The 111,151-nt window shown below is 37.6% G+C and overlaps 3 protein-coding genes across 5 annotated transcripts; 2 read left to right on the top strand and 1 right to left on the bottom strand.

Annotated features, from left to right (window-relative positions):
- Positions 1-6,832: 6,832 nt before the first annotated feature.
- Positions 6,833-99,204, bottom strand: HEATR5B (HEAT repeat containing 5B). 2 transcript variants are annotated; one of them, XM_081253750.1, is made up of 36 exons: positions 99,009-99,204; positions 97,969-98,116; positions 94,106-94,317; positions 90,506-90,614; positions 88,779-88,928; positions 83,067-83,238; positions 80,768-80,925; positions 79,528-79,777; positions 77,096-77,251; positions 76,367-76,617; positions 74,635-74,746; positions 73,317-73,469; positions 72,163-72,262; positions 71,512-71,621; positions 70,531-70,694; positions 69,637-69,812; positions 66,813-66,918; positions 65,114-65,304; positions 62,044-62,203; positions 58,335-58,524; positions 55,542-55,711; positions 48,955-49,099; positions 43,494-43,733; positions 42,365-42,616; positions 40,097-40,278; positions 37,900-37,968; positions 29,671-29,850; positions 24,307-24,544; positions 22,940-23,194; positions 21,789-21,916; positions 19,011-19,155; positions 18,261-18,527; positions 16,657-16,881; positions 12,180-12,331; positions 10,794-11,007; positions 6,833-7,740 (listed from the first exon to the last, which is right to left on the bottom strand). In XM_081253750.1, exons 2-36 carry the CDS (start codon positions 98,092-98,094, stop codon positions 7,436-7,438), a joined length of 6,213 nt encoding a protein of 2,070 aa, XP_081109876.1. In that variant the 5' UTR covers positions 98,095-98,116; positions 99,009-99,204; the 3' UTR covers positions 6,833-7,435. The 2 variants fall into 2 exon arrangements, with proteins under 2 accessions (XP_081109876.1, XP_081109877.1); XM_081253751.1 differs by lacking the exon at positions 10,794-11,007 and having other exon boundaries at positions 7,586-7,740; positions 99,009-99,080.
- On the top strand, positions 45,233-46,256 carry LOC308627503 (proline-rich protein 23C-like; the record flags this gene model as incomplete). Its single annotated transcript, XM_081253755.1, has 1 exon — positions 45,233-46,256. One exon carries the CDS (start codon positions 45,233-45,235, stop codon positions 46,106-46,108), a length of 876 nt encoding a protein of 291 aa, XP_081109881.1. The 3' UTR covers positions 46,109-46,256.
- GPATCH11 (G-patch domain containing 11) lies at positions 99,138-109,726 on the top strand. 2 transcript variants are annotated; one of them, XM_081253756.1, is made up of 9 exons: positions 99,138-99,312; positions 102,978-103,049; positions 103,974-104,200; positions 104,943-104,984; positions 105,758-105,878; positions 106,000-106,090; positions 107,735-107,851; positions 108,770-108,851; positions 109,561-109,726. In XM_081253756.1, exons 2-9 carry the CDS (start codon positions 102,991-102,993, stop codon positions 109,614-109,616), a joined length of 795 nt encoding a protein of 264 aa, XP_081109882.1. In that variant the 5' UTR covers positions 99,138-99,312; positions 102,978-102,990; the 3' UTR covers positions 109,617-109,726. The 2 variants fall into 2 exon arrangements, with proteins under 2 accessions (XP_081109882.1, XP_081109883.1); XM_081253757.1 differs by lacking the exon at positions 99,138-99,312 and having other exon boundaries at positions 102,996-103,049.
- Positions 109,727-111,151: the final 1,425 nt, after the last annotated feature.

Here is a 111,151-nt window from a genome sequence, read left to right as displayed (position 1 = left end):
TCTCTGTGCCTGTCTGTCACATTTTCTGTGTTCAGCGGGAACTACTTTTTTTAAGTAAATGTTTTATCGCATATAACACAGGTACAGAAAACCTCAGAAGTGCTAAGTAAACATCTCAGGGAACTTTCACAAACTGAACAATTGCATGCAACTACCACCCAGAACATGAAACTGAATATGGCAAACCTCTTGGAGTCCTCTCTGGATGTGCATTTTCAGATACAACAGCAAAAATGTTTTTGAATTTCAAAAAAATATACTGAAAACATTAATAACTAGAAAGGACATGGTATTTGTAATGAGTTAAATCTAAATCTTTTCCCTCACTTTACAACTTTCAAAACCTGGAAATCTTGCACAAATGGTTTAACTTTTTTTAGCGGTAGTTCTCTCATTTTTAATATGAGAATAGTATTTACCTCACAAAGTTATTGTGAAGATTAAATGAGAGAAGAAATGTAAATCCCTTAGCATAGTGCCTGACAATATAATAGATACTGAATATGATAGTTTTTACTGTAGTACGAGTTCACAGACTAACTGAAAATCATGACTACTGGGGGCTCAATAATTGTTTTTTCTTTTCTCATCCCCTATTCAGAACTTTAATCCAGCAGAGTTAAAATAATCTTTAAAAAAAAGTAACATCTGTGCTCAACCATGAAGTCTTCAGACCTCAGGGTGTTGCTGCTGGTTTTCTGATCACTTCATTCTGTGATTAATAAAGCCTGTGACACAAAAAGTAGGATTTCCTTTCCGAGCACAGAGAGCAGCTGCTGAAATGTTGATTTATATATTAGTATAACCAGTGTAAAGAGAGAAATTGTGAAACGCTCAAAGGTTATTTAGGTAATTGGAGTGTTTGCTAGTTTTTGGTTTATATGTGTGTGTTTTATGGGGTGGGGATTATGGTTCCCCAAAATGACAAATAATTCATCTGCTTAAAAAAATTTTTTTACTGAAATGAGTGGCTATTAAAAAAAAAAAACTATCCAAAATGACCAGTTATTTGGATCTCTATTTAACGGCTCAAAGAAAAGCCTTCAAACTGAACTTGATAGCTCTTTGCAAATTCTGGCCAGAAAAAAAGAAGGGTAGACCACTTGACTGTAGAGAGGGCTCTGCTAGGCTGAAGAGAACTTTGGGGCAGAGGGGCATGCAATAGCCCACTGTATATGTCTCTTCTACCATCTGCCTGCTCCCTAATTTCTCTCACCTCTTCTTTCTGCCTGATTCATGGGGCCAGTCCCTGCTTCCACCTTTCCTGAGTCTCCAAACTTTACTCCCTAGATTTGAAGTCTGGTAAAGACAGGGCTGGGGAAACAGCCAATCACAAGTTGGGAAACAAGGAATTCTGAGTCTCCAAACTTTACTCCCTAGATTTGAAGTCTGGTAAAGACAGGGCTGGGGAAACAGCCAATCACAAGTTGGGAAACAAGGAATTCTATTATCTGAAATTTTTCTTGGAGTCCAGAAGTTAAATCTACATCACAGTCTTCTGATAGGGTGGGGAAATAGCTTCTATTGTTCACTATAATTATTATTACTATTATTTTTTTGGTTGAAAGTAGTTACCTAATTTCAATTTCAAAATTAAATTTCATTTTATTTTAATAAATAACTAAACAAAAATTAATCTTGAAATTAACATTGGTTTTAAATTTGTAGTGACTGATATTTAGAGAAATAAATACTTAAAATCTAAACTCAGGATTGCTTTAAGAAATCTAAATATCTAACACAGGGAGGCAATAAAATGATAATATAGCTCTGAAGCTGTAGTAAGACTTCTCTTGGAATATCGATGGTGATCAACTGAAGATTCTATTTCTATAAGCAAAGATAAACTATTCCTAAAAACACATTCCTTTCTCCCCATCAACTTCATCCCTTGCTTCTCTACCCTTCTCTTTTTAAATTTTCCAGCCAATGAAAGTTCTACTCAACAGATTTTTTTTCTTTTCTTTCTTTTAAGAAAAAAATAACTATGGTGCCCCTATTTCTAAGGCAGGAATTGAATTTCAGACAACTAATGTAATCTTCATTACATAAAAATAACCGTGGGGGGGTGGGGAGAGAAGGACATTTTTGTTTGTTTGTTTTTGTTTGTTTGTTTGCGGTACGCGGGCCTCTCACTGCTGTGGCCTCTCCCGTTGTGGAGCACAGGCTGCGGACGCGCAGGCTCAGCAGCCATGGCCCACGGGCCCAGCCGCTGAGAAGGACATTTTTATAAGCTGGCTATTCCTGCCAAATATGCAACAGGGACCACTCATTTCCCAGGTGGAGACTTTTCTCAGCAGAAACACCCAATCTTCATTTAGGCTTTAATTGCTCAGGACAGCACCTCCCACCCCAAACTACCATCTGATAGTCCAGTCCTTTAACATACGTTAAGTCAGTTCTCAAAAGAATTTAAATGTGATATGTTATTTTCTTATAAACATGATGTGGGGGACAAATCTGGGCATTGTGCTAGAAAAATAAGAAAAATGAATGAGGTTAAAGAGGTTCAGTACATTTGTGTTCTAATTTTTGAAGACCATGTGTCCTTAAGACTTTTCAAAAAAGATTTAACTTATTTTGCGTGTGATGCATCTCTCCCTCTACTCTGCAGGCCCTCAATATGCTACTGTTGTTCAATATGCGTTAATTTTAGCACTTGCAGTTGTCCTCTGTGATGGAAAATCCTACCATTATCTATGTTATCTCCTGGCCCAGATTTCCCCCCAGCTGCAGGACATGAAGTAACAAGAGGAGTGGTTTGAACCAGCTCGTATACACTTTCACACGCACTCAAAATGTGTAACATTACAACCCATGAGCTGATTGTATTCAAGCTTAAAGAACCAATACATACATTTTCATTACAGGAGAAAAAGATAATTTAAATAATACAGTGTTTAGTATACGGCAATAATCAAATTAATGCTGCACCATTTTTATGAGAATGTAACCAGATTAAAACATGAACAATGAGTATAAACTAGCTAGAAGAAGGTGAAATGGAGCTTTTTAGCAAAATTCAAACACCTAATGAAAAAATATTGTAGTGCATTTGACATGTTGAAAGAAGGCCAATATAGCTGACACAAAGGAAGTAATAATTGCTACTTTTTACAGCTGGTACTTATTAAGCATTTACTCAATAAAAATAATGCATTTTATATGCATTAACTTGAACCTTACAATGTCCCTATGTGGAAGTACCAAGGTTATCTTCATTTGACACGTAGGTATGCTGCATATGGTTATAGGATCAGATGAAATAAAATGCGGAGATGAAGTAGGCAGGGGCCAGATTATGCAGGGGCTTGAGGGTACTTTATGGAATTGGTCTTTATGGTAAGGCAACCAACTGAAGAGTTTTCAGCAAGGTATCAGATTTGAATATATAAAGATGATTTTAGTTCCTGCCTGAGCAATATAATATTAGCTGACATTTCTAAATTGTTTTTTAAGGGTCAGGCACTATTTTAAGGCCCTTTGCAAGTATTAACTCATTTAACCCACAGCTACTCTATAAAATAGGAATTCTTCTCTTTTTACAAACGTAGAAACTGAGGCACAGTAAGAACAAGTGACTTGCCCAAGTTTACACATCTTGTAGGTGACAGAGCCAGGTTCCAACCCAGGCAGACTGACCCTACCATCCTCAACAACCACTTTGCTATTCTGCAGTCAAATGTGGTGCTGGATTAGGATGGTAATAAAGACAATAAAGACACATGGAGATATTTAGGAAACTTGGTGATGAACTAAGCATAGTGAGGGAGAAAGTGGGAAGTGCCAGGGATGATACCAAAATTTATGAACAGCTTACTCATCAGGATAAAATAGCTGTGTGGTTTACTGGGAGACCATGAGTTGCAGGTTTTAGATAAGGAGGTGAAGAGTTAAATTTAAAATCAATTTTAAATTAGTTGAGTTTGAGGAGTTTCTGAGACAACCAATGGTAGGTAGTCACTTATGCAATCTGAAGAGCAGAAGGGAGGCTAGGGCTCCAGACAATCCCACGAAGGAATCCTTGCCTATTATCCTCTATCACACCTTGCTTCATACCATTCTTTCCTAGTTATCACAACCTGTGATTATTTTCTCTCCGTCCCCAGGCAGAATGTAAACATATCATTGTAGATTCTTTGCTTGACTGTTCACTATTGTATTCCCAATGCCTGGCACATCATAGTGTCCCATTAATAACTGTCCAATGAATGAATAAGAGAGCATTACAGAATCTTATCACAAAATCTTTTGACAGACAGGGATTCAAGTTCTCCTTGTACGTGTCCAATGTCAAGGAATACACTATCACAAAGCAATCATTTTTCAACGGGTCTCTTAGAAAATTCTTTTAAGTTCTATTTCAAACCACTTACTTGAAACATTGACTTACTGGTGTAGCCCACTATGTGACCCTCCTATCTGATGGTTAATGATCATGTTGCCCTTTCTTACCCTTAGTTCCTCTATATCACTTGGCTTGGATACACACCAGTTTGTCATTGCCCTTGACATGTGGCATCTGAAGGTGATCCTCCAACTCCCTCAGTCGGCCTCCTCCTTCACACACACTGAGGGCCCACAGTGTGTAGAGCAGGACTGTCAACTTCCTTGTTTAACAAGTATAGTTTTACTAAAAATAGCCCAACTTCATTAAGTCCTTCTTATTCACTTAATAATGACTTACAGCCAACTAAAATGCCATTTTAAAAAACATTTAGGTATATCAAAATATTTGGGGAGATTTAAGGGCACTCCAAGGAATTTGGTAAACAATGACCCAGTTTCATTTTCATGTCTGCTATTTCAAAAAGGGTCACTTTCTAAGATTCAGCAATGTGTATCAAAATTCAAACCTGTCATATTTTTATAATCCCCTTAAGAAATCTATCCCAAGGAAATAATCTACGGTTTCATTCTTAAAAAGTCAAATGCAGCATTACTTATTTTAATATAAAAACTAGAAACCAAGTACCATAGCATAGGATAATGGCTAAGTCAATAATCGTACATTTGTTACTAAGTAGCTATGAAAAAGATGGTTACTAAATCTATCCCATATTATTAGAATAATTCTATGGGAAAATGCTTATAAAATAAGTGGATAAAACATCCTACCTGCAGGATGGCTACAAATGTGGAAGGAAACAGATTAAAATATCAACAGTAATTTGGTCTGTGTGGTGAATTGTGGTAATTTTCCCCAAAATTTAATAAATGCAAATTTTATAATTAAAATTAATTTATAATAATGTATAAAATTGACTTTCCTTTGGCCTCTGACTCTGCTTTTATGTTCATCAGGTAAGATTAAGGCCCTTTTCTGTTTCACAAATGAAACGAGAGGTATTTTCTTATATTAAGTTGAGCAGTGAAACAAATTAATAAATATAATTCTTCAAACAGATATTCCTTTTATAGATATGATTATAGAAAACTAGAAGTTGTCAGTGGCTCAGAAGAGTTTAAAGTATAAAGATGTACTGGGGAGAGGAAAGGGAGAAAGAGAGAGACAGAGGGAGAGAAGGCAAAAGAGAGAGAGAGAGAGAAAACCATTGCTACTGCATGATGTAGACTATCCTGAAGTAGGAAATGATGGGAAAAGCCTGGGTTCGAAGAACAGCAGAAAATAGCCAAGGCAGAAATAAACATACTTTATAAATAGATGAGTGAAAAGTGGTTATGTGTGCAAGAAACAAGGAGATTGGAAAACAGTCTGGCAGTTCCTTAAAAAGTTGAACACAGAGTTCCCATTGAGCCAGCAATTCCACTCCTAGGTATACACTCAAGCTAAATGAAAATACAGGGTAACGCAAACACTTGTACACAACTGTTTACAGCAGCATTATTTGTAATAGGCAAAAAGTGAAAACAACCCAAACGTCCATCAACTAATGAATGGATAAACAAAATATAATATAAATAGAATGGAATAGTATTCAGCCATTAAAAGGGATGCAGTACTGATGTATGCTACCACATGGATAAACCTTAAAAATGTTAAGAAGCCAGTCACAAAGGACCACATAGTGTATGATTTCATTTATATGAAATGTTCATAATAGGAGAATTGATAGAGACAGAAAGCAGACCAGCAATAGTGTAAGGCTGGGGGGAAGCAGAGAGCTTGTGGGGCGACAGCTAAAGGGTACCAGATTTCTTTTTGGGGTAACGAAAATGGCCACAACTGACTGTGGTGATGGTTATAGTACATTGTGAACATACTAAAAACTACTGAATTATACATTTAAAATGGGCAAATTGTATGGTATGTGAATTGTATCTCGATAAGTGTTACCAAAAAAACTCTAAAAAACAAGGAGAATAACTTTGGAAAAGCAGGTGTAAAATACAAAGAAAACCCTACAGAAATAAAAGTGAATAAGAAAATAGGTGAGAACGCACCTATCCGAGATCTAAAGACTAAATGGCAAGGCTGTATTAGCTGCCAATCAGTGAGGGTATGAGAGAGAATAAGTAGGAGGTAGCAGATGATGAATAGGTATTCCTTTGGAATGTTCAGAAAGGTTCAGTCTATATTATACTGTGTGGTAAAACTTGGTGTTTAAAGTGTGCTAAACACTGTGGCAAACATTCATGTCATCAATTATCTATTTGACGTAAAATTCCCATTGCATGAGAGATTGGCATAACTATAATTATGACTAATTCATTTTTGTTTGCCCTGCAGCACTTAGCTTGATGCCTTATACACGGTAGGAAGTCAATAAATATTTGATGAATGAAACTAACCATCAGAGCCAGACTCAAGGCTCTGTAATTACAAAGCATAAGTGAGGCCAAATTTTAGCCATTAAAAAAACCCAGAACATTATTCCACATTTGAAACATTTTAATGAATGTTTAAATGAGTTTTAATTTAGCTAACTAAAATATACACAAGTATAATTCAGTAATCTAATATGAAAGTAAAAAGATCTATCTGAAAGGTAAGGACTTTCTGAGAAATGCTAAGAAAGTGTAACTTTATTCTTAATAGATACACCGCGAAACCAACACTTTACATTATTTTGATTACTTCAAAATTTAAATTCAGCTTGCTTTTCAATTAATTTTTTTATAACAGATGCTGAATATGACCTATTTTTCCCCTGACAATATCAATAGGCTGCCCAACTACATGATACAATGTTTTTGCATTTAATTTAAAAGGCTATGGCTCAGTGTTTAAAAAATAAATTAATAAAAGAGAAACATTATTAGGAAGAAAATGAAAGCACATTCACCACATAATAAAAAAAAAATCATTCCTTCAAAATCAGAAACCAGTGTGAGCATTATTTGACTTACCCTACTTGGAAGCATATAATTCCTATATACAAATAAAGTAGAACCTATAGACTGGAATGATACAGTGGCTATCAATAATTAGGTGCTAATTGACAAAATAAACAAAAACGAATGAAACAGCACATTAAAAGAAACTTGTTTTTAGCTTAATTGTTGGTGCAGAATGCACGGCTGGGGCCGGCTGCCTGGCGGCTGCTTTAGCTTTGCTGGCTTGGCTTGCTCGAACAGCAGTTTCCAAACGTACTTTCAGCTCAGGAGCTGCTCCCATTACTGTCTTGAAAGCATGTGGATACAGAGGTCCAATATGCATTAAATTCCGGAGAGCAAACTCATGAAGATCTTTGGAAGCTGTGCTTGCTGAGGCAAAAGAATTTTCATCCAGCAGGTAAGAGATCAAAGTGGGAACTAAAAGAGCAAGTAATTGGACTCCTGCAAGTAACAAAGATAAAGTCTGAAAATTACAATAAACCTTTATTTAAAAACTAGGCAATTACTACAGTAGTCTGAATTACAATAAAGTAGAAGTAAATGTTCACGATCTAATTTTAGACCTCAATAATAATAATAATAATTATTATTATTTTTTGAAGTACACGGGCCTCTCACTGTTGTGGCCTCCCCCGTTGCGGAGCACAGGCTCCGGACGCACAGGCTCAGCGGCCATGGCTCATGGGCCCAGCCGCTCCGCGGCATGTGGGATCTTCCCGGACAGGGGCAAGAACCCGCGTTCCCTGCATCAGCAGGCAGACTCTCAACCACTGCACCACCAGGGAAGCCCTAGACCTCAATAATTATTCATAATTAATACTGAATACTTACTAACTGTCCAAGCCATGTTAGGGGAGGAAATCAGGTTTGATTTCTTGTTAAGATTATATATTTTGCGTTTATATTAATTTGTTTTATTAAAAAAATACTGGCTAAAAGGTTAAAAAGGAATGAACACTTTATAATTGTCATCTGGTAAAATGTATTTTGAGAATAAAATTATGAAAATTTTAAGGGTATTCCAGAATAGGGAGGTTGGAGATTAGAGGGAATAGGGAACAGAAACCTGAAGCATTCATTAGGAGGATACCATCAAAGGAATGAGTGAATGTATGTATACATTAATGTGATGGCAACCATCTCCCTTCGGTTTTTGCATGGCACTTAGACTCAGATTTGGTTTTAATTTTTAAAAAATGACAATTGCTTATTCTACCTCTTAGAAGTCTTGCTATAGTACAAAACATCTGTTATCTGAGTGAAGCAGTCCCTTAAAAAATGAAGAAATCGTGATGGTGCTTATTGTTGATGTAATTCACTAATACTAACTACTAGAAATTGGTTGGAGAATTGAAGCTACACTGCTTTGGTTATTTCATACCTTAAATTAATTGACTCTTAAATGGAAAATTAAAGGGTTATTTATTTAATGAACCTTACTGAAGTCTAATTAACTATTAAACTATATTTAATTTCATGAATAATATATAAATATATTCTGCTGTTAAAAGAATTCAAACAATAGAGAATTATTTGAAAAAGTATAAGACTCTCTTCCCTACCTAAATTAGGGCACCTGTTCAGGAACTGATCCCAAGTGTCAACTCAACTCAAACATATTTAAATACTGACTATGCAAAAGTCAATAAGCTCAGTGTTAAGATTACAAAATGAATAAGATTTAGTCCCCATGCTTATGGAGTTTACAGTGAGTAAAATAAAAATAAAGATAAAATTATGCTGAGTTACCAAACACGGGCCATGATGTCAGTCATAACATTTCTACCCAAATAATCTGTTAATATCTAGTTTCAACTAAACTTATCAACTCCTCCCAAGCAGCTCTTCTTCCTGACCTTTCCAGTTTTAATGTTGCTTCCATGCTTCTTCCAGGTAACACAGTAATATTTGGCTCTTCTCTTTCTCTTGTCCCCCTAACCAGTTACTCGTCAAGTCAGAGCAACTTTTTTTTTTCATAATCGCTTCTGTATTCTTCTCTTCCACTGTAATAGTTCTGGATTACTATTTTATACGTAAGCTATCAGCAATAGCTTTTAAAAGATCTCCACTACCTTTCCAATTTTGTGTGAAATTCTTTCAAGAGAAGAGGAACAATTTTATGATAGAAAAAACTGATGTAATTTTTACCTGGAGAGTAATCTAGCAATATATATTAAAAGCTTTAGAATGTGCATTCCCTTTGGCCCAGTAATTTCACTTAAAAAAATTTGCCTGATAGAAATAATTTAAAAATGTGTGCAAAGATACCTGTACAAGAATACTCATCTCAGACTTCCCTGGTGGCGCAGTGGTTAAGAATCTGCCTGCCAATGCAGGGGACATGGGTTCGATCCCTGGTCCGGGAAGATCCCACATGCCACTGAGCAACTAAGCCCGTGAGCCACAACTACTGAGCCTGCGGTGCCACAACTACTGAAGCCCGTGCGCCTAGAGCTCGTGCTCTGCAACAACAGAAGCCACCACAATAAGAAGCCCGCGTACCACAATGAAGAGCAGCCCCTGCTAGCCGCAACTAGAGAAAGCCCGTGCTCAGCAATGAAGACCCAACACAGCCAAAAATAAATAAAATAAAATAAATTTATATAAAAAATACTTATCTCAGTTATTTATGATCTTGAAAAACTGGAAACAGCTTAACATTCAATCATAAGGTAGTAGTTTAAAAAATACAGTCTTTCTGTAATAATTAAGTCATATTTTTTAAGATAAATTTTAGATTGTGATGAAATTAAGATTTAGCAGGGAATAAAGAGGAGTAAGTGTTAAGCTGCATAAGTCTCTGGTTAAATGGATGTATGTGGTAGTTCTTCATTAAATTAAAAAACAATAATTTAAAAATTTCAAATTTTGAGTTTTTTTTTTGTGTGTGTGTGTGGTACGCGGGCTTCTCACTGCTGCGGCCTCTCCTGTTGCAGAGCACAGGCTCTGGACGCACAGGCTCAGCGGCCAGCCACGGCTCACGGGCCCAGCCGCTCCGCGGCATGTGGGATCTTCCCGGACCGGGGCACGAACCCGTGTCCCCTGCATCGGCAGGCGGACTCTCAACCACTGTGCCACCAGGGAAGCCCTTGAAGTATTTTAATAATGATGTTTGGCATCATTAATGCTAATCTGGTCCTATTTGTCCTATCTGCTAAAAAGCTTTTATACCTCTATTATGAACAACAAAATGTATTATTTTAAAAAATCTATTAGGCAGCCATATTTTCCCTGGTTCTTAAAGAGTACATTCCTAGAAAATAAAACAATCTGTGGGTTCAAATGCCATCGGTAGTTTAACCTCTTGCTCTTAAAAAATAAACATAAATCAACTCAATTTTGTTAGCATCACGCGCAAAAACATTAATCTTTCAGATAGTAACCACCCTTAGTAAACTTACTGCTGCAATGGCCTGTGTCAAATAGCAAAGAAGATTTATATATAATACAAATCTTCATTTTAGACTAGTGGCTTTTTAGAGAAAAATACTTACTGTTATGTTCTTCCCCAAGAGCAACCAATGTTTCAAGAACTTTGATTCCTTCTTGAACAGCTAAGAGTTCTGTATTACTGGCTGGTCTGTTTCTTTCAACAGCTTTTAGCTTTTCAACCACTATAGGAGCTAATGAATGGATGTAGGGGGTTGAAAGGGCACGATTGGAATGCTGAAAGACTGAGAGGAGAAGCTGGTAACATTTGGCTTGAACCTACACAAGAAAATCATTTTATTAATTTACATGTGTGACAGTTCTTATCTGCTCTACCATCACACTGCATCTTAATACATACTGAAAACAAGCATGCTGCAGGATGAAAATAGAAATGTGGGAAGAATTAATGCCATTTCTACTTACAGAAATGGAGTAATAAAACTTCCAACATGCTAACTAAATAAAACTGAAAAGAAATTAATCCAATAAACATTCCTTATATGTTAACTCCCAAATTACCACTGCCGATATAATTTGTGTATTTCTATAGTGTATAAGAAATCAGAGACCAGGAATACTAACTTGTGTTTTTAATTCTTTCTTTAATTTACAAATCTCCCTCCCACTTTAACCTAATATATTTAGTATGGAAGGCTAATATTTGAATGATGCCAAACAAAGCTATAAAAATATATTACTTAGACACCTCAACTCTATTTGGATTCCCTGGAAATGACTGCTTAAACCAATTTAAGTGTTCCAGGCCTAGAAAATAAGGTCTCAGTGGCTCTACTTTAGATTAGAAAGACTTCATGTTGTAAGAAACAAACATACAAAAAAGGAAGGTCCATCAACACATCAACGTACGTGAAAAATAGAGGGGAAACTGTTTCAGTGCTTTGGTGGAAGAAAAGCTACCAAACATTGCTGGACATAAAAAATGCCTGGGGAATATTTTTAAAATACAGATCTGTGGACCACACTTCTGGAGACTCTGGTTTAGGAAGATAGTGGTAGATGTAACTAAATTGCTTTTTTTCCTGATGTGCAGCAGGTTTGAGAATCAGTAGTTTAGACACTAACACTGTAAAACAATAAAACTTATTTTCTAGAAAACAGAGTTTCCAATAGGCCCATTAAAACATGTTATAATATATATTTATCCTTTAATGGTGTCATTAAGTAAACAGTGAAAAACAGAAGCACGTAAAGTCTCTACCAATATAGGCCAGGGTTGAGCAAATATTTTAGATACTGGGCAATTTCTGTAGATATAAATAAACATATACATGTCTCTCCTAATGCTTAAACCTTTTCCAGTTTTCTGTTGAAAAGTCATATAGCAAATACTTAAGTTTTCATTTGATGTATCACAAATTTTAATGAATCAATCTGAAATTTTCTTGATAAAGTGGAAGGTTTAACACTATGTTTTAAGTGTAACTTACCCATGGGTCACATGAATTTAATGCATTTTTAAATCTGTTCATGCAGCCATTCTGCAGTGACTGGACTCCTATTATTTCACTGCCAGCAGACCACAGGAAGAGTGCAATTGCTGTTAGCATGCTTACTTCATCAGGCACAGGCATAGAATCTTCTGAAATATATGAATAATGAAATATTGACACATATAAAAATGAAAGCAATACGCTGTTTCTAAAATGTCTTGAAATTTAATTCTTCTGAAAAAGAATATATGTATATGTAACACTAAATCACTTTGCTGTACACCTGAAACTAACACAACATTGTAAATCAACTAAACTCCAATATAAAACAAAAATTTAAAAAAATCTAGGGCTTCCCTGGTGGCGCAGTGGTTGAGAGTGCGCCTGCCGATGCAGGGGACACAGGTTCGTGCCCCGGTCTGGGAAGATCCCACATGCCGCGGAGCGGCCAGGCCTATGAGCCATGGCCGCTGAGCCTGTGCGTCCGGAGCCTGTGCTCTACAACAGGAGAGGCCACAACAGTGAGGGGCCCGCGTACCACAAAAAAAAAAAAAAAAAAAAATCTTTCATTCTTGAACAATAACCCTCTCTCTCTGACTTTTTTTTTTATATATACATGTTTGTTTATTTATTTATCTTTGGTTGTGTTGGGTCTTCGTTGCTGCACGCAGGCTTCTCATTGTGATAGCTTCTCTTGTTGCAGAGCACTGGCTCTAGGCGCAGGGGCTTCAGTAGTTGTGGCTTGCAGGCTCTAGAGCGCAGGCTCAGTATTGTGGCTCACGGGCTACAGAGCGCAGGCTCAGTAGTTGTGGTGCACGGGCTTAGTTGCTTCACAGCATGTGGGATCTTCCGGGACCAGGGATCGAACCCGTGCCCCCTGCATTGGCAGGCGGATTCTCAACCATTGTGCCACCAGGGAGGCCCTGTATCAATGTTAAATTGCCTCAATTTGATAATTCTTCAGTGGTTATGTAAGAGACTGTTCTTGTTCTTAGGATATCTGTGAAGTATTTAGGAGTAAAGAGTCATGATGCCTTCAATGTATTCTCAAATGGTTCAGCAAAATTAATAATAATATCAACAATAATAATATATGGATTATAGAAAAAGTAAAACATGCAGAAAATGCTAACAATTGGTGAAATCTAGAAGAGTATGCTGAAGTTCACTATATTATTCTTGTAACATTTTTAAAAGTTTGAATCTATTTCACAATTGAATATTTTAAAAATGAAAAAAAATATTATAGCAATCTTAAGAGTGATTCATTACATCCATGGAGGTGTGTGTGTGTATGTGTGTGTTACACACATACACTGGCACATTTTTTAAAGTGGAAGTCTCAGATTTTATAATAAGAAATATGATTTCCATAAAGGAAATTCTCTATTACAAAACTCTTCTAGTAAAGCAAGAAATTCTGCTTGCCTTGCTTACAAATACTATAAAAGTACACCCATGGCTTTGATCCCTACTTCATACTTACTGTGCCTACTGAGAATTCAGCTCTGGACAGGTTATCTTAGGCAAGTTAATTATCTTATCATATACCTTTAAATTAATCTAACATGAATGAACTAGGATAAAGTATCAAAACCTTCTCTTATAATTGACAATTTAAAAAACATGATTATTGATTATGGACACCCCCACGAAAACTGAAACAATATTTATATATATATATATATATATATATATATATATATTTTTTTTTTTTTTTTTTTTGCAGTACGCGGGCCTCTCACTGTTGTAGCCTCTCCCGTTGCAGAGCACAGGCTCTGGATGCGCAGGCCCAGCAGCCATGGCTCACGGGCCTAGCTGCTCCGCGGCATGTGGGATCTTCCCAGACCGGGGCACGAACCCATGTCCCCTGCATCGGCAGGCGGACTCTCAACCACTGTGCCACCAAGGAAGCCCAATATTTATACTTTTAAATGAATTCTTAACTACTTTTTCTTGTTCTATCAATATACACACATATACATTTACATTCGTATATAATTATGGCATTTAATGTTTCTTTAGTTTGTTAAAAATCTATGCTAAAAAGAAAAATATTAACTCATGATAAAGCTAAGATAGTTTTAGTAACATTAATAAAACTAGTTAAAGTTTTCCCTTCCAAATATTAATACTAAAAAATTTCAGGTGATATAAGTAGTACATGGTTTGTTTAAAATATAACAAGTGTATGGGAAAGAAAATAAAACTTGTAATACTACCATCTAGTGATAGTTTAATTTCTAGGTTTTTGATTAATTTCTTCTGGTCTGGGTTAGTTTTTTTATATATAATTATTTATAAACATGATTTTTAATAGATATAATGGATATATAATTCAAATGAGTATACCATGATATATTTAATATTTTTTCCCACTGCCAGATAGTTATATTTATCACTTTTGTATTTTCATTATTATAAAATAGACTGTGATAAATAACCTTGAACACAAATTTTTGATCAATAAGGTCAGAGTATGAATTCTTAAAGGCTCTGTGTGTATTTTGCAGAATTGATTCCCTGAAAGTTTAAACTGTATTAATTCCCTTCAGCAAAGTATGAAAATGTTCTCCTGGTATCAATTCCACCTGTACATACTCACAATTTTTTTAAATCAGTTTTACAGGTAAAAATTTATATTACTTTGTTTTTGTTTGTATTTCTTTGCTTATATAATAATGTGGCTAACTTTTTTACATACTTGGTGGGCATCTCTATTTCCTTTTTAACAATGCGTGCTCTTTCCTTCTTTCTTAAAAGACTTCTTTGTACATTAATGATATTAACACTGACATAAATATTATTTTCAGTTTTTGATATTTTTTTCAGTTATCTTTTATTTTTTAAATTTTTTTCTTCCAGTTTTATTGAGATACAATTGACACACAGTACTATATAAGTTTAAGGTGCACAGTATAATGATTTGACTTACATACATCATGAAATGATTATCACAAGTTTAGCAAACATACATCATCTCATATAGATACAAAATTAAAGAAATAGGAAAAAAATCTTTTTCCTTCTGACAAGAATTTTTAGGATTTATCAACCTTTTTTTTTTTGCGGTACGCGGGCCTCTCACTGTTGTGGCCTCTCCCGTTGCAGAGCACAGGCTCTGGATGCACAGGCTCAGCGGCCATGGCTCATGGGCCCAGCTGCTCTGCGGCATGTGGGATCTTCCTGGACCGGGGCACGAACCCGTGTCCCCTGCACTGGCAGGTGGACTCTCAACCACTGCGCCACCAGGGAAGCCCTCCACCATTTTTTAATGCCGTTGTTTTTGACAGGTAGATGTTAAATTCTATAGTCCAATACACTGATATTTTCCTCTGTGATATTTACCATTCACTTACACTTACATAGTCCTTTGTCATTCTGACATAAAGGAGTCACCTATATTTTCTTTATTTACCTATTTTAAAAATTTTACATTATCATTCTAACTTACCTCGTATTTACTTAGAGTCATGATATAAGGGGAGAGACTAACTGGAACTGATATCTGAAATGGCTAATTGACACAAACCATTTGAAGAATAATGAATGTGCCCTTATCATGTATTATATTCTCATGTGGATGAATGTCTGTTTTAAAACAATCTGTTCTGTTTCATTGCCCTATCTGTTCATTCTTGGGCCCACTCCACAGTTTTAGATAGTGTGGAAATGTTTTAATAGGCAATATGGCAAGTCTTTAATTATTATTCTTTGTTTTCAATCCTTTCACATTTACAACAGAAATAAAATGAAAGAAAAATCAAACAGAAGAAAAATGGACCAAAATGTGAATAAGCATTTCCCCCCAAATTAGACACAAACATGAAAAATGCTTATACTCACTAGGAAAATGAGAAATGCCAATTAAAACAGTAAGATAGTACGTTTTACTTATCAGATAATGAAATTTAGAAGTCTGAAATACCATGTATTGGTGGGGATCAGGCACTGCTGGTAGAAGTGCAAATTCATACAGCTACTTTGGAGAGCAATTTGGCAATGTCTGATAAAATTAAAATGTGTCATCAATTCCACTTAGAGGGGTATGCCCTAGAAAATCTCATAGCACAAAGCACATAAGGAACTTATAAGGGTGTTCACTGAGACAATTTTTTTATAATTGGGAAAAATCAGAAATAGCAAAAATATCCACTGTTAGGGGAATGAATAATAATTGATAAATATAAGTGATGGACAACTATATAGGAGTTCAAAACAATGTATAGGAGTTTTATATGCATACATCCTTTCTTTTTGGGGAAACCTCCCAAAATGTATATAAGTGCTAAGACAAGGGTGTTCAGAGTCAATATCCAGAATGGGGAACTAAAAGTTCACATCTGAAAGATGGGACTAAAATACCTCTCTGAGTTGATTGTTATATAGCAGTTTTCTGATGAGCTCATTCAATTAGTTATTAGGGAACAGATATCCTGATAAACTTGAAAAAATTTTAAACTGATTAGATTACCTGGTTGAGAATATTCTAGGATGCATGCAAGAGTGCTACGAATTAGAGCTGTCCACTGTTTTTGAGTATCCTCAGTTTTGGCCATTGAAAGTGTCACAATACTTTTGATCCCTTGAAGAGCTGCACTGACCGGTGGAGGAACCTGATTATCTGCAGACTTTATCGCTGTGTCTTTCAATATTCTTGCAATTAAAAACAGAATTGTGGGCAGGACTGTCATACATCCTGAAATAAAAACAAATCAGATTGCCTCATAATTAATAGTTCCCATATTATAGTTATTTCAATTGTTTATATTTTTATGGTTTAATATTATTTCTTTTCCTTGTATTTATACAAAATTTACTGCATTACTATTACTATAATTCAGTGTTTGAAAAAAAGTCACAAGTTATTTCAAAGGAAATATTTTCTTTCTTTTCCCAGCTTGCCTTATTTTTTATTACTTCTAGTATTTCACCTATTTAATAATCATGCCCTTCATAATGAAAATAAGGAAGGTAGAAAAACAGAAGGAAAACCTTACCAAATACTTTGAGAAGTACCTGAGAAACTTGGTGAATCATGTAGCAATTCCAAGACAAGTAATCAATCTCATTGTACTAAGTGAGCCTTAGTACTAAGTCAGTCAATATAGTAACCAAGTCAGGAAACAGATAAGAAGACTATACAGGTAAGCCAAAAAGAGATGAAAGAATCCTAGGATTTGTAGCTGAAAGAACTTTAAGATAATCAAATCAACCACCCACTTAATGAAAGACTCCCTTCACCACTCTGACATGCAGCCACTGTAGTCTGTCTACACAACTTCAATGATGGAGAATTCATTGTTTTCATATCTGTAGGCTTGTGTTGAACTGAAATTTACCTTTATATATCCTGATACCATCTCTACCTTCTAGATACAACAGAGGGAAAGTCTACTTTCCATCCACTAGTTCTTTAGGTGTCTGCAGACAGCTATTATGTTTTTCAGCTATAATTTTTTTAGTTGCTCCTTAAAGTAGGTTGTCACTCTCCTCTGACATTTGTTAGTTTGTCAGTGTTGCTCAAGAGTAGCAACCAGATCAGAAAATGAAGGGTTTAGTAATCCCACTTTATGTCTATCTGCTAACATTCGATGTCTTCCCTCAAACTGTGGTTCTACCTCTTTGCTGAAGTTTGTATGACATGTAGCTGAAAGGGGTATCCTGGGTCTTTGACTTCTTAAATCTTCAGTCTTTTTTTTTTTTTTTTTTTTTTTTTGTGGTACGCGGGCCTCTCCCTGCTGTGGCCTCTCCCGTTGCGGAGCACAGGCTCCGGATGCGCAGGCTCAGCGGCCATGGCTCACGTGCCCAGCTGCTCCACGGCATGTGGGATCCTCCCAGACCGGGGCACGAACCCGTGTCCCCTGCATCGGCAGGCGGACTCTCAACCACTGCACCACCAGGGAAGCCCTTCAGTCTTTTTTTATAGGCTCCTAAAGGTAAACAAACCCTTTAAAAAAAACCCTACTTCCCCTTTAAGATTTAAGAGGAAAATAAATCATAATAGCACTTAAAATCAAAGGCAACCTCATCTCTAATACAGTGTAACACATTTCCAAATAGTGATCAATACCGTACCAGCAGGTGAACAAAGGGATGGTAAGTCAGAGAGTATGGTAACTGTGGCTGCTACCAGACGAGCACTTTCTTCTGACAGTCGAGTTTTAGTGGCTACATGACTTGGAGAGTCCGACATCCTGGTACTGAGATGTGGCATGTGCCGCACTAAAATGAACATCAACAGCTCCATAGTTGCAAACACAAGAGATTTTCCAGGAATAAGACCACCACTGTCACCTCCTTCTCCTAATACAGGACAGGACTCTTTTTCCATATCATCTTCATCTTGGGTAAAAGAAAATTTGGTGAAATTCTCAGCAAACAAAATAAAAAACAGTAGATGAAACAACACAATAAGTATACTTAATAAATTCTTTCAAAAGAATTTACAACTAAATGTTTAACTGATGCCGTATGTCTTTCTCAGAATAATTCCTGCCTGACTAGAATTGTTTATTTACCTCTCCTTAAAAGTAACGGACAATTCATTTTTTACTTCGAAAATTTTTATTAGGTATTTTTTATTAGGAATGTACTTCATAATAGGAGTAACACATATGTTAGGCTGAAACATGTGAAGTTGACCCTTTTGAAGGTGAAAGATAGCTGAGCAATTCCATTTGCATCATGCTAATGAAAGCAAAATCAACTGCAAAGCTTCTAAATGTATGGTTAAATTTTTTAATTAACAACATCCTGGTATTAATATTTTAAAAATTAGAGTACAAATAAATCTACTTCAATGTTAGTGTAATTTCTAGTGCTTACTTAGTGTGTTTCTTTTTTCTTGCAAATAATCCTGAGCAGCTCTTACTATCTGTTGTACAACTCCAGTCACCAGAAGCTGGACGGATGGTGGATTCCAGGTCAGTAGGAGGCGGTGTAAAACACTCAGCAACTCAACACCAATCAGCTGTTATAAATTAATACAGAGAAATTAATTTTAATTTCAAAGGATACATTTATATTATTAAATCTAAGAAAATATACATGTAAAAATAAATAAATTTGGTAGCTGAAATTAATATATTGGACTATGTAGCAAATATTATAACAATCTTGAAAAAGGGTCATATTTTATCCGAACATATTTTCAGTCAAAAATTACTTTATTATGTACTTAAATAATTTTTCCATTTAAAAATGGTCATTCTCCTACTTCTTTTCTCTTTAGGACTAAACAATATTCCTAGCATCCAGTGCCAGTAAAATTTATGATTTCCAACCTAAGTACCCAAGAGTAGTCTACCAGAAATTCTAGGCATTCTGGTAAGTCCCTCTCAGATTCATCTCAGAACTATTACAAACTTCTACCGCTTACTACTCACTTTAAAAAGTCTCTTACAATCTTCCACATCAAACCCATCCAATGAACCCACCTCAAATTTCAGAGGGAGAAAAAAATTTAACTGCAACCGAAGCCACCTTTACCTTTTTCCTTCAGATCAAGTGTCCAGCCCCTGTCCAAGACTGATTAATCTTTCCTCATATGCCTGCTACCCCATCCTGTTTGACTTCCCAAGGATTCTTCAAGGACATCAATCATTCCCCGTATGTTGTCAACCTCGCTCTCTAGCTAAGCTCCTCTTCCCCAGGATAAGTACCTGCTCAAGTCCTTCCTATCTAATTTCCTCCCACACCTCAAAAAACCTCTCAGATCCTTCCATCTGCCCCCATGTTCTCTTCTGTCTCTGTCTTGTTTCTTCCTTTCCCAGACCGAATGCTGCCACTTCCTTCACTCTCATTTACTCCTCGATCTTCTATAATCTGGCTTGATCCACCTGAGAAAACGCTATGCCTGAGGTCACCAATAACCTCCATGGGACTCTTTTTCTGTCCTTATTTACTGGGTTCTGTCCCTTTTGAGACTGTTGTCTGTCCTTGAAACTCTCTCATCTTTGATAACTTTTTTTTTTTTAAACTGGCATCTGGTCTTTATTTAGTCAGTATCAGAGCACCAACAACATGCTAAGTCCTATGCCCCGTGCTGTGGACTTAGTGGTGATTAACTCAGACTTGGATTCTGGATTCTTTTGGTTCTCCTCCTTCCTCTCTAGTAGTCTCCACTGCTGATTTATTCCCCTCATCTCAATCCTTATTTGCTATTTATCCCTAAGGTTCCAGTCTTGGCCCTCTTTCCTTCTTCCTTTATTCAGTTTTCCGAGGCCAGTGGACTCATTATCTCTCTGAAATTATGAAAATGGCCTCATAATTGACCTCCCTCCTCCCTTTTCATGTCTTAAAAATCAACCACTACAAGATTGACGGGGTGATCAAATTTATGTCTGCTGTATTTCTGGAATACACAACCATGTCATTCTATCTACTACACTAACACTCAGTTATTTTGGTTTTAACATAATATGTCACACACCTTCATTCATAGATTAAATTTTATTGGTTTGACCATTTGAAAACAACACTCAAGTTTCTTGCAGTAATATGTAGTTTACCTGAGGCACAGCTTCAGGCTACAAGGCTGGGGTACAAGAAGAGTTCATCAGTAAGTGAAGCTTGTAATCACACAGCACATGCTTTGTTTCGTTTCATTTGGGTTCTTTTTTCGAGCAGCACCATGTGCAAAACTAATTTTGATATAATACAATAATGAGAACTTTGCTCTTTATCTGTTTGTGTTTTATGGAAAATTATCCCAAGTGATACCACTTGGTAGTATGGTGTTCAAAGAAATGGTTATTATTACGAAAATAAAATTCCTAATTAAAAAGAATAACAAATCCAGTGGTAACTTGGTTCTGTAACATGAATAAAATCCTCTAAATATTCCATACATAAATTAGAAAAAGCAATTCATTAAACTTTTTAAATAAGTACTTGAGTCAGCGCATAAAAATTTCATTGAGATAAAACCTAATCATTTAAAAGTGACATAGTTTATTTAATAGCCTTATGAATCACTTCAGCCCTTTATTAGTAGAATCATTAACTGGGACTGAAGCCATCATTTATTTATTTAATTTATTTTTTGTCTGCACTGGGTTTTCATTGCTGCGTGCGGGCTTTCTCTAGTTACTGTGAGCAGGGGCTACGTTTTGTTGCAGCGCGCAGGCTTCTCATTGCGGTGGCTTCTCTTGTGGAGCATGGGCTCTAGGTGTGCAGGCTTCAGTAGTTGCGGCGCATGGGCTCAGTAGTTGTGGCTCACGGGCTCTAGAGTGTAGGCTCAGTAGTTGTGGTGTACGGGCTTAGTTGCTCCGCAGCAAGTGGGATCTTCCTGGACCAGGGCTCGAACCCGTGTCCCCTGCATTGACAGGTGGATTCTTAACCACTGCGCCAGCAGGGAAGTCCCTGAAGACATCCTCTAAATTTTTAGTTTTACTTGACTGCTGATGAACTGATCAAAGAAGGTACAGTGACGATCTCTAGTCTAGCTGTGCCTGGTCATCCAACTTTCAATATAGGGTCTTAGATGAAGCCAAAATCCTGAATGCTTATTATATAATATTTATTTCATATGTGAGAAAATTATCTTAAGATAAATATGATGTATACAAAGCATAAATTATCTATTATAGAAATATACTGTACCTGATCTTCTGCAATATGGATTCGGGCATAAGGAGAATCTAGCAAGGTGTGTAAGGCCTGTAGACAAGCTGTAACATGTTCAACAGGCTCCTCAGGTCTTGGGGAACAAAGGAACTGTATACTCACGCCTGCAATGTACAAAATAAACACACAGGTTTGTTAATATAAAACACTTTGTTGCTTTGACACCATTTTTTTCCCACTTTCACCTACTTATTTTTTTTACAGATTACTTTTAACATATATTAATGCCTTAAAGTGAGTTCAAAATGATTGTCAAAATAAGCAGCCAAACTTAACACAGGTTGTACCTCTGCAAGGAGGCTAATAATCACATTGGAAGGGGATGGGGGAGTTCCAAGGTCATCTTGATTAAGAAGTTAAAGATATTTTAAAATAATACATTAAGAATAAATTTATGAAAATTATAAAATTAATTCTTATTAAATGAGTGACAAAGTCTTAAGTGTTAAAAGAGCATCTATAAAGCAATTATAAATAAGAATTATTCAAATTTGCTTTAACTTTACATTTTATTATTTCCTTATGAGGCAATTTGTTAAGTGCCAAGTAAAAAGAAAAGTTGTTGAAAAAAAATAGTTTGCTTTTTTCCCTTGAAAATTATTCAATATTGGTCTGTGAGTGAACATGAGAGAGAATTTTTAGAGTAGTTTTTTTTTTTTTTTTTTGCGGTACGTGGGCCTCTCACTGTGTGGCCTCTCCCGTTGCGGAGCACAGGCTCCAGACGCGCAGGCTCAGCGGCCATGGCTCACGGGCCCAGCCGCTCCGTGGCATGTGGGATCTTCCCGGACTGGGGCGCGAACCCGTGTCCCCTGCATCGGCAGGTGGACTCTCAACCACTGTGCCACCGGAGAAGCCCCTACAATTTATTCTTGTTTGTGTAAAACTGTATACAATCTTCTGGACCTAACGGCTTCTTCAGGTCTTCATTTTCCTTCTATAGACTCCTGTGTACATGTAAAAATATTAAATAAATTTGTATGCTTTCCTCCTGTTAATGTGTCTTAGGTCAGTTTTATTCTTAAGGCAGTCACAGATCTTAAGAGGGTAGAAAGAAGTTTTTTTCTCCCCTACAGATACACATTTTCAGAAGTGATACATCTTGAAATACATTAACATGGCTCACCTACCTAAAATCAGATGCATTCTGTCTTTGTTAATTTCTGGCAAAGATTTAGCACTAGGCGTTGCTCCTGATGCTTGGTTTAAATTGATGGGTGTAGAACGTTTTTGTAAACCTGCTACTGCTGCTGCTTCTGCTGACTCTGAACATGTAAATCCTGTGCTATTTAACCAAAGTGCCACTGCGTGGAGAATTGGGGCCCAGGAATTCCGATAGTGAAGTCTAGCTGTATCAATAGTCTCAGGAGTATAAAATGCTCCACCTATAAAGCAATCAAAAACGTTACTTCTATTACACTCATTTATGAACAACTACCTTAAAAAATAACCGTTACATACTGTCTTAGTCCATTTGGGCTGGTGTAAGAAAATACCACAGACTGGGTGGATTATAAACAACAGAAATTTATTTCTCATAGTTCTGGAGGCTGGAGGTCCGAGATCAGGGTGCCAGCATGGTCTGGTGAGGGCCCTCTTCCTGATTCATAGCCAGTGCCTTCTTGCTGTGCCCTCACAAGGTGGAAGGGGCCAGGGAGCTCTGTAGGCTCTGTAGGTTCTCTTTTACAAGGGGACAACTTCCACTCCTAGGGGCTCCACCCTCATGACCTAAGCACCTCCCAAAGGCCTCACCTCCTAATTCCATCACAATAGGGATTAGGTCTCAACAAGAATTTTGAGGTGACACAAATATTCAGATCATAGCACACATAAAAGAGCAATTTGGCAAAGAGTTTCTTGTACAGAGTTATCAAAACTAACGTCTTTCCTGCAGCTGCTGACCTGGAGTGCCTGTCACTTCCTCGCTGATGTTAGGGTTTCCAGCCTTTTCGCTGCAAATGCTGATGCCTCTGAATGCCCTCTACCTTTCCCTACCCGTGGTCCTCTTCCTCAGGCTTCCTCTTCACTGTTGCCAGCAACTCTTAAAACCCTCATCACCTTCCCTTTCTCTCATAGCCAGGGAACTCTGTCTCTTCTTTCTTTTTCACTCTTCTGAAAATTCTTCCCCTCCTCCTGCTTCCTCTATCAAACTGAGGACTGCCACATCTGTCCCTGCGTACACACACTGACCAACACAGCAATATGCCTCATCATGGTTATGAATAATGACTTGTTATGCCCAGTTAGAGTAACCTAGCTCGTACAGTTATTACTGTAACAGCGAGAACATTTTTGCTTGGGCTAACAAGTTTAATGCCTTTTATGAATTCACAAATTCAGTATGGAGAACATGCTCTAAATGAGAGAATGTCAAGTTTTAAGTTCACAGAAATTTTAAATGTTATTATTACGATTGTTGCTAGTCTCCACCAATTCCATTTTGTTTAATTACTACTTTGAACTCTATTAAAAGCAAAACTCTAAATGCAGTACTTACCATCTGGGGGTAGCTGACTAGCAAATTCAGCTGGTAAAGTTAAAAGCGCATAGTCTTTTAATGCTGCCAACCACAGGCGACTGAGTGTTGGCAGTTCAGGTTGTACGAGTGTTATTAAACTGTCTGGTGGTAGTTCATCTATGGCACTGTAATCATCATCATCATCATCAGTATTTTTAATTGCTCTTTTTGGTTTTGACTCTGCTTCTTTTTTAATATTCATAGCAACCACATATACCTAGAAAGATATTCAGGAAGAGAAAATAACAAGGCATAATATTAAGAAATGACATATTCTAAGTTGTTATTATACAGCTGAATCATCAAAAGTGAGCACAGATACTAGAAAGTATACAACAATATCTCAATAAGCACTGTAAGTATACTCAGCCATTCCCTCATCAAACCCTTCTTAGGTACTTACTCTTGTCTTGCATTTGCTATTGTGCTAGGGCCTGAGGCAACAAAGACAAATAATACATGGTTTTCACCTTCCATGGACTCACAGACTGATACAATGAAAGGAAAGTGAGAAAACTGCTGAGAGAAAGGGATGTTTTCTTAAATTTGTTTTAAATGACCTATCTTCCCACCTCACTACACGCAGTGACTACGTACACTGCCTGGCACCTAACGAACATTCAGTGGTTTGAGTAATGAATGAATGAATGAATCACAGGAAGCACCAAGGATGGAAGACTCTTAATGGACTATGAAAAGGTGAGACTGGATTCAAAGACAAAAGTTCACCTGTTCACAGGCAAAGATGGAAGGGGGAATTCCAGGCAGAGGGAATATAAAGAGCAAGAGCACAAGAGACAGAAACTAGCAAGGCATGCTGAGGAAACTGCAAGTGGTTGGTATTAGACTGAGCGTAGAATATAAGGCAGAAGTAGCTGAAGACTGTTGGTAATGGGGAAGCGAAGGAGTCACTGCAGTATTTAAAGGTCAGTTGTATGTATTTTTCCTCAAATTTTAATTTAAAAAATTATACCATAAATAGTTTGAAAAATGAGTTTTTAAAATTACTCATAATTCTAATTTCCAGGTTTTCATATTCCAACTTTCTAAGTTATAATTTTGTTGTACAGAGAATTTTGTATTTAATTTTATCTATTCATATATCATAAGGGTTTCCATATGAATACTAGTCTTCATAACTGTTATTCTTAATGGCTGCAATGGAAGACATTATACATCTAACAATTTTCCTGTGGTTGAACTTATATATTTTTTTCTGATTCTTTTTAGCCTTGGGAATCTTAGAAAGATGAGACATAGTTTTCAAAGACAAAGGTTTTCAGTTCTTCACATTATAAGTAAGGTTCCAACTAAACATTTTTGTAAATTTCTCTCTTTTTCATATTTTGGATATTTTTCCCTAGGATAAAGTTCAAGAAATGGAATTACTGGATCAGTGATTATAAATACTTCCATGGCTCTGAAGAGGTACTGCCAAATGCTTTCTAAAAGGGTTCTGTATTTTACATTGCTACTTGCAATATGAGAATATATTTAGACTCGTTTTTTAAAAAAATTGGGTTTATTTTTCTTATGAGATATTACACACAAAATATAGAAGAATCAGAAGCATAAGTAAAATGAAGAAGATAAAACCAGATACAATCCTACTACTCAGATGTAATACTGTTAACATTCTAGCCATGTTGTATATACATACTCAGTCTTTTAAAAACTATGTTTGCATATAATATTATACTCAATTTTCTATTCACTTAATACCATCATCTTTGGATCAAGAAATACAATTATTCATATATTGCCTTTTTTTTTTAGAATGATAAACAACGTTGCAGCAAACATCCTCATAGCAGAATCTTTGTGTATATCCTTGATATTCCTTAGGATAAATTGGTCAACTAATGTGTACGATTTTAGAAGGTGCTTTGATAATACAGTTGACCCTTGAAGCAACGTACGTTTGAACTGTGCAGGTCCACTTATACATGGATTTTTTTCAATAGTAAACACTGCAGTACTACATGTCTAATAAACAGCTAAAAATATGGGACTGGAATGTAGGAGAGAAGTATGGCTAGAAAAGTAGAATTAGAAACTCAGTTACAAGTAAAAGCTACTGGGTATGGGTGTAGATGACGCTACCCACAGAGTATGAAGAGTGAGAAAAGGGACAAGAAAAATGCCAATATTTAAAGAGCAGGCAGGCAAAGAGAAGCCAGCAAGTGATGCTGAGAATGAACAATAAAAGAAAAGAAGAAAACCAAGGGAGTAGTGTCACGGAAGTCAAGGAAAACAAAATTTCCAGAGGAGATAATATCAAATGCTATAGAGAGGCTAAGTAAGATAGAGATTGAAAAGTGTCCAGCAATTTGGAGAATTATATTATCTGTAACTTTAGCGAAATAATTTCAATGGAATGCTGAGAGTAAACCCAGACTGCAGGCGATTGAGAAGTGAGTGACTAGCTGAGGACATGAAGATACTGAAACTCGTTCAATGAACAGAGGTGTGAAGAGGAGAGTGAATAGAAGAGGACAAGCAAGTAGAGGGTGATGGTGAGATACAGAAATGGGGGTAAGTGAGATACAGAGTGGGGGTGACTGAGATACAGAGGCGGGGTAAGTGAGATACAGAGGTGGGGGTGACTGAGATACAGAGGCGGGGTAAGTGGGATACAGAGGCGGGGTAAGTGAGGTACAGAGGCGGGGTAAGTGAGGTACAGAGGTGGGGTAAGTGAGATACAGAGGCAGGGTAAGTGACAGCACTTAGCTTGGAACAGTCCCCTCCTGAGACTTATGTTTACTAACATCTACTCTCATCCTCCAGGTCTCAGCTTAAGTGTCGCTTTCTCCAAGCAGCCTCCTCTGAGCCCTCAGACTATTTTAGGTGCCTCTGCTGTGTGTTTTCCACAGTCTAGACTTCTCCTATAACAGTCATTATTTTTGTTGCATATACTCGTTCACTAGTTTGTTTTTCTCAGTAAACGTAGAACATCTGGTTTGTGCACCACTGTATTCTCAACTTCTAGCCTGGCACAGAGCCGATGTTTAGTAACACCGTTGAATGAATCAGAGAGTGGGAGGTAAGAGAATGAGAAAAGGTAATCCTAGGTTAGAGGAAAACTTTAAAGTAATAATAATTATTATATTAATAACAACAGGTAACATTCACTGTGCACATAAATAAGGTAGTGATTGAACAAAGTCATTATTACCTCATTTACTTCAAAATGTAATTCTGTGAAATGTGCATAATTATTATCCACACTTTAGGGCTGAGGAACGAGGTTTAGAGAAGCAGTTAAATAACTCACCCAAGGTCACATGGGTAAAAGGAGTTTTCAACTCACATTCATCTAAAGACTTGAAGGTAACAATCTGAGGAGCTGGAAAACTAACATCCTCAATTTTTTGAGTAAAAAGTAGAAGCAAAGATAGATCTTGAGTAGAGAAATCTAGAATATATTGGGCCTTTGAGGAAAAGGACGAAGGAAAGGAAGCTAAGCAAGGAAAAGATTTACTAGACAATATTACAGGCTGAGGCTTGAAGTGCAAATTATTTAATTATAGAACCAAGTTACCCCCAAATAAGAAAAGCGTCTCAAAAAATGTGCATTAATAATTTAGTTATGTGAGGTTTTGATCTAATTTGTTAAAAGCAATTACTTATCTTCCATTCAGTGCCAGATACAATGCTTGGTCCTTTTACATACCTCACCTTAGAGGAAGATATTACTGCAATTTCCATGTTTTAATGAAAAAACTGAGTATCTGAGAGATCAAATCACTTGTGACTTGAACAAAGTCACAAAGATGGTGAATTACAGAGACAGAACTTGTTCTAGGGCCTCTGATTCAACATTTAATGCTTTTTATACTGAACTATGTCAGACTTCTTAGTAGGTGAATCAAGCACGTTAATGCAAGTCAGCAGAGAACCAACTAACTGGCAAATGGTTTTATGATCATCCAACTACATACCTGTCTCTATGTTTGGGAAATTAATGAATGGGGCTGGAGAATTAAGAACAATTTTGGAAGCTATCTTTTTAAAAATAAAAATCATTCAATCATTTAGAATGTAATTTCTACAGACAAGAAAAGTAATAGCAAGTTTTAGTTAAAAATCAGATATGTGAAAATTAACATAGAATTTCTGTGAATTTCAAAGTGAGAAAACAATCACATTATAGTATCTTTCTAACACTACTTTCCACCTAAAACTATGGATTTGCATTAATTTGAAAAAAAACTAAAATTCTATCAATAAAAACAAATATTTTATCAATGCAAATATTATTTTACTCCTCTACGCCAAAAGATGGCAGCAGAGTGAAAATAAAGGAACACTCAGGGAGACTCTATGAAAACAACTTGATCTAAAAATCAGAGAGAAAAACTAATTTATACAATATCTTAGTGCTCTACATTTTCCTTTTTTTCCCCCCTTCTGTGACAGAAATAATCCACAAAAACCCAGAGGTCCTTTATCTAAACTATATCATCTGGATGTTGCATGCCTTGAGCCAGCAATTGTCTGCTAGGTGGTCACAGGCTGCTGATACCATGGAAATAGGTAAGTGAGATACTGGGTTGGCAGAGGAAGGAATGAAGAGCTACTTGAAGTACCTGAGTGCAGACAAATAAGTATTTGAAAACAACTGGCAGAAGAGATTTAGAAAAGTGAATTTAAAACAGTATTATTATTTTTAAAAAGTGGCTATGGGAATAAAAGAGGTAAAAACAGCTACAAAAAAACAAAACAACAACCAAAAAACCCTACAGCCTCAGTATCAATGGGTGGTGGCATGTCTCCTTAAATTTAATCAAATAAGATTCTTGGCATAAATTTTATTTTATTTTATTTATATTTGTAGGTTTTCCCTGCCTAGTTTTTCCATAGTAAGTAAGAAGAGCCCTTCTTCAACACAGATGTTTTTAAAACACTGATTAAAAATATAATTTTCAAAGGTTCAATAAGAGTTCTTTTGAGACATAAATGTATATGCATTTCAGTGAGAAAGAGCAAATAGCAGATTTTTTAAAAAGCACTCTAGGGCTTCCCTGGTGGCACAGTGGTTGAGAGTCTACCTGCCGATGCAGGGGACACGGATTCGTGCCGCGGTCCGGGAGGATCCCACATGCCGCGGAGCGGCTGGGCCTGTGAGCCATGGCCGCTGAGCCTGCGCGTCCGGAGCCTGTGCTCCGCAACAGGAGAGGCCACAGCAGTGAGAGGCCCGTGTACCGCAAAAAAAAAAAAAAAGCACTCTATATCACAGGTCAGTTTTAAACAAAAATCAAACAAAATTTTTTTTACCTACAGGAGTAGGGGAACATTTTCTCATGGATGGAGAAATGGTTAAAAACAATAGGTCATGGTTACCTCTGCCCATGCTTTGAGAACAGCCAGCTTTTCCATGGTTGTGGCACTCTCGCGGTAGAGTTGGCTGGAAGATCCTTTTCCGGCCTGAACTTTGTCCAGTGAAGAAACAAGCAGATTGTGTACTCGACGGAGATCATTGAGATCACTGACAACTCCACTTCCAATCCATGTACTACATACCTAGCCAAAGGAAAAAAAACTTTTATTTTTATAGTAAAAAGTTAACATCAGGGACTTTCCTGGTGGTGCAGTGGTTAAGAATCCGCCTGCCAATGCAGGAGACATGGGTTCGAGCCCTGGTCTGGGAAGAACCCACATGCCGCGGAGCAACTAAGCCCATGTACCACAACTACTGATCCTGCGCTCTAGAGCCTGAGAGCCACAACTACTGAGCCCTGTGCCACAACTACTGAAGCCCATGCACCTAGAGCCCATGCTCTGCAACAAAGAGAAGGCACCGCAACGAGAGGCCCGCGCACTGCACAACGAAGAGTAGCCCCCGCTCGCCGCAACTAGAGAAAGCCTGTGCACAGCAACGAAGACACAATGCAGCCAAAAAAAAAAATGTTAGTTAATTAAAAAAAAAAGTTAACATTAAACATATAAAAGAATGGAGTAAATATGATTTTTTTCCTAGGGGGAAGAAACACAAACAAAACCAATGAACAAAACAAAACAAAAAAACCCCAACGCTATGCTTTAATATTATTTTTTTAATAAAATATCAACAGCAAGTATGGAACTTATTGTATTCCTATGTAGAAAACAAAACAATATATACTTAACATGTTTCCACTATCTAATTTCCCAAAAATTTTCACAGAAAAGAATTTCCACCCAAATCGGCTTGGTTATGAATAATTCTTCAATTCAACAACATTTCTGTTTACTATAGGCAAAAGGTTATTCTGAGTGCTACAGAGGAGTTAAAAAAAAAAAGTAAAGGGAAAAAATCTAGTCCCTGTCCTCAAGTAATAAACTCAGATTAAATGAACACATGAGAATGTTTTATGACTGTCATACTGCACTTAAGAAGAGAGAAAGGAGATTAATTCTAGAAGGAGAAATGGGAATGTTTAGATATCAGGAAATTTTATGTGTATAGATACAGGGGAGTTTCATGGAGGAAGAGACAAGATTAGGAAAGTTAACTGGGATCAGATTACAGTACAATTTAAATTCCACGTGAACTGAATTCAGACTTGTTCTGTAGGCAATCATGAGTTTCTAAGGCTTCTGAGCAGGGGAATATTACTAGAATTGAGCTTTAGGAAAACTGCTCCAATACTAAGTATAGGAAAGCATGTGTTTAGACAGTAAGCACTGTGTTCAGTCACATGACTGTTATAATACCACGGAACAGAGATGATACGGATCAAACTGAGAATCAAATGAAGAGAAAGAGGCATCTGAGAAAGACTCGGAAGTAGAAATCACAGGATTTGGAAACCAATTACATATTTTTAGGGGGTGAAGGCACGGACATGCAAACAGTATGAGGCGATAATCAAAGACTACCAAATTTTGACTGTCAAAGTTTCTAACCTGGATGAATGTAAGGAAGGTGACACCACTGTTTAAGAGAGATAACATAAGAACAAAGGGAAGTTTGGTGGAGATGAGAAGTTGGAGAGCGTGATTTTGACTGTGAACTTTGTGACATGCTGAGTTCAAAGTACCAGCGAGAGACACGTGGAAAGATATTCAGTGGGCAGATGGAAACGTGGGTTTGGATTTCAGGAGCAAAGACAGAGGTAACTAAGTCGATCTAGGAACTCTCCACACAAAGATGATCATTAAACCGATGGTCCTAGGTAACTTTCTTCAAGGACTGAGGTATTAAAAAAAAAAAGCCTTAAGGACAGAAGACAGGGAAAATATATTTCAGGGACAAGTAGAATAAGCTATTGAAAAGAAAACACCAGAAAAGCAATAGGACAACCAGGCAAGTGTGGTGATACTGGAACCAAAGGAAGAATGTCAAGATGGAAGGGACTGGGCTTCCCTGGTGGTGCAGTGGTTAGGAATCCGCCTGCCAATGCAGGGGACACGGGTTCAAACCCTGGTCCAGGAAGATCCCACATGCTGCGGAGCAACTAAGCCCATATGCCACAACTACTGAGCCTGCGCTCTGGAGCCCATGAGCCACAACTACTGAAGTCTGCGTGCCTAGAGCCCATGCTCCGCAACAAGAGAAGCCACCACAATGAGAGGACCACACACCACAGCAAAGAGTGGCCCCCGCTTGCCACAGCTAGAGAAAGCCTGCGTGCAGCAACTAAGACCCAACGCAGTCAAAAATAAATAAATAAATAAATAAATTTATATTAAAAAAAAGAAGGGGCTGTCTGATAGTGCCAACTTTTTTTTAAGTTGAATGATTCTTTAAATTCTATTGTGCTTTATAATCTTCACACACATGATTTCATATAATCCCATAATAACCATTTTCCCCCCCATCTCTACATTGCCCCACTCCCCCTTTCCTCTCCCCACTGGTAACCACAAGTTTGTTCTCTGTACCTCTTTCTTTTTTGTTATATTCATTAATTTGTTGTATTCTTTTTTTAGATTCCACATATATGTGATAACATACAGTATTTGTCTTTCTCTGACTTATTTCACTTAGCATAATGCCTTCCAAGTCCATCTATGTTGCTGTAAAATTTTGTTCTTTTTTATGGTTGAATAGTATTCCATTGTGTATATATACCACATCTTCTTTATTCACTCATCTGTTGATGGGCACTTAGGTTGCTTCCATATCTTGGCAACTGTAAATAATGCTGCTAGGAACATTGAGGTGCATGTATCTTTTCAAATTAGTATTTTTGTTTTTCTCGGATACATACCCAGGAGTGGAATTACTGGGTCATATGGTAACTCTATTTTTAGTTTTTTGAGAAACCTCCATACTGTTTTCCACAGTGGCTGCACCAACTTACATTCTCACCAACAGTGTACGAGGATTCCCTTTTCTCTACATCTTCGCCATCTGTTATTTATGCTTTTTTTTTTTAACATAATCATTCTGACTGGTGTGAGGTGATAGCTAATGGTGGTTTTGATTTGCATTTCCCTGATGATTAGCGATGGTGAGCATCTTTTCATGTGCCTGTTAGCCATCTGCATTTCCTCTTTGGAAAAATGTCTCGTCAGTTCTTCTGCCCAGTTTTTAATCTGGTTGTTTGTTTTGATGTTGAGTTGTATGAGCTGTTTATATATGTTGGATATTAACCCCTTATTGGTCATATCATTTGCAAATAACTTCTACCATTCAGTAGGTTATTTACCATTTGTTTTGTGTGTGGCAGCTTTAAGTTATTAGTTTTTAAAATCAGTACTTTTTAATGGAAAAAACCTGATCCAAAATCTGTCATTTCCAAATTCATTCTATGAGGCTAGCATTACCCTGATACCAAAACCAGACAAAGATAGCACAAAAAAAGAAAATTACAGGCCAGTATCACTGATGAATGTAGCGGCAAAAATCCTCAACAAAATATTAGCAAACCAAATCCAACAACATATTAAAAGGATCATACATCATGATCAAGTGGGATTTATCCCAGGGATACAAGAATTCTTCAATATCTGCAAATCAATCAGTGTGTACACCACATTAACAAAATGAAGAATAAAAACCATATGATCATCTCAATAGATGCAGAAAAAGCTTTTGATTAAGTTCAACACCCATTTATGATAAAAACTCTCTAGAAAGTGGGCACAGAGGGAACATATCTCAACACAATAAGGGCCATATGTGACAAACACACAGCTAACATCATACTCAATGGTATAAACCTAAAAGCATTTCCTCTAAGATTAAGAACAAGACAAGGATGTCTACTCTCACCACTTTTATTCAACATAGTTTTGGAAGTCCTAGCCACAACAGTCAGAGAAAAAAAGGAAATAAAAGAATTCCAAATTGGAAAGGAAGAAGTAAAATTATCACTGTTTGCAGATGACATGATACTATACATAGAAAATCCTAAAGATGCTATCAGAAAACTACTAGAGCTCATCAATGAATTCAGTAAAGTTGCAGGATACAAAATTAATGCATAGAAATCTGTTGCACTTCTATACACTAACAATGAACTATCAGAAAGAGAAATTGAAGAAACAATCCCATTGACCATTGCATCAAAAAGAATAAAATACCTAGGAATAAACCCACCTAAGTAGGTAAAAGACGTGTACTCAGAAAACTATAAGACACTGATGAAAGAAACTGAAGATGACACAAACAGATGGAAAGATATACTGTGTTCCTGGTTTGGAAGAGTTAATATTGTTATAATGACCATACAACTGAAGGCAATCTAGATTCAGTGCAATCCCTATCAAACTACCCATGGCATTTTTCACAGAACTTGAACAAATAATTTTAAAATTTGTATGGAAACAAAAAAGACCCCGAAAAGCAAAACAATCTTGAGAAAGAAGAAGAGAGCTGGAAGAATCATGCTCTCTGACTTCAGACTATACTACAAAGCTACAGTCATCAAAACAGTATAGTACTGGCACAAAAACATACACAGAGATCAATGGAACAGAACAGAGAGCTCAGAAATAAGCCCACACACTTACGGTCAATTAATCAATGACAAAGGTGGCAAGAATATACAATGCAGAAAATACAGTCTCTTCAACAAGTGGTGCTGGGAAAACTGGACGGCTACATGTAAAAGAATGAAACCAGAACATTCTCTAACACCATACACAAAAATAAACTCAAAATGGATTAAAGACCTAAATGTAAGACCTGTTACTATAAAACTCCTAGAGCAAAATATAGGCAGAATACTCTAAACTGCAGCAATATTCTTTTTGGATCTGTCTCCTAAAGCAAAGGAAATAAAACAAAAATAAACAAATGGGACCTAATTAAATTTAAAAGTTTGCATAGCAAAGGAAACTGTCGACAAAACAAAAAGACAACCTACTGAATGGGAGAAGATATTTGATAGTGCCAACTTTACTCAACAGTTACAAGGCCTCACTTTCTTACCTGAAATCCTTAGGCTAAGACATGTTGCACAATTCACAACATTTTCGTAAAAGGTAATAAGGTAGATGAACTTAATTAAGGGATGAAGCAAGATGTGTAGCAGCACCCCATAATTAACAAACGGATATTTCCGTAATGAAATGTAGTACGAATCACACTATAAGAAATCAATCAGGGACTTCCCTGGTGGCACAGTGGTTAAGAGTCCACCTGTCAATGCAGGGGACATGGGTTTGAGCCCTGATCCAGGAAGATCCCACATGCCACGGAGCAACTAAGCCCGTGTGCCAAAACTACTGAGCCTGTGCTCTAGAGCCCGTGAGTCACAACTACTGAGCCTGTGTGCCACAACTACTGAAGCCCGCGCACCTAGAGCCTGTGCTCTGCAACAAACAGAAGTCACTGCAATGAGAAGCCCATGCACCGCAACGAAGAGCAGCCCCTACTCGCCGCAACTAGAGAAAGCCCATGCGCAGCAACAAAGGCCCAACCCAGCCAAAAATAAATAAATAAATAAATAGTTTTTTTAAAAAAGAAATCAATCATTACTATCGTCTCACTCAGTTTCATGTCAGGGCCAGTTGAGTATAGTCAGTTCAGGCTTTGTTACCAAATAAATTATGAAAAAGCTTTTGGTTTTCAGAGCATTTGGATACTGAATCATGGTTAATGGATTGTGTTCCTATATTTGAAACGTTTAAAAAGTTGAGAATAAATATATATGTAAACTATTTCATTCTCTTATAATAATCTTATTCTCAAAGAATTCAAAACTAAATTAAATAAAATTCAATAACGACATTTAAAAACTGTTTGTTACCAATACTGATGGCAAAAAAAAATACCAGCCACAACAATGCTGAAAATATAATGAAATTTAAAGTGAAAAGAGATTAAATATGAGTGTGAAAATAAAGAGTTGGTATTCCTAAGGAAAATAACAACATTTTGGAGATATTTGATAATATTTCTGTGAATTTTGGTAGAAATATAACTGAAAGTTGGGGGAAACTGTCAAAATTGAGAATTTGGTGCCAAGTTTGCTTTGCAAAAACCTAAGTACTTTCTCCACTTTAAAGAACATGAAACCAGAAACTGCAGATACTGCATTATAGGTTTGGTTTATGAAGAAAGACAAAGCAAAACGGAATCAGCAAAATCATAGTTAGAGAAAAGACTCTGGCCCTATATCAAAAGAGTGGTGAATGAATGTACACTTACAAATTTTAGACTGAAATGAAATATCTAAAGTACGTATTATGCTTACGATTCCAATGTTGCTTTAAATGATTTATTAACCTACTGATTACTGTCCCCAACTGTTCTCAATTGAAAACATTTGAGGGTTTTCCTATAATATCTAAGAATTACTTGATTTTCAGGTTCAACATGATGTTTACTCTAGTAAACAATCTGGGATGCCATGTTTCAAGATCTGCCCGAAGCCAACTCCTTCGGTAACCTTAAAGAAAGAAACTTGCAACCCGATGCTCCAGCTATTTCAAAACCAGGTTTCCTCCCAGAAACAGAAGGACAGGAGGTCAAAAATTTAAGCCTGCCACTAGAAAAGAAGAAACTTCAGAAAGCAGGTAGGGCCACATTAGAAATAAGAAGTGTTTTTTTTTTCTTAAGATTTTTTTGATGTGGAACATTTTTAAAGTCTTTATTGAATTTGTTACAATATTGCTTCTGTTTTATGTTTTGACTTTCTGGCTCCAAGGCATGTGGGATCTTAGCTTCCTGACCAGGGATTGAACATGCACTGAATTGGAAGGCAAAGTCTTAACCACTGGACTGTCAGGGAAGTCCAAGAAATAAGAAGTTTAAGGCAAATTCAGTAACAGGAAATTTTCATACTATTCATTCACAAGATGAAATTCTAATAGCTTTTGCCTTTCTGATGATCAGGAGCTTTATAGGATGTTTTGTCTGCTTAAATATTATGATCTGAAACACTACCATAATACATTTAATTGTACGTGACTGTGATTTCTGATGTTTGTGTGCCAGTATCCCAATCTAAATGACTTAACTTACTCTAACTCCAAGGTTTGTACCATGATCCACAGACTTCTGTCTTAAACAAGGCTTCCTCTTCTCTCTCTGGCCTGCTGTTGGTGGGAGGAGTTCATTTCTCTGAAGGCCACCATTAAGATAGCAGGCTTCAGAAAAACAAATTCTAACAGAAGGAGGAGGCAACTCATTGAGCCACAGAGTGATCAAAGTCAGAATTTTAAACCTATCATTGCAAACAGCAGAACATTCTCTGCATAGAGGACACATGTAGCTTGACTATGAATTCTAAGCAATAAAGATGGCCTACAGCCCTGTACTCCGGAAAACTGAGAAGGATGGAGTTGCTTCTCTTCTATCCTTAGGTTAGCAGACAAAGAATTGGATTTTCTGAAAGATTAGAGCTTAATGCACAAATCCTTTTTCAGGATGGAGCATGAAAAAGATGAACTTATTAAAGGTGTAGGAACATAGGTGCTTTTTTAACTCTCTTCAGAAAAAATAGTATGAGAATAATCCCCTAGAATCAATTTTGCAATAACACTTCCATATTGTGAAATTGTCTTTAGGATAATTTAGTACACAGAAACTTGTAGAATTTTCACAACCTGTGGTCAAAAACCCTTTTATTACCTATTTATTATTACTATATATTTTTCAATGATTGTAGATTTTGAGATTTTACTTTTATTCTAGTCCCTCTTATGACTTTACATCTCCACTGACTACTGGACAATGTAAGGGCTATGTATTCCAAAGTCATGTCCTCAGCTACAGCAAAAAAAAAAAAAAAAAAAAATGTGATTAATAGTTAGTACTTCATCATTTCATACAGAATAAAACAGGAAACTGTCACTGTTGTATTTCTGAGATAAAAATAAATACTATTTGGGGCTTCCCTGGTGGCTCAGTGGTTGAGTCCCCCTGCCGACGAAGGGGACACGGGTTCATGCCCCGGTCTGGGAAGATCCCACATGCCGTGGGGCAGCTGGGCCTGTGAGCCATGGCCGCTGAGCCTGTGCGTCCGGAGCCTGTGCTCCACAACGGGAGAGGCCACAACAGTGAGAGGGCCACGTACCGCAAAAAAAAAAATATATATATATATACTATTTGATTTTTCTCTCTTGGAAGTGAAATTCGAAGATATCTATAAATTTATAGAAGATAACTATAGAAAATTCTATTTTTCTTCTTACCTGGCAAGCTTTTGCTATTATATCTGATGGAGTATCTTGTGAAAAGGCTGGTCTTAGAGCAGCTCCCACCTAGAAAAATGAATACAAGCATTTTAGTTTTAAAGATAAGTAGTAAACCTCTTGTGTCTTTGGAGATGAAAACACACAAAACACATCTTTGTTCCTTTCCTTCTTCTCTCTCTTTTTGGTGACAATAAACTCAATTATACCATTCTTCTTTTGATTTCCAGGAGATTATCATTATCAAATCTGTAGGATCCTATACCAAATAGGCAATTAATCTTATTTCTTTTTCATTTAATAGTAAATAGGATTTTCTGACAAAGCCACATGTTCCCAGAGATAACAGAAAACTGCTATTTTTCTTCTATCTATATTCCTGAACATATTTCTAACAGTATTTACTTCATGGGTGAATCTCATATAACTGAGATTAAAGGCTCAATTTCTTTAAATAACTGAGTAGTACTAAAAATTCACATAGTCACTAAAAGACCTTAAAAATCATTTCACCTCAAAAAGAGACGCTTTAAAAGAAGGTTGCTCAAGAAATATTAATGTACTGTTGTCATAGTAATAAGTGAAGAAATATGAGCTTTAGTTTTTTTATCCAAGTACTAACCAGGTCCAGCCTGCTTAGAGCTTTAGTTTTAGTAAGCCAGTATCAGTCACAGATTCTTAGATATATTACATTTAATATGTAGGAGCTGAATAAGGAATTAAATATAGTCAACTCCTAATTTGAGATTTCTTCCATTACACTAGGTAAAGATACCTGATTTAGATAATTTACTTTTAAATGGTTTATGAAAAAAAAAGTGAGAGAGTGAGAGAGTGTGTGTGTGTGTATGTTGAGTGTAGAGAGAAAGAGAAAAAAATCAATGTTAAAGGAAATGAGGCAAAATTCTCAATTGGCAAATATGAATGAAGGATGAAGGGTATAATACAGGTTTTTTTGTACTATTCTTGCAATTATTTCTGTAGGTTTGAAATTATTTCTAAATAGAAAGATTTTTTAAAAAAGACCTTCATTCTGATAGGTTGGGTATTTGGGAGTAAATAATTATATACAGGTTTTCTACAGCCATTTGGCCTAGAAAGTATAACTTCTTTACCTATAGTTATGATGGAAAAAATGGACTATACATTATCCTCACTTTTTAATTTTGTGTATGTTTGAACATAGATTTTAGATGAAGTATGGTGTGTCTAGAGCCAAGATTTTGGTATAATCACAGTGGAAAAAAAAAGTTTGTTCTTTTCTTACTAACGTAAGTCTTTTTCACCTTCACATAATCCATTACTAGGATTAAATCTATTGTGTCTCTTTTGAAGAACATAAATATAGGCATAAATTTCAGGGGAAACAAGTATATCTCTGTTTAGAATATAATAAAAAAATCTTTTGAAAATATACAATTCTTTCAGTAATACTTTTCACTATTATTAAAAGTTAATTTATCCTTCAGCATACAAGAGGCAATTGCTTTTTTTTTAAATTTTATTTATTTATTTTTGGCTGCGTTGGGTCTTAGTTGCGACACACGGGATTTTAGTTGCGGCATGCGGTATCTTTCGTTGTGGCGTGCAGGCTTCTCTGTGGTGCGCAGGCTCCAGAGCACGTGGGCTCACAGCTTGCGGCACATGGGCTCTCTACTTGAGGCACACGAGTTCAGTAGTTGTGGTGCGTAGGCTTGCTTGCCCTGCAGCATGTGGGATCTTAGTTCCCCAGCCAGGGATCGAACCCACGTCCCCTGCATTGGAAGGGAGATTCTTTACCACTGGACCACCAGGGAAGTCCCAAGGCAATTGCTTTTTATTTTTAAAAATACTTATCAAGTCTTGGCATATAAAATAACAGCAGTAAATCCACAACACTCTTTAAATGTTCCTTTTATCTTTTAAATGGCATGGCTAAATATCTAAACATAAGACTGGAAAGCCAGGCTGGAACATCTATTCTAGTTTTATCACTAATACTACATCATGACTTAAAAATAGTGACAAGTTTTATACAATTGTTTCTTCAACTGTGAATTGATTCAAACTGTGTAACAGGCAATGGGAGTAAAGATGTGCATTCTACATGAATAAATAGGTTACAGGTCCAAATACATTTCTCCAGGGGATCTTCACTTCTTTAATCTTCACTTTTCAAAAGATCAGTTTTAATTTTGAAACAAATAAAATATCTCACATTGGCTTGATACTGCTCCAGAATCACATGACCTGGAAATTCTGGCTCAGGCACAGATGCAAACTTCTTGATAATGTCTTCAAGTGCTTGGAGCCCAGCCATCCGCAGCTGGTTACTATGATCGGTTGCAGCCATGAATGCCATGCGAATCAGGTCAGAGAGATGAAGTACCAAGAGGTCATCTAAAAATAAAAATAGAAGGCAAAAAGGAAAACATTTCCAAAATTAAGTGTAATCACATAAAAGTACGGAATGAAATAAACTTCTTTAAAAAAGCATTTATGATCCACATATTTCACCATGTTTAAAATAATAAAGATACTTTCAAGAAAGTTTCCATATCATAATCTCTCAAGAATATTGGTAAACCTTTATACAATAACACTGACGACATTGTAAACTGACATCTGAAGCAAAATAACTGATTATCATAATTTTCCCCAAAAGAGTTTGTAATTTTTTTGTCAGTGGGGGTTGGCAAATTTTTTTTGTAAAGAAACAGATAGTAAATATTTTTGGCTTTGCTGGCCATATAATTTCTAACATAACTACTCAACTCTGCTGTTGTAGTATGTACAAAGACCATATGTACACAAATGGTTACACTGTGCTCCAATAAAACTATTTATAAAAACAGACTGCAGGCTGGATTTGGACTGCAAGCTGTAGTTTACCAGCCTCTACTCTGGAAAAGATTTTTATAAGGACAAGATGTAGAAAAGGGAAGCCTTTTTCCTTTTAGCCTTAGAGTAAAGGCTGCCCTAGATCAGTCCTATCAAAGCTTAAAAGCAAGGCAATTGTTCCCAGAATGAAACTGCTATTGCTTCTCTACACAGTCTCTACCTACACCCTCTCTCAAATCAAGACCTCTATCTTTTTCCCAAATCCAAGGTGATGAACTCCTAACGTGGGGGAGAAGAAAGGGGCACTGGGCAGAAACTCCAAAATGGGGAGAAAATTAGGGGACTGATAGAGGTTTATTGCATTCTGGGATCTTCTGGCCCACAGAACTATAAGTTAATAAACTTCTGTTATTTTAAGCCACTAAATTTGTAGTCATTTATTATAGCAACAATAGAAAACTAATACATCCAGCCTCTTCTACCTGGAAAACCCTCTCTGCCTCTAAAACCCAGCTTCAAAATGATCCCTTCTGTGAGGTCTTCCCTGGCACTTCAGGAAATGAGTAGCAGTTTTTTATGTTCCCAAAGTACTCTATCCTTCCACTATTGGGATATATGATTATTTTTGAGTGATAACTTTGTCTCTTTGTCTTCTAGACTAGAAATTCTTCAAGAGCAAGGACTATGTTTTTTTCTTCTTTGGATCCCCAATGGGAAGTAAAGAACAAGATTTGGTAAATATCTGATGAATAATGACATGATTAAAGACACCCTGTTCATAAATATATTGTGCTTTGCTGGTACCCTATATTCAGATTCCAATTTTATACATAGTATAATACTGTTTTACTTTTTGTTTTTTAGTCCATTTGTGAGTTTTACTGCTTCTTATACACAACAAAGTAAACTGAAAGGCATTTTTAACAAATAGACTTCAATATAGATAACATATACGATGTGTCTTCAGATATTTAAAAAAATGACACGATGATGAAGAGACAACAAAGCATAAGATAAGACAGTCTGTTACTCTACCACCTCTCTCAGCTTCTCTGGGTTTCTTCATTTGTAAGTGAAGATACTGGCCTGATGATCTCTTTGTAAATTCCCTATAATATCTGATCCAGGGGATATACGGTATAAAAGCTTATAAGTGATCAAAAAGTAAAAGGTTTCAGTAATAAACAGTTTTCACCTTTTCAAAAATACCTAATAGCAGTTCTGAAATCTCAGAGTTTGAAATCTGCCATGGCATTCATGAATTCTGACATTCTCCAAGGCTGGGGATTGCAAAACTCACTTTACTTATTCACCTTAAACTTTTGCTAAAAGTAGGATAAGGTACCAAGGAAACATAAGTTATTGCCATCATTATGCTGAGGGCCATCATTATCCTTAGAGCAAATGATTAAGATAAATATATCTTAAGATAGATAGATAGATAACTTTGGACCGCTTTCCTCAACTTACCTTCCCAATAGGGATCAGAAGTTGGATAGTATGTAGAGAGGACAGAAAACAAAGGTAAAAGGCAAGAAAAGGTACAATAAATGAAAGGCATAGTCTAAAGCATGTTACAAAGCAGTAAAATATTTCAAACCTATAAAAATATTCTGGGGAAAAGAAGTACTGATTTTTAATTTACTTGTAGGGTTTCGCAGTTTAGCAGAACGTGCCATAGCAAGATCAAAGTGAGCCTGGTCTGCATTCTCACACAAATTGATGATTCGACACAGGCAATCAGCAGCAAATACTCGAGTGGCCCAGCGAGGTGCCACAAAGGGCTTTGATTTATCTTCTTCTCCTAGTGTGGTAAACATGGTATCATCATCCATCTCATCTTTCTTTTCAAATTCTTCATCTTTTCCACTACTTAAGGGAGTTGCAGTACTCATATCTGTAACAAAAATAAAAGCATATTATAACAACCTTACATATAGCAAAAACGATGCTTTAGAAATAGTACTGTTTGATGATATCTAATTTAAAACCAGTAGAAAACAGTAGAATTGGCAAGGTTTTTCTTTTAAACAATCAATAAAAAGCCAAGGAGGGGGAGTGGGAGGTACAAACTATTTGGTGTAAGACAGACTCAAGGATGTATTATACAACGTGGGGAATAGAGCCAATAATTCTGTAATAACTGTGAATGGAAAGCAATCTTTAAAAATTATATAAAAATTTACAATAAATAAAAAAATTAAAAAGATAGCAGCCATCAGTTTTCAACTTGAAATTCAATAATATTGTTTTGTATTCATTGTATGTACTTTCACAATAACTTTACTTTTATGAAAGCTATGATGGTTGTTCTGTTTATGATAGCCATATAAAGTTTCTCCTTAAAATAAATATATTTAATTTAAAAAATAAATAAAAATAGAAATTAAAAAACCTGGGAAAGAATAACATAAAAATATTTTATATATTTCACTAGTTTTACATCTTATGTCAAATGACAGAGTAGCCTGGGATTTTTATATATGAAAATTAGTTTGAACTTAGTCATTTGTCAAAAAATAACCAAAGTTCATTAGTTTGTAATATAATTTAATCTTCAACATTTTACAAGGATTTACAGATTAAAAATTATCAGTATTTTAAAATGTAAGCTCTATATATCTGTAATGTAATATATGTATCTAAATAGATCTATATATGGTATATATCTATATATGCATCTATATCTATACATGGTATATATCTATAGACATATATCAAAATTAAATAATTTTCATTATCTTAAGAATATATTTTATATATTAAATACATACCACTAGAAGCTGCTAGGACATCTTTACAAAGCATTAGCCAATGGGAAAGTTTTTCTACAGCCAGTGATGACAGCATATGTCCCAAAGTATCATGAATATCAGAACATAATTTTCTATCTGTCTCCCGGTCTAGCATTCCAAAAAGAAGTCCCTCAAGACCAGTTTCTGTTATATTAACACCCTGGTGCCGGCAATGGACATCACTTCGAGAACTAACTCCAGGTGCAAAAGGACTGACATCTGAAAAACAATTTTTACAAATGAACTTGTGTAGGATTTTATCGTATACTACAGGTAACAATTATGTTAAAGACCATGATTTACATGTAAATTCACAATAACAACAAAACCAGCTAGCTATATACACAATTTAACTATGGTCTCCAATTTACCCATCTTTAGTTTTAGAATTAGAATTTTATCTGACAATAAAGGTAAAAACCCTGATCTTTAAGACTGATTATTCTGTGGTATTTTAAACAAATCTCCAGGGAATGCTCATTAAATATATATTTAACAACAAAAAGTGTGGGAAAGAGACTTTTTGTGTGTGTGTGTGGTACGCGGGCCTCTCACTGTTGTGGCCTCTCCCGTTGTGGAGCACAGGCTCCGGACGCACAGGCTCAGCGGCCATGGCTCACAGGCCCAGCCGCTCCGTGGCATGTGGGATCTTCCCGGACCGGGGCACGAACCTGTGTCCCCTGCATTGGCAGGCGGACTCTCAACCACTGCACCACCAGGGAAGCCCAAGAGACATATTTTTAAATAGATTTAATAGTTCGAAAAAATTATTGCTATATATGTTGGGTGAACGAATTGAAACTTAGCCTTCTAGTTCAGATTTTACAAAATCGATAAGCTAGAACACAAATTATAAATAGATTATATCCTAAAAGTTTATTTAAAAATTGGGAAAATCCTGCCCAATCAAAAGTTGTTATGAAATAGTAGTTAAATTTCTTGCTTTATCTGAAACTCTTTTTATTCTTATAAATAGTAGGAGTAGAACAACTGGCAGCCTTTAAGAATGAATACTATTAGGCTCCCGGAAGTCCAAAGCCCTCTGAACCTTGAAGAGAGTGATAAAGAGGGATGAGGGCCGAAAAGTGGCTTTTTAAAATTGAGTCACTCCAAAGACAGAATAAGGGGAGGTTTGCAGAAAATAGCCACAGTGAGGGCAATTCAAAGACAGTAGGAAAGGGAAGGTTCCAAGGAGGGAACATTACGGACAGATTAGGCACAGAGGCCTATTTTTCACTTAGCAGTATACAGTGAATATTTTCCCGTATCAAGAATTTTACTTCCACGATGTGAATTTTCATGACTACATAGCAAACCATTGAATTAGGAGTACATTAACTGATTAACCATTGAGGATGAATTCCTAAAAAAGGAATTGCGTAGCCTAGGAAGGGGCGGAGCTTAGCGTGAGGATGCTTTGCGACTCAGGTTCCGCCGGCGTCGCTCACAACATCCTTGGCGCACTCCTGCGCAGACCAGTCCACGTGAGGACCTGAAGATTCACACACGCAAAGCCGAGCCCAGCAGCTCCCCTAGAAGCCAGGACTGAGGGATCCCGAGAGGCGCCCCCAGAGCTCCGAAGGCTCCTCCCTCGTCCGCAGTCCTGCGCCCCACCGCCCTGCTTCGGCCTCACCTGTCGAACCGATCTGTCACTGCCTGCAGGACCCAGCCCTTCCTCGCCTTCTGCCAGGCCCCAGGCCCGCTGCGACATTGAGAAGATGGGCAGCCGGCCCCGCAGCCCCAGCGCCTCCCCTGCGGACCGGTGGGGACCGCATCCCAGAGGACGGGACCCCGCCAAGCGCCGGCAAACGGAGGAGCCCGCGGGCCCCGAGTCCAAGTCCAGGGCGGCGCCCAGCCTGGACAACCTGACCTGGCCCTCGACCGCGGACACGCTCATCTTCGTGGTGGTCCTGCCCGCCGGCTGTGCCCTGCACGTGCCCCTGGACGACGTCGACCTGCTGCTGGAGCCCGAGCCAACGTCCGTGAGGCAAGTGTCTCTTGGAGATCGCATCCTCATGCTGGTCCCCGAGGCCCTCCTGGGCTCGGGTGTGGAAGGCCCGTGGGTACAGGGCCTGGGACGGGGTGCTTTCCTGAGCGCTCCCGGGGAGTACGTGGCCCTGGAGCCGGGATTCTTCTGCGCAGCTGTCCCAGAGATCTCCTGCCAAGAAGAGGTCAACGAGGAGGACGCAGACGCTGACGCCGACTTCCTGCCGGCTGGGACGGATGCTGCTGCAGTCTCAGTCGCTGGGCTCCGCCCCTCGGCTGGATGTATGTCTGGCTTCGACCTGTTGGGCCAAGCCTCAGAGCCGTCCCCTCGGGCCCCCAACACTACTCCAGAGAGATGCTCTCCTCACTACGACGACAACCTGGACTTGCACCTTCCAGAGCCCTTCCCTGACTCACCACTCCAACCTCTACCTCCCTCTCCAAGTCCAGGTCCTCACCAGCGGCCCCAACGCCCTCATGGTCCTCCACGCAAGACCCGGAAATGCCTGTTCCCTGAATCAACTGCCTCCCACAATTCCTGGCCAACTCAACGGGGACCAGGAAAGAGTCTTCTGACATTGGCTGTGTGTACCTTGCACACACCATAAGAATCATACGAACAGATGCTTTATGGATGCAGGCTGCACTGCAGAACTTTGATCAGTGACTGACTAAAACACCTGAAAGGAAGCTCACCCGGGCAAAGAAAAGCCGCTTGAAATACACTCTGCTTTCCGACAGCCAGACTGCTCCTTAGATTTTCTCTAGGCAGGGCACCCTTAAGCAGCTCTACCCCCCTCCCATTCGCTTCAAACCTAAGCGCCAGCACTTTTCTCTAAAAAGCCATCCTTTTCCGGGCACCCTACCACTGCCCATACCCGTTCCCCGCAACCCCCTTAATAGAATAATTACTAAATTTGTTTTGTTTACAGGGTTTTGGACCTAGTGTCCATACTAGTTTACAACAACCCTCTACCCAGTTTGACCTCTTTTGGATGGCAGCTCTAGCCCCTTTGGGGGAATCTAGCCAGTAGTTGTATGTGGACAAATCTTTGTTGGATCCAGAACACAGGATGGGGAACAATGATCAGGCGCCCTCCTCTTTTTGAATGAGCAGGTTGGCAAATGGTTTAACTTTATTGCTGGGTTTGGGGTGGTATTTTCCCAAAAGAGCCAACTGTTTTCCATTCTTCTTATATTCTTTTAATATATTTCTCTTGTCCTGGAAAAGTTTGTAGTTTTAAAGATTCTGTGTTTTATACTTCTAAGATCCCAAATAGGTTTTGTACATTACTACTAGCATATAGAAATAATTTGCTCTTATATTGGTCTGATATCCAGCAAAATTACTTAATTTCTGTACCCACTTATCTGTAGCTTCTCTTGCTTGACTGATAAAGATCTCTCCAAATAAAAAAAAAAAAAGGAATTGCTAGGTCAAAGGGTAAGCACAGTTTGAAAACTTTGAGGATATACTGACAAGAAAATCCTCCAGAAAAGCTGTATGACTTTACATTTCTATCAGCAGTATAAGAAATTTCTTTTTTTATTCATATCTCCCCCAACACTGGTTAAAATCATTATTTTATTATCGGTCAGTTTTATAGAAGAAAAATGCTATCTTTTGATTGTATTAACGTGCAACTATTCAATCACTAGAGGTTAAAGGTATTTCATATGTTGATATTTCTCCTTTGATAAAACACCTCTTTTGTGTGCTCTCATGATTTTTACAGATGCATAAAAGAGTTACCATAGCAGGTCCGAGACTACCCTATTAAGGCCTGATATTACAGGAACTGGGTTTCAGGAGGCTCCCCATCATTTCCTGATAAAAGTGGCTTACTGTGCCTAAATCATCTGTACCAACAATATAGTTTATGCTGAACATCTGCTTTCCTTCTGAGAGTCTGAACTTTTGGTAAGTGCTAGGCAGACCATGCCTATTTGACCAGTCCCCAATAAAAATCTTGGGCACTGAGTATCTAGCAAGATTCGCTAGCAGACAACATTTCACATGTGTTGTCACAACTCCTTGCTGTGTGACTCCATGGGGAGTGGACTCTTGGAAGCTTGTGCGCCTGGTTTGCTCTAGACTTCATTTATTCTCTCCCTTTGCCGATTTTGCCTTGTATCCTTTTGCTGTAATAAATCACAGCCATAAGCGTGACTATATGCTGAGTCCTAGCAAATCACCAAAGCTGGGGGGTGGTCTTAGGCCCCCTGGCACACTAATTTGTAAAAGCTTTAAAAATATTAAAATATAAATGCGCACATTTTAATACAATAAGCATATTTTGAAACTATCTTTCCCTCTCTTAGTTTGCCTCTTTCAATTTTGATTATGGTGACTGACATCTAGAAGTTTTGAAATTTTACATGCATTCAGGAGAATTCTGTAACTACTTTTGGTGCTATGTTTTCTCTCCAAAAAGCAGTAATGTTTACTGTTAGACTTTTATAATAAACTTCTTTTACATTCTACAGTACAGTATGCTTGTTAATAGAGCTCTTATTACACTATGCTAAAACTGAAGCTATTTTGGTATGTTGCTTTTTAGTATCCAAGCAACTTCTATGCATTAGGAAGCTCTTATAAGTAAAACTTTTCTCTCACAATAGGGGAAATCTCTGTCAAGCTCTGAAAAAGTTCCCAAACCACCTATCTCTAGAATCAGAAGACCAGCTACAAATTCAAGCTATACTTAAAACTCTCCCAAGGGCTTCCCTGGTGGCGCAGTGGTTGAGAGTCCACCTGCCAATGCAGGGGACATGGGTTCGTGCCCCGGTCCAGGAAGATCCCACATGCCGCGGAGCGGCTAGGCCCATGAGCCATGGCCACTGAGCCTGCGCGTCCAGAGCCTGTGCTCTGCAACAGGAGAGTCCACAACAGTGATAGGCCCGCGTACCACACACACACAAAAAAAAACCCAAAAACTCTCCCAAAAGCAAAAAGAACTGAAGAAAGCAAAGATCCACCTTCCTTTACCCAAACATCTACTGACATTTCACAGTTTTACTGGTTACTTTGGTCTTACCTTCTTCAAGGAAAAGTTACATAACAAAAGGTTAGCTACTGTCAAAGACTGGAAGCTTTCAGGTAACCGTAAGATAGATAATTTCTCTTTTCAGAAGCCTACTAATGATACAAGGCAATATCCTTAGAGTTAGTCATCCCTTATACAGCTAAAACATTCTCAAGGGATGGCAGAAGTGTCCTGATACTAAATGCTACAAAAAAAAATTTTAAGCTATGAAATTTTAAAAAAGGTAAAAATGTAAAGTTACCAAGAAAACTACATGGGAATTTTAAAAGTGATAACAGTTTTATTTTACCTAAAAGAATAAGAAAATTGACCATATTTCAATGCAAAAATATTATTTAATAAGTAATACTCATTTGAAATGTTAAAATACTTAAACAAAAAGAATATTCACCAATAATATAACTTACTAGCACCACTGCTCTCTTTGTCCCCTGCATTTTTTGCTAGGCTCATGGCATATTCGCATACTTCAGCTGCTTCTCTTTGTGCAAGCTGCCGGAGACATGCCACAGCTGCTCGTCGAAGTAACAAATGGGAACTACATAAGTGAACCTGTAAACCACAACAGTTTTAGACTTTTCTTAAAAAAAGCTGTAATATCATTTGCCTAATGAATATATATGAACACCTTACTTGTGAAGAGGCTCTTCATTTTACCACCTCAGTTGTTTAAGATACAGCCAAATAATGGCCTTTGCAAAAAATAGTAATACCAATAAAATATATGAAGAATGTTTTAGTAGCCTATAAAATAACTGCCCCAAGACTTGGGCACTAAAGATCACAAAATATACTTAGATTAAAATCCAGAGGGCTTCCCTGGTGGCGCAGTGGTTGAGAGTCCGCCTGCCGATGCAGGGGACACGGGTTCGTGCCCGGGTCCGGGAGGATCCCACGAGCCGTGGAGCGGCTGGGCCCGTGGGCCATGGCCGCTGAGCCTGCGTGTCCGGAGCCTCCGCAACGGGAGAGGCCACAACAGTGGGAGGCCCGCGTACCGCAAAAAAAAAAAAGATCTTTTTCACATCTTATTTTACACATGGTCGTACTAAATTCTGTCAATGAAATTTTTTAAGTGCACAGAGATTAACTGTAGTGAATGAACAGTTAGGGGACAGAACACATAGTAAGAATTGAAAGCAAAGGGGGGTGTATAGTAAAATAAAAAACCAAAATCAAGCAAACATAAATATCTGAAAAGAACTGCAAAATGGATCCTTTTGGTATAGCATTTTTTTAAATCTCACAAGTTAGTGAAAGAATCAATACAGTACACTCTAATACATGAAGTAAAGTATAAGAGGCAGTGCTGCATAATAATTAAGAGCTCAGGCTCCAGGTGCCAGACTGGATTTGAATCTTGGCTCTGCACTTACTCCTGTGTGATTAGACGTTAGACAAGTTACTTAACCTCTCTGTGCCTTGTTTGTCCATATGTGAAATGGGGATAGTAATTCTTCACAGGAATATAGTGAAAATAAGTTAAAATAAGTATTTTACTTAAAACAGTGGATGACACATGGTAATTGCTCAATAAATGTTAGCTATTATCACTATTACTATAAATCTGACTCACTGAGAAAATATTAAATTATGTTCCATATGCTGCTTTTTTTTTTTTTTTTTTTTTGCGGTACGCGGGCTTCTTACTGTTGTGGCCTCTCCCGTTGCGGAGCACAGGCTCCGGATGCGCAGGCTCAGCGGCCATGGCTCACGGGCCCAGCCGCTCCGCGGCACGTGGGATCCTCCCGGACGGGGGCACGAACCCGTGTCTCCTGCATTGGCAGGCGGACTCTCAACCACTGCGCCACCAGGGAAGCCCCCATATGCTGCTTTTTAAGCAAGGAAGTAAGTAATGTATTTTAGAAAGAATCTCATCCAGAAATGATGGGGGGGGGGAAATAAAATAATAAATAAGTGATGTGGAATACATAACTCCTTCACAATGCTAGATAATATATTTTATGCTCTTAATATAGCATTTGTAACTTATTTTTGTGTAAAACTCACAGCCCATGAAATTATGCCAAGTATTAAAAGAAGAAAATATAACTGAGGAGAGAAAACCTGACAGATCAGATTTTTTTCAACAGAATTTTTTTTTTCACGTCTCTTCCTGAAAATAAAGACGTTTTGGAACTTGCAAATATCCTATAATTAGAAAAGTTAAGCATGATCATATGAGATGGGAAGAACAAGTATCTCAGAGTTTCTGCCTTTTTATCTGTACAATGGGGACAATGTCCACCTTACCTCTATCTTACACAACTGTGGTAAGATCAAAGGATTAAATATATATGAAGCAGAATACCATACCTTTAATTACAACTAAATAGAATTATAGCTAAGAAAATACACTCAACAAATGCTGACTAGCAGAATCAAAGTGAAAGAAATAAAACATTTTAACATTTACACTTTGTAAACAACGTGTTTTCAAAACTCAATTTCAACGATTCTGAGGTGTACTCTCCCACCCCATTTTAACATCTCTGATATTAGAGATGCAAATTATCATTAATGGTGTCTTGCAGCCACTGTAAACCAGGTAACAACAAAGTTGTATTTGTTTGAAAACTTTCCCTTGACACTTCCTGGTAAAATCCACAAAACGCCAGGAATAAACCATATTAAATTCGATAAAAATATATGGCTTCGTGCAGACTTCCTAGCTGCTTAGATATAATCACAATCTACTGTGACATCCATCAGTATAGCTTGGTTTAGCTTTGCTCTTGAATTTTATATAAATGGAACCATGAAGTCTGTTCTCTTCTGTGTCTGGTTTCTTTTTAGCAGTATGTCTGTGAGATTCATCCATGTGATTCCATGTAACAGTTTGTTCATTTTTACTGTTGTGTAATATTTTATTGAAGAATTATATCACTATTTATCCACTCTGCTGATTGGTGGACACTTAGGTTGTTTCTGGGTTTTGGCTAGTATGAATAACCAAGCAATGAACATTCCTGTACATGTTTTTTGGCACACATGTGCATGCATTTCTGTCAGGTATTTACTTTAGAGTGGAGTTGCTGGGTTATACTGTATGCACACTTTCAACTTTTTGTAGATTGTGCCTCATTGTTTTCCAAAGAAGCTTTTTTTTTTCTTACATTCCACAAACCTTAGGAATTTGTGTGCTGCTTGCTCCTAATTAAGACCTCTACCTTCCTATAAAAAGCTCTGTTATTTAAACTTTATGTCACCTTGCTATCTTATCCCTTCTGTGCCTGCCATATACTTATTATATCATGGTCAACTGGATATCCCTGCTCTGTCACTGAGGACATGGGCATTCAGCTCAAGTCTTCCTCTCACTGACATCTATAATTTTCCCAGGTGACGTAAATGCCATGTGTGGAATAAATCTGCACAGGAGAATGACTGGTCACATGGTATAAAAAGCACCCACTTGACAGGAGGGAAATAACACTAATTCAGAGTGGTGGTTGTTCTTTCAAAAACACATGTTGAACAGTTCTATCATTAGATACATTTTAATACTTTTAATAAAGATTAAAATACTTTAATACTTTTAATAAAGAATAATAAAGATTACTATGGTGAAACTTACCTCTTAATACATTTGCTGAAAAAAATCATATTTCATTTGTGTTAGGTATTACACGTGGTATCACATGATATGGCCATTTCTGGTGGCAATGATGGAGTAGAGACGAACATGAAATTGATAAAAATCATCACTGATTTCACTAATTTGGATGAATCCATGTGTGGACTGATTTTTAGAGAGTGTCAAAGATTTGGTAATGAATAAAGCTCGAAGGGCATTTGGCAACGTGCAAACAAGTTAGCCACTTGAGTGGCCCTCCGTCTCATCTTTATCTGCCATGCCATCTCCTTCCCACCAGTTTTTTGGAAGAGGTTCAGGAAAGTACTCCAACATGTCTTGTAATAAAACCCTTGATGTGCTATGGAAATCATTTTGGAAACATTATCTGTGTTAACACATAGGAAACTCATTGTGTTCCCTACGGCTTACTGATAACCTCCACTGAGATAAAGAAATTCACGTTATTACTTGACCAGATCCTCTTAAATGTGTTCTATCTCATAAGGTCAACTTTCACAGAATAATTACATTTAAGGAGGAAAAAAATGGAGAGAGGAAGCAGACAACTTGAGGAGTGTGTGTCTGCATCTTCATTACATTTATCAGTTGCCTATCAGAGCCGTATCATGTAACAAGTTCACCTTGCTCAAGAGATGCCATCTGTGCCCTCAGAACTTGGCATTAGGCCATGGCTTTTGGCAGGATGGTACATATCTTGTTGCAGAATGCAATCTAGTGTATACTATTAGTTGACTATTTTCTTTGTGGATGTTCTCTGTAAACATTTCATGTGCATCTGGTTTCCACCCTGCAGCACACTCCTTGACGGTCTGGGACTGATTCAGTTCCCTCCGGTCTATGGTGAAAAGGAGCAAATCTTGTTGAGTAAAGCTAAATATACCACACCAGATCTAATGGCTAAGATCTTGGCCTTTCAGTTCCTTCACCTCCTCCTGGATAACCTTCTCTTCCCTTTCCTCAACTATATTCTCCCACGGTTACCACTATGGTGCCCTTTTTGCTCCTCTTGTCTTTACCTTCCTCCCTTACCCAAATGAGATTCCATAACCCATCATTTCAGCACTGTCTTGTTAATATCCTTCCCTCCCCCATCCTGCTGTCATTTAAGTGAATCTGCTTGGCCAAAGTCCAACTATGAATGTATCAACATATCTGCTCAATGCCTGCACCTAAGATGTTTACAGCTGTTGGAGAAAAATCTCACAACTAGATGCACTGGTACCATCATAAATCACACAACGGAGCTGAAGAGGGTCACTAACCTCTACTGAACCCTTGGAAGATTCTGTGATAACAGAATCTTTTATTTCTGCAGTTACTTCAATCTCCCACATCCCATTCTCTTCAAACTTCTGATCCTCCTCTTTGCTCCCTCATTCACAGAACCTTATCTTCCCTATTACTTGATTAAGAAAGTACCAGTCATTATATAACTCCCTCAACTTCCAGTCACCAAATCCAAAACCCACCTGTGTCTACACTCACCCTCTCCGTGTCTACACTCATCCTCTCCTCCTTTCTTCATTTTGCACTGGAAGAGATACCCCCCTACTTGTGTCCTGGAAACTATGTCACTGGAAACCTTGGAGGATTAACTATTCCCTCTCTGTCCTACACCTTTAACTCTCCCAACCTACTGGCTCCATCTTGTCAACATATAAACATGTTCACTCTTCTCACTACTGTAAGAAGTAAAAGCATCTCTTTTGACCCCATCACCCACTTGACCTATTGTCTATCCTCTGTCCTCTCCTTTACAGTCAGACTTCTGGAAAGAAGTTCCTGTTCATATTCCATATGTAACCCGGTATATTTGGGCTTCTGTTTGTACCACTCTACCAGATGAGCTCTTGCTAAGGACACCATTTGACACAAGTCAAAGGACACACTGTAGCCGTCATCTCATTTGATCTCTTGACAAGATTTGATATGGCTGACCACTCTGCTTCTCCACCTGGCCTCTGTGAACACCACCACCTCTATCTTCCTTTTTAATTCTCTGACTGCTCTTTCATGTTTTTTGCTGACTCTTCTTCCTTTCCTGGATTTTATATACTGGGTTCCTCATCCAGCACTCTCTCCCTGGCGATCTCATCTACTCCTATGTCTTTACCATCTAAATGCTCATGCTTCCCAAGTGAACCTCTCCAACCGGACTTCTCTTTTCCGAGCTCCAGGTCCATGTAACTATTCAAATGTCTAAAACTGAATTAATGATATCCACTCTTTCAGACCTTCTCCTATTCCAGTGTTGCCAATCTCAGGAAGTTATATTACTTTGCTCAAGTCAGAAACCTGGGTCACATCCTTCCTCTATCCCCTAATTAATCAACAAATTCTATCAATCCTTTATCCTAAGTATCACCCAAATCCATCTATTTTTCCCCATTCCCCTTGCTACTAACTTGGAAAAGTCATTTTCCTCTCCATCCCTAGACCACCATAATTCCTACCCTGTAGAGTCCACTCGCCACTATGCAGCAAGAATGAAATGTAAAAAGTGCAAATCTGATCATGTTACTCCCCTGTGGAATTCCTTCTAATCGTTCCCAATCACTTGCAGAATAAAGTCCAAAGTTTTAACATATCTAGAAAGTCTGCAAGATGTGTCACCTGGCTAACTGTCCAGCTTCATCTTGTGACCCTATGACCCACCTCCCCCTCTTCTCTCTTAGCCTTAACCACACTGACTAAAAGGTTCCTTAAATGCGTCCCCTCCTTCTCATCTCAGGGCCTTTCACATATTTTTCCCTCTGCCTAAAAATAAGTGCTATTACTCTAACGTCACGTTTTTCCCCAAACTAACTCCTATTTATCCTACCTACAGTTCACACCCTACATATCATTTTTTCAGGGAAATCTTTTCTGAATGCCTGGGTTATGATAGGCTCCCCTGTTATATGCTCTCCTGTAGCCTCTTCTAGCACTTATTTGTAAATAATCATTGTTGACCATATTCCCTTTAAACTATAAACTCCATTATGACAGAGGTGTCATCTTGTTTCATCCACAAATGTATCCCTAGTACTTTGCACAGCTCCTGACATATAGCAACCTCTCAATAAATATTTGTTCAGTGAATCAATTAACAACTGTGATGATAGTAACAGATCCTCAGAAGTTAACAAGCAAACTTTAGGAAAAAAAATTCTGAGTGGGAAAGACTGAAAATATGATACATTCTTAGCCAAGAAATGAACAGTTCATTAAAATATTTCTTAAAGGGTAAAAGACAAAATCAGTGAATAAAATGAATAGTCATAAAATGACTACTAAGCTGAAACTCTAGAATGCATAGCCCAGGAAACATGTTTTTTTGTTTTGGCCTAGTCTGATCTTTTGGGAAACAAATTCGGGGCTCCCTAATTAAATCAATGAATGAAATAGCTTTATACTTACACAAAGACTAGGAACGAGACTAGATAGATTGACATGTCGTGGTGCAAACATGTGAAGCTGCTGAAGGCAAGATATGGCAGCTGCCTGCACGAGAGAATCTGAATGGTCCTGGGTTATTGCACAACCCACCAAACAAGAAGAACGGATTGTGGATATTGTTGCTCCATTCCCTAGAAGCAAAGTCAAAGAGAACATAAAGTACAATGTTTTTATTAGTAACACCAAAAATATCCTTAGAAAATAATTATCTTCTAAATAACCCCTCTTTCTAAACAAACAAACAAAAAAGTACACCTGAAATTAATACAACACTGTAAATCAACTGTACTTCAATTTAAAAAAGAATAACTGTTGAATTAACATTAACTAGTATGTTTGCTCTATGGTTAGGTTTGGTACTGCAATTGTTAAACCAATAATCACTATAAGAAATGCCCTTAATTTTTTTCCCCTTACATTTTATCAAGCAAATAAAATCCTACAGAACAGGAGTCAGCAAACTTTTCTTTAAAGGGCCAGAAGTAAATATTTTTTACAGTGCTAGCCAAGAGGCAAAATCCACACTACTCTATTATGTAAGTGCCTATATAACCATTAAAAAATGTTAAAACCATTCTTACCTCATGGGCTGTTAAAAAAAAAAAAAAAAGGACCAAAAACTAGGCATATGAGCAGATTCGGCCCATGGGCCATAGTTAATTTGCCTATCCTGCCTATCCCCTGTTATAAGAAAGTCATCCCAGAAATTCCTTTCCTTGAAAGCCAACCTCAAAAGAGGAAAATTTTATTTTATTCTATTCTATTTTTTTGGCCACGCTGCGCGGCTTGCGGGATCTTAGTTCCCTGCCCAGGGATCCAACCCGCGCCCCTAGCAGTGAGAGCTAGGAGTCCTAACAACCTCTGGACCACCAGGGAATTCCCCAGGAAGTCACTTTTTAAAGGATGTAATGTACAGCATAGGGAATACAGTGAATAATATAATAACTTTACACAATGACAGATGGTTATTAGACGTAATATGGTGACCAATTCATAATATATATAAATGTCAGTTGTACACCTGAAACGAATATAATATTGCATGTCAACTATACTTCATCAAAATAAAAAAGGAGTCACTTTTAAGATAAATAAATATTTCTGATTACTATTCAGACTGTTTTGAAAACACAAATTCTGCAAAATCCATACAAATGATTTCAAAACACAACTGCTTATGAATGATGATAATGCATCTCTCTTAGATTTAGCTAGCTTTACATTTATCCCCTGATAAACTATATTCTCTTTTAAACCCATCATTGTATTTGATTCTCTGTTCAAACAATAATACCACATCTATTATATAATAACGACAAATCCTATTTTCCTAACAAGATTAATGGCTCATCTCTGAATAAAGTTTTACTTCTTAAAAAAAAATTAATGGCAATTTTTACAAAGGTAGGAAAAATAAATTGCAGTATTATATACTGTCTAGATTACAATGTCTTAATTGCCAAATATAAGTGATTTAAAATTTTTACCAATGCAAAATAATTTTATATACAACAGAGACCAAACGAGGAAATCATCGACTCACACAGGAGTCACATTCTAGCAAGAGGGAAGGGATGTGGTAACAGATGTATATGTATGACTGATTCACTTTGTTATAAAGCAGAAACTAATAAAAAAAAAAGTAGTAAAAAAAAAAAGAGTCACATTCTAGTCTGAAATACATACTGCCTCATCAGAAAGTACTTGGTAAACACCTACACTTAATCAAAGGCACATATTTATACTCTCTACATCCTTGTGATATTCACTGGAAGAAAGAACTATCAACTTTTCTCAAAGAGGACACTGAGTCCAAGAGAGACATGTCTAAATCACATTTTTTCAATTCCTACCGTTCATCTTTTTCTTTTTTCACTTCTGTCTTTTTTTTTTAATATCTGTCCAAATGGAGGCAACATATAGCATAGTGATTAAGAACACAGGCCAAGGAAATTTATCTGAGCTTCACCTCTGATTCCAACTACTCATTGGCTACACACACACACACACACACACACACACACATATAAATATATAAAACCTTGGACCTCTCTCAGCCTCAGTATTTCATCTGTAAAACAGAGAGATATACCTTTATCAGGATTGCTGTCAGAATTAAGTGAGGTAATATAAATAAAAAGCTTGATCCATTGGAAGATTTAATAAATGGTAGGGGGAAAAAGTGGCTCTGAAAGTGGCTTATATATTTTGCATAAATTCACAGTAATTTTCTTACCTGAGTGTTTAATTTAACCATTAGTAGAATTATTTCTGTGGAAGTGCATAGTAAGAATATGGGCCTTAGGATCACAAATCTGCTACTCCTTAGCTGAGTTACTTATCTTCTCTGAGCTTACTTCCTCAGAGAAAAACTAGATAATATTATCTTCCTTAGAGTTAAAAAAAAAAAAGTGAAGCTAAAGTCCATGAAGACAATTGTATGGCACTCCAGGCCAAAGGAACTCCACTTTTATCTTTGACTTCAAGGGGCTCCAGGTAACATTTCACTTAGATGTCTTCTCTGCTCATAACTTCAAAAATCACCTTCACATCACAGGTTTGTTGCACGGATTAAATAAAATAGCACACGTAAAAAGCAGAGTTCCAGGTGTTCAGTAAATTGCAAGCATTCAATACATAGTAATTATTATTATTGTTACAAGATTTCTTTAGGCAACGTTATGGTGACATTCAGGAAGTTGAAAGACAGTAATTATCTGTCTAGTCCCTTTAGTTTAAGATGAGTTTACTCACCTTGTAGTTCAGGGCCAACAGTAGTTATTATAGCACCCAAACATCTACCCAAACACTGATGAACTTCCGTATGGGAGGGTGGAACTGTCAACAGCAAGGTAAGAACTAGAGATAATGTTGGCTCCACATATCCACGATACATTGGGCCACTAGAATCCACTATCAGAGCAAGTGAATGAAGGGACCAAGTCTGGAATAAAATATGATTTTATTTTATTGTAAGTTATAGAGTATACTGAATTGATATTTAACTTAAATTTTCATAAACACCAACATCGTAGTTTTTTTTGTCAACATCGTAGTGTTTAATCAATAATCTAGAAATATATTCCTTAAGAAATAAAAGGTAGCACATAAGCTACCAGTAGATAATAACCAAAGCCACTGATGTACAAATGCTATGTTTAAAGTTTCTCTGTAGTGTGGCTTTGAGTGTCAGAAAGATAGTTTTGTTGATGAACTCATTTTTCTGTTATAATGTACATGTATTTCATACTTCCAAAAAACAATGACTGATATAATAAGTATTTGATTTAGTGGTTGCTATGGACATCAAATACATCTTTATTGCCTGTATTGTTGGAGTTTTACTAAGAAACTAGTCTGAAATAAAACAATGTTCTGCACTCAGATCTATTTCTCAAGCAATGACATTCACAAAACAGTTCCTCAAGTGCATCAAACCATTTCAGGCCCAAATTTTTGTTTACTAAGCACAAATAATCTTAGTGGCTAATAGTATTTGCAAAACTAACCCAGAGCAATGTACTGTAATCAGCACAGGCTTAAGAAAACGCAAAATCCTTTAAGCTGCCCACATCCACCTGTTAAAGAACGAACCTTTTATTTTTGCTGTTGGCAGCCCCAAAGGAGAGCTGCACTACTGGGCTGAGGACAGAGAGGTCTCAACAGAGAAGTTACCCAACTTACCAACATGGCAGAAAAAAAATCCATACCTTAATTTCTATTACCTGTCAATCTACTCCAATCCTAGGGAATTTAGCAACCTGAGTTGGACAGTTATGTGTAGAAACCACACCTATTGACAAAAGTAATAGGGATATAACAGCTTGAGGGAGGAAAACCAGAATACACATTCTGGAGAAAAAAATTAATGGAAGAAATAAAAGAAAGTATTTTAATAAAACTATCATAAAGATTTTTAAGACAAATAATTCAACCACAAAGGAGATTCTAGAAGTGTTTTTAAAAAACAAACACCCAGTATTTATATTAAATTGTTCAGTAGAAAACTGGAAAAAAAAGAATTATTGTTAAATACCAAAATCATTATCTTGAAGTTCAAATGGAAGATTATCCTGTAACCAACAGTGAAAGTACAAAAAAATTTAAATAATGAGGATAAAGACAAGAAACTCAATATATCAATAAGTACCAGAAAGAGAAAAAGAAAAGATAAAGTTATATAGAACTTGATGAAATTTCTAAGCTGCAAGGATAGAGAGAAAAATTCTTACACACTGTGAAACCAAAACATAAGGTTACAAACATACAGACATATTTCAGATAAGTTTCTTAGCAATAAAAAGATGGGGAAAAAGACAGCTATGATGTCCATAAGTATCATTAATTCAGAAATTTATTACATAAACCAATGTCTTTTGGGCGTGCAAAATATATGCACTGTGTAAAAGAAGAAAATGAATTCATCATTAAAGTTTTACATCTGAATATTCAAAGCCACACTGCAGAGAAACTTTAAATAGAGTAGCTGCACATCAGTTGTTTTGATTATTGGTTTATATGTTATCTTTTACTTCTTAAAGAACATATTTGAAAGTTTTTGTAGATAGCTGATGAAAAATTGAGATGTTAATATTTATGGAAATTTAACTCAAAAAATTAAGCCACTATTAGCCTCTTACATGCAACACAAAAGATACTGAAACATTTACGAATAATGAAAAAAAGGACTGTGTGCCAGGAACAGTATACCCAACCCAAATATCATTCAAATTTGAAGACAGAATAAAGCCTTTTTTTTTAGATATGCAAGGAATCAAAAAGCACACCAGTCAACGACCCTTTCTAAGATTATTATTGCTAAAGGAAGTCTTCCTATCAAGTAAAAATAAAATAAGAACAAAGATCTCAAGACAGGAGTTGAGGATACAAAAAAGAAAACATTATTGAAGACTAAATCTCGAGTAATTACAACTAAATACATGTATATAATAATTTGACTGGGAAGTATAATTTTTGAGCTAGGATTCTTATAACAGAAGAGACTTTGGAGCAAACTGAAGAATGCTACCATACTATTCTTGTGCAGATGTGAGCTGAAACAGAAGCTCTGAGGGAATATAAGTGGTCCACATTACAGTAAGATGTCATGTCATAGAAAAAGAATCATGTGAAGCAGTCACTTACAGGACTGTGGTTTTAAGAAATTAAAGCAAGAGAGGGCTAAGAAAAAGGTGAAGACAAAGGAAAGAAAACTAGCACCTACTCGTTGACATAAAAGAAGAAAGCAGCAACTTCTTAGGTAAAATAATTTCATAGTTGTGTTCTTTTCTTCCAGATTACTGTGGAAACAGCGTTAAAAAAAAAAAGCAGCATAGCACCTCTTTAGGAGCAACATTACTTCATTTTTGATTTTAGTCCTTTTGGGTCTTTTGTGCTTTACACAACTGGAAACCTTTACCAAGAAGTCAAAGGCAAACTAAGCCTGTGGACTAAGAAGTCTCTGGTGGATTTTGCATTCTTTTCTTATGGTGAAGGAACCCATTTATTAACAAACTAATGACAGGCAGTAATGGCAATCAAACTTGTCTCTTCCAGCTTCTGAGTCCCAATATGAAGCTGGATACTTGAATGCTATTGGTTTCATATACTCAATATTTTTAGGTGCATCACTGGGAAATGGCAAATCAAGGGTATAGGATATTTTCACACACGTGAAGTTCTTGCCTCTTATTGTAGTTATACCTATTTTTGTATAAAATATTTAAGGAGAGAGAAAAAAGAAATTCAAGTACACCTGAAGATTCAGCCAACAACACTGTACCTGGGTTAGGTTATTAGAGAAGAGAGAGAAGACTGTTATTAAAAGAAATTTGATCATCCAACAAATGTAAGGAAATACAAAGAAGAGGAAACATGTACAAAGGATAATAAATAATAAAAAGAAACCATGTTTCAAGGAATGTTGTGAATGGGTTAAACTCCCAGAATAAGAAAGACTTTAGGATTAGGTTCAGATACAAAATCCTTTCATACACTCATAAAGCAAAATGACAGAGAAAGACTCTAAGACATTTTTCCTAACAGCCCATCAGAATCAATACTATTTTTACAAATAGTTTTCCTAAAAATAATATTTCAAAATTTCATAATAGGGCTTCCTTGGTGGTGCAGTGGTTAAGAATCTGCCTGCCAATGCAGGGGACATGGGTTTGAGCCCTGGTCCGGGAAGATCCCACATGCCGCGGAAGAACTAAGCCCATGCGCCACAACTACTGAAGCCTGCGCACCACAACTACTGAAGCCTGTGCACCCAGAGCCCACGCTCTGCAACAAGAGAAGCCACTGCAATGAGAAACCCACACACCGCAACGAAGAGTAGCCCCTGCTCGCCACAACTAGAGAAAGCCTGCGTGCAGCAATGAAGACCCAACACAGCCTAAATAAATAAACAAATAAATAAATTTATCAAAAAAATTTCATAATAAACAAATCCATATTATACCTGGACTTCAGAGGATGTCCCATCCTGTGCTAGAGCCAATAAAATGCTGACGCTGGTCTTCAGATGTTGTCCTGAGCCGATACCACCAACATAACGATGCAAACAGCCCAGAGCCAAAGAATGGCCAGTTCTGGATACAACATCTCGAGCTGATTTCAATCTGGAAAAGAGTTATGCTTCAGGGATTGTTTTTTCTATTTCCCTATGGCAATAACAAGCTTATGAATCACACAGTAAAAGGGATTTATTCTGGAAATCAGAAAAGATTACAATCTTTATTACTTCTTTCTCTACTCACTAACAAGAGTTAGAGATTTACTTTAAACTGGTTAAAAGTCATACATTTCACTGAAGAAAGCCTACCTTTAGAGAAATATGAAAGAGGACATACAACTTCACAGCTTTTAATATTAATTATTCCTTGAAAAGACAAGAGCCATTTGAAATGTATTTTTACCATTGGTGTTTTAAATAAAAGACAAATAAGACAAAAAGACTATGACTTATAATCACGCACCCACATAGTCAGTTACTATTAGAAAACATTAAAATACCACTAAGAACAAAACTCCTAAAATAACAAAGGAGGCTAGAAAGCAACTTTGGTTGCATTTTCAAAACTGTATTATAACTCTCAATAAGCCATCCATGATCAAACTTCTGTCACAAACTCATAAAAATGAAATAAAGCCAAGATATGAAAAACCGTCACCAAGACTCTGGCTGGTCAGTTTGCCTATGGCAAAGAAAGAAAAATTCTAAGTGCCGTCATGATGGAACAGACATTAAGAAATGTAGTAATGAAGGAAGTGAACTAAGTCCATCCTTAGCAGTATTTCTAATATACTATATCCTTGGATAAGTGATCTCTCTCTATGCCTCAGTTTCTCCATCTGTAAAATGAACATTATCATTACTCCTATATAGCAGTTGTTTTGAGGAATGAAAGAAGAATGAATGCAACCTGTGAATTCTAAAAAGCCTTACACAGACTAGAAAGCTTCCTTCGTATTGTTACTTTTCAGAGTTCATTTCAGTGAGCTAAAGAAAAGCCGAGCCAATTTTCTCAGTGAGTCATCTATTCAATAAAGTAAGTAAAAACTAAATAAATAAATAAAGTAAGTAAGTAATCTAAGATATAAGAATATGTCATATATATACTTTCCCAGGGGTCTCAGAGTGATTTTCAATTTGAATGGGAACTAATTTAACCAGTAATGGTTTTTATTTTTTTCTGAACTGGGTCTTAAGCAATTGAGTTACTCCCTATTAACTGAGAACGGTTTATAGGAATGATTCCAGTCTTAATGCTAAGATGGCATATGATTTTAACATGCAAAAACAGCTGACAGATCTGTATGTATAGGTGATTTGGCTTTTCATAGTTGGATATTGTATCAGCAAGAGATAGTGTTGATAAAAAACAGTCTGATATAATGAAGTTGCAGGATACTGAAGCTTTTTCAAAATAGAACCAGATTTTGTCAAATCTAAGATACCACAGATTTTTCTTAATGTACCATTATTTTATATAACAGTATAAAAGAAAAAAATGCTGCCAAATAATTATGACATTTTTTAGAGATTTTAAGACAAATCCCAATTTCAGATAACTTAAAATGTGAAAAAACAGGTAACAAAATCTATGTAATAATTAATTTCAGATCATAATAAATTATTTAGAAAAGCTAATGAAATTAAGCACTGAGAACACTTGCAAACCATTAACCAGACAGGTATGAATATGAATGAAATGTCCTTGTGTTTTCCCAGAATAAGTATAAATACTCCTACAGGTATTGAAGCACTTATAAATTAAAACCACTTGTAACTAAAGAAAAATTAACCAGTCGAGAGTTTTCCAAAGAAATACACTCTTATTTTACCTATTATTAACAGAGCACAAACCATGAAACAGGTAGCTAAGACTGGTTCTAACTTTTAAAAAATCTTTAACAAAAGTTGATTTCAGGATTAATGAGAGACACTTGGAAAAGGCAAAGTTAATCTATTGCTAGAAAATAAGCAAAGTCATCCTGCAGAAGATTAAGTGTCTGGGAATAGTTTAGCTACATTCTGCCTGCTCGTATTATCCTTAGTGAGTCAAACAATACACTGGGGCATCATCCTAAACCAGCCAAACTGCCACTGTGTGTGAAGACAAGGACAGCCGTCCTCAGATATGCAAGAATTCAGAAAATACTTCTTCCGAACCACTACTTCACAACCTCTGCTTCTCCCAACTTCTCTCTTGTTAATTATGATATAGTTTGGTATAATTAATCCTCAAAATATACAATACTTAAGAATGATTAATTTACATAACTCAAGTGTTAATTCTTGACCACTCTTGATTTTCAACTGCTCTACTTCAAGTACTTGATTAACAATCAACAGTCACTAATAACTGCATTTATCATCTTTTTTTTTTTGCGGTATGCGGGCCTCTCACTGTTGGGGCCTCTCCCGTTGCAGAGCACAGGCTCCGGACGTGCAGGCCCAGCGGCCATGGCTCACGGGCCCAGCCGCTCCACGGCACGTGGGATCCTCCCCGACCTGGGCACGAACCTGCGTCCCCTGCACCGGCAGGAGGACTCTCAACCACTGCGCCACCAGGGAAGCCCTGCATTTATCATCTTAAACATACTTATTTGGATCTCTGAGATCACTCTTTTAAATTAATATTGCCAAGAAATTCTTAAAAGCTAAGGCTAAATGTATCCCCCCGTTTCAGGGATAATTTAAGAAATGATAAACTTGGTAGTAGTTAGAAAAAGAATGGCTTATCCCAAAAAGTGAAAATTAACAGAAAGAATAATGGTGGGGGGTGTGGGAGGGCAGAGATAAGAGAAAAGGACTTCAGAGCAAACTACATATAACTGAGAGACGCCATCACTAACAATCCTCTTGATTCCGTTATGTAACATTCAAGAGCTGAAACAGAAACCTGCACCACACTGAAAGTATCTACCATGTGGAAAATATACAGTCCAGTTAATAATTACTGATAACTTAAAAGACATCTTTGCCTATGAGAGAAAATTACTTGTTGATAAAGAGACCCACTTACTTGTCAAAGCTATATTGGGCCATTCTAGCAATGAAAGTTGCTTCTCCAACTACCTGAGCCATTCTTCCAAGAGCTTCCCCTGCTGCACATCGTAAGATGGGGTTTGGGTTGTCAAGGGCCCCCATAACTAGTGTCAGAGCAGATTTACGAACTTCCTCAGGTCCTAAAGTACTTTTGTTTTCAGCCAGGCCCTATGGTTAGTTAAAAAAAAAAAAAAAAAAAAAAGGACTGCAATCTTTGTAAATATGCATATATCTTCACACATTATTTTCTTCAGCCAACTTTCCCATGCATATACTATGCCTAGGATTAATACATGTTAGACTGACAGTAATCACTTTCCTAAACAGGATTTCACAACATGATACATAACATAGTTATAGTTGAATCAGCCCTAAAACCAACAATCCTTGGGAATGTCTCTATCCGTAGACAAATACTTAAAAGTTGTTTTTATACATAAAGGACACTGTATTATTAAATCAACTGTTATTTAACTGACTGAAATTTATCATTATAACTTTAAGGAAGGAAAAGGCCTCATGAACATGAAACTTTGATACATTTATATAAAAATGCCAGAGACGATAATTATGTCATAAAGAGTATATCCAATACATACCTAAAGACAAAATGAGGTAAGAATAATCAGTAACTGAATGTTGAACTCAATCAATATGAATGTTCATCGTACTAAATGTTAATATCTCTCTTCTAGTTACACTTACTGTCCTGGAACTTAAATTACTTACTTGAGACCAAAAATATAAGTCATGGTAGCTAGGGAAAATGTTAACTACAGCAGAGGCATTAGCACATATACGAAGAAACGCATACTGTACAGCAATATTACAGCTGTTAACCAACCTTCCAACCACTGAGGGAAACCATGACCACCCCACTCCTTTCTTAAAAAACTCAGATGTTGGTAGCTGATCATCTCTAAAAAGGGCATATACTAATGATTATATAAATGGTACAAGCCTTTATTTGTATAACCAACGCCTACATCCCTTTTCCCCGAAGTTTACAAAATGTGATTTAATTCATGTCCATTTAAACACTTGTACTCGTTGCCCTTTTAAAGCAGTGATATCTTATAATAAGCTTAGTGCTGAATAATATGACTTTTCAAATACATCATGAGAGGCTATAAGCTGCACAGTACAGTACATGAACTCTGAGAGATAAGCAAAATATTTGTTATTTCACTTCATACATGTAGAATTTGAGGTTTAAAAAAAGGCTAAAGGAACTACACAAGACAGAAACCTATTGAGTAGCTAAACCAGAACACAATCTCTAAATGCAGCACTCTTTTAACTACGTAACAAACATAGCCTCTCCTGCTTTATGGTCTAAACCACAAATCAAGCTTAAGCTTTATCTAGTTAGCCTTCAATAGAATACCAAACTTCATTAGTCAGACATGTTTGAAAATTCCGAATGTACCAGCACTTGTAAAATTTGAGGTATCAAATCAAAATATGAATTTTAATATTACTAAAATATAAAAGCTTATTTAATTACAATGAGCCTAATATAAAGTTTCTAGTAATTTAAATGAAATAATATAAAAGCACGGTTATCCAGAGCTATACATATAAACGTAATAGTCTAGTTATGTCTGAATTACTATATTAAAGGTATTACTTAAAATCTTAGTTCAGAATATTTGCTATGTTTTAAAAGTAAATACCTTTAGTGCACTAAGAACAGCTGTAAAGATATTAAGCTGCACAGCCTGCTGGCGAACACCTTTGGCTTGTTTAACACATTCGGCAAAGTGATCCAACATCTGTAATCTGTAAAAAATAGAAAAGATCACATTAGCAATACTTTTTATTCAAACCTGGCCCAAAAAACAAAGAAGAAGAAGGGTATAAGCTGATTGTTTAACAAATAATGCCCCATGCTATCTCTTTTCACTTCATTCCCTGGTCTAAACCGGATCTCCTACTTCTGAATTAATATACGGACATGAACTACTAACTGGCACAACACAAGGGACTAATATTAAGTTTCAATCAGCAAAATAATGTCATAATTTCAGTGGTCTTCAGCGTGCAACAAAGCCCCTGGCATAAAGTAGGTGCTCAAGGTTTCTTGAATAACAATCATTAATTGTGCATCTCTGTGGAAGATTTTTAAGTTGGAAATCTTAAAATGTGGCATAATTTTTTTCTTTTTAAAAAATACTCTCACACATAGAAGAAAATAGTACCTCGTGTCCTATCTTTAGAAGCTAATTGGGAGATTTTTAAAAAAAGATTTAGCTTTGGTCAATTTTGTTAAATGTGAAAAATCAGAGGTGAATTGGTTGTTTTCTTGTTTCAAATTTTTAAAATGAGACAGTTATCCCTCTTCCCCAGATCACAGCCATTTGAGACTATTCTGATTAAAGAGAATGAGGTCATATCAGATTCTTCTAAAAAGAATAGAGGTGGGGCAAAGGAATCTAGGGAAATTTCACTGGGAGGATTTATGCTCAATTATAAAAGGCCATGGGTCTCAGGTCAAAGCATTCTTCAAAAATCACATAGGAAGGAACCATCCAGCCTCCAGCAGGAACTCCAGTTAGAGGTACTTGGGGCTAAAGCTGACACTTGTACCCTTGTCTGACACAGACCCACATCTATGCTGAAGAAGCAGGGCACTGTCCACACTGCTTTCAAGCACACACCTGAAAAGACACACATGGTCTCCAACACAGCCATCAAACATCATGTGCCTATAACTGACCTCAAATACATAACTTAAACAAATTTTTTTCCTTACTATATTTATTTCTTTTAATTTGAAAAATATTAACAAAAAGTTACTACCTAGAAATAACCATTGAACATTTTCGCATATTTTAAAATATCAAACTGGGATCACTTCTTACCTTTTACCTTCTTCATTTAACAATATATAATAAGCATTTTCTGATATCAAAACAGTGTCTCTTGTAAAATGTATTCCAGTCCATCAACTTTCCATAATTTATTCACTGATTCCTCCATCCCTGGATATTTATGTTACATATTTTAATAGAACTTATCTATTTTTACTGCATCTGGTTCCACAAAAGTGATTTAGTAAAGTTAAGAGGACTTCCCTGGTGGCACAGTGGTTAAGAATCTGTCTGCCAATGCAGGAGACACGGGTTTGAGCCCTGGTCCGGGAAGATCCCACATGCCACAGAGCAACTAAGTCCGTGCGCCACAACTACTGAGCCTGTGCTCTAGAGCCCGTGAGCCACAACTACTGAAGACCGCGTGCCTAGAGCCCGTGCTCCGCAACAAGAGAAGCCACCGCAACAAGAAGCTTGCGTACCACAACAAAGAGTGGCCCCCACTCGCGTCAACTAGAGAGCCCGCACACAGCAATGAAGACCCAATGCAGCCATAAATAAATAAATACATTTATTTAAAAAAAAAGTTAAGATAATCCTGGATTCTAGTTACGGGTCTCATAACTAGCTGTATAATTTCTGACAAACCACGAACTCTTAGACCTAGATTCCTTTAGATTTAAAACAAGGACATTAAAGTAGATGCCTTATAAGATTCTTTCACCTTTAACGGTCTTTAACATTTATGTGGCAACCAAATGTTCTTAAAGATATCTGGATAAAGTAAAATTTCATATTTAAAAATTTCCCCTCAAATTAAAAACCAATTAATCAACTAACCTACATATGTAAAGATATGCTATCTTTTCTATGCAAATACAACAATGTTTTTAAGGCATAGTTTGTAAAACCTGAACTATCTGTGAAGGTCTTGCATTAATTCATTTTTACTCCTTCTTTTGGGAAAATCACTGTAAGTATATAAAATGCTTACTAAGTTAAGTATGGTGTCTGTGGACATAAAGTATAGCAAACTAAAATGCTCCTATTAAAAAAAGAATCAGTTACTTTAGTGTTCCAAGTTCCAGACTTTAACCATCTGACAAATGTCATATTAGGGAGTAGACTTCTCACTCATTTAATTCCTCAGTAACAAGACTTGGAAAACTGGTGTACCTAATTAAAGATACGGGCAAACCTACTTATAAACTGGCAAACAAACTACTATAATGAAAATTTTGTTGTTTAAGACCGAGTCCACAATACAGTGGATATCATATGCTAGTACATGGGGTCAAACTTTGAAAACAGTTTCAAATTATGTGGAGTTTGCATGCAATTTATTATGTGCCACTTATGTTATTACATTTAGGAGACTATTGTTCAAACTCTTCTTTCTTTTTTTTTTTGGTACGTGGGCCTCTCACTGTTGTGGCCTCTCCCGTTGTGGAGCACAGGCTCCGGACGCACAGGCCCAGCGGCCATCCCAGCCGCTCCGCGGCACGTGGGATCCTCCCGGACCGGGGCACGAACCTGTGTCCCCTGCATCGGCAGGCGGACTCTCAACCACTGTGCCACCAGGGAAGCCCCAAACTCTTCTTATTGAAGAGTTAGCTTGGTTGGGAAAATGTACTGCTTGAAAATAATTTATATTTAACTAAAATCACCTTATTGACTTTATACTAACCGGTGTTTAAAAGAAACATGAGGAAACACTACACCAAAAAGAGCCACAGAAGCATCAATGACTGAAACTCCAAGGGGAAGAGGCCCAGGCACAGCTTCTCCCGCAGGTATTCGTAAATAAATGGAGGATGGATCATGCTCCAGAGCCCCACTTCCAGATGCACTGTTTGGCTGGAGCTGCAAAAGAAGGACATAAAAATCATTCAAAATCCACTTTGGGAAATTCACTTACCAAGTACTGGGCATGACAAATAAAACAGGGGAGGAGGGAGAAAAAGTAACAATGAAAGAACAGAATGATTAAATGTGCAAATTTTTAAATAGAGAGATATAATTTGGCCATTAAAAAAGTCACAACAGTTCATGCAATTTTTTTTTAAAGTTTTGTTCATTCTAAAACATTTTTGCAGTACCCACCTCAAAATGTGTAAGCAAAATAATGTCAGGAATAACTTAAACCCACAAAAAATTTTTTAAAAGCGGCCTTTAGTAACTCTTTTTTAAAAGTACGTAAGAAATAATGTATTCAGTGGGCAAAAAAGGTTCTAAGTCTTCAACCTACTAAATCCTATTCGTCTCTCACCTGTCACAAAATAAACTAACCAAAACAAACACCAACAACCAAAAAGCTAGTCAAAACTGATCTTTGCCAATGCAACCAAAGGGTACCTAAATACACAGAATATTGAATAAAGACAGTTCGCCAAATTCTAACTGTTGCTGCTTACCTTTTTTCACTATTTATCCACCCCTAGGAAGGTATCTTTAAATGTCTAAGAAAGCTAAATGAAAATTAAACCTTAGTCTACAATATTTTCTTTTTAAATGACAATGTGTAATAGTACCATTGTTTTTCAATCAAGCTAGTATTTCATTTCACTTTATAGTTTACTACCTGGTCTTCAATTGATTTGTGATCAGTTTCTTGAAGCCAGGAACCAAGAAGAACACTATCATCGTAGTGGCAGAGGGATCTGAGGAGGGAAGTAGTTGTGTTGGCTGAGTTGTCAGTCAAAGTGAATTCTGCTACCAGTTCTCTAAGAAGTGCATTGAAAGAGCCTAAAAAACAGAACTTCAGGTCAGATTAAAGAGAATACTTTTTAAGAAAATGACAGTCACTGCCCACCAAGAGCAGCAATATATTCAACAGGAGTAAAATAATTAAGTCTCCATTCCCTTTTAAGAAAAACCAGTATTAAATATTTTAACACTGGTTTTAATACACAATAATGGCACTTCCTTGTTTGTTCTTGTATTATGCCTTTTAGCCCAAATTATTTAAAGTAATCAAAAACTCAAATAGAGGAAAGACTTTTTATTTTAAATATATTAAATGTGATGATTATTATTTACTATTAATTACTTAATGTGCAAACACTGAACCAGAGCATATCAAAATTCTTGGGCATGGTTGCACTGGAATATTAACATTTTATATGACATTTAACTTCTGCAAAAGTACATTACTATTCTCCCTCCAGATTCCTAAATTTTGGCTGTATTATAACAGTTGGGATAGTCATTAAAAGCATAGACTCTGAAGATGAACCAACTGGGTTTGAATCCAAGCTCTGCCACTTAACTACCTCCCAGACTTGTGCAAGTTACACAACCTCTAAGTACCTGAGATTCTTCATCTTTAAAGAAAGCTATATTTTAGCCTCATAAGGCTGTGGTTAGAGTCAAAGATGCTAATACCTGTTAAGGGCTTAGAATGGGACCTGGAACACAGTAGTGCTCAACAAATGTTAGCTACTATGTATGAAGAAAAGGAAAATGGTTGCCTTCCTTTACATGGTCAGAACTCTATGATATGGTGAAGAACTGCAAAGGTATACTGAAGAATTTTTATTAGACATCCACAAATTTTATTTACCTTCATAAGTTTTTGGAGGTAACAACGCCAAGATATCATAAAGTCTTAAACGGACCATTGCAGCACTAGCTTTCAGATGAGCTCCATGGGCTTTAATTACAGATGGAATGCTAAAATAGCAAAAGTATAATTAGTATTAGCTTATTAGAATAAGCATTACTTACATTTTTTTCCAGCCATGTATCAATGTACCGTCAAAGTACATTGATAATTATTACATTTTTCTTTTAGTTTATTTTGTGACTTTTACTGTTAGTAACAGAAACACTATAAAATACAACTTTAGGGACTTCCCTGGTGGTCCAGTAGGTAAGGCTCCACGCTCACAATACAGGGGGCCCGGGTTTGATCCCTGGTCGGAGAACTAGATCCCGCATGCATGCTGCATCTAAGAGCTTGCATGCTGCAATTAAGAAGCCCACATGCCTTAACTAAGACCCGGCGCCACCAAAATAAATAAATAAATAATAATTAAAATTAATAAATAAAATACGATTTTATTTCCAACCACACCGCTACTAAAATTTTTAAAGTCACTTCACACAAATAAAATTTAGTACATTTCCTATATGATACTATACGGAATTACAAAACATGGCTATTTATAAATATATAAGATTGGATGTTAATGTGTCCTAATTGCCTACTTACTGTGACATCATAGTCATGGCACATTCAATAGGGGTCATCAATTTTCTAATCACATCTTCAGTTAGGAGTTCAGGACAATGTGCAACAAAACTCCTCATTGCTAGATAAAAATTTTAAAAAGACATATTTGAAACAGCTTTTGTGAGGATGAACAAATTTATAAAATTATATAAAGGTACCTAAAATTTTTAATTATTACAAAATATAAAGTTCTAAAACAAGGTCAAACCAAAAGAAGAACCAATTGCAACTTTAGAGAAAACTCATTAGAAAAGGCTAGAAGAGTGGACAGCTAAAATGGAGGGAGGGAAGATGTCTGTTAGAAAGATTTCTGTGAGTGAGAATTCAGAAGTCTATGACCCCACATGAATTCAGATAACTACAAAAAAAGCCGTTTCAGAACAGAACCAACAGTGGACATAATGGCCCAGTGAGAGGACATAGCTTTATTGGCTCTTTAGCAGTAGAGCTAAGACTAAAACAGCTCTTAGATGTGTGGGAACAAAACTAACACTTTGCCCTGTGGCGCTTATGGTTAAGTGTACATCTGTCTCCCACAGTTTGAAAAAAGAAGGACTTTTCACCCTCAGATAAAGCAAAAAAGGACAGGGTCACTCTGTGTAATTCTAGTTTTCAAATAAAACAAAACTTGAGCCTTTCCTGTAAGTTGCTGACTCCCAAACAAAAACAACTTTCATACTTTTTAAAATGCTGGTATCTAAAAGACGTATCAACTTTTGCAGATTTGATGGGAGAAAACAGCTATCTGTCCATTAAGAAAAGACTAACTGTAAACTCAGTAACCTTGGTAATCTTGTTTCTTTTTCCTTTAAGTAGGCACTGGGCTTTTTTACTTGGTGACCCAGTGCTTCTTCAGGTGGAAGAATGCAATAACTGGGAATTAAGATGCCTGGCTTGTTCCAGCTCCTAATTGATCATGAACTCTAACCTCCTTTTCAGAATCTCAGCTTCATTTTTATTACAAATTTAGTAAACTGGTATAGATTACTTATAAAGTTTCTTTCTAAATCCAAAAGTGTACAGATTCATCATTATATATTAAAATAAAAAATTGAAGTAATGATTTTCCCTCACTTCACAAATATTTTAGTAAGAAAATAATATTCTGAAAGTGCAGTCCTTTCAGTTCTTACCACATAAAGCTCCAGCACGACCTTCCAATGTTACCTGCCAGGTAAAAGAATCGCCTCGGGCCTTCTCAGCCTCCAATTCCTTCAATGAACGAGGGAAAACATTTCGCCACAATAACAACATCTTGGGCAGATGGTAACGAACAACAGATGGTCCTGACAGAGAAAATGAGAACACAAAACCATACACATATATAGCATTACAAACAAAAGTCAAAGAAAAGAGCCCCAAACAAGCTTTAACAATATCTATCATTTCACTGTATCTTTGTCTCTAATATTAACATTTTCAAAATGTTTCTTATTCAGTAAGTAAAATACATATTAAAGCATAATAAAATTCCCCTAAAAACTATCAATATTTTTAGCATCCAACATAAAACAAATCCACAAAAAGTCATCTAAAAGAAATTACCCAAATATATTCAGAATGATGGATTACATTCTATCAATGATAAAACATATCTGGGACATACTTCATGATACCTTTTCTATAAATATTATATATGTATATAAACATGTACACCCACTCCCAAACACATACATATATTTACTACTCCATTTTAAGGGCAATTTATATGGTTAATTTAGTTCTATGGAGAAGTATATTTAGAACTAGGCACCTATATTTCCATTGCTAAGGAATTCATTTAACATACCACACAACATAAATTTCTAGAAAAAAAAGTTACCACTTTTTATTTTCTTTAGAAAATGAGGTCAAGGTTTAATTTCCAAAAGGTAGATGCATCAAGCAGTGAGTAACTTTGTAGCACACACACGCATACTTTTTATAGTAGAAGCCAAACATGTGGAGTAAAAAGTGGACACACCTTATCACAATGATAAAACATATTTCTGTTCTTTGTACAGTGCTAAACTTTGCCTGCGCCTCAGATTTGTCATAGCACTTAGGAAAGTGAAGTGCATAAAGATAACCCCAAGAAAGCAACACCAATGGGAGATGCCGTTTAAGTGTGACTTTATCACTCTGCTAAAATCATGTCACTGGTCTTTACTTTGGGTATGGAATATGCCCCATACTCTCCTCTCTTTTCATTAATACTAGGCTAATCATTTAGACCATGGCTATTCTGATGGCAAAGGGGAAACTTTGCTAACACCTTTCTCACTAAATGTACATAAACAGAAATTACCAAAAAGAGAAATCTAATACCAAATGATGAGAAAAACATCATTACCATTTTTTAAGTTCATTCAAAGTCTAGAATGTGAAGTTGAATACTTCTAAATTAAAATTTCTTTACAGTCTACTGACAGTTATAGAATAAGACAAAATCCTACTCAAATATAATTGTACCTAAAGTCATAAGTGCTCCAAGTAAGAGCCATCCAGCTTGGGTGCGCTGTAAAGATAGCCTGCTATTTTGGGCAGCAGTTCGTAAGAGATCTTCAGCAATACTAACTACCATCTGCAAGAGAAGTTTAGAATTGGATTTTAACAAAATCAGGTAAGAAAATACACAGCTAGTATACTTCATTAAGAAAGAAGTTATCCTTTTTTGTTGTTGCTGTTAACATGTTTTTAAAGAGGCAACATCAATACCTAATCAATCCTGATTGCTCTGCTGACTTTGAGAAGACCCATTACAACACAGTGGTTAAGAGTGAGTTCTAGAGCCAGAATGCCTGAGTCCATATCCCAGCTTTGTCATCTCCTAGCTTTCTGACTTAGGATAACTCAATCTCTCTGCCTCAGTTCCCTCACTGCTAAAATAGGAATAACAGGAGTGCCAACCTCACTCTTATGAGGATTAATAAATTAATACAGCAAAGTACTCAGAACAGCGCTGGTCCATGTAATCACACAGTAAATGCTATTATTAGTAGTACTGTTATCCTACATTTAAAGATTTGTTGAACTCTTATTATACATCTGCCATTAAGCTTATCTTATGGTGCTTATAGTCTTAGAGAGAGAAGACATAGGAAAAATGGGAAGTAACAAGCAGCACATAATCAAATGATAAAATAACAGTACAGATGTAGTGGTCAGCAAAGAGAAAGGCTATCATAGTAACTCTGAAGATAATTCATGGAAGAGACAGAACTTGAATTGGGCCTCTAAAGCAGCTAAGTTTGGTGCAGGTGAACAAGAAGAGGGACGAAATTCTAATGTAAGAGATTAGCAAGAGCAAAGACATGGAGGCTGAAAAGAGCATGGAAGGAAAGCAAGATGACTAGTCTGACTAGAGCAGTGAGAAACTACAATGAAAGGGCAGAATAACGGCAAATTATGAAGGTACCAGTTTAGCAGACAAAGGTGATTATATTTTATTCTCTGATCCCTGGGTAGCTCCTAAGGGTCTCTGAGCAAACATAAAATACGAAAGTGGGGTGGAAGAGATGGGAGAAGAAGATTCCAAGAAGGATAATCAGTGAGGAGGCAAGCATATGACAAAGGGAGATGGAAGCCCAGATTTGAGTAGCAGCTATGGAACTCACAGAAATGAATGGACATGGGCCTGGTAACCCAGGAAAAAAAAAAAACCAGAAAAACAAAAAACAAAAGATCTAGCCCCAATATAAAGTTGCAAATAATATTTATATAAACACTTAATATTCCTAAGAAGAAAATCTTGATAGTAGTATAAGGTATAGGAGAAAGGGAAAAAAAAGTAACTGATTCATGAAAACCATTCAATTTTTATTAAGTATTACCAAAATGCTAACTATAGCAATAGCACATTCTCTTGACATTTTGAATATAGCAATGTGAATTTTTATTTCTAAAACCCCAAAGAAAAGCTCTGATTTCTAAAGAATTGCTATAAGGGCTTTTTTTCCCTCTCTCTAAAATAAATTATAAAATGATACTATACCCAGAAAAAACTATTATTCCCGTATCAGGATTAAATATCAAATTTTAATGAGGGTCTTTCGACTCCATATTAGCAGAATACTGTATCATTTATTATCACAGTAAAACTGTTTTTGTTTCATCACCCAGTTCAACATCAATCACAGAAGGTGTTCCAATAAAGACTAAAGTCCATGTGATAGCACTTATAATCTTAGGATCTTTGTCATACCTTTCCCTTGGCATGAGGAATGCCCAAAGGACACTGATGAACTCCACCTAACAAAGCAGCCATTGCAAAACTGTATCCACTAACAGCTTCTGGTGAAGTTTTCAGGTTGTTGAGTCGTTCTGCACACCTGTCTAGAAATGGTGCCAGCTGGAAAGGCAGTGCCACAGCCACACAGCGCAGACACCACGCAGCAGCAAGTCGAGCTGCCATGCTTGGGTGAAGAAGCACTGAAGTCACCGTCTCCAAAAGGCCTAAAAAATACTCAAAAAATTACTCTTAATGAAGTCACACAATTTCATGAGTTAAAAGAACTATGCGTAACACAATAATTAAAATCATAATTGTTATTGTTTTACACAGATACATTTAGAACTGTGCCAAAAAACACATATATCAACTCATAAACAGGAAAGTACTTTAAGGAACATTTTCTACAAAGAACATAGTACAATTACATCCAATAAAATATAAATGTTGGCGTAAAGTACTCAATAAAGTTTAGAAACAAAACTACCATGACTGTTTTTGATTTGTCTCCCCAAACTTTATTACAATATTTAATTCAAGATTCACTATTACAGTGAATCCTAAATAAAACCCAACATTTAACAAATGATCTAAACTGCTAATCACCATGATAAGCAACCAATCAGAAGTTAAATATCAATCACACCTATGACTTCTAAAAATATTGAAAAAAATATTCCAGCATCTAAGTGAATATCATACCTATAGATGCTTCCTGAATAAGAGGGGATGCAGTGGCATTTAGGCTCTGCACCAGGCTCCCAAGCTCCTGCAAGGCGCAAACCATCACATGCTGGCTTGCTGCAATGTCTGCTGCTCCAGATTTGTTTTCACCACTAGTGTCATTCACTACCGCTTCTGGAAACACAAAATTATGTATGAATGTGGGTGAATTAATTTGTGATATAATTTTTTGATCTACACGATTTATGTTTTTAAATTATACCAGCTGATACCTGACTGTTAAGAACTCTGTTTGTATGCTGAACATCTCTAACAATTAGGGAAATACAAATCAAAACCACAATGATAAAAAGTCAATATAAAGAATTTAGCACAGTGCTACCCCCAATATACATTCAGTAAACATTAGCAGCTATTATTCTTACTTTATTATTATCACTGCTATTTTAAGAGCTGTAGTGTGCTGGTAGCATCACTGTCAAATTACTGACCAGAAAGAAGCTCTATAAAGAAAGTGACTTTAGAATTTCTTACTGGGATGTTCCTCAAAATTCCCATTAACTTGCTGGTCCCTGGCCCCACCTTTTAGCTTCCAATAGAATTGAAACATATTTAATCATGAAACAAATAAAAATTCCTTGTCAAATTACTAATTGAGAATATATTCTGGTCCATAAATTCCAGATACATAGCACTATGTTTAATTCTGCTTTTACCATTTTAAAAATCGAATGGCTTAATGGCTTAAAAATCTGTGACCTTAAGATTAATAACCCTTAAATGACAGTAAACCTTTCTTATTTACATTCATTATGAATTACCAGGCTATAAATTGTAGAATAATAGGATATAATAGATTAATACACTATGGATTAAAATTAAATGGCTCTTTTCTTCTTAGACATTTCTGGACTTGGAAATGCACAAACTCTCTCTTTTAGGTACTAAGCTCTAAGCTCCCTGAACAGGTGCTATCTACATGTGGCTCGCTGTTTTACTCCCAATGTTTGGCACAGTGTCTTTGATACTCAAACATTTCTTCAAGGAATAAATGTACAAATATTTATAAAGTTGTGAACCTAGGACAGGTTATTATTTTAACATACCTAAAGAATGATACCTCATTAATTTAAACACCCTTTAATTCACAATTCCTAACTTTCAGTTAGTCCCATGCATTTAAAATATGGTTTGCCTAGTAAGCTATTACAAACAACAAAAACTATAAACTATTTGTGGATTTATTTTTATTAATTTTATAAGATGTTCAATATATTCTCTAAATATAAAGTGCTGGATATTTTCTATTCATTAAATTCTTATTTCTAAAGACCGCTGTTAAGCAATATAATTTTCTTGATTAAAGTTAATGTATATTCCCAAGAGTGATAAAAGTAAATTATCTTATAGTATTTATATTTTACTTTGCATTAGTTCCTTACTTGTATTATTATAAGCTCCAGGAAGGCAGGAATTTTATCTTACTCACTGTTCAAAACCTGAATTACTGCTTTGCAATCTCAAATACTCAATAACTACTTGTTAAACAGAAAAATTTATAAAACTGACACTTCCTAGAAAAGGATTTCTTTTAATTATGAATTACTGAGGTTTCACAGTATATCCTATAGTGGGCTAAAAACCACCTGTAACTGTTTCTCTCTAAATTTTCACATTAAGCCTATTAACGGAGGGGAAAACAACATGTATTTATAAAACAATAGGTTCCAAGAAGAAAAACCACAATAGATTATTCCTCAAAGATTCCTCAATGTGCTGCAGCATACCAGGAGAGTTATAAAATCAGTAGATACTAGATATAAAACAGAAAGCCTAACCTTACAAACACACTATCCAAATACTGAAAAACTCCACTTCACTGTAATTATATGTTGTTTGAATATCAAATAAGAGTACACAATAAAAATGACTATTAAAACACAGTCCAGAAAGATATATGAACTAATCAGATCTATTAGTATTCATTAAGAATAACAGTAAAGAACTAAATGACTAAAGTAATCAACAATACAGATCATGACATTAATTCTTACCTACTGGGACTTCCCTGGTGGTGCAGTGGTTAAGAATCCGCCTGCCAATGCAGGGGACACGGGTTCTAGCCCTGGTCTGGGAAGATCCCACATGCCACATGCTGCAGAGCAACTAAGCCCGTGTGCCACAACTACTGAGCCTGCTCTCTAGAGCCCGCGAGCCACAACTACTGAGCCTGTGGGCCACAACTACTGAATCCGTGTGCCACAACTACTGAAGCCCGCACACCTAGAGCCCATGCCCCACAAGAGAAGCACCACGATGAGAAGCCTGCGCACTGCAACAAAGAGTAGCCCCTGCTCGCCACAACTAGAGAAAAGCCTGTGCACAGCAATGAAGACCCAACACAGCCAAAAGTAAATAAATAAGTAAATGTATTAAAAAAAAATTCTTACCTACTGCTTTCATTTGCTTTCCAATCGCTTGGCATATTTCTTTGGCAGCTGCAATCTGGGCTTTTTCACCTAGCAAACTGCCCACAGTAGCTCTTAGGATAAAGGAGACACACCGTCTGGAGTACACAGCTTCTACATGTGTTTGCGTTGCCCGAGGATGGGAAACCAGATCAAGTACATGAGACAAGAATGTGGCAAAGCTACGCTCTAACCACTGACCACCCAATGTTGTTACAAAAACAACATATGCCTGTAAATAGATTAAGATGTTTTAGATAAATTTGTATAAATGAAATGAAGTTGCAGATAAAGCAACTACGTAAATAACTGATGACAGCATGAAAAATAAATTATCTTTGAGATTAAAATTGAGAAAATTTAAAACTTGAGACCTTTTTAGTACTTCTAGCATGGGAATTACTGGTTGAAGTATCTTTGACTAAAAACAGCTCTCAGGATAATAACTTCAAGAAGAACACAAAGAGAGTATGGTGCAGGAGGGAAGGAAAGGTGAATTCACCCTGGTGATGAAGGTGATTACGTTATAGTAATAAAACCCTAATATGCTAAATAAACACTGACCTAGAGCTACAAAACATTTGCTTACGACTGTAAGATACAAATGGTTTACTTCCATTTTATGCTTGTTTCTGGAATAAGGTATAATTGGATGATTTTGACTAAGATCACAAAAAAGCACTTCATCCTATTAGGTGTTAATTATTATTAGGTTATTAACCATAACATCTTATTTGGTATTAATTATCATTTTGAAACTATAATTTCAAGTCAGGTTTAACTGCATAATTGCACTGGTGATTAATCAATGATGATAAATCCAAAGTACTAACCAATATTTTTACCTACAAGAGTTGTTGGAAAACATTAAAATCTAAATGCCTCAAGCTACTTGAATACAATTTCAATTAAAACTCAATTACTTTACTTCTGATTTTCTGCGAAGTAAAATTTGGAAAAATTTTGTTAAAGATAGACAGATAGATATAGCAGACATAGGCTTCTTTACACATCAAATACCTACCTTTCAATATAAGATGCAATTTAGATTTGAATGTAATTCATTCATTTAGTAAAAGAAATGTTTTGAAAGACATTTTAAAAATTATTTAATTTTAGACAGTATTAAAAATCTCTGTACGTGCTGTTACTTAGTAAGAGTCTTCCATGACATTTCACACGTGATACCAAGAGAATTCTTTTATACATATATATTACAAACCTGTGTAACTCCAACTCTCACTTCACGATTAACAGACCCTCCAACTTTTAACATTTCTCCACCACTCTTTAAGAAACCTGACCCTCCACGTAGAAATCCTGTGGCCATGAGTTCTAAGACTTCATCAAATGTTGCTCGCTTCACATTCTGGCGCATTACTTTCAGGAAGAAAAATATATTTATAAGCAAATATATTTTGCTATTAGTTAAATAATATTTTCTAATAATCTAGCTTTAAAATTCAAGTAATTGTTTTTAAGGATACTTAAACTATTACAAAGGAGATAGGGTCATTTATTTTCTTATGATCTTAAAATTTACAATATATTTGTAAAATTAAATTCAATTTTGAAGCAAAAAAATGCTAAAAAAGGGAGCTAGAAATTAAAACAATTCAATATATCTATGCCAAAATAGTCTAGCAATTATGTTAGCCTTGATATGTGTAACACAACAAAAACAACACACATTCACAGCAGATACTGCTAACTGACTGCAGCCCTCACTCCCAGTTGAGATGGACACTATACTTCTTTTTTTTTTTTTTTGGCCACAGCACGTGGCTCGTGGGATCTTAGTTCCCCGACCAGGGATCTAACCTGAGCCCACGGCGGTGAAAGCGCCGAGTCCTAACCACTGGACCGCCAGGGAATTCCCAATTCCCAAGACCACGCTTTCTATACAACAATTACCAATGGATTGAAACGTCACTGGACTGCAACCGACTTGCCATCCTTAGTAAAGAGCTTCCTATTTTATAAAGTCCTTTCATACATAGTAGCAAACATAATCCTCACAAAAATTCTGTAGGAGAGGCATAAAGCTCACAATTAACTATGCAGGCTTTGGAATTTGAATGCCTGGGTTTTAATTTCACTTAATAGAACACTTACTACACCACAAATGACACAACCTCTCTAAGCCTAAATTTTCTTGTTTATAAAATGAGAATAACAACAGTACTTAGGATTCCTAGGGCTTTTGAGAGGATTAAATAAAACAACTCTGTTATATGCTTAATTCAGTGCCTTATACATAGTTAGCACTTAATAATTGTTACCTATCATCATCATCGTTATCTAATTCAGACACTGAAGTAATCATGATTAAAGATGAAGAGATCAAAGCTCAAAGGGTTTCACAGCAAATAAACATAAGAGCTAGAACTTGAATCTGTAAGATCTGATTCTCTTTCTACAATACAGAGATGGAATAGGGGTAGGGACAACAGCAGAGCTGGATTCACTCAGCATCTACTCAGAACTGTCCCTGAAGCATCTCTATGGAACTGTGAGGCACAGTAGAAGTCACTGGGAAAATCAATGCTGTCTCTGATTCTGCTTATAATAATGGTCAAGAAAAGAAGAAAAATAATACTATGCTATGAATGGGGATCTACTCATCAGGGACTGAAAGTAAGAAGGCATGTAAAGTGCCAGATTCCAGTCCCTTGAACATGATACAAAACCATTTCATAAATCTTATTTGCTTATATGTCCAACATACTTGATGCATGTAATGCTGCACAGTATCATCATAAAAAATGTCTTGGGGGCTTCCCTGGTGGCGCAGTGGTTGAGAGTCCGCCTGCAGATGCAGGGGACACGGGTTCGTGCCCCGGTCTGGGAGGATCCCACATGCCGCGGAGCGACTGGGCCCGTGAGCCATGGCCGCTGGGCCTGCGCGTCCGGAGCCTGTGCTCCGCAATGGGAGGGGCCACGGCAGTGAGAGGCCCGCGTACCGCAAAAAAAAAAAAAAAAAATGTCTTGGGCCTCCCTGGTGGCGCAGTGGTTGAGAGTCCGCCTGCCGATGCAGGGGACACGGGTTCGTGCCCCGGTCCGGGAAGATCCCACATGCAGCGGAGCGGCTAGGCCTGTGAGCCATGGCTGCTGAGCCTGCACGTCCGGAGCCTGTGCTCCGCAACGGGAGAGGCCACAACAGTGAGAGGCCCACGAACCGCAAAAAAAAAAAAAAAAAAAAAAAAATGTCTTGACTGGGACTTCCCTGGTGGTCCAGTGGTTAAGACTCTGTGCTTCCACTGCAGGGGGCGTGGGTCCGATCCCTGGTTGGGGAAGTTCCGCATGCCCCACGGTATGGCAAAAAAAAAGAAAAAAAGTCCTGACTATATCAAGGAAAATGTCATTTGGGTACTTCTATTTTATGAAAAAGTAGACAAAGATACTAATTTAAAGCCTTTAAAGTGACTTGCCTAGAAGTAATAAGTCATTTAGAAGGAAGCATTCCATATACCTTCAAATACCTGTTACAGTCTAGATCGGGGGCTGGCAAACAATGATACCTGTTGCTTGTTTTGGCATCAATGCTGTAGCCATGACTGTTCCTAAGAGTTTAGACACTGCCACCCGTACCCCATAGTTTGAATTTTCCAAAGCCTTAAAGCAGAGAGTGGCTATATTTTCCAGTTCAGCAGTCCACATGAACACAGCTTCATTCTGTAGTTCTAGGAGACACTGGAATTAAAAAAAAAAAAAAAGTAAATTAGAACTTCCACTTGCAGAGATGGATAAACAAGAACCAGATTTACTCTCTCTCCTGAAATAACTAAAAAATTGGACAAAATATATGAAACAAGTTTCAAAGACACTGGACATCAGGCACTGAAGGATGCTAATCCTTAAGAGATGGAAAATGCAAGTTGAACCCTACATTTGTCCCAGCTTACTGCCTTGAGAGAGTTTCCAGCAGTTAGGAGGAAACTGTAACCCTAAACTCCTGTATTAGAAAGAAGAAAGGTCTCTGGAGAGTTCCCTGGTGGCCTAGTGGTTAGGATTCTGGGCATTCACTGCCGTGGCCTGGGTTCAATCCCTGGTCGGGGGAACTGAGATCTCGCAAGCCGTATGGCGTGGCCAGAAAAAAAAAAAAAGAAGAAATGTCTCAAATCAACAACCTCAGCTTCTACCTTAAGAAACTAGATGACATAGAGCAAATTCAACACAAAGTAAGCAGGAAAAAAAGGAAGTAATATAGATAAGAGAGGAAATCAGTGAACCAGCAAACTGAAAAACAGAAATGAAGCCAAAAGCTGCTTCTTTGAGACAACCAATACATTTTGATAGAAATTTAGCCAGACAGATGAAGACAAAGAGAGAGAAAACACAAACTACCAAAATTAGGAATGAGAGAAGTCACATCACTACAGATTCAATACATATTAAAAGGACAATATATTTGACAACTTACATGAAACAGACAAGTCACTCAAGAAGAAACAGATAACCTAAATAGCCCAATATCTATTTTAAAAATTGAATGTGTAGTTTAAAATCTTCCCCCAAAGAAAACTGGAGACCCAGAGAGATGTACTGTTGAATTCAACCAAATGTTTAAGTAAGAAATACCAATCCTATAGAAACTCTTCTAGAAAATTGAGGAGAAGGGTACACTTCCCAAATCATCCTATAAGGCCAACATTACCCTGATATTGAAATCTGATAGACACTACAAGAGAAGAAAACTACATGCCAATATCCCTCATGAACACAATGCAAAAATTATACACAAAATTTTAGCAACTCTAATCCAACAATATATAAAATGGATACTATATCACGACCACGTAGGGTTTATCCTAGGAATGAAAGATTGGTCAAAATTCTAAAACTAATCAATGTAATTCATTACATTAGTAAGCTGAAAAAGAAAAGTCATACAATTCATCTCAATAGAGGCTGAAAAAACATTTAACAAAATATACGTAAAACTTGGGAAAACTGAACAAGATCAGTGGATTGTGTCAATGCCAATATTGTATTATACTGCTTGTAATACTGTACTATGCTTTTACAAGATATTACCATTGGGAGGAACTGGGTAGAAGTTTATAAAGATCTCTGCATATTATTTCTCACAAATACAGGAAAACCTACAATTATCCTAAAATAAAAAGCTTAATTTGGGGCTTCCCTGGTGGCGCAGTGGTTGAGAGTCCGCCTGCCGATGCAGGGAACACAGGTTCGTGCCCCGGTCCGGGAGGATCCCACATGCCGCGGAGCTGCTGGGCCCGTGAGCCATGGCCGCTGAGCCTGCGCGTCCGGAGCCTGTGCTCCGCAATGGGAGAGGCCGCAACAGTGAGAGGCCCGCGTACCGCAAAAAAAAAAAAAAAAAAAAGCTTAATTAGACAGGAATTCCCTGGCGGTCCAGTGGTTAGGACTCAGCGCTTTCATTGCCAGGGGCCTGGGTTCAATCCCTGGTTGGGGAACTAAGATCCCACAAACCGCAGAAAGCAGCCAAAAAAACCCAAAAAAAACCCAAAACACTTAATTAGAAAATAGCAACAACAGAAACGACACAAGAAATCAAATTTGACAAAATCCATTCTTGATAAAAACTTCTTGGAAGGCTAGAAATATAAGGGCACTTCCTCAACTTGATAAAGATCATCAAGGAAAACTGACAGTTAACATCATACTTAATGGTGAAGGACTGGATGTTTTCCCCTTAAGGATCAGGAACAAGACAAGGATGTCACCTCTCATGTTTTCTATTCAATATTGCACTGAGGGATCTAACCAGCCAGTGCAGCAAGAAAGAAAAATAAATAAAAAGCATCGAGATTGGAAAAGAAGTAAAACTGTCTTTATTCACAGACAACATGATTGTCCACATGATAGGATCTATTAAAAAAGCAAGGGCTTCCCTGGTGGTGCAGTGGTTGAGAGTCCGACTGCCGATGCAGGGGACACAGGTTCGTGTCCCTGTCCGGGAAGATCCCACATGCTGCGGAGCGGCTGGGCCCGTGAGCCATGGCCACTGAGCCTGCGCCTCCAGAGCCTGTGCCCCGCAACGGGAGAGGCCACAACAGTGAGAGGCCCGTGTACCGCAAAAAAAAAAAAAAATCTGATAGAACTAGTAAGGCAGTTTAAGAAGGTTGGTGGCTACAAGACCAGTGTACAAAAATCAGTTGTATTTCTATATGTTAGTAATGAACAATTAGAAATTGAAAAAAAGCTTTTAATCAATACTATTTAAAATAGCATAGAAAATGAAATACTTATGGATAAATCTGACAAAAGAGGTGCAAGATCTGTGCATTTGAAAACCACAAAATGTTGCTAAGAGTAATCAAAGAAGACCTAAATGAATGAGAGGTAGAGATATCGCATTCATGAGTTGGACTTAATATTGTTAAGCTGGCAACTATCCCCAAACTGATCTATAGATTCAATGCAACCTGAATAAAAATCTCAGCATGTTATTTTTGTAGAAATGGACAAGTTAAAATTTATATGGAAATGCAAAGGACCTAGAATAGCCAAAACTATTTTGAAAAAAAAAGAGTTGGAGGGCTAACACTACCTGATTTTAAGACATTATAAAGGTACAGTAATCAAGAAAGTGTTATTGACATCAAGATACACAAATAGATCAATGAAACAGAATAGAGATTTCAAAACTAGATCCACATTTATAAGGACAACTGATTTTCAACAAAGGTGCAAAGGCAATTTAGTGAAGAAAAGAGTCTTTTCAACATGGTGCTAGAACAAGTGAATATCCATGTGCAAAAAACAAAACAAAAAATCTTTGATTCATACCTCACACTATATACAAAAATTAACTCAAAATGGAACATACATCCAAGTGTAAAACTATAAAACTAGGAAACATAGGAGAAAGTTTGGGCTAGGAAAAGCTTTCTTAGATACAATACTAAAAGCACAATTAATATAAGAAAAACGGATAAATTGGACTTTGACAAAATTCAAAACTTCTCTTCTTAGAAAGGCACTATTTAGGGAATGAAAAGACAGACCACAGAGTAGGAGAAAATATGTGCAAATCACGTATCTGATATAGAAATAAAGAACCTACAAAGTAGACTCAAAACTCTATAATATATGTGCCACATCTTCTTTATCCATTCATCTGGGTTTTTTTTTTTTTTTTTTTTTTTCTTTTTGTGGTATGCGGGCCTCTCACTGTTGTGGCCTCTCCCGTTGCGGAGCACAGGCTCCGGACGCGCAGGCCCAGCGGCCACGGCTCACGGGCCCAGCCGCTCCGCGGCATATGGGATCCTCCCAGACCGGGGCACAAACCCGTATCCCCTGCATCGGCAGGCGGACTCTCAACCACTGCGCCACCAGGGAGGCCCTGGGGTTTTTTGTTTTTTGTTTTTTTTTTAATTTTTTTTTTATATATATATTTTTGGCTGTGTTGGGTCTTCGTTGCTGTGCGTGGGCTCTCTCCAGCTGCGACGAGCGGGGCCACTCTTCGTTGCCGTGCGTGGGCTTCTCATTACGGTGGTTTCTCTCATTGCGGAGCACGGGCTCTAGGTGCACAGGCTTCAGTAGTTGTGGCTCACGGGCTTAACTGCTCCACGGCATGTGGGATCCTCCCAGACCAGGGCTCAAACCCATGTCCCCCGCACTGGCAGGCGGATTCTTAACCACTGCACCACCAGGGAAGCCCCCATTCATCTGTTGATGGACACTTAGGTTGCTTCCATGTCCTGGCTATTGTAAATAGAGGTGCAATGAACATTTTGGTATATGACTCTTTTTGAATTATCGTTTTCTCAGGGTATATGCCCAGTAATGGGATTGCTGGGTCATATGGTAGTTTTATTTTTAGTTTTTTAAGGAACCTCCATACTGTTCTCCATAGTGGCTGTATCAATTTACATTCCCACCAACAGTGCAAGAGGGTTCCCTTTTCTCCACACCCTCTCCAGCATTTATTGTTTGTAGATTTTTTGATGATGGCCATTCTGACTGTGGCACATATATACAATGGAATATTACTCAGCCATAAAAAGAAACGAAATTGAGTTATTTGTAGTGAGGTGGATGGACCTAGAGTCTGTCATACAGAGTGAAGTAAGTCAGAAGGAGAAAAACAATACTATATGCTAACACATATATATGGAATCTAAATTTAAAAAAAAAAGGTCATGAAGAACCTAGGGGCAAGATGGGAATAAAGACGCAGACCTACTAGAGAATGGACTTGAGGATATGGGGAGGGGGAAGGGTAAGCTGGGACAAAGTGAGAGAGTGGCATGGACATATATACACTACCAAACATAAAATAGATAGCTAGTGGGAAGCAGCCGCATAGCACAGGGAGATCAGCTAGGTGCTTTGTGACCATCTAGAGGGGTGGGATAAGGAGGGTGGGAGGGAGGGAGACACAAGAGGAAAGAGATATGGCTACGTATGTATATGTATAACTGATTCACTTTGTTATAAAGCAGAAACTAACATACCATTGTAAAGCAATTACACTCTAATAAAGATGTCAAAAAAAACCTCTATAATAAGAAAACAAGTAACTCAATAAAACAATGCACAAAAATTTTGAATGGACTCTTCATCAAAGAAGATATGGATGGTAAATAAGCACCTAAAAATATGATCATTAGTCTGGAAATGCGAATTAAAGCCACAATGAGATACCTATACATATCTATAAGAATGGCTAAAATTAAAAAGACTGGCAATACCAAATGTTGGTGAGACATGGAGAATGAGGAAATCTCATAGTACTTTGGAAAACAGCGGCAATTTCTCCAAAAATTAAATGTAAATCTAAAATATGATCCAGCCATTCCACTCCTAGGTATTTACCCAAGTGAAAGGAAAGCATGTGTTGATAACAAAAACTAGTACACAGATGTTCACAGCTGCTTTTTTTGTAATATCCAAAACTGGAAGCAACACAAATGTCCATAATAGGTGAAGGAATCCACCAATTGTGGCATAGCCATACAACGAAATACTACTCAGCAATAAAAAGGAATGAACTATTGATACATGTAACAACACTGAGAAATCTCAAAATAATTATGCCATTGTGAAAGAGGCCAGGCAAAAAGAAAAAAAAAGCACATACCACCTGATTCCATTTTATATATAATTCTAGAAAATGAAATGAAACTAATCCATGGGAACCAAAATCATGCCATCTTATTTTGAAACTTTCAAAGAAAAAAAAATCACTGTTTCAGAGCAAGCAGGATAAGGAGCAACATTATAAACAGCCGAGTACTAACCTTGGCAACTGCACATCGAACAGCCATTGACCTGTCAGTTAAGAGAGACCTCGCATTCTTATAAATATCACGATGACAGGAAGCTGCTGCACCACCCAGTCCATTTAGAACTTTCTGTAGACTCATTAAGATTTCACTTCGCCCTTGAGACTAGATAAGAACATAAAGCAAATTCTACGTTTAAATAAGAACACAGCAAAAGACAAAAGTTCTCTGGGCCTAATGGTCTTACCTCTAAACGTAAATAGTAAGTAATGAAAAATAAAAAAGTATTTTAGAACGTACCTGAAAGGTAAAAATAATTATTAACTTCAACAAAACAATTATTTGAGAAATTAGGTTACAATAAGTAAACATATTCTTATGTTTCCATGATCTATTGAAGTGCAAATAATGAGAACATGACAAATTCAAAAGCTTCAATTTAATACCTCAAGGATCCAAGCTTTCAGAATGTGAAAAGTTAAGTAAAGAGTACTTAAGAATATAAACCATCTAAAAGAGGAAGAAAACATCCAACACATTTTAAAAACTTCTCACAGATATATTCCAAACTATCAACTTCTTGAGACTAGTTTGAACTCTAGTTTTTATACTCTTATTGTGCTTGATTCATATTTCTGATAGTATACTTATTCAAACATAGATTTCTTTCACTAGACTGTAAGCTCTTTGAGGTCAGGGAGTAGATCTTATTCATCTTTATATGCCTAATGCCTGAGAATATGTCCTCAATTCTTGCTTAATAAATTAATAGACAAAGAGTTCCCAGAAGAGGTGTTGTCCAAGAAATCTTTAGCTTTCCTAGACAAAGAATTAGACTATGAGACCAGTGCTTGGTCTATTCTTAGTTAACCCCAAATGAACAAGGAATTTTCAGAAGTAACACCAAACTGACATGACAAAACAGAACTATTTTTACTTCATATTAGTTGCTGTGGATTGAATACTGTCCTGCCAAAAGATGAGTTCAAGTCCTATGCCCTGTTACCTGTGAACATGACTTTATTTGGAAATAAGGTCTTTGCAGATGAAATCAAGTAAAGATGAGGTCATACTATATTAGGGTGGACCCTAATCCTTATAATAGAAGAATTTGGTATCCTTATAATAGACCGGTATCCTTATAATAGAAGAATTTGGACACAAAACACAGATGCACAGGGAGTACACCATATGACAATGGAGACAGAAATTGGAGAGATACATCTGCAAACCAAGGAATACCACCAAAGCCAAGGATGGTCAGCAACAACCAGAAGCTAAGAAGCCTTGGAAGGACTATTCCCAAGGGCTATCAGAGGAAGCACGGCCCTGCTGATACCTTGATTTCAGACTTCTAGCTTCCAGAATTGTGAGACAATAAATTTCTGTTATTTTAAGCCACCCAGTCTGTGGTAATTTATTATGGCAGCCATAGGAAACTAATACATTAGCTATGGCACAAAAAATAATATGGCAGTACAAAAATATCCCTAGGGCTAAATAATACATAAACCCATTCTTTGTCAAGGTAAAGCATTCTTTCCCTTCTCCCTGAAATATGAGGTAATGTACATTAAAACAAGGGGCAAGTAATATTTTTTTGCAAGTAATAATTTTAAATTACCCTCTTGCTAAGCAATATAAGTACTACACTGACAGAAAAAAGGAAACATATATTTTTAACTAACATCTAACTCCCACCACAAGCAAAACATGTAAATAATATTTGTTGTAAAACTTACCTCCGCACTTTTCAGGGATTTCAAAAGATTATTTACTGTTTCTGGAAATGCACTGCCTAACATTCTCCCCATTTTTTCATAAAATGCTCCAACACAAGCCACTGCAGCCCTGTAAGAAGTGACATTTTCACCAGTCACTGTTCAGATTAATAATTTTATAATATTTTACTTATTTTCAGAAATCAATTTGTATTTGTGCAGGACACTTTTGGCCACAAATCCTTAATTTTCAACTTTCAAGAACACCTTGTTGATTCTTGGCTATCATCAAAAAGTCTACAAATAATAAATGCTGGAGATGGTGTGGAGAAAAGGGAACCCTCCTACACTGTCGGTGGGAATGTAAACTGGTGTAGCCACTATGGAAAACAGTATGGAGGTTCCTTAAAAAACTAAAAATATAGCTACCATATGATCCAGCAATCCCACTCCTGGGCATATATCCTGAAAAGATGAAAACTCTAACTCGAAAAGACAGAGGCACCCAATGTTCGTAGCAGCACTATTTATAATGGCCAAGACATGGAAACAACCTAAGTGCCCAGCAACAGATGACTGGTTTAAGAAGATGTGGTGTAAATATACAATGGAATACTACTCATCCATAAAAAAGAATGCAATATTGCCATTTGCAATAACATGGATGAACCTAGAGAATATCATACTAAGTGAAGTAAGTCAGACAAAGATAAATATTATATGATATTACTTATATATGGAATCTAAAAAATAATACAAATGAACCCAATAGACAAAACAGAAACAGACTCACAGACACAGAAAACAAACTTATGGTTACCAAAGGGAGAAAAGGGGGGAGGGATAAATTAGGAGTATGGGATTAGCAGATACAAACTGCTATACATAAAATAGATAAGCAACAAGGATTTACTGTACAGCACAGGGAACTATATTCAATACCTTGTAATAACCTATAATGGAAGATAATCTGAAAACTATATATACATATAAAACTGACTCACTTTGCTGTATACCTGAAACTAACACAATATCATTAATCAACTATATTTCAATTAAAAAAAATTTTTTTAAAGAATACCTTGTTTATTCTGTATAATTGTAACAGATACTATGGATAATCAAATTGTATTTTTGTTAGGAAAATAAGAGAATAAACATATATTTACATAACAAATCATACCCATCCTTTGGAAAGAAACCCAACCTTTCCTTTTGAGGACTTTCCAAATTATGTCCATCCACAATGATCCCTCTCTTCTCTCATTACACGTAAAATGTCAACCACTCATTCTGACAAAATTATATCGTTTCCTGTGTTGCAACTTGACCATTTTATATGTCTATATCTTATCCTGCCCTGCCAATGGAAATGTAAAGTCCAGAAACAGAGAAGGTTATACATTTTTGTATTGCTCACAGTGTCTGCCTCTTAATATATAAATAATACTAAGCAATTACTTGTAAAATTTAATCTAAATGGGTTTAACAGAACACCTGACTACATAGAAGAAGAAATGTAACAGCAGCCCATCTCTTCCCATGGTAGGGAAATCACTCTACCATCACTCATGTAAACAGTAAATAAGTGAATAGCTCTGAGCTTAGCTTAGAGGCAGGAGCTGGGGATAAAGGTGTATCCTCTGGAGTCCGGCAGATCTGTACCTAAATCCTAGAACCTGTCACACAATAGCTATGTGTCCTGAGCAAGTTACTCTGAGGCTGAGAGAGATTAAATATAGTTTACTATCGTACAAGCAATTAACAGTAGAATCAGGGAATCGACCTTCACTTCTCTGACTCCAAATCCCATGCTTTTTTCAATACTCTATAGGCTGATAACAAAGGTAAAAATGACTGAGGTCACATGCCAGAACATATTAGTGGCTTCCTAAATAGAACCCATGAATCGACTGGAAATATGTATGAATAATATGTAATATGTAATAAAGTCTACTTAGCCAGAACTATAAAATTACGTGTGGATTTGCCAAGTGGTAGGGAACTAAATCACAAAACTATTAACATAGCTTCAGACTCCAAAATAAACTGGAAAACACTAATACACTCTAATCTCTTCTAAAACTTTTGAGAGCTACATCTATCCCAAACAATACAAAACTTAATCACAACATATCTATGAAGTTGAAAACAGACCTAAAAACCAATGTCTGGGTTCAGAATAATTTCTTCATTTCCCCTAAGCTATTATACTGGCCCTGGCTCCTTGAATGTTGGTGTTCTAAAGTTGTATCCTTGCTATCTTCTCTTCTCACACAGTATTATAATACTCTTCCTAGGTAACTTTATCCATACTAAAGGGTTCAGCCTACTCTAAAATCTTCATTCTCTACTCACCAAAATGACCTTCTCAGCTCAGGTCTCTGAAATCCAGACCAGGATTTCCAACTGCTTACTACACACTGTCACTTGGATATTCCCACTTGGACTCCAGATTCAGCATGCCCAGAATTGGACTCATCATTTTCCCCTCAACTTACTCCCCCCACTATTTTGTATCTTTCTGTAAGCACTGTAAATAAGCTATAAATAAGCCACTTGTTTCCAATTATCAGTTTCCTTTGTCTAGAAAATAGGTTAGCAAACCACATCCTGCAGACCAAATGTGGCCCATCATCCAGCCTGCCACCTGTTGTCGTAAATAGTTTTATTGGTACGCAGCTGTACTCATTTATTTACATACCATCTATGGCAGAGTTGAGTAGTTGCAACAGAGATGATACCCCACAAAGCCAAAACTATTTACCATCTGGCCCTTTCCATAAACTTTGCCAGTCCATGACCTGTCCTACCCTTTTCCCATCTTAACCCCTTACCTGACTCACTTCCATACTTCCTTCCTGGATGGTTGATCTTCTTTGGCTGATGCTTCTTTGAGAAGGCTTTGTTGACACTGCTCTCCCATCACACCGCAGCTAAGTTTACTCAGGTGTTACTTTCCCGCCCACAACACTCCTCACTGTACTATAATAACTCCTGATTTTCTTATTTGACTTTTTCACAGGATGCATCCCTACGCCATTATCCTCAAGACTTGCTCTGAAAATGTCTGCCCTTGACCCAGACCACAGGTATGGGCTTGAAATTGGGTCAAGCCCTTAATTTAGGAGTCAGCAAACTTGCAGGCAAAATGGTCTCTGTCTCAGGTACTCAGTTCTGCCATTTACGCGTGAAAGCAGCCACCGCCTAAATGAAGGAGCATGTCTGTATTCTAATAAACTTTATTTACAAAATAGGTGGCAAGCTGGATTTGGCCTTTGGGCTATAGTTTGCCCATTCCTGCCTCAATCTCATCACCTAGAAAATCTTTACTTTTCTTTCCATCCCAGCCAAGAATATTATCTCCTCCCAAAATTACCAAAAACCCCTGTGCAAATTGCTGACATCATACCAATTCTCTGTAGTTTGCTAAAAGTCCCAGGGGCAATGGAGCATATGTTGAAATAGAACCCCTTTCCCAGACCTACTCAGAGCTTTTACTGTCAGCAGCATGTCTCAGGTTCCATCTACACAGGGGTCTTTATGATCAGCAGGCCCTTATTAAGATAAATTACCCTGAAAAAACAAGTTTCAAGGGTCAATCTCAAAGTAAGTACTTACAATTTTGTTGGTAAGTAGGCTGCAGTGTCATCTTTATTTCTGATAATGTCGTTACATTTATCAAGTGTTTGAAAAACAGTAAAAGTATCTCCAATGCTATAAAGGGCTGCAAGATTTTTAGCTAACAATTTTCGCGTAGGTGGTCCAGGTGAACTACTTATTAATCCAGTTAATTGTTCAACAAGTTTTTTCTGTTTTTCCTTTACATCAGTCTGTTATAAAAAAATAAAGAACATCATCAGTTTTTTTCTTATATATAATTTTGTTACCTTTTAGTGAAAATTTAAAAATACTTAACAGTTAAGGCACTCTAATAATTAAAATCTATATTACATTAGGCATAAAACCATAAATAAGAATTTTCAAGATAAGGAAGAGTTCAGTAAAAAAATGAACCATTCTTTCCTAGATTAAATATTCTCCTCATTCTCCTCCAATTCCACAAAGTTAGCTGCCAATAAAAGTGACTACTCTATATCCAAAAAGTTTCTATGCTGACTTACTAAAAAATAAAACCAACAGTCAGTCAAAGGATGTAAAATATTGGGTGTATGGACAATTGACATCTTAGAACTCAGCTAGGGTCCCCTGTAAAAGCAAAGTCAGTAGTTCATAAAGTTATAGGTCAGTAAAGGAAACCAAAAGAAACTCTGAAGAGCTCTAGGCAACAGAAGAAATATTCAGATCTACGTAATCAATGCTGAGAATTCATCCATCCATTAATGAAATACTTATTGTGCACTTATGTGCCATGCACTATTCTAGGTACTGGGGTGCAAATGCAAGAGTGATTACAATAGTCTCTGCCCTCATGAAGTTTACATTCTAGTGGGGAGAAACAGAGTTTACCAAATAAACAAATGAATACTGTGAGTTCTTCCTGTTTTATACAGATTAGTAAGAAAAAGGCATCTCTGAAAAGAAGTGAAGATGTGAGTTATGCAGATATCTGGGAGAAGAACATTCCAGGCAGGGAACAAGTACAAGGGCCTTGAGGTGGGAGCATACTCAGCATGCTTGAGGACAGCAAGAAGCCAGTGTGGCCGGAGCAAAATAAGACAGAGGAAGTAGCAGGAGATGAAGTCAGAATGACAGAAGGGGGCAGGTCATGCAATGCCTCATACACCATTGTAAGAACTTTGTATTTTATTCCCAGTGAGAGTCTGAGGCAGAGGAGGGACACGATTAAATGCTTTAACAGGGTCTTTCTGACTATTGAGCTGAGGATACTCTACAAGGTACATGGCTGGAAGCACGGTGAGCACTTAAGAAGTTGTGGCAATAATCCGACAAGAAATGAGGGTGGTAACAATGGAAATAATGCGAAGTAACTGAATTCTGGATATATTTAGGGGAGAGAACCAATATGATTTGCTGATAAATATGATGTGGAGTTTGAGAAAAAGAAGGAAGTGAAGAATGGCTCTAAGATTTATGACCTGAGCAACCAGAAGGATTATACGGTCATTTCCTGAGATAGAAAGCACTGGGGAAAGGACAGGTTTGAGACAGTGAAATCAAGAACTTAGTTTTAAATATGTTAACTTTGAGATGCTACTTAGATATTCAAGAGAAAGAGGTGGAGTAGCTAGTTGGATAACTGGGAATCATTACTACATAGATGGCAGTAAAAATCATGAGATTAGATGATATCACTGAAGGAGTAAGATGTGTTTTTTTTTTAAATAAAAATAAAAAAAGAGTGCCCAGGACTGAGAAAGAGCCAGCAAAAGAGAATGAGGAGTAACTAGTGAAGCAGGAGTAGAATTAAAAGCAAATAGTGTCTTGGGAACCACAAATAGGAAAAACTTCACACCAACTGTGCAGCAACAGTAATGATAACAATTTATGTTTTAATTTGGGTGAAGGGTGTACAGGTGTTCATATTATTATGCTTCATAATTTGGATATACTTTTTATATACTCTTTTGTATATTTCAATTTCACAACAAAAAAAGATATTTTGTGCCTAAGATAGAGGATTAGATATGTGCTTTAAGATAGAGGATCAGATATGTCAAAAGCTGCTGACGGCTCCATTAAAACAGAATACTGACTGTTGGTTTGGGCAATACAAGATCTGTTTCAGTGTAATGGAGGCAACAAATATCCAGCTGGAGTGGGTTTAAGAGAAAACAGAAACTTCTAGTTAAAGACTGGAAATGAACCCATGCATTAACTCTGTCTCTCCAGAAACTAAAAGTATACTAAAGGGCAACCAAAAAAAAAGCACCAATATAAAAGGGCAAAGAAAACAGAAAAAGAATCAATGCAAAATATAGAAGCCAGGTATCCCCAATATGGAAAGTTAAGAAGAGCCCCAACTTCCAACAGAGGACCCCTGAAAAGCTCATGTTTGTTCGTTGTTGCTCTTGTTTTGAGGCCCCAAATGCTTACGGAAGAGACAGTAAAGTTGTGCCTAGAAATGGAAGGAATGGTTGAGAATCTATTTAAGAAGCTCTAAGACTCCCACATCTCTCTCCTCCATCCTGAACTTAGTGAGCTCGGGCACAGCTGTGGGCTGGGAAAACTGCACTGAAAACAGGGGGATTAAGTAAAAGTTTAGACACTGAATGTTGAAGTCCCCAGCCTTCTCCCCCAAATCCTAGAACCTAGGCAGCTAGTCATATACCCTAGGACACTAGAGTAAAAAAGTCTCTTATAGGGAATGACTAGCTCAGAAAAACCTAAAGGGGTTCCTCAAAGAATTGGACTAGTCTATGGCGAAGCACACTTCACCCTGACCAGAAAACTTTTACTACTCACTCTAAAATTTGAGCAGACAGCCAAATTTTCCTCAGATGTTTGAGGAAAGCACCTAATTTTAAAGACAGCATCTAAGTTTTTTTTGCGGTACGCGGGCCTCACACTGCTGTGGCCTCTCCCGTTGCGGAGCACAGGCTCCGGACGCGCAGGCTCAGCGGCCATGGCTCACGGGCCCAGCCGCTCCGTGGCATGTGGGATCTTCCCGGACCGGGGCACGAACCCGCGTCCCCTGCATCGGCAGGCGGACTCTCAACCACTGCGCCACCAGGGAAGCCCCCAAGCATCTAATTTTAAAGACAGAAAATAAACACACAAATAATGAAAAGTAACTTGGGTGAAAAGATTGTGAAGGAAGAAGGAAAAAGAAAGAAAAGCCTATTATTAACTCTTCAGACAGACAAGTGAAGGTATTGGAATTGCTACACAGCACTGAGGGACCACTTGATGTTGTAGATAATGAATTTAAAGTAACAGCAGTCCGGGCTTCCCTGGTGGCACAGTGGTGAAGAATCTGCCTGCCAATGCCGGGGACACAGGTTCAAGCCCTGGTCCGGGAAGATCCCACATGCCACGGAGCAACCAAGCCCGTGCACCACAACTACTGAGCCTGTGCTCTAGAGCCCGCGAGCCACAACTACTGAGCCCGAGTGCCACACCTACTGAGCCTGAGCTCTAGCGCTCGCGTGTCACAACTACTGAAGCCCGTGCACCTAGAGCCTGTGCTCTGCAACAAGAAAAGCCACCACAATGAGAAGCCCGCGCAAGACCCAATGCAACCAAAAATAAAAATTAAAAATAAATAAATTTATTTTAAAAAGTGACAGCAAACATATAATCATGTTTTTCTCCACTCACATTCAGATGTCCAGGTAGAAACATGAAGTCTCTATCCAGGCAATAAGCTGGATTTAAACGAGGTTTGGGCTTTGCCACAGGATAGAAAAGGACAGACAAATCCTAACTACAGTACAGTGTAATATTGTCAAGTTCCACAAATGACCCACAACCTCCAAAACATAATGTGTTTGCTTACAAATCAGGTACACATAATAGTCTTTATATATGTTAACCCAGCTAGAAAAAAAGTAATACCATACCTTGTTGGCAGCAACCACGACTTTATCAAGAAATCGCAACCATTCAAAGATAAAAACTGGTCTCTTCGCTTCAGTGATTTGAGCCAAAGCTTCTTCATTCAGCAATAAACTGTGGGCTAACTCCATTACTGAAGTTTTAATTTCACACCTTAAATAAACAATTTTAAAATACTTGTAAGAACTTGTTAATATTAAAAGTCAAACTTAACAAATGTAATCACTAAGAAATGAAAAACAAGGCTTTACTTCTCATTTCATTTGGAGGAAACTTACATAACTTCCTTGAGGCAAAACCTGAGAACCTAATTTTAAAGGATAAGGGTGCAAACAAAAACAAAGGAAAGTCATGCTTGGTGAGGAAAAATGAATAATGGGTTCAAAGGAAAATTAAAATAAATATTGCAAATAAGGCATTATTCCAGAAGGAAAATGTCTAGCAAAATACGTCATTAACCCATTCCATAAACGGGAAAACCGAAGCACCGAAATCAAACACCAGCCGAGCCTGACAACCCATCCTCCTTTTTCCTCTTCCACTGCTCGGTGCACAGCACCCTTCCGCTTACCCTGCTGCACCTGCCCCAGGAGGAGGTCAAAACGTCCCAGCACACAGATCCCACACTGGAAGGCTCCGAGAGCCTTCCTACGGGGGTGAGGTGGCGGCGGGAGGCCAGGTCCCCGCGGCCGAAGCTTCAGCGACAATGCCGGGCGGTCCAGGAACGCAGCTGGCAGAGGCCGCGCGCGCTGCAGGTCCGGGTAAACCCGGCTATTTGGAGGAAGGCAGCGCAGCGCCGGGCCCGAGGCCGACTCAGGCCTCGACCGGGTCACCCGGGCTGTCAACCCCAGGAGGCGTCGACTCGGAACCAAGTCCGGCGCCTGAAAAGGGCAAATGTTCATTACGAACTCGAATTCCGTCCCCAGACCTCTGACAACCTAGTGGGGGCCTTGGGGTGTGTGTGTGTGTGTGCGTGTGTGTGTGTGTTTGTGTGTGCGTGTGTGTGTCGACGTGCACGCTACGGCGGCGGACGGGTCGGCCTCACCTCCTAGTCCGGCACAGGCAGACGAGCTGAGCTCCGCTGCTAGAAGCAGCAGCCAAAGGACTCGGATGCCCCGCCTCCCGCACTTCTGCCAGCCGGAAGCGCGAGGAGAGCGCGTGCGCGGAAGGCTGATCCTGCGCAAGCGCACTTAACCACGTCCGCCTGGCCCCGCCTGCCTCCTGTTTCCAATTGACACTGGCCGCGGAAACTCAGGTGGGAGCGAAGGCCTAGAGGTCCTGCGCAGGTTGGTGAGCTTCTGCGCAGCGCTAGCTTCCGCGAGCTGGCCTGGGGAGAGTAGAGCTGCCAGGTAAGGAGATGTGGGCGCCTGGTGGAATGATGAAGGGCGGTGATCTGTGCACTGGCTGTGACTACCCATCACACCATCACCAATGTTCCCACCCGTGAGTGGTCGCGCCTGTGGCACGCTTGCACCTGGGAGGGGCGCGACAGGGAAGGGATCAGCGGCCCCTGAGAGGAGTGTTTGGGTCTGACACGCTTCTTGTCACCTTTCTACTGTACATCCAACTACTTAGTCCGTCTCTCCACTTGGATGTGTAATGGGACTCTCAGTACATGTGAGGCAGCACTCTTATTGCCACCTCCCTGCCCACTATCTGCCAAAAAACAAAACAAAAACAAAACCTGATGCTACAGTCTAACCGCTCTCAAAAACTGGTAACTCCATTCCTCCAGGTATTCAGACCAAAAGCCTTGAAGTAATCCTTGACATCCATCTTTCCCACACCACCGCCAATCCAGCAGCAAATCCCGTTACCTCTATCTTCAGAATATACCCAGAATCTGATCATTTCTCACCACTTACACTGCTGTCACTGTGATCCAAGCCACCGTCATTCTGCTAGGATTATCGCCTTGTGAAGTTTATCCTTAACCTTATGGGAACAGATGATGCTAAAGTATAGAGTACCCAAAAAAGGGGGTTTAAAAAACCTGTAACCCCTCTGCATAGCACTTTAGAGCTAAGTAGTTCCCTTAAAAATAATCGAATCCTATTTGCAGTAGAAAGAGCTCTGAGACGTAGATTTTTTATGGTGTTGAGCAAGTCATTTAGCCATACTGAGTCTTAATTAAAGCAGGACTAACTGTCCGTTCCTTACAGAGTTGTTAATGGTAATTAAATGGGACAAAAATGTTTGATACACTCGGTAGGTGCTAGATCATTATGTATAAAAATACTATTATTAAAAATGAAGAATCTGAGGTTTAGAGACAGTGGGTGAATTACCACAAGTGCTGGATATAATCTTACATACTTTTAACTTATTGTATTATAATAAAAGGAAAATTAGGCAAAACTAAGCTGTAATGTTTAAGGATGCATGTGTGGATGATGAAACCATAAGGAAAAGGAAGTGACTGGAAGGGGTGCGATAGGGTAGGGGACAGGGAGGGCTTCTGGGGGGCTGACAGGGTTCTATCTGCTGATATGGGTGATGATTTCTATTATCTTTTGCTGTAGAACAAATTATTCTAAAGTTTAGCAGCTTGAAATAACTATAATCATTTATTATCTCACAGTTTCTGTGGGTCAGGAGTTTGTTAGTGGTTTAACTTAACTTGGAATTTAAGAAGTTGTAATGGGGACTTCCCCTGTTGGTCCAGTGGTTATGACTCCGTGCTTCCAGTGCAGGGGGCGTGGGTTTGATCCCTGCTTGGGGAGCTAAGCTCCCACATGCCACACCACATGGCCAAAAAATAATAAATAAATAATCAAAAAATTAAAATTAAAAAAAGAAGTTGTAAGGAAGATGCCAGCCCACAGTGAGCATCTGAAGGCTTGACTGGGGCTGGAGGATCCATTTCCAAGGTGACTCACTCATGTCACTCCCAGGTTTGTGCTGGTTGTCAACAGGAGGCCTCTGTTCTTCCTGTGTGGACTTCTCCATAGATCTGCTTAAATATCCTTACTATATAACAGCTAATTTCCTTCAGAGGGGAGTGATCTAACTAACTTCAGAGTTAGAGTGATCTAAGAGCTGTAGTGTCTTTTATGACCAAGAAGTCACACTCCACCATTTCTACAATATTCTGTTGGTTACATAAGTCAACCCGTTCACTGTGGAAGGATGTTGAAAACCAAGAGGTAAAAATCACTGGGGGCCATCTTGGAGGCTACCACATGGTTACAAGAGTGTCTGCCTCATAAAAATGCGCTAAGCTACACGTTTATTTTATGCAGTTTTCTGTATTGATAGATTTACAAGAAGATTTTAAAAAAATAAGACATGGCGACACAGGAAGAAAGTATTCCGTTACTACAAAATAAGAAATATAATTAAAGACCCTTCTTATCCCCATCATAGCTAAACACTGAGGATTTATGATGTTTGGGACACAGTGGTAGGCAGTGGGTATACAGGGGACTTATCTTTATGGTTTACAGCCTAGTTGGGAAGATATACATTAAAAATATAAAAACCAGTACAGTAATACTGTTTTCATCCAATGTAATTGTCCAGACTCTTGGTTACAGTTGACAGAACCCCTGTTCAAACAAGGTTAAAGAGGAAACTTATCAGCCTATGTAGCTGGGAAGAATGGTAGGTCATAGCATTAAAGAAAGAGCTGTAGGAATCAGGGCCTTGGGAACTAGGGTTGGAGACTCATTGCCTTTAGGCCTGTCTCTATCTGGCTTCATTCTGCAGAACAGGGTCTCTTTGAATGGCCAAGAAGATGGCCATCCACAGCCCAGCTTCACATACTTCCAGTTTAGAAACCCCAACAAAGAGAGCTTCTTTTCCCTGCGATCCATATATTCGTATCATTAGGGAAAGAGATGCTTACTTGCCCTGTTTAGGTCATCCCCTCGCCTTTGCTAGGACGTAAGATACTATAACTGGCCATCTTGTGCCCAAGAGAGCATATGGTACTAAGATTGCCACCCTTCACTAGAACCACAAGGAGGGCAGAGGGCCGGGTTTCCAAAGGGAAGGATGGTGAGCAGGCCAAAACAGCATATGTGCACTGCAACAGGTGACTCCGCTTTTGTATCCAGCAACTGGACCAGCAGCATTGACAGCACCTGGGCGCCTGTTAGAAATGCAGGACCTCAAGCTCCAGCTCAGAATCAGACTCTGCATTTTAAGAAGATCCCAGGGCAATGCATATACACAGTAAAGTTTGAAGTGTACTTTATAATTACATGATCTTAACTACTTTGGATAGAAACTGTCCTCAAAAGTGTTTCCACATAAGTGAAGTGTTAACTTTATCAAGTTACAAATGAACAGCGTGAACATAAAGTGCTGTGGAGAGAGGCCTGAAGTGGTCAGGACGGGCTTTTGTGAAGGAGGGTAGCCTAGGCCTAGGAAGAGGGAACTGTCTGATGTGTTCAGAGGGCAATGAGAGAGACCGTGTGGCGTGACTAATGAGTCCTAGAGGAGAGTCAGAGGTCAGATTAGGAAGGATCTCTCCGACTACCATGTGAAAATGATGGTTCCTCCCCTACCCACAGGGTAACGTTTACGGAAGGGTTTGAAACTGGCAAGTAACATGGCCTGACTTATGTTTTTAAAAAACCACTCTGGAGAGGTTCTAGAGGATGGGTTGGAGGAGGAGAGGCCAAAGGCAATGAGACCAATTAGGAAGCAGTTGTAATAGTTCAGGTGAGAAAAAAATGCCTGAACGAAAGCAGTGGTCACGACTATAGGAAAAAATGCCTATGGGGGATAATACGGAGGAAGAGTTGACAGGTTTATCAGAGGTCAGGAAGGGGGAGATGGTGGTGACGTTAATTTGGAAATACAGGGATGAAGGAGGTCTTGGGAGGGGGAAGAGAATGAGTTGTTTGGATCGTTGAGTTTGAGAGCTCCACCCAGAAGGGTGTCAGAAGGACACTTGAATATGGAGTAGTCTCTAGAGAAAGGTCACGGCTGGGGATGCGTACAGGTTGATTTCCATTTTGGTAAACTGAAAATTAGTAATCGTTACTTTATCCTATTTGATTTGTAGATGGTTTTGCCATATGAAGCGGAACATGGCAGAAGAAGAGGACTATATGTCTGATTCCTTCATTAATGTCCAGTAAGTAAATGTGCACACCCCGTGAAATGATATGTGTAAGACATTAGTGGAGGTTTTTCAGCAATGCCATTGATTTTATATATTTTTATTTTTTATAAATCTATTTATTTTATTTATTTATTTTTGGCTGCGTTGGGTCCTCGCTGCTGCGCAGCCCCCTTCCAGCTACAGTAAGGAGGGGCCACTACTCGCCGCAGTTTGTGGGCCTCTCATTGCCGTGGCCTCTCCCATTTCGGAGCACGGGCTCCAGGTGAGCGGGGTTCAGTAGTTGTGGCATGCAAGCTCCAGAGCGTAGGCCCAGCAGCTGTGGTGCACAGGCCCAGTTGTTCCGTGGCATGTGGGATCCAACCGGACCAGGGCTCAAACCCATGTCCCCTGCATTGGCAGGCAGACTCCCAACCGCTGCACCACCAGGGAAGCCCTAAGCAATGCCACTGATTTTAAAGGTGAGGTTGGAAGTTAGTCTTATTGCTTCATGGAAATACTCCCTACATGTCTATAGTACAAAGATACTAGAAATCTCTTCTTCCTTTTTAATGCTATGTGTTTTTTTCCTGCCCTTGATTCTTTTTATTCCCCTCTTCCAAGGATATTTACTGTTTTACTTCATTTCATCTCATCGCCTCTTAATACCTGCTGTCCAGCTTTGCTTTTTATTATAGCCAACCTCTTAGAAAAATTAGTCTGAACCTACTAATTTCTTCAACTCTGTACTTTTAGTTTCTTACAATATGGTACCAGCCTTCATCATTTTAACTAACACAGCCATTCTCAAAGGACGTTGGTTATGTTCTAACAGTGGTGACAACAAAGATGCTCCTAGAGGTAGCACTGAAATATTAAGTAGTGTCAAGTGAGTAACTGGCAAAGCTATGAGAAACTTTCATGTACTGGTCCAAAATAACCTTTTCCCTCATTCTTCAGAGAAGATGTCAGACCAGGCTTGCCAATGCTGAGGCAAATCCGAGAAGCCCGTCGAAAAGAAGAAAAGCAACAGGAAGCTAATTTGAAAAGTAAGCAGAAGAGTTTAAAAGAAGAAGAACAAGAGAGACGTGACATTGGATTGAAGAATGCACTAGGCTGTGAAAACAAAGGGTTTGCTTTGCTCCAGAAGATGGGATATAAAAGTGGTCAGGCGCTCGGCAAAAGTGGTGAGTCACAGCCAGAAATAAACAGCTGTAATTTATTGATGAGTATCAGTGATGACTCTTTAATCTCTGTCCCTCTACACAGAAATTGAAACAACTTAAGCTTCCTAGGCTCTTATGTTGCTGGCAAGCTTATGGAGAACTTCGATCCTCCCACATCCACTTTAGACATGTGCCATCAAGAGCTGTTTATCTGCCCAGCTCAGCCTCAAAGGCGCTAACAAGTGGGATGGACGAGGCTTACAATGGAGGCAGCAGCTAAGAATGGTGACAAGAGAAGGGTTAAGAAGTACAGTGGCCCAGAGGACAGTGAAACAACATCGGAGATGATGGCAGGACTCTGCCCTGCTTGCTCTGTACCTGTGGCAGCTGCCTGAGTGACCACTCAGCTGGAGAAGCCCAGTTCTCACCTCTCTTTTAGGAATGAGATTGCTTATTAAGAGATAGAGGCCATATACGTATAGTAGCTTCTGTAAGCTGTTTTTCTGCTCTCCTCTCCTTTATTGTCATTGCTTTGACCTTCACCTCGCAAGGCTTTGCTCTCTCTTGTGGCTCCCACCCTCCTGGATATATATCAGTGTTTTCACTTCTTAAAATCCTTCTGATGTTCAGTTTCAGTTCTGTGTATCATTGAAACTGAAGGGGATAAGTATAGAACATTATAAAGTTGCATACTGCACCTACCTGTAGTTTGAGGAAGAATTTCTAAAGTAGTTTGTGTTTTGTTCTCTTTTTTTCTTTTTAGGAGACGGTATTGTTGAACCAATTCCTCTCAATGTCAAAACAGGTATGTAATTATTTTTGAGGCTATTTACCAGTAATAACAACTTACACTTAAATTTAGCACATATATTTGCTTAATAAATACCTTTTTATGGTGGTACTATTACAGTTCTTATCATAAGACACCCTCAGTAAAATGTTTCTTAGTTAAACTTCTAGACCTTTTAAACTAAAAATAAAAGTTTTAGTCAGTATAAAATAAAATTTTAATCATAAAAATACAGGGGAAAAAGTGTTGTAATCATTAAAAACACAAAGCTGTTTTTGTCCACTGAGTGTCCTAAAAGTATCCTGAGGTAGATGTATCCATTAAATGTTTTTCTTAATACTTTGGACAAATTAAAGAGAAAAAAATATATACTTTATTTGTTCATCATATTTATATGTAAGTATGACAGTTGATACTGTTTTCCCAATTTGAAAAAATGTGTATAGTATTACCATCTTATTAGATCAGATCAATGATCTTTGTAAAAATCAAATTATGTGTTTGGGTTAAAAAAAAATCTCTAGTGTTTTCTCCCATCCTTATCAAATGATTTTGAGTGATTGTACTCAAATTAGTATTGCATTTAATCTGTAAGTATTTAGGGAATTCCCTGGCAGTCCAACGGTTAGGACTTGGCACTTTCACTGCCTAGGGCTCGGGTTCAATCTCTGGTTGGGGAACTAGGATCCCACAAGCTACAAGGTGTGGCCAGAAAAAGAAATTTTAAGCTGTCATGTTTTGAAATATAAAGCCAGTACATTTCTCATCAGTGTGTCCTGTTTGAGCAGGAAAAAGTGGCATTGGTCATGAGGCATTACTAAAACGGAAAGCAGAGGAAAAATTGGAAAGCTACAGGAGAAAGATTCACATGAAAAAAGAAGTTGAAGAAAGAGCTTCAGAACAGTTTCGGTATTTTAGCTGTTTATAGTTTCACCTTTTCTTTATTGTGGTATGTTTTCTGGTACTTGGACATATAAAATGGATAAAGGGAGCACAGACCTCTAGTGTACTATTTTTTTCTTTGAATCAGAATGCGACTTAAAAATAAGCAAGATGAAATGAAGCTAGAAGGAGATCTTAGAAGAAGCCAGAGAGCCTGTCAACAATTGGATACTCAGAAGGTAAGCCTTTTTACCTGCTTTCAGTTTGGTAAAGTGTTTTGGCACCCAGTGTGATTTGCTGTGTATTTTTATTGTTAAAAAGAGAGAGAGAAAGAGAGAACTCCAAGCCTGGTGTACCTACCCACTAAAGCTTTCATTTAAGATGCACTATTGATCTATGATAACTGATACTCATAATAATGACTTGTTTACTGCAGGAACCTGAGTAGTCTGAATTATCCTCTAAGGGTAAAATACCATTTTTACACTTAACTGTTCTCCCCTTATTTGAATATTGATTACTCAGGACTATTATGTGTGGAAATTCTGCTCACCAGGATATTTGGTTAACCAGAATAGCCTATTTTCAGTCCATATCCAATACCGTATGTGTCTCTAACTAGTAAAATCATGGTAGACTACTATGTATTTCAGATTTGAATGGTTCTTAAAATTCAGTTTTTGATTTGATTTCATTTCTTTTTTATTTTGATGGTTCAATTGCCATCAAAATAAAATAACTTCATTTAAAGTCTCAAAAATGGGGGGCTTCCCTGGTGGCACAGTGGTTAAGAATCCACCTGCCAATGCAGGGGACATGGGTTCGAGCCCTGGTCTGGGAAGACCCACATGCCGCAGAGCAACTAAGCCTGTGCGCCGCAACTACTGAGCCTGCACTCTGCAGCCTGCAAGCCACAACTACTGAGCCCACATGCCACAACTACTGAAGCCCGTGTGCCTAGAGTCCGTGCTCCTCAACAAGAGAAGCCACTGCAATGAGAAGCCCGCGCACCACAATGAAGAGTAGCCCCGCTCGCTGCAACTAGAGAAAGCCCGCCCGCAGCAACGAAGACCCAACACAGCCAAAAATAAATTTATTTATTTATTTATTTATTTATCTTAAAAATAAATAAATAAAATAAAGTCTCAAAAATGGGGACTTCCCTGGTGGTGCAATGATTAAGAATCTGCCTGCCATTGCAGGGGACATGGGTTCAATTCCTGGTCCGGGAAGATTCCACATGCTGCGGAGCAACTAAGCCCATGCGCCACAATTACTAAGCCTGTGCTCTAGAGCCCGCAAGCCACAACTACTGAAGCCCACGTGCCTAGAGCCCGTGCTCCTCAACAAGAGAAGCCACCGCAGTGAGAAGCCCTCGCACCGCAATGAAGAGAGCCCCCGCTCACAACTAGAGAAAGCCCACTCGCAGCAACGAAGACCCAATGCAGCCAAAAAAATAAATTTAATAAATTTAAAAAAAAAGAATAAAAAAGTTTCCTTCAATTAAAAAAAAAGTCTCAAAAATGTTTGTAAAATTTTCTTCATATGTAAATAGATTGCTGGAAGTGATCTCTCTTTTCTCTATTTCCATAGCACATTGTTTTGAATATGTGTCATGATACTTAAGATTTCCTCGCTGATATGTATCATTTTATACCCATTAAGCTACTTATACCCATAGCTTCTTTTGCCTACTAGATTGTCAGCAACTGGGAGGCAGTATTCTAACTGGGTTTTGCATCCCCATAGTTCATAGTGCTTTACTCTTAAAGCAGCACTCAGTGAATATTTAATTGAGAGAATTGAATTCATGTTGACAGGAACATACTTGTGATAGAATTATGTTTAGCTATGTTTAATTGGCAATAATTCTACATTTTCAGAATATTCAGTTTCCCAGGGAGGCATGGTACTGGTTGAGGCTTGAAGAGGAAACTGAAGAAGAGGAAGAGGAAGAAAAAGAACAAGATGAAGATGAATATGAGAGTGAAGACCTAAGTGTATGTGTTGGCACCAGTTCTGTAAGCCGGCTGTCTCAGCCTTGGCACGATTAACATTTTGAACTGGGCAGTTGTTTGTTGTCCGGGGGGGGGGGCGTGCTTGCTGTGCATTGTGAGATATCTGGGAGCATCTGTGGCCTCCACCCACCAGATGTCCATTGCACTTCCCCCTTGTGAGAACGGAAAATGTCTTCAGACATTACTACATTTTCCCCGGAGGGGAAAAAATCACCCCTTGAGAACCACTGCGTTACAGGTTTATTTCATGAACCCCAAAGCAAAACTTAATATAATTTTCCCCTTTAGCTTCAGTCTACCCTCTCACCTCAGTTTTAGTTTGGATGATGGATTAGCTGCAAATGTAACTTATGTTAATTTCTACCTTGTTTCCTGCTGAACTCCTGGAAGTGATTCTGAGCACCTCCCTCCCCCACCCACAAACAAAACAAAGCAAAAAAACACAATTCAAAGGAAGTAGAGATTATTCAAGAAAAGAATACACATTTCTATGGTTACTTTGTATAAAAGAATATGTAGGAGATGTTCACAATTTGAAAACCATGTGTTCCACTTAACTGGGAGACCATCGATGAGAACTTTAGTGGTAGATAGACAGTTTCACCCAGATTTGTTGAAAGTAGAAGGGGTCTTTAAAGGATGCTGATTCTAATAGAGCCAGCCAAGGTCTATTGTTGAAATGTTAACAAGGGGTCTCTGTTGTGTCTGACAGATGTGAAAATAGGGTAACTAGTAAACTGGGACATGTTCTAATATATTCTGCCCTTGACACCTCTCCTAACTGGTTGAGCATGTAGTAGAAGATTTAGGGCCTTAGGGTAATTCAGCATGATCTAAGAGACCCGAAAACCAAGGTTCTGTTCAATGTGAACTATTAATGTGCTTGTATCCTATATCTAGGTACTGGAAAAATTACAAATATTGACTAGTTATTTAAGAGAAGAACATCTGTATTGTATTTGGTGTGGAACAGCCTATGAAGGTAAGAAGATACTTCATACTTTTTAAAAATATTGAATACAAACACTCTTTGATTTTAGCTTTGATTTTTTATGAAAGTCACATTTCCCATAGACAATGGAAATTTTTTTATTCCATCCAAATGGCCATGTTGGATGAATGCTTTAAAGAAATAGTGGACAGAGAAATAATTGAGGGTTGATTAAAGGTGCTTTTAACTTTTCAGAAACTGAATGTGCAGAAGGGAATTTTTCAGTCTTCTATTTCAAAAGAAATAGTGTTTTTAATCACTTGAGGATGTTGAATTTTTTTCATGCTTTATTTTTCATGACTCTTCAGCTACCTGAAAAATATAGTAAATTTTTAGAACTAATTTTTTTGTATTTAGGTAGAATACTATCCCTGAACCATAAAAATCAGAATGTTGAAATCCACTCCATTGTTTTTTCATTGTAAGGAAAGAAATGGTTTAAAATGTGTCAGATGTCTTAACAGATACAAGTGCTTTCTCTTCTAACACACTTGCCCAAGTCAGCTTTGCTAACTTGAATTTAAGGACTTTGTACATGAGAGGTGAAGAATTTTGGGTTATTGTTGTATCTTTTCCTGGTTTGTTTAGCAGAGTAAGAAGCAAACACAGCTACAAAATACATGTCATGCTGAAATAATTTTCTAGACTAGTATACTAAGCAATTTGTATTAATTGTTCCTTTTCCTCACATAAATTACAGATAAAGAAGACCTGTCTTCAAATTGCCCGGGACCAACTTCTGCAGATCATGACTAAGATTATTCTCAATAAAGTAGAAGCTTGGCAAATGTTATTGTTTCCTAAAGATAGACAGTTGAGCAGTTAGAATTTCCAAATTTTTGATACCAGTAAAGAAAGAGGGCCTTTATATGTTTCATTGTTTTTGTACATTAGAAGTACTTTGTACTTTAGAATATAATTGTTCACTGGCTTCAAAAACATAACGGAAAGCCATTTCAGAGCACAAGTATTATAGACATGGGCAGTTATAATTTATGACTCTTTTGTGACGTTTATGGGATTTAAGGACACCAACTCTCTTATTCCCTTCTTCACTTTGGAGCAAATTGAGAAATAAGACATGGGAGTTAGAGATCAAAATATCAGCTTTATTATCAATGAAATAAAGAGCTAGTTGACTTGTTCTCCAGTCATGCTCCCTGCGAGATCTCCCTGGTTAGAGAACTGCCGACCTAGCCTCGGAGGGACAGAGCCCACCTTTGCATTAGGAGACCATTAGCTTTCAAGGTGAGAGAACCAACCCCTCAGGGGTGGGGCCATACATGCTCAGTTCCTTTTCCCAAAATCATTCATCAGATGAGACACCTCTCTGTTGAGACGGAATGAATACAGGTTCACAGAGCTTGTTCCCACACTTCTCTCTTCCACGGAGCAAGAAGTTCCCTTCATGCAAGCATGAGAAGGAGGGGAAAAGTATTCCCCTCAATACGAGTCATGTCAGGCAAGGTTCCATCAATAGTACTTAATTCTAATCAGTTTTAGAAACAAAGTAGTTATGATATTCCGTAAAATCGTGAGTTTTCATAGCAATGTGTATATCCATTATAAGTGAACAATTGCCCATTTTGGCTAAAGAAACAATAATTAGGAGTAACCTTAAATATCAGGTGATCCAACTTCTTAATCCCTTTGACAACATTCCTAGCAGGTGGTAATCCAACCTCTGCCTTTATTCCTCCAGCCACAGAGAGCTCACTGCCTTAAAATGGACCATTGCATTGCTGGGTAGCTCTAAGTCATTTTTAAAGTTATTTTTCTGTCTTAAGCTGGATTCTGCTTCCCTATAATTTAACCAGATATAGCTAAAGACATACCATGTGGCACACCTCTAGAGAGCTCCATCTAAGTTTGGGCATCAAAATCATGAACTTTTTTAAAGTTCACAAGCTCAGGTGCCACCCTTAGCGACGTGATTCAGCTAGTCTAGGATAGTTTCTGGATATCTATTTATTTTAAAGTTCTAAGAATGTGTCTGATTTTCACCTGTGGATGAGAACTAGTGCTCTAGGTTAAACTAGAGCATGACTGTTCTTTGGATCAAGTTGTGACCTCATCTGTACAGTTTTACAGCTCACCTTTCAGTAGCATTGAGCAAGACATCAGTCTCTTCTTTTTATTATAAACAGCATACCTGACAACATAGCAGAAGCTAACCTACACTTGCCCAAATTAAGATAATCAATAGTACGAGTCGTATTAGCCTCCGACCTAATGTGACCTAGTTCACTTGTTCTCAAGTCTAACTTGGGGAGCTTTAAAAAAAAAAATGA

Source organism: Mesoplodon bidens, assembly GCF_964165515.1.
Source record: "Mesoplodon bidens genome assembly, chromosome: 14".
Classification (NCBI taxonomy): domain Eukaryota; kingdom Metazoa; phylum Chordata; class Mammalia; order Artiodactyla; family Ziphiidae; genus Mesoplodon; species Mesoplodon bidens.
Note: the sequence above shows the minus strand (reverse complement) of the source record. Positions and strands in the feature narration are given on the sequence as shown.

Coding starts and splice junctions, on each gene's coding strand:
- HEATR5B (XM_081253750.1), bottom strand. CDS start 98,094: ATGGAGTTAGCCCACAGTTTATTGCTGAATGAAGAAGCTTTGGCTCAA. Junction 80,926..83,066: donor GATGCCAAAACAAGCAACAG/GTATCATTGTTT, acceptor TCTTCCTGAAAG/TAATGCGCCAGAATGTGAAG. Junction 74,747..76,366: donor TTCCTCATGCCAAGGGAAAG/GTATGACAAAGA, acceptor CTTCTCTTGCAG/ATGGTAGTTAGTATTGCTGA.
- GPATCH11 (XM_081253756.1), top strand. CDS start 102,991: ATGAAGCGGAACATGGCAGAAGAAGAGGACTATATGTCTGATTCCTTC. Junction 104,985..105,757: donor TCCTCTCAATGTCAAAACAG/GTATGTAATTAT, acceptor CTGTTTGAGCAG/GAAAAAGTGGCATTGGTCAT. Junction 107,852..108,769: donor ATGAGAGTGAAGACCTAAGT/GTATGTGTTGGC, acceptor TCCTATATCTAG/GTACTGGAAAAATTACAAAT.